Below are 144,179 nucleotides of genomic sequence, written 5' to 3'. Positions count from 1 at the left end.
GAAAGCTGTCAAAACATAAGGACACAAGACAAAACCCAAACCAGAGCGGTCGATCAGACAGAGATCATGACACTAATGTTAACAAGATTTTAATAAAGTATTAGTAATTGATAAAATTAACATTAACCTGATAAGGAACACTGTGCCGTACATGGTACATCCCCTCCCTTGCACGTGAGGCTGCATTACGTCATTGTAACTTTGAAGCATTAAATATTCAAAATATACAGTCATGCGGCACATCGTTGGAAAGCTTAGACTTTCGGGATTCCATTAACTCATTCACCGCCATTGACGAGTTATCTCGTCATTTATGAGTTCATATTTAACTAATAAGCAGGGCCGTGCACAGACCTTTTGAGGGGCATGTGCTGAAACTGAAAAAGGGCACCCACTCCAAATAAATATCACATAATAATCATCTTAAAAGCTTTATATTTATTCACTATTAATGATTGAAGAAATCACTATTAATGAATGAAAAATGACATTTTATGATAGCTTGGCATTATGCAGTGCAAAGGATATCTGGCCTTGTAAGTTGGCTTTAACAATTTACATCCTGGGTGTTTGTCTGTATTAGGCCTATTTGTAGTCATGTGTTTGTGAAGTGCTCTTGTGTACTCACTCTTATTTAATTGTAGAATATATTAATTTTAATTTTTCCTCTGCTTACATACATAAAGTTAAATAAAATATGTTTGAAGAAAAAAAGGGTATTCTGTTTGGTTTTATAAGCTAATTTTTATTATTTGGTTAACATGTTTATGTATGTGATTGAGAAGAGGGGGAAATAGGAGATTAAAGATCAAAATAGGAGATTATACTACACTATAGCCATACCATTAGCATATTCAACATGTATCTGCCTACCTGGCAAAAACTGTGCTGAGGACCAGGAACCTTGGTCTTTTGAAGGTGCAAATAACTGCATTACTAAATACTAAATAGACTTAACTCTATGCAGTTGATTTCAGAATAAAAAGTTATGAACCAAATAATCATACAACTCCCTTGACTAATTCAAGGCATAAGGTACATACATATACAATAAGTTATATAGCATACTGTAATGAGTGACAGGGCAATAATGTACATACTTGTATGATCCTTTACACGTTTCTCGTCTCTATCCAGTTTTCCTAACTGGGCTTCTGATGTCTTTCTAATCTGTAATGTTTTTGGTGTTTATGTAGGCTAAACATTTACCCGCGTGGGCGCGTCTTCTCGCGTGAGATGTGTTGACTTTAGTTAAACGATTGAGACGCGTCATGCAAAAAAAGCGGTAAAAACCCGACCTTGTATTCCGTATTGTTGTCACGGGTGCCCTTCCCATGCGTGAACACTTTTTAAAAACTGCTTGCGCTTTGTCAAAAACTCCATTTGGTCCGAGTTTGGAGCCCTTGGTGCCCCCAGATTGCCCACTCGCCCAATCCCGTCTATGGATAATTCGGCTCTGCTCAAATTTATAAAACATGCGCCGTTATAAACATACTAGTGTTTCTTTCGTAATGAAACAGCATTGTACTCAAACAACAATAAACGTATTTACCGTTGCAAGACGTTCAGCTGCTCTGACTGACTGCTGTGTGGAACTTCAGCTCGCTGCACTCAGGGGGCGGAGTTAAGAGGTTTGACAGACAGTTTGAGCGGATCCAAAAAGATTTCGTTTTTTAATAATTTTATTTGATAAATATATTTGTAAAACACACAGACACACGTAAATGGTTGACAATAGCATTAATTTATATATTTAAAAAATACTAAAAAACACCTCCAAAAAAAGGGCACTTCGGAGTGTAAGGACAAAAAGGGCATGTGTTCTGCACAGGTTGAGCCCTATCTGTGCACGTGCCTGCTAATAAGTATGCCTTTCTGGACGAATTTCAAAGTGAAAGTGTAAAACGGCTTTTATCCACCAGATGGCGCCAAAACGAATTTATCAAAAACGGAAGTTAAAAAAATATAACGTTTTATTTGAACTCTCTTTATGTTTGATAGTCATTCTGAGTCTCATCTCTAACATAAATTTCTTTACAAAAACACAATTTTTCAAGCGTTTTGCTCAAAATGTTGTATTTTTGAAAAGAAATATCCATATTTCAGTGGTTAAATTAAGTAGAAAAAGTAAATATATAATGAAACGTTTTTTCCCCATTTTGTTTGTTTGTTTGTTTGTTTATTCTGCCCTACAAAGCGAAAGCGCAGTAACTACGCATTTGGTCAAAATTGAGTTAAGGGTTAAAATGGGCTTTGTGAGATCTGTTGTGTCTTGTGACAAAGTCTCCTGGTTAAATTTTGTCCCATTTCAGAGAAATGTGTGTGCCAAAATTGCAGTAACATGTTTGACTGGCTGGTGTAAAAAACTTTAAAGCCATTTTTCTCAGTTTCAGTGTTTGCGTAGATACTGCACTTAGCCTTTGGAGGGCAGTATTGCTTGTTTGAAAGCAGAGGGTGTGTTCTTTAATTTGATATAATTTGTATGTTTATATATTTATAGAAAATAATTTTTCCTGCAAGGAATTTTGTGAAAATTTTGTTAAAATCACAAAAATGCAGGTGGGCAACTTTTCTCAAAAAGGCTGGCGGTGAATGAGTTAAGCGCACACACAAAGCATAATATGATTTTTAGCAGTCATAAAACTGTAATCTATTTGTTAGTTACCTAAACTGGGCAGCACGATTTAGGTTATTTACTTACCTTCAAAATCTTCCCTTTATCCGCTTCGGTGAAATTGTCCAAAACAAATTGTTCATAAATCCCCAAAAGTCCAAGGAAATGGAATATTCAAGCCTTTAAATCCAAAACGATTTGTTCATCTCACAATCTTGACGTTTCTGACCGAATTACGATATAAATACTGTATACAATTAGTTCACTATTCGTTCGAATCTCACTTTTCATTCACGATTTATAATGAATATATTCGGATGTCACATTTATTGTGCAACGTCTGAGGAACAAATGAAGAGTTTGGTTCCAAAACGCAATAAATCCATTTTGACAAATTTCGGTAAAAACGTGTTTTCTATACCAAGAAAGTGACAAGATGAAAACCACTATTTTCTGTTACAAACTTTCACATAGCATCTTTAGGTTATAAAAACATAAAAAATTCAAATCCATAACTTGATTTTCAAAGATTTATTATAAAAACTAATTCTTTTTTCCACAAAATGCAATAAATCCATGACAGTTTTTTATTTCAAAATGCTATAAATCTATTAAATCAATGTATAAATGTGCATTCATCTTTACCATTTTATATTTATTTAGTTGACTAGTGGTATACAATGATTAAAAAATAAACATTAATGGCATTAACCAAAACACTTACTTTGTAAGAACACAATGTTTTAGCATGAGAAGCTTGATGCTGTCTGGAGAACAAGCAACCGAGTGCCTCTCGCGGAAATTATTAGCTGTTGATGGCTTACGTTTCTTTCCCGTCACAGAAAACCATCACAGGTTTTGCAATGCTATTAAAGTATTATTTTGTTTTGTTTGTTGATCACGAAGTACAAAGTAGATGAGGAAAACTAGGACTCCGTGTACTCAGCGCGCCGCTATGTTTGTTTACATTGCGTGAATGGTCCGCTGTAATATCAGAAATGGATTTATTGCGTTCTGTAAAAAAGCAGGAGTGGCGTTTGTCGCATTTTGGGAAAAAAGGGAGAAAAGATGACAGAATATCACGGCGGGTATTGGATTTTGCGTAAAATTTATTATTTACTTTTAACTACTGACCTGATATAATACTGATTTTGGCAGTAACTCATTTTTTTCAAAAATGGCGTTTATCGCGTTTTGGAACCAAACTCTTCAAATACACCCCCTAATGGAATTTCAGCCGTTCCATAAGAGGCTACCAAAGATTAATAAATGCTGTATAAGTGCAGTTCATTATTAGTTCATGTTAACTTTGTTAGCTTAAATCAACAGAAGTAAAACAATGCAGATAATTACATTCGCCTAAATAGTGAAATAATGATTGATTGATTATAAAGACATTAACACTCTGGGGTCGACTGCGGCACGGGCCCCGCAAACTCTTTATTTTTTAATCACTCCGCAAATAGACTTAGATTACTCTGCTGATTTTGGACATACCGATATGATTTATACATAATTTTAAACTTTAAAGTCTCTAGTTTTTTTCTGTCCACTCCCAATAAAAACAGAATGTTGTGCTTTTCGCAAAATTAAGAAAATAAACATGATGCGCATTTTGTTCTCTCTCCCTCAGTGAAGTCCTTTCAGAAACGTGTTAGAAAAATTAACTGTAACTTAACGAATACTTGACATAGAAACAAAAGATAAATGTCTACATAATGCTCCTTTTAAATGATGTAAGTGAGATCGAAAACAGATATTGTCATTCGGTGTAAACTGTATGAGAAGGAGAAGAGGTACCGTCTTTCTCCTGTTACCTGTTTAACTGTAATGAGATGAGATCGCCACACCCCCGCGCCATTGAAGTGAATGAGCAAAGACATCAATATGCATAACTTGTGCCTCCTGCAGTCAATGGATACGCAATCCACAATCCAGTCTCTCCATTCCTTGTTGTTTCATCCGAGTGCACCAAACATGACATATAAATCCTTATATACTTGCATATGTGTGTCAGTATCTCCAGACGCGAGTGTTTTCTTTGTCTTCCCTCAAAACAGTTTGCGCGAAGGGAAACGTACATACACAAACACACGAGTCAGGGAATTCGACGCGGTTTTTGGAATTCTTATAAAATACGCAATTGCAAACAGTACAATCCTTATTTAGTTGCGTCTAAATGTATATTTCCGCACATCAAGTTAATTAAACACAGGATCACTCCCATGTGCATGCATTCATTTGTACTGCTTTCATGATCAACACGTGAGGAAGTAATGGCGGCGGCTGTAAACAAACATTGATAAGTTTATCACGCGTGTCCCTTGTTGTGTTTCTACTATAATGATTACAAAAAGACAAATAAGAGTCCAGACAACGATAGGCAGTTATTCTTTTGAGCTGTTCACTGCACTACTTCAATGTGTGTGTGTGTGTGTATATGTGTTAACGCAAATTCATTTTAACGCCACTTATTTTATTAACGGCGATTAACGCAACGCGCAATTTCTGTTTGACCCTTGGTCCAGCCCATAGTTGAATGAACAGAGACGCAGACAAGTGTGACCCTGTCTATGAGTCGAAGGTTTTCATAGAAAAAATGAGTGCGTGACCCGGATATATAGACATCTACACAAAATTACAGTTTTAAAAATATCTGTTTTGATAAGAATTCACGCAGGTAGGATCTATAATCTGTTATGTCTTAAGTAAATGTTTGGTTAACTGTTGGGTAAAAATATCTGATATGTAACATTATATTAGATCACTTAGATTTTAAGCAGTCTGTCTCAATGTCAATCAAACATAAAAGAAAAAAGTTTAACATATTTTGACGATGTTTTTGCTTTGCTTTTATTAGTTTTACCAGTGATTTTAAGGTATGGATGTGGTAATTTTTTGTATGGATGTGGAATTTTTTGTGGTATATAAATTGCTGATTCTTTCAACTTCAAACAGGTTTAGTTCTGACATTTTTTGTTATATTCCAACAAATCATGCATTGTTTTATGTTTTAATAGAGAATGTCAAAATATGACTACTATTTTTTGAAAATGTGCTCATTCTGACTCAACTTGCCAGCACAGGTCACAAATGATGCAGCTGCAAACAAAAATTGAGAAAGAAAATTCTTATTCATCATTTTGAAGAAAAAAAACTCTAGACTACTAGATCATGTTTTGAAAAGTCTTGGGAAAACATGTTTAGAATGAGTTTTATATGTCAGTGACTTAAAATTTAGCTTTTTCAAAAACCACGCATAAACATTTTTCTCTCAAAAATACAAACATGTACATACATGTTGATCATATAATATTGTAGCCCAGTTTGTGCTGAACACAGTGTTATGAGACTTTTGCCATTAATATGTTTTTAAGCAACTGAAAAAAAGCACAAATGTCAGTGCATGTCAAAACTTCCCCAGGGCCCTAATAACCCCTTAGACCCCAGAGGGTTAATAATACAAACATAAAACTAAAAGAAAATATATTACACATCTCTTAAACTGTGGATTGTATATGAATATTTTGCAGCTAATTTGGCTGCTATATCAACTTCCTCTAACAAAAATTAACAATTCCAAGTTTTTAAATTTGGCAAAAAATAATTCCCTTGTAGATTTGTATTTTGGGCAAACAAGAAGAAAGTGTAATTCATCTTCTATTTCATTTAGATTACAATGTTTGCATAATCGCTGTTCTCTTGGTATCCATTATTGTTTGTGTTTGTGTCCTGTTTATATTGCTAAATCATGGTCCCCAAGTTGATTTTTTGAAAGGATGTCTTTCTTTTAGTTGTTTTATTGATAAGTAATTTGCCAATTTGGTGGTTCTGTTAAGGGCTGAATAACATTAAAGTTGGGTTTGAAGGGCTGGTTATTTTTTGGTAGTTTTGTTATTTTTTAGTATATCGTAATTCTGCTTAAGATTATTGTCAATTTCTGACCAATATATCTTGTTTCGCGAATTAGTTTTAACACATGAATATTTAGAGGATGAGAAACTGTGGGGGTTTCATTGGCAAGTAGGGCTTTACATTGAATAGACTGAGTATAAGATTGATGGAGATGATGCCAGAATTTAACAGATCTTTTCTGGATTTCAATATTTAGTGGATATATACCCAGTTCAGCCCTGCAGGCATTATTTGAAGTGCTGCTATTCACTCTTAAAATATTTTGAAATTTTTTATATTTTTTTTTATTAATCCTTTATCCCAGTTTTGAAATTTTAAAATGGGTGCCCAAATTTCACTGCCATAGAATAAAATAGGTTTGGTATAGTTTTATCCATATTTTAATTGATAAATGTAATCGGCCAAAACGTGACTTTATAGCATAATATGTTCTCTGAGCCTTCTCACTCAAAGCTTTTGCAGCCAGATGAAACCTCCTGATGCTGAGATCTCAATGCCCAGATAAGTGTAATTAGTGCTGTGTTTTTAAGTCTTTCCTGTGTATGTAAACTGGTATTTGTTTTTCTGGAAGACTTCTGAAACACTTTGACTCTGGTTTTCTCTAGATTTACTGTCAGTGTCCATTCCTTTAAAATACTGCTACAGCAGTGGTAGACTTTGTTGAAGCTCATCAGCTGTGGTAGATAACAGAACCAGATCATCTGCGTATAATAAACAGTTTATTTCCGAGTCATATAGAGCTAGACCGCGGATACTGGAGCAATCCAGAGCTTTAGCCAACTAATTGATGTAAAATTAAATAAGGTTGGGGTCAGACTACATCCCTGTCTTACTCCACAACCCTGATGGAAGAATTCAGTTCTAAAATTCCCAAGTTTGACCACACATTTACTCTTTTTGTACATGGTTTGTATAACAATGAAACATGTAAAAAAAAATATTTCCCTTAATATTTTGGTTAATTAGAGTATGGAGAGAGTAAATATGATATGGTAAAAAGTAATTTTGTGACTTTATGTAATGTATGGAATGTCACTACGTAGTTATTTAGTATATTGCAAAACAATTTTGCTAAGTCGCTGCCCATACTGCAGTAATTATTAGGGTCAAATTTATCTCCTTTTTTATATATGGGTGTGATCAGTCCTTCAAACCAGATATCAGGAAAGTCACCAGACCATAAAATCAAATTAAATAACTTTGCAATAGCTTGAATTATATAAGAACTGCTGAGTTTCAGCATTTCTTTGCAGATGTTGTCTTGTCCACAATTTTTTTTGTTTTTGTGTTCTGTTATTTCTAGTATTGTAATACAAGTATCCAATGGATTTTGATAATTTGTGATTGTTTTCTTTAAAGGCGCTCTAAGCGAATCTGTGTGACTTCACTTTTTGTTGATGTTTGAACTGTTTTCAAACAAACGGAGCCTAGCTAACTCCTCCCCCTCCATTCCGTGATTTCATGAACGCGCCCAGCCCCCACCCTTAAATCATTCTTGTCGTTTATTGGCTGGAACACTTTGTTATGGTTTCTGTTTGTAGGTTTGGCCACTTTGTTTTTATTGCAGTTTGTGGAGCCCAGGCTGTCTACAGAGATCGCTTTTTTACGGTTTGATTAGCGGACAGGCAGCAAGCAGATATTGAGATGTTTGCTGTATGTAACAAAAAAAATATGGTCTAAAACGCGTGAATTCGCTTAGAGCACCTTTAAATCATCTAGTTTTCCCATTATTGTATTTTGGGCCTGGTAAAGGTCTGTTGGATCAGTTTTTCTTATAAAGAGTTTTAAAGTAAGATCTCCAAATTGTGTTGCTCTGGATGTGTCTGATCTGGGGGTTTCAGATTTTTTAAAGAGATTCCAGAAGTTGGGACTAGGATTCAATTGCAAACACAGATTTTATTGAGGATAGAAACCACTATTCCAAGCCAGGGAGAGATGACCACAGTACAAAGCCTGGGAGAGATAAGCACTGCATGAAGACAGGGAGAGATAACCACTGCGTGAAGACGGGGAGAGATAACCTCAGCGCAAAGTCGGGGAAAGATAACCACAGCGCGAAGTCGGGGAGAGATAACCACTGCGCGATGTCAGGGAGAGATAACCATTGCGCGATGTCAGGGAGAGATAACCACTGCGCGATGTCAGGGAGAGATAACCACTGCGCGATGTCAGGGAGAGATAACCATTGTGCAATGTCAGGGAGAGATAACCACTGTGCGATGTCAAAGAGAGATATGCTCCAGGGAAAACGAAAAGAATAGAGAGAGAATGCGCCAATGAAGGCCGCCAAACTCCGCTGGACCATTGCAAAGGGGATCCACCAAGCGCAGCTGGACAGCAACAGTTCTGATCGCAGTGGTACAGTAGTCCGTAGAGGAGAGAAGCAGAGGTGGCAAATAATCCTGGAAACAGGGAGAACAGTGGTAATACACTTGGCAGAGAAAGAGTAAGCAGAAGGCACAGGCAAAAAACAAAACAGGATTGCAAAAACTAGACTAGATAAGAATATACAGGAAAAACTGGAGAAATAACTAGACAGGACTAGATATTTAACAAGGCACATACAATGACGAACTCGCAGGGAACAAAATACAAGGGGAGATTAAATAGCAAACCGAATGGGGTGGAAATTATGATCAGGTGTGGGACGCAGGTGCAGAAGATTAGTGAAGATGAGAGCGGCCGAGTGACCAGCGGGCACGTGCTGAGCTGTCAAAACACACAAACACAGAGAAACACAGAAGAGAAAGGCCGATCAGACCAGAATCATAACAGTACCCCCCCCCAGGAGCATGGATATTGGGATGTCAGCGGGCTAATCAGATAACGGGCTAATCAGAGATCCTGATTAGCCTGTTGGTCTGTGAATGATAACCTGAAGACAAGCTAACAGTGGCGACGAACTGTCTACAGAACTTTACTGATTCTGACTTTCGATTGGTGAGGACTGACAAATAGCATCGATTTGTGAAAAATATGAAATTGACAAAATTTTGTCATAGGAGGTTTCCGCCCGACAGTGACGTAATGTTTTTATTAAGGAATGTTTGATAAAACTAATTATATTTCCTAATAAAACTGAGGCCTAAGCTCTTAAATTAATTTTAGTCTAGGACTAGTCTAATCCCTTTCTGGGAAACCACCCCTAAAAGTTCTTCTTTAGTACTAAAGATAATCTTAAGAACATCTAAGTGTACTTCACAGTGCTATTTTGAGACACCATAAATATTAAGTAAAATGTGCTAAAAATATATTTTTAAAAATGTATTTAGGAACCAATTTGAACCTGTCTTTGTTAATACAATTGTTACCTAAATATATTTTTGAATACTGAGATAATATGTTTTAAGGGATTTAAGTTCAAATTTCTGGGGCCTCATTTATAAAGCGTGCGCAAAGAACAAGAGCGACAACGTCATGACCGCAACGTTCTTAAAACTGATGCCATTATTAATACGAGCGCATCATTAAAGTCCAGGCGCTTTAAAATGTCCTGAGTGCCAGGGAGCAAAAACAAGACACTCTGGTTTTGACCCTCTGCGCGCTAACAACCTCTCTGGTGCAAGGAAATGTCAGAGCTAGGGCTGCTCAATTATGGGAAACATAATAATCCTGATTATTTAACATGATTACTCAATGACTGTAAAAACATGCACCTGCGCGCACGTTAGTGATGGAAATTTTCGTTAATTTAAGTGACTTGTTCATTTTCAGTTAGTTCACGAAAATGATTCGTTCACTGACTCGTTTAGTGACCATTTCATTATATTACATAATACGCCAATAGGTGGCGAAGATGTGTGTTCTTATGTGTTAACTTATAAGACAATGAAAGACTTTTTACAAAAACTCATTCGTTTTTAATAAAGCTCAAATTGTGAAATACTAAGCATAATTTATCAAGCTACAGAATATATTAAGACATGCGTACATCTAATTTGGATTTGTTGTAAATAAAGACTCGCGTGCTGTGAGTGATTGGCATGCCTTTGGTTCAGTCAGTCATCAGATCCTCGTTCACGAATCATATAATTTTGGTCATGTCGTTCACGACTTCGTTCAGACGCAGATGACTGACATAAAGTTCAGTAAAAGAGTGGATTCGTTCGGCAGCTCAAACCAATTCTTACTAACAGCCCAAACTCAGAGACGATTGGCTCACGCTAACATTTAATACCACAGAAATACCACATTTTACTACAGTAATTACTTTGATAATCATTTGTATTAAGGTAATAGTCTGCCTAAACATGGTAACTAAATACTATACCTTACTCAAATAAAACCACACGATTCTTTCACAAGATTGTTTACATTGCACTCGCTTTCTGTACGATCCCTCTCATTCTTTAGGTTGTAACTTGTACCAGTCATTCAGTTTGTTTAAGAACGCAATCTCTCTCTCGTTCAGACTCAAAACAGCGGCTCGGTCAGTGAAGGGCGTATTCATTCAGTACGTTGAGCCAATCATATGCTCGGCCACAGCTCATACTCGATTGCCATTGGCTCGTACTTTTGTCACTCTTTGAAGGCAGAAAGAAGGCCGTGCTTCATTTGTCCATGCTCCTCAAGAGGGGAGGGAAATTTCAGTGAACGAGAAATATGAGTCAATGGATGGCGTGAATGATTCGTTCACCTAAAAGATTCATTCAAAAAGAACAATTCCATGCAAACAATTCCATGCATTTGTTTAGTGCTGTTGCAGAAGGCTACACGTGTCAAGCAGTGGTGCTCTCAGAGGTGCCTTTTTAAACACATCGGTCCAGCGGAACGCGATCATATTTTAAACACAATCATATTTTAAACATGAAGGATGCATTGCTACAAATCCTTCACATGCATATCATAAACAGGATTACTACCAAGTGATCTGACTTTGGACAGAGCACAGCTCTCTGCACATACACGAGTAAGAGAGGTGCCAATATGCAGCGGGTTTCATTTTAAACAAAAAGGACAGTTTGCCTCAGCTCTCATGAAACGCATATAACTGAACACATACATAAGGATTACTTCTTTAGTTTATGTTTAGACTTCGGACAGATGTGAGAGAGCGTGCATGTGTGACAGAGAGAAACACAGCTGCTCACGACACGCTGGATTTATTTCAGGCGCTAGAAGGGATCCTCTCTCTACAAGCTCTCTGTGTAAAGTGAAGCCCACAAACCCTCAGGCAAGGAAAAGCTTTTAATGTGCATGTTAATGTACAACTATGATGATGATAATAAATATAGCTGCAAGCAACAATACCGGGGTCAAGGGGTCAAGCCGAAAAGGGTACAGAAGGGTGTAAAGTTGAGTTTGGATAAGAATACTAAAGAACCTAGGTAAACCTCATGATTTCAGATGAAAAAACGTAAAAGTAATCAACTAAAATAATCTATGTTCTTGTTTACTGCAATCATCCTTCTGTTATTGACAAGCATGGAACATTAGAGCACTGAAGGACATGTGAGTGATGTTTGCAGTGGCATAACATGGGTCACAACATGTTACAACAAGTTAAATCAGTCAAAAGAGACCATCCCCATGTCTTTACGATGTTCTGATGCAGAGAAAAAGCTCTTACAAAAACGGTTGATAAGGTATTCTCATTGATTGCTAGAGAGTAAATTCACATCCACCAGTGATTATATTCCAAGCCATGAAATGAAGAATCCATGATGTCTTATGGTTTTAGATGTGTTGTTGCAGTAGTTTTAGGCAAAAATAGCTATTTTCTATCTCCAAACCACTAGGTGGTTCTATGACAGAATCGTGCATGCAACCTCAGGTCATGACTGCGTTACATCTAGCTAGTTTCATGACTATACACTTTAGTTTAGTTAAGAAACAGTTGTATGACCATAGGGCTTGCTTTATATGAAAGGTTTTGTCCAATTATAAGGCCAACTAGTGGTGAAGGCATACCAATTTTTTGTGTGGCCTCAGAATGTGCTCCTACATCAGCGTATCAAATCTGGTGAAAAAGTTATAACCATTTATGTTTAAAAAACACAATATTTAAAGTTAATTTTTCGTTTTTTTGCAATTTTCGGCCATTTCTGATGAAAATTTTAATATAACGCCAATAGAGTTTTTTGTTCAGAAGGTAATGCATTGTTCTTCCTATGGTGTTTTCGAGTCGATCGGAATAACGCTCGCGGAGATATTCGCACGTGTTTTTTAAATGCTATTCTGCTGCACAGGGCTAACCGTAAGGCGAATTCTGGCATGTTTGGTGTCGTGGACTCTGCGACTACTTAGAATACCAAGGAAATGAGTCCCGCGAAAATACATTGACCACAGCCAAAGTTATAGGTGTATAAAACATTGGGCTGGCGAATAGGTGGCGCTGTGACGAAACTGTGCATGCACCCTCAGTTCTTGAATGGCATCACAAGTACCAAGTGTCGTGTCAATAGGCCTAAGTTTGAAGAAGATACAGCCTAATTTTTTTTGCGTTCTACGTAACATTTTTAATGCGGTATACAACAACGTATTGGTGTATCAAAACTCTTTTGATAACTTTTTGCCATGAGTATCTCTAGATGATACATACCATTCTTCATGGCAATCGGACAAAAGCTCTAGGACGAGTTCGAAAAAGTAGGTTTTGCGAATAATTCAAAATAGCTAAAAAAAATCTAATCGAATCGTCTTCAGCCAAGGGATCAGAGGACGCAAGAATTTTGTTTTTAGGACTTATGGATCAGAAGTTATAAGCGAAAACATAAGTGCAATTCTGGACTGTCGGTGGCGCCAGCGGGTTAGAGTTAGAGACTCCAAATTTGCTGTGGGGACACATTAGACTGTCCTTTATCAGTGTGCCAAATTTCATAACTTTCCTACGTACGGTTCTATGGGCTGCCATAGACCGCAATGGCGGAAGAAGAAGCAGAATAATTATTATTATTATAATAATAATAAGAAAACTAACAAACACAATAGGGGTCTTCGCCCCTTCGGGGCTTGACTGCTAATAACCATTCGCCAACTGTCGTCATGACTATCGCCATAAAAGCCTGCCATTGGCGATATGTCTGAAGATCGTCGATGCACGATAATATCGTTTATCGGCACAACCCTATCCAAAATGTTGTCAGTGAAAGTGAGGCGGCACCAGCAAGTACATCTTTAGGATCATCAATCGCCAGCACATCTACAGGATCATCCAGCCTCAGCCCAAGTGTGACATGGTCCAATTTAAATAACAGAAAACGGTCTGAGACACCAGACTTCTTGGAGAGGTACCTCTTATCCAAAGAATCCAGGAAAAACGAAAAAGAGGACCGCAAAAGAGAGAAGGAGGAACATAAAAGAGAGAAAGAGGAGCGCAGAGATCAATGAAAAAAGCAACTAAAGGATGACAATTACTTGTTTGCTCTTGGCTTAATACCAACACTAAGGAGATTGTCTCCAGCCCAACAGTCTTCGATCAAACTCAAGATACATCAGCTGTTGCATAATGCTGAGTTAAAGCCAGTCCCCCTCTTTATTTCCTAACCAGTCGCCTGTGTCCTACCATCAGTTCACCCCTCAGACCCCAACAAACTATGGCCAGTCTGCCAGTTCTTGGTCACACCTGTAAATGGTTATTTTATAGCATTTCATTTCTGGATTTATTGTTCAAGCATCCTAGAAATATAGTTGAACATGTAAATTTCATATATTTATTTGCACTAGGAGTGTAACGGTTCTCGGTAAAGAATCGAATCGTCCCGTTGTCCTCCCACGGTTCAGCACGCACGTGCACCGCGTTATTCGACCACGCATCTTTAATATATTTTAATGGGGAAAAAAAACAATGCAAGAAACCCGCCAATGTATGGTTCTGAATACGCTCTGCATGTGTTTAAGTAGGAGTACCAGTGTCCAATCAACTCGTAGTATGCAAATCGTTTGCTAATCTCACAGTTCATCCTCACGTGTTTTGTGTGTGTGTTCGGGACCGTTCTGAATGGCAAGTGGAGGTGAAAAGCTGCTGTTAGAGCCACCACCAGCTTCATTCAAGTCTGCTGTCTGGCAACATTTTGGGGTTCCAATAAACTACAGCAGCGATGGTAAAAAAAAAACGTCGACAAAACTGTTACAGTGTGCAAAATTTGCACGGCGCGAGTGCCGTACGGTCAAGGCAATACTACGAATATGACGACTCACTTGCGCCGTCATCATAAGGGTGTTATTGATAATAGCAGCACGGGATCGCAGGTGAGAGTGAAACAACATACACTGCCGTCTATGTTTAAACAAACACTCAACTCTAGTTCGGATAGACACCAAACAATAACTAATGCTCTGGGAGTTTTTAATCGCCAAAGACATGCAGCCCTACTCTGTTGTTGATGATGTGGGATTTAAGCATATGATTAAGACACTCGAGCCGCGTTACGAAATCCCTTCGCGTAACCACTTCAGCAGCAAGGTTATTCCTGACATGTATGATGCAACACGGAAAGGAATTGAGAAGGAACTTGCATATGTACCATACGTTGCTCTAACAGTTGATGGTTGGACCTCCAGGTCAACTGAAAGCTATCTAACAGTGACAATACATTACATTGTTGATTGGAAAATGGAAAGCGCTGTCCTGCAAACATGCCCCCTGTTTGAGAGCCACAGAAGTAGCAATTTGGCTGGTTTTCTTGCAAAAAAACTTAAAGATTGTGTATTCGAATATAAAAACCCAGTGTTCTAAGCTATTTTATGTTCATTTTGAAGTGCACTGTATGTTGGTGTAATAATGCAAGCACTTTTAAGATTTTGGCAGAGGTTAAAAACTGCTGTTTTTGTTTTTGTAAAAAAGCCTGTTGTAACCAAGGTGTTTGTAACACAATAAATAATTAATTTTTAATTTGCCAGTAGTCTTTTCCCCCCAGCATACACGCACCGAAACGTACCGAACTGTGACCCTTAAACCGTGATACGCACCGAACCGTGAGTAATTTGAACCGTTACACCCCTAATTTGCACTACCATTAACTTTAACTTCTGTCTTTGTGATTATTTGAACTACAGTTTCTGACAATCTATTTTTTGTACCTGCCATTTCATCTATTTTGTTTTCTTTACACTTCCTATACCAGTCGCCCCATTGTCATACCATCAGGTCACCCCTCAGACTAGGGACGGCTGACGCGAAACTGACGTTTCGATGCTGTGTCGAAATCCCGAAGCCTAGATGTTTCGAAACACTGCTCCAAAGTATAATTCAAAACACCCATGTCACGTGACTTAAGTGATTCGAAACACCAAAGTCACGTGACTATGGCTATGACGTTTCGGCACACTTCTGAAGGGTTTCGAAAGGTGACGTACCTGCCGAATCTGTGTTTGATTGACAGGGTCAATCAAATGATGCGCCATTTGAGGAGTACTCATCCTGCCTTTTTGGGAAATGCTGAGGATAGTAAAATTTCCTCTGTACTACCTAGGCCTCCTACTTAGATTTGTTGTTCATATTTAAATATAACAATTCACAAGCATAGCTACTTTACTTTGTTAATTATTTTTAATATGCCTACATATGATTACTCAATTGACACCCAGTGAATACATCATTTCGGTTTTCCTAATAGTTTTAGTTTTAATATTTAGTTTGATCTGTCTCTGCACCTAAGCATACACTTTTCCATATGTAACTTGTTTCTATGAGAAGGTTTAAAGAAAATGTACCTTTAGACTAGTCTTATTAGTTGGGCACTATTTAAAGCACATTTTTCAATGTGTCTGTCTGAAAGAATGTCTTATATTCTCTTTTAGGCAGACAAATGGAATTGGATGAGGCTCTTGTCAGCATGGTGGTGAAGGATTTGCAGCCATTCACCATCATAGAGGATATGGGTTTCAGGGCTTTTGTGAATAAGCTTGATCCAAGCTACATCCTACCATCCCGCAAAGCTATGTGGTCGTCTATCAATATGGATGGATACCTTGGTGTGAATTGCCACTACATAACACCAGAGGCGAAGATAGGAACAGTTGTACTAGGTGTAATGAGGTTTTACCAAACCCACATAGCCCAGCATCTCATGGAGGCTAAAACCTTGGATGTTATTCCCCACTAAGCCATCAACAAAGTACAGTGCATGGTGACAGACAATGCATCTAACATGATCTTAAGTGCCCAGCTACTCAGTCTTCGCCATGTCCCATGCTTTGCACATAATTTAAATTTGATTGCAAAAAAGACTCTAGATCAAACCCCACTCATCAATGACATACAACAGAAAGCAAGAAAGATAGTGGGGTTGTTTAGATCCAGTTGCAAAGCAAAAGACAAGCTTATGGAAATGCAGACCTTGATGGGTAGACCAAGTCTGAAACTGCTACAGGAGGTTGACACAAGATGGAATAGCACTTTCGACATGCTGCAACGTCTGTATGAGCAAAGAGAGCCAGTGGGAGCTGCACTTTCTGGTTTAAACAGTGATACTGCTCCACTTTCAAGTGTGGAGTATGAAATCATCCAAGAATCATTGACAATACTGCAACCTTTTAAACTAGCAACAACAAAGTTGTCGAAGGAACAGAGAGTGTCTGCTTCAAAGCTTATACTTTTTTACAGGATGTTGCAGCACAAAATGTCAGAAAAAAGGAAGTGCAAATCAAGAATCCACTATATAATTAGGTAAGCCACGACAAGTATGCTACTCGTGTTATAGTCCAAAATTGTCATATTGCTCTAAATAATATAATTCTGTATAGCTCCTGTTTTCAACAGGCTCACACCTGCAAGAAGGTTTGCACTTCAGATGTGGAGGTTACGAGTCATTTAGAGCCTTGGCTTTGGCAACACTGCTAGACCCGAGGTTCAAACATGTGGCTTTTGGAAATCCTGTAAAAGCCCAGGAAGCTGGAAACCCTCCATTTCCTGGTGAGCGGTTTCAGTCTTAATCTAATTTCAGGAAAGATATATCATATCAGTTTAGCCTGTGTAACTTATTGATTTTGCATGTTTATTTAGAGCCACAACTGTCAGCAGCAGGCCCTTCATCATCTTCATCAACAATACCAGCAGAATCGCAGGACAATTTATGTAAACATTACGATAATCGAATATGTGAAACCCAGACAATACACAGTGCTACAGCTGATGTAAAAAATACCTGACAGGTGCATTTTACCCAGAGCACATGATCCTTTATGTTACTAGAAAGACAGAGCAGTTCTTTTTCCAAATTTATATGTACTTGCAAAAAAATATCTGTGCATGCCAGCAACAAGTGTTCCTTCTGAGAGAATTTTTCTAAGGCTGGGGAAATTATATGTAAAAAAAAAAAAAAAGAAGTAGGCTGAGTCCTTCAACAGCAGAGCAATTAATATTTTTTAATAAAAATTTTGAAAATTAACAAATGTCTTACTTTGTTGCTTCATTTGTTTTATTAATGTCTCATTATTTGTTTATGCATTTGTCTCTCATTTTCCATTACTATAATAATATATTCACAATAAGGTACCTGAAGGTTACAAAATCAAACTCTCATAGTTGTTGTTCAGATGTGAAAACAGATGTTAAAACAACAACAAAAAGATGTATTTTAAATTATTTATAATGCTTCATTCTGGGTTCGAAACTTTTACACCCCGTATGTTAATGGAGTCAAAGTCTCAATCAATTTTTATTATTTGTGATTTTTAAATGCTTTTTCTCTTAAATTGTTTTCTAATTTCCGTAAAGCACTTTGAATTACCTATGTGTATGAAATGTGATACAAATAAACTTGCCTTGCCTACATGTAAGTGCAATGATTCTCACACAGATCAGCATTGTTGTTACAAGTTCAGTGCTTGGTGTGTGATCAGCAGTTGGCGTATAATAATAATTCGTCTTCCATGCTGAGGCATTATAGGGCTAAGCATGAGCAGTCTGGAGGGTTAATGGAAAACTCCAGCTCTCAAGGTAGCTCATTTATGGAATAGTTTTCTACTGTTACAGTATGAATAAACTTTACTTAAAGTTTAACATGTATTTGCATATTTTCTGTCCAGTGAACCGCAAGCAACAGCTTGATGAAGTTCTAGTGGACATGATTGTGGAGGATTCACAGCCTTTTTCTATTGTGGATGACATTGGCTTTAAAGCATTTGTGGCTACGCCTGACCCCACTTATGCACTACCATCCAGGCAGGCTCTGATCATCGTGGACCACAAATATGAGGAGCAGAAGGCCATGGCTGAGCTACAGAACACAGAGGGTGTAAAGCCTAACTGCAGATACGTGGACCTTTATTAATATGGATGCGTATCTGGCCGTTACATGCCATTTTGTAGATGACAGAGATAAGCTTGCCACAGTACTTCTGGGGGTACGGTCATTTCCAAAAGCTCACACTGCGGAGAACCTTGCAGAGGCCAAGAGGTTGAAGAATTGGGTATACAGAGCAAAATAAAATCGCTGGTGACTGATGCTGCTTTAAATATGATAACCACTGCCAACAACTTAAAGATTAGGCATGTTATATGAATTGCACATGCCTTGATTTGGTGGTCAAGAAGTCCCTTGAAGCAACTCCTGGTCTGGAAGATGTTAGAACAAGAGCACAAAGTATGGTGACTTACTTTAAGACCAGTACCACAGCAAAAGAGCGGCTCAGAGAGAAACAGGAACAAATGGCACATCCAGTGAAGAAGCTACTTCTGGAGGTTGATACACGCTGGAACAGTACCCCTTTAATGCTTCAGCGTATATATGAAAAGAGAGAACCAGTGGGTGCGGCACTGGCTACACTGAGAACTGATGTTGCTTCTTTGACATCAGAAGAATATTATGCAATATTTGAGTGCATGCAAGTGCTGGCCCCATTTCAGGTGGCCACTGTTGAACTTTCTGAGGAAAAGAGAGTATCTGGCTCTAAGGTCATTCCCATGATGAAAATGTTACGATACACAATAAATGAAAGCCTCAAAACCATTTCCAACAACACTGCAATCCAGTTGGGACAAAATCTGTCAAGAAGATTAGCATATTTAGCTCTTGAATCAACAAGTATTTTGACACTAGCTACATTACTAGATCCAATAATTAAAACATTTGGGTTTCTTAATCATGTACAGGCCCAGACGGCAATTGGACAACTAACATCTGAATGCACAGCGTTAATCAGAGACACTGCTCATCAAACCTCTAGCAACTCAGCACAGCCAGATACAGAATCTTGAAACTACAGGTCAAGGTAAAGTAAAAATCCAAAAAAAATGTAACTAAAAAATGCATTACTTGTAACATGTTGATTTTGTTTTTCATGTCTCTTGCAGATGAGTTGAACCTTTGGGAACTGCTGGACAATGATGCAAGTAATGCAAGGAGGAACAAAAGTGCGACGTCAGATGCAAAAATAAAGGTCCAGCGCTACATGACCGATCCCCCTACTGGTCCACCCACAAAGCAATATATCCTTATTTATACCAGCTTTCTAAACTGTTTTTGTGTACGCCTGCATCATCTGTGCCATGCGAGAGAACATTCTCTAAAGCTGGTGAAGTAGTAAAAAAAAAAAAAAAAAAAATCGCCTGTCACCAAAGACTGTGGAGAAAATAATATTTCTGAATAAAAACCCTAACATTTAATGAATACCCTCCTCCTCATTGTCTTAGCCCTCTCCATGTACCCAAAGCACACCCTCTGCCACATTTTATTTATGATTATTATTAATTAGAGAACATATAAACATTGTTACATATAAACAGGCATCAAAGACAGAAACCCTAAAAAAAAAAACTCTGCTATATTATACAAGTACATCCAGTTACCCAAGCACATCATTTTTAACATACAAAAACATCTATCCCACCAGTTAACAAGGCATTACTGCTGCTTCCCACAGCTTAACAAGAAAGCGTTTTCACACATTGTAGCGTTATATAATATTCTGTCATTGTCTACAGAAATAATTACACACACACACATACACACACATCATGCTTATTGTTTAATTATCAAGGAGGTGAATACATAAAATTATAAGTTTCAAAGCACTAACACTGTGTCAGCTCTGACCGCCTCAGTAAACACATAATAAATTGGTCGTTGACATATTAGTCTATTAGTTGCATTACATTTACTTCACCAGGAGATGGTGCTGCAGTTTCTATCTGAATGAAGCTTCGAGTAATTAACCATTTTTCGACACAATTGTATCAGAAAGCAATAATGCTTCGAAACGCTTCATTTGGCCATCACTACCCACAAGGGGGCAAAACAACTATATCATATAAACAAAACACCAAACAGACTAGACTAACTAGTAGGGGTGTAACGATTAACCGTGCAAATGCGCGTTTTCTCAATGAATGAATTATGGTGAAATCCAGGCACATCCAAACGCCAGGGGACGCTCCCGTGCAGAAACGCCCTTTATGCCACAGAAGTAGCATTACGAATGCTATTCCAGGAAATGTCTACAGGAATATTTATATCACTGTTCTTCAAATTGTTTCAGGTATTTTCATGATAATAAACAATATTTTAATTGATTTGTTTAACGAGTGTTGCTTTTTTAAATGCACGTTATAAACGACTTCGACTTGTTATGATTTTAGATTGATAAGGATTTCCTACTGACCAAATGCAATAGTACACGCACAAGCTGCGCATGAAACAAAGAATCGCAGCCTTGCGATTCAGAATCGATTTCAGACAGGCGTTTTTAACTCATTCACCGCCAGCCTTTTTGAGAAAAGTTGCCCACCTGCATTTTTGTGATTTTAACAAAATTTTCACAAAATTCCTTGCAGGAAAAATTATTTTCTATAAATATATAAACATACAAATTATATCAAATTAAAGAACACACCCTCTGCTTTCAAACAAGCAATAAACAAACAAACAAACAAAATGGGGAAAAAACGTTTCATTATATATTTACTTTTCTACTTAATTTAACCACTGAAATATGGATATTTCTCTACAAAAACACAATTTTTTTTAAGCTTTTTGCTCAAAATGTTGTATTTTTGAAAAGAAATTTATGTTAGAGATCAGACTCAGAATGACTATCAAACATAAAGAGAGTTAAAATAAAACGTTATATTTTTTTAACTTCCGTTTTTGATTAAATCTGGTGGATAAAAGCGGTATTACACTTTCACTTTGAAATTCGTCCAAAAAGGCATATTTATTAGTTAAATATGAACTCATAAATGACAAGATAACTCGTCAATGGTGGTGAATGAGTTAATGGGACACACGTTTGAATCGTTACATCCCTACTAACTAGACTTCACAATAAACCTTTTTACAAGGAACACGTTTCTTCCAAAGACATGGTACTTTAACAAACAAACCAGCACAGGACAGCAAACACAAGGGCATTAAATAAGGGAGCATATCAAGAGGGCAACAGGTGACATAAATCAAACAATAATAGGAAGATTAATGAGGAGACTAGGGGGCGGGGTCATAGACGAGACAGGGAAAACACATGGCCTAATAAACAAAGCCACGTGCCTTCACATAAAACATGGTAAAGCCAGAACCCTGTTACAGGGAGCTAGAAACTATAACAATAAAGGATCCTGACAGAATCCTGACAGTATATTTCGTACATGTTTATTTGCACTACCGTTAACTTCTGTCTTTGTGACTTATATGCACTACAGTTTCTGACTACAATCTGATTTCATGTCCATAACATTTTATCTATATTGTTATTGTTTTCTTTACATTTACCGTACCAGTCGCCTGTGTCCTACCATACGGTCACCCCTCAAATCCCTCCAAATTATGGGTGCTCTGACAGTACTTGGTCACACCAATAGATGTCTATTGTATACCATTTAATTTCTATAAGCCAGGTTATTTGTATAGCACATTTCATATCCATAGGTAATTCAATGTGCTTAACGTAGAAATGAGAAAACAAAAGTATGTAGAAATAAGAGACAAAAAAATCAAGGATACATGAGAATTTAATATATCAATTAAAGGTGCTCTAAGCAAATTCACACATAAACATTTTTTGTTACATACGGCAAACGTCTTCTCACTGTCTGCTTTCTGCCTGTCTGCTGATCAAACTGTAAAAACTGCAATCTCTGAAGACAGCCCAGGCTCCACAAACTGCAATAAAAACACAGTGGCCAAACCTAGCACCACGAAACAAAACAAAGTGTTCCAGCCAATAAAAGACAAGGATTTGGGGGTGGGGGTTGGGCGTATTCATGAAAGCACGAAACGGAGGGGGAGGAGTTAGCTACGCTCTGTTTGTTTGAAAACAGTTCAAACATCAACAAAAAGTAATGTCTCACAGATTCGCTTAGAGCGCCTTTATTAGAAAATAAATGTGATTTTAATAAAAACAGTTTAAAGGTGTTGAAAAGAATAAAAGAGGAATAAAAGTATAATACAGTTAAAAATAAGAATAAAAAAGAGAAATAAAAAAGAATTAAAGCAACACTATGTAGTTTCCATTTAAAAATGACTTACAGCTCCCCCATGTGGTTGAAAAGCGCAACAGTGCCTGGTATCAGACACTCTTCTGCAGGCAGGGGGATGGGGCGGGGCTGTGTTTCCTACCCTCCACTGCCACTTTCAGAGTGTGCTTGTAGCAGCTAGGAGGCTGCTCAGGTTGGAGCAACAGTACAATTTGTCCAGTTAAAAGTTGTTCTTTTACTGAAATAATTTTAGAGACATTATTTAAAGGTAAAAAAACTACATAGTGTTGTTTTAAAATATATAAAATATAGTGCAATCAGTTCAGACGCAGCATAGTACTCATTCAGTAGATGCATAGCTAAACAGATGTGTTTTGAGTCTGGATTTGAATGTAACTACTGTTGGAGCACATCTGATCTCTTCTGAAAGCTGGTTCCAGCTGCGACTGGCATAATAGCTAAAAGCTGACTCTCCTTGCTTTGATTAAACCCTTGGCATTTCAAGCTGATGTGATCCTAATGATCTGAGTGATCTGTTTGGTTTATATTCAATGAGCATATCTGCAATGTATTGAGGTCCTAGTCCATTGAGTGATTTATATACCATTAATAATACTTTAAAATCAATCCTAAATTAAACTGGGAGCCAGTGTAGAGACCTGAGGAATGGTGTGATATGTTCATATTTTCTGTTTCTGCTGAGAATCCTGGCAGCAGCGCTCTGAATGAGCTGGATCCGTCTAAAGGTCTTTATGGGAAGGCCAGTGAGGAGGCCATTACAATAATCCACCCTGCTGGTAATGAAAGCATGCACAAGGGTCTCTACAAAGCATCTCATTCTTGCAAATTTTTTTTTTAGATGATATTAGGCTGATTTAGTTATTGCTTTGACATGACTACTGAAACTAAGGTCCGACTCCAGAATCACACCATGTCCTAGGAGTCAATGAGGACAATGAGACAAACAGACCCAGTTCCTGTTGCTGTGAAGGTCATCGGACCACTGATTTACTGGCTGTCCTTCAACGTGATGACCAGCCGATGCCTGACCAACGACCACCGGCTAAACCAGTTTAATCCGCTTACCCGCCTCCTATCCCTACCGTATCTATATATAAATATATATTAATTCCTCCCAATGGTTTTTGTCCTTCTAGGAGTTTTTCCCATTGGGTTTTTTCATCCCAGGGAGAGTCAGCCAACTTTGGCTTAACATAGCACTTTACTGTATACGTTATATTATTAATATGCTCGCTTTACAGTTTAACCTTAGCCACTATATCTACTTCTTATATTACCTATTGATTTTCTGTGTTCTCCTCTACATCTTCTTATGTAAAGCTGCTTTGCAACAATTAACACTTGTGAAAAGCGCTATAAAATTAAATTGAAATTGAATTGAATTCCTGACTTGATGTTTAGTTGTTTGACCCCTAGCGTCAAGGTATGCATTCACCTTGAGAACTTTATCTTTGTTTCCAAACGCAATGACTTCAGTTTTCTCTTTGTTCAACTGAAGAAAGTTTTGGCACATCCAACTGTTAACTTCATCAATGCATTTGCACAGGGAGTCAATGGGGCTGTAGTCGTTAGGGGATAGAGCTAAGTAGATCTGAGTGTTGTCTGCATAACTGTGATAGGCAATTTTGTTCTCTCTCATTATTTGGCTTAGTGGGAGCATATACAGGTTGAACAGGAGTGGCGCAAGAATTAAGCCTTGCAGGACTCCGCATGTCATGGATGTACACTCAGATTTATGGCCACCTATACTCACATAATAACCTCTCCCTTCTAAGTATGACCTGAACCATTTTAGGACCATCCCAGAAAGCCTGACCCAGTTTTCCAGCCTGTCAAGAAGTATGCTGTGATCTACAGTGTCAAAAGCAGCACTGGTGTGTAACTGTGGTGTGGTCGGAAACCAGAACTTAAGAATTTGTTAAGCTGATTGAAAACAACTTTTTCAATGATCTTGCCTATGAAAGGAAGATTTGAGATTGGCCTGTAGTTGCTCAAAACAGTGTTATCCAGGTTGCTCTTCTTCAGGAGGGGATTAACATGCTGTACTGTTTCTTCCAAAATTTTATCATCAACTGCTTCGAAATCAGACATAGTAACTACTTTCTGATGTTGTGGTCTGATTTGTCTGACCCCGGCGCACCTCAAGGATGTGCTGATCACCTTTCTGATATTATAAATTTTCTCAGAGAAGTAAGCAAACTCACTGCATTTGCTGTCTGAGAGCATTTAATTTGAAATGTGACTTGGAGAATTTGTTAGTCTATATAGTAGCAAAAAGAGTGTGTGTGTTGTTTATGTTCCTGTTTATAATATTTGAGAAGAAAGTCTGTCTAGCTTTGAGTAACTCTTAACTTTCGAATTAAAGGAATCAAGGAGAAAATCAACAGAGTATGCAGATATGCTTGGTGTTAACCCCATGGGGTCCAAAAACGTGGCACCACGTTTTTATGTGTTTTCTCCTCATCATGGCAGAATCAACTTAAAATACTCCATTATTGATAATCATACACTTACATGTTTGACATCATTTGAAACTGTAAATGGTCTTCTTTAATATGTGTACAATCACAATAACAACTGATATTTGTGTTTTTGTCAAAGAGAAAATAAACAGGGTGTACATCCAGACATTTCAGTCTCTGCCAGCTGTCTCTCAAAACACATTACAAAAATAAATTGAAACTCCGTGAATACTCATCACACAAACATGATAAACATATCCAAAGAAAGCCTGAAATGTCTACTTTTAAACAAGCTAATTATAATCGAAAACAAATATTTCCTGTTTATATAATCTGCATTTAAGTAAAGAGAGTACCATTTTTCCTGGCTGAGTTCATTACCTATAATGCGGTCACGCCCACAGGCTGTTGACATGGTAATGAACAGAGGAGCAGTTCAAACCATAACGAACAAAACGTAAAGTTTTATCAAATTTAAAGACTTTACCACATTTTTTGGATCATAACTTTATTCACACATGTGAGGAATATCTTCATTTATGTCTGGACATTGAGGAAGAGAAACGTTTATCTTTAACATTACCTAAGAAGAAGAACAATGGAAGACACACTGGAGGAGGATATATTTCTGAAGTGAGTAACTTATTTATCCCCATTTATATTTGCTATCATGTAATATGCTTATGGCTTGTGCATTTCAGCCTACGTAAGCGACCTCAGCAGACTGCACGCTTCGGATTGAAAAGCTTTTGCATTGTTTACAAACGAGGACGCGTGATCTCACGTAATGGCGGATATGTGTTACATGCTGCACAGTGTTAGAGACAGTAATTTACTTTCGTATGCTTCAGGGCAACTTAAAAGATCCTGCAATTCAGCTTACATTATTAACATGCAATGCAATTCCATACAATGCGCATTACACGCGACAGAGTTTTTTATGAGCGCCGCATTGTTTATGTGGTGACGCGAGCTCGCGCACGTGGTCGCCATATGCAATGTGTTTTTAAAGTTCATACGCGCTTACAGAACCGTGTTAAAACAGAAACTATACGATCAGGCGATGGGCATCTGAAACAGCTTTTTATAAAACTAATCACTCAAGATGTTTATGGGCCATTCTACCGAATTGGTGCAAATTGACACTTCAAAACTTCTTGAAAAAAGTGTGTTTTTTCCCGCAAGCTTTGTAGTCATAAACATAGTAGAACATCTAAGGAACACTAATCTACTGATTGGACACTTTAGTTTCCTAGCATGTTTTTATACCGTTTCGAAATGTTTTCTCTCTCCTAAAATTTGTCACTACCGAAACACAACAACATTTGATATAAAAATTAGGTTTTAAATAGCCTATTCTAATTTTCTTTACATTAACCTTCTAAATATATTTTTACATTTTTTTAAAGACAGTGTCATGTATATATTAGGGGTTTTCACACTGCGCTTAACCCTGGGTTATCTTCATTCTAAACCCCGCTTTTAACCCTGGGTTAAGGAGCGTTTCACACCTGTAATTTGAAAGCGGTGTTAGCACCGCTTTTTACCCAGGGTTATGAAACCCTGCTCTGGAGCAGGGTTAGCACCGCATTTGTGGTGTTAACCCCGCATTGTGGTGCCAAACGCATGCAGTGTGAAACGAAGCAGGGTTAGAATGTTATGACCCTAATTAAACACAGCTGAAGTAGCTAATCAAGGCTTGATAATTACAGACAGGTGTGTTGAAACTGGGTTGGAGACTCCTGACCCAGGGTTTAGGAATGCACAGTGTGAAACGTCAAATTATGAATACCCAGGGTTATCTCTTAACCCCTGGTTAAGTTTGAACAGTGTGAAACATGAAAAAAATAACCCAGGATTCCGTTAACCCTGGGTTTAGAATAACCCAGGGTTAACAATTTCAGGTGTGAAAAGCCCTATTGATTAGAAATATTATTTTAACAAAAATATAAGAGTGGTTCATCAAATTAAATGCATTTTGAAAGCAATATTTCTCTGTAATTGCCATACATGCACTGATACAGTTTTCAAATTCAAGGATTCATTAGTTAAAATTTTTATCTAACTAAATAAAATTATGTCATCTTTTCTGATAACAAAACCTATTTTATTTTTCCAGAACATTATTTGTTTCGGTCGTGACATCAAATGTTCGGTAGTGACGACCATATTGGATTGTCCATATTTTGTGTAAAAAATAGTAATTAGTTAGTCAAAAATGGTTGGCATTATGCAGTCAAAACATACAGCACAAAGAATATCTAACGCAACACCACATAAAAGCACTTTGCACTGAAATTACGCTGAAGAGATGGCAGATAGTTCAGACCTTGAAGGGATGCAAGATGCTGTGTTGATTTTCACATCTCTTGAGAAAAAGATGACAATGTATGTCCATATAAAACTTCAGGCCCACAGTATAAACTACAGAATTTGGTGTATATACACCCATGTCCATTTGTAATGTTGGTGTACACATGTGTGTCTGTTTTTCCATTACACATTCTAACTTCTCTAAACCTCCTTAACTGATTCTCTTGTTGCTGAGTTTGACTTTTTTGAGTTTGAAATCAACTTAATTTTTTATTTGATTTGAGGTAGGTTGAATAAATTTTCATATAAAAGAACTAGTGATAGACCGATATATCGGCCGATTTTTGCGAGTTTTATGTGTATTTGCATTGGCCGACATTTACATTATTAGTGTGAGCCTGCCCTGTCTACACTTAACAATAACATGTCAATTTACAATGATACTGATAAGTGCTATCTGTTATGTCATTTATATAAAGCAATCAGTCAAAGTCCCGCTAAATTATCGCAGAAAGTTTTCCTAGAGACCAGAGGTAGAATCATATAGCCTTCATTTATATCAATAATGAGTCAAGCTTCTACTGTATGAATTAATTAAATTAATCTGGCCTAGTTCATTTTATCTTAGTTTGTAGTCCTAGTCAAATCACGTACAACATTACAGAAATATGACTAACAAATTATTTGTACTGAAAAAGAATATGTGTGCACATGAAAGTTTCTATTTATGTATTAAAATAAAGAAATAAGTGTCATTTTGTCACTACCGAAACAATCGCGTCACAACCGAAATGTCAACAAATGTTTCGGTTGTGACTGTTTTGGTAGTGACGATTTAAGCTAACTTTGATCCTACTGCTAAGATACTAATCAGTACGTAGTTAGCTAGCACAGTTCTCAACATTGAAACATGAGTAAAACCTAAATGACCAGTAGAAAAAATAAAAAAACTTAATTAATCATTGAAAACGTGTGATCGGTAGTGACATTCATAAATGTCACACACTGATTTCCAAACTTTTTATCACATTTACTTCAAAACCATGCGACTGATCTAATCACCATGTCACCACAAGGGAGAGAGGCACAGACAAAGTTTCTGGTTCAAAATGGAGGGGAGTGGCTTAAAGCATTATTGTATTATTGACCAAACTATGCAATGTTTCGGTAGTGACGTGAAAATGCGGGACAGTGTTTTTTTTACATGATTTTACATGATTTTTACTGAAAATATCCAATAAATATATTTTTGGTTTTAATTAACAAAAGTATTCAAAATGATACTTCTTAAAACAATGATAAAAAAATTACAAAAATTATTTCATATTTTTTTTCCTATGTTGAAATTCAGACCTTGGGGTTTGGGACAACCACCTCTCAATTGAAAGCACCATATAAATGATGATATTGTATATATAAAGCCTGCCGCTACCTCAAATATTACTTTGGGTTTTGATTGGTATTTGCTTATATTTTTTTATTATCAAACATTTTCCTACATTAATGCTTTTTAAATTAGTTTTTTGGTTCCGGGACAGCAATTTGCACGAATTCGGTAGAATGGCCCATATACATCATCGTTACGTTTGTTAGAAAACACCAAAAGTTAAAAACTTAGTCTTTCTAGATACCTAGTCTAAGATACTGTAGATAGTAACTTAGCTAGCATGTAAGTTGGGACATGATTAAACAACTCAGGTGTTTACAAAAAAGAAACTACTTGAAAACCCACTCGTAAAAACAATTTAATTATCTTAAAAGAAAACAAAACTCAATGCCTGTAAGAAACTAAGTAGCTATTTCAGAAAGTCAATAGCGGCAACTTTGTAAACAACGCTAATTTAGCTTGATTAGTTAGGCAAGACCAAAGATAACTAAAGATTTTAAAAAGATAAACTTAAACCATGTAAAAAGGAACATGTACTTACTTAAAAGATTGTAGTCGATGACTATTGTTTGAAATCTCCAATGTTATCAAGATTCACTCTCCGAAAACAATGTGACGACTCTCTGCCAGGATCTGCTTCATATCCGAACTCACGCACGGTAACTTCCGGTTTACACTTTGGCTGTTTCTCAATTCCAAGAACCCAAAGAACGAACTGGCGTCCTCGTGGAGATCGAACTTGCCAGGCGACCTCGGAAGAATGAACTCATAAGGTCGCGAGAACACAGAACGCACTTATGAGAATTGAGATGTGTGTGATCTTCCTGTTGGTCTCCCGACCTCCGCCATTGTTTTGCCGCAATAACTTATGGGGCGTGAAGCGATTTCAGCACGCAAGTCTGCACACGATGCATCCTCGGTATCAAGAACACATCCGGGTATTTTCATGCATCCTCTGTACTTGTGTTCTTGAGAATTGGAATGAACTTCGACTGTTAATGATGACGTAGAGCAAGGACACGAGAACGCAAGATCGCTGAAGAACGCATATTGAGAAACAGCCTTTGTCTTCCGGATTTTCTAGGTGCCGTCCCTGTCTTTGGGAGAGATACTTCTCTGTTTGTGCTTTAACACTTTAAACATTTATTTGTACAGGTCGCATGTAATTGCAAATGATTAATCCCTTAAACATGTAAAAGCTAAAATATATAAAAAATTGTTTATGTCAATACGACTAATAAATTATAAACTTGAATGTTGATCGTTTGTAGTGTAATTTTAGCTCGAGCGATGACAGCTTGAGCTTGTCACGCGGTGTGATGGAAATCTTTTATTTGTCTTTATATCTTCTATATAATCGTGTTATGCTTGTTTTTAAATGTATTTTAAATTTAAATTGTAATTATATGTAATTATAATGCAAGTTTACTACCAAGTATTGGTATGTATGTGGGCTTTTTTCAGCTTACGCCTAGCTTTGAGCTCGTGGCACAGCTGTGTTAACAGTTAACGTTAGTGGAAATCTTTTATTTGTTTTATATCTTTTATAAAAACGTGTTGTGCTTTTTTCTTAAATGCGTTATAATTTTTTTAAATACAAGTTTACTCCAAGTATTGCAATGTATGTGTGCTTTGTTCAGCTCCCTCCTATTAAAATTACATTAACATTTTAAAGTAGACGAGTAAATAACTGAATAAATAACTGTTGTATATTTATTGTTACTTCTTTAAGATCCTTTTCTTGGTGTGTCTTGATGTTTTCTATTGGCTAACTTTGTTCATAGTTCACAGCCACCAGAATCAGACTCAAGTCAAGTGCTCAAAAGGGAAATAGCATGTTGGTCTCTTCAATGCAGTGATAAATAAAATAGTTATAACTAATTAAATAGTCAGATCTCACTTTGACTTGATGTACAGTTTGCTCGAGGTCAGAACAGCTCAATACAAATCCAACAGTGTCACTGGCTATATGTCTGCTTTCTGTTTTATAGCAATAAAAGCCTAGAGATAAAGCAAAGACAACTATAAGATAATCATTTAGGAGCCAGTAAAACATCTACAGTTACAGCAGTAAACATACTTGTGATGCGGTAAGAAAAACTAGTGCTGTGTTATGCAACGGACATAAATTTCTGCACTACACTTGACCCTCTGAACTGCAAACATGATGGGATTTTTATGTATTGGCATGGTGAAGCTAATACCTGCCATGGTCTGATTGGTATTTCATGAGGAATCATGGGTTCCTTGGTATTTGAATTATGTTGCACCAGGCAAGTACTGCATCTTTCGATCATGTGTTCTATCTGCTTACACATTCCTAGCCAGAATAACATTTCGTGCTCTTAGCTTAGACTTTTCAGCGTGTGCGCCAGTGGCGAACCGTGAGTACTTCAGCTGGGCCTTCAAAATATGCAATGAAGTGCAAATGCCTCTCCATGCGCAATTACGCATGGCGCAATAAATGAAAGTCACAAATTTAATGGATAGGTTCTACTTACTACACCGCCTTAATTCTTAAAAACAGGAAAATGGAGACAAGTGAGCATGGGGGAAAAACACCAAAATAAATTGAGAGTAGTTTGTTTTTCGTAAATTTTAAAATTCAGAATATAATACTAGGCTATTCGTATTTCGTTAAGTTATACAGTGAACGTGTAAAAATTCTGAGCACGCAAAGTTAAATTACAGAATAGGCATTGTTTGCTTTTAAATGCAGTTTTAAAGTTTAAAATTACTTTAATCTAACTGATAAACACAAATACAGACTCTGCTGCTCTGTAAATTTGCATTTAACAAGCTTAAATTATGTTCTTTAATTTTTGTTTTTTGTAAATATATATTTAGCTGTAGGATAGCTTGTTAATCTTTTTTCATAAGGGGAAATATAGCACCTGCGTTCTCAGTGCACCTCCTTGTGGCTTATATTTTATAACTGTTATAATATAACCAGGGCTCGCAAAATCCCTAGCCCGAGCCCCGGTGAATGTTTTTGCATTCTCTGAGATTTAGTTAGGTAATTATATTGTATGTAATTCGGCGTCGCCTGCAGTCATTACTATCCTCAAGTGAAACTGTCAGGAAGTGAAAGTATAATTAAACTCATTATTTTTCTCGTGTTCACGTCTGATATGCGCAGCTGCACGCGCATCTCTCGGCTGTGCTCTTCACGAGTACCCGCTTAAGTAATTTCGTTTTTACCTGAGCCCTATCAAACTAGCCACAACGTCAATCACGTTTTCTGCCATTTACCTCAACCACTCTCACCGCAGAGATTCGGGCCATTAGACGGTCTATGATTAGGACTTCTTCTTCTTTGGTGTTTTACGGCAGCTCGCATCCAGTTTGTTGCATGATTAGGACTTCATGAAGGCTTACAATGTTTTGTTTTTTACCCGCCCACTTGAAATCAAAGCGTGATTGGTCGATTTGCCCGTCACTCTCCACACCAAAACACATAGCTTGGCCTTCCTTGGGATTCTTGAAGTCCTAACCAATGAATGAGCCAGTTTACCGGGCCTTAATAGAGACAGACGATTCTGATTGGATATGAACCTGACAGTAAGCTTAACGTTAGAACATAGATGAGAGAAAATATATTACATGTATTAAATTAAATTAAATATAAATTTAAACATGTAAAAACATATTTTTATTGAATACTTTATTATTTATTAGTATTATTATAAAAAATATTTTTATTAATTTTTTTAGGCCTTCTCTGAAGGCGTAGAAGGCCCTGAAGGTTCCCCACTGGTGTGCGCATATCTTTTCTGTGTGAGGTCAGATATGACTATTTTCTCATCTTCACTGGTCAATGAAAGTTTGTCTAAGAAGTCAATAATGTATGTGGGAAATTGTCTCCTCTTTGCAGGCCATCCATCCAAGATCATCTGCCTCGGCAAGGATCTGTTGCAGCTTTGTGTCACTGACTGGTAAGTTTTTATAATTAAGTGAATCTATATGTCCATATCTTTGCTGAGATTGTCATGTTTTGTTGCTATGGTCTTTCTGGAGAGGGTGTCTGCCACAGGAATCTCCTTTCCTGTTCCGTGTTTGATGTCATATTTTTTAGAGTTGTAGAATCATTCTTTAAAGCCGTGGACGAGCGGCATCTAGTCGGGCCCCATGAAATCCATTTAATTTTTATCCCAAATTCAGTTTTATTATTCTCAAAAATGTTCTGGATTCTGGTTTTAATAGATAAATTTCAGTAATCAAAAAGCATATGTTATCAACTGAAAACATCAAACCAATACAATTTAACATCAATTTATTGAAAGTTTTATTTAATATTACATATTGGATTATGTATTTTAGCTGTCACAGTAACCGCAATGAACTACAACCATGCTACTGATAAGCAACCAAATGTTTAGTTTTTTTTTTAATCATAAGACTCATCTTGTACTTTTCAGTCATCTGTATTAAATGTAAATATATTAGTTATGAAGTTTTCAGTAAATAATCTATAAGCAATAAATACAAATAAAACACTGCACAGTCCTCACCCCACACCTCGTGGATTTGCGCACGACGCTCTCATCAGCGCCATCACAAGCCACTACTGGCAACTCCCACTTGAGAGACCTCTTGAGCTGTTTTAAATAATTGGGAGAGTAAGGGGCTATTCACACCAAAAGCGCTTTAAACGCTTGCAAACGTAAGGCGCGACGCACTGCCTTTTTTTAAATAAGAGCAGTGCGACGTGGCTTTTCATATTGCTAAGCAACCACCGAGTCAGCTGTCTTGTCAATCAAATATTGAGGAGTGAGCGCTCTTTTGCTGTTAACTGTCATATTAGCAGAAACTTTAAAAAGAGGGCGCTTGCTCTGACCTTGTTTGAGAGTGAGAGGTGCACAAACACGCAGCAGAGAGTGAGCGAGTGGAGTCCGGTTCTTCAAAGCAACTGTAAACTTCCCTCACCACAACGTAAGGCCCGCCTCTCCCCTCATTCGATTGGACAATGGAAAGACGTGAATGACGTCCGGCGCTTCTCCGCTCTCAGCGCTCCTTCAAAAACGCGTGCGCGGCAGGCGGCAAAAAACCGCAAGGCGCTCGGCGCGCATAAACAGCGTGCAAACGTGCCCTGCCCATAGAATATCATTCAAAAAAGGCGCCTGCAACTGCCACCAAACGCGCTTTAAACACAAGGCGCAACGCACTGCCTTTTTTAAAAAAATTACGTTGGCTGCTTTTAGGCTCTCAGCGCTCCTTCAAAAGCGTGTGCTGAGGCTGGTGGCAAAAAACGCAAGGCGTTCTGCGCGCATAAACATTGTGCAAATACTCATAGAACCCATAGAACATTGTTTAAAAAAGGTTCGTGCAACTGCCATAAATGCGTTTGGTGTGATTAGCCTCTAAGAGTGATTCTTAGCTTTAAGAAATTTGACAACTTGCTTTTATCCTTAAGTTTGAAAGTAGGAGTATATTTCATGAATTCTTAGTACTTAGGACAAAAATGGCACTTTCAGAAACTCGATAAATATGGGAACAGTTGTCTAACTTGAAACTAACTTCAGTTTCTTTTCCTAATTCCTGTTCCGTGTCACATGGCTTATGCAAGACTGAATCCATGAAGGTGAGTCATTGTCATCATCATAAGAAACATCTTTGCTCACTGCATGCACATTTCTTTTATAAGCAGAATGACACACTTTGGTGAAGAGATTGTGTTTTTGGGGCTGTTTAAACTTGGTATTAAGATGTGGGGTTTTTTGTCAATCGGATCATAAGTGGATGAGAGGGACACATTCTGTTTACACCTGGTATTTAAATCCGTCAGTTTTGTCCACTTTCAACCTCTACTCTCCTGATTACTTTTAGGGGATGGTCTGTGGAGACTGTGGGCTGTCATTTAAACATGAGCAGGAGAAAATGACGGGTTTAAATGGACGCAACTAATATTATGTCAGAGTCCGCTGCTTGTAATGGCGCTTTTCCATTGCATAGTACCCCACGGTTTGGTTTAGTTTGGGTCGGGTCAGCTTGCTTTTGGGAGTTTTTCCATTTGGTGCAGTACGTAGTACCCGATACTTTTTTTCGTACCACCTCGGTTGGGGTTCCAAGCGACCCGAGCTGATACCAAACGTGACGCGAAAACACTAGATCACTGATTGGTCTGAGAGAATCTTTGCTGCAGCGTCATCGGTATAATGTAGATTAGCTTTACCTGTGCTAGGCTAGCTTGCGCTGTCTCGAGCAAAAATGTTGTCATCTGTGCTCTGCTATAAGTTAAAACTCACAAACAAACATCCACAGGTTGAGAATCAGGGACACCATAACAGTTTTTTCCAAACTTGCAGTTTGTGGCGGGGAGAAACTGGGAGCTTTTCTGTTTAAGCTTTTACAGTTTCTGTTCAAACACCGCGGCGTCAGTCGACGGCTCTCCGCTGAGCCTCATTGAAGTTGCATTTAAGCATATAATGCTGACGTGCTCGTTGCGAATGAGAGACAGAGGTAACCTTAGTGATAAACGCAATGTGCAAACATCTTTTTGTGGTGGCCAATTTTAATTTTGTGGCGGACTGAGAAATAAATAAATGTATGGAAATGTACAAGGATGCTCTCACTTGTATGTCACAGCAGTATGCAGCGCAAATATAACGACACGCCTATAATCCCTCCCACTGCGAAGTGATACTTAACTCGATGGAAGAGCTAACCACGCCAAAGTGAGGTGAGCTGACCCAAACTAAACTAAACCGTGGGGTACTATGCAATGGAAAAGCGCCATAAGTAAACATGCTGCACAGTGTTTTGAACATTTATATGTAAAAGCTTTCTTTGATATTTCTTTGATAGTCTCTGTTAAAACACATTCTACCACATGCGCGCTTACACTACATAAGCAATCCGATTAAAAGTGTTTTCAAATACCTCTGAATGTGGTCAAGTGGACAAGCTCAAGATGTTTTGAACATCATTTACACCTGTCTTTAGCATCGTCCACTTGTGATCTGATCGACAACAGCACATCTTAATACCAAGTGTAAACGGCCCCTTTTTTACTTGCGCTCCCAAGCTTTATAATGGTAGAAAACATCAATTAGGGAACAACTTCTGACTTTAAACCTCAATAAAGTGCATTCATCCTTCACAGAGGTAATCCATATTCAAATGTTTACCGCAAACTAGTTATTATAGTTTATAAAGTTTAAAACATTATCTTTTCTTACTATATAGCATCGATTACCCACAGAAGAACTTTATTAACCCCTTGGAGCTGTGTGGATTACTTCTTTAAAGGCTGCACTTCTTTGGGAAAATGTACCCTGATCCATGTTTTTCCCATATTAAGCTCGGAAAAGCTCAGACATTTACTAAAATAACTCCAAATGTGTTCATCTGAACATGTGTATGTCGAGTTACTGAGTGTGAGTACATCATGGGGTAATTTTAAAATCTGTCTGAAATATCGCTTTAAATATTTAAATGGAGTATAGCAATACATAATTGGGACTAAATAACAAAGGTAAAATAAAATATAAATTCCTTTTAATATTAGTGTACCTAATTGGATTGATCATGCTTTACTTTTTGTTAAGACAACCCCTGTTTTTAATGTTAAAGGGACACAAGGCAAGTCTGAGTATTATTTCTCTACTAGCTCCCCCTAGTGTCTGGGAGTAAATGCTTTCTATATCTGAGACTTTACGAGACTGAAGGACACCGGGTCGGATACAGCGAACTTGCAAGTGGGGTATTCTTCCTACAGACGGTAGGGGCGGGCGAGAGAGTCTTCATTCGTCATGTAATGAGTCATTTAACCATATACCGACTTACGAAGATGATTTATTAACATAAAAATGCTGCCTTGTGTCCCTTTAACATTGAAATTTTTTTTATGTTCTCACTTAGATGCTGTAACCATAAAGCAACCAGGACAACACACCTGGAGTGACGAGAGCAGGATGAAGAAAGAATCGGACAAGAAAATATCAACTGGTGCCCATGAGGAGACATTGTTCTTGGACCTGCTTTTTCTGTTTAGTAATAAGTGGTTTTATGTGGTTACATAAAAGTAATTTAATATTCAATCCACAAGCTAAATTTCTTAAAGGGTATATCACCCAAAAAGGAAAATTCTGTCATTTACACAAACAGTTTGGTTACAAACATTTCTCACAATATCTGCCTTCCTGTTTATCAGAACAAAGAAATTTATGCGGGTTTGTAACAACATGAGAGTGTGTAAATGATGACACAATTTTCATTTTTGGGTGAAGTACCCCTTTACCATTTTTATACCCAGGGGTAGGGGTGTGCAGCGGAGTCAGTATTTGTATCTGTAACAGTCTCAAAATTATTTGTATTTGTATTCGGATGGAACCGGAAGTGGGCGGGTCTTAAACCGGAAGTTTGTCATATTACATTAAAATGGCATTTTAAATGCATTTTTGCTTTTTATTATAATTATAACTTAAATAACTGTAAATATTTTTTAAAAATAATAATACTAAATTTTAATCAAAAAGACAAATAACTTGATTCTCGTTAGTAATACTCATGGAAAGCAAACAACTCATTTTTAAAGCCTCATACAGCTTGTGCTATGCATCATTGTATTGTAGCATTAAAATAACAAACTTGAAAGCACGTTGACAAAACTGTAGGCTACATCACCTTTAAATGTTTATTGTGCCTGTCAGCACAGTTCCATGAGACTCATTCTTTCTAAATGAGTGCGATGTTTTCAGAAAAAAATAAGTAGCCTACATTAATCCCTCATCTAGCGATTCAAATATAGTAATTAAACATCTAAAATGATTGTTATTTGTAAGTTTTCTAAAAGAGTGAAATATAACCTAATAGGCTACTACTCATATATCCATGTCTGACATCTTGGTTTCAGTTTAAAAGCATGCAGGGATTTGAAAATAAAATGCAGGACTTGCTTGATGTTTAAAGAGCTATTAAGGGAGATAAAGTTTGGGAACTGATTTATGTTAAAAAAAATATTAAGATCGACAAACTCGCGCTGACTGACAGATCAGAAATGCAACGCAGAGACACGCAAGTGGCGCAGTATATGCACAGAATAGTTCAAAAACATCTGTTTTGAAAAGAATTTACGAAAGCATAATAAGCATTAACAAATTTGCTGAGCTCATTTTTATCTATGTCCATATAGCGTTTGCGCAAATATAACGAATTGTTTAAAAAAAAACTCTTATTAATCTTCATCTAAATAAATAAATAATCAGATATTTGTTTAAATTTTTAAATAACAGGATGCTCTATTAAAAATCAGTTTTGACATGATTTAAAACAATAATGTAATTAGAAATATTTAATTCAAATGTTTCAGTTGTTATTTGCTTACTTAATTTTTATGTTAATTGCAATTCATGTCATAGTATTCTTCAGTTTAAATTCTGCTTTTAAAATGTTAAATTTTCATATTTTTATCTATTTACTTATTTATTTTATATTCACCTAGATTGACAATAAAGCTTGCTTCGACTAGAAGTAATTAAAATATCATCTACCGGTGCCACAGAGATACAGAGTTATTAACGAATATTTTATTATCAGAGTGCAGCATTTTATCAAGGTTTTCTGGTCTAATTAAATAAAACGGAAATTTTATTTACAGTTGGGTTAAAAGAAGTTTGATATTAGCAGCGTTTTTAAGATTTTAAACTAATTCCAAAACAGCTCGCGTTTCTAAATAAGGGTTGCGCCGAAAATGTCATTTTATAGATTGCACTCATTCACTTCACACACATATTATTCGTGCTTTAATGTATGTTAAACATTTTTAGTTTGTCTTTTTTTGTTACTGCTACTTTCAACAAACTAATTATTCAGCCAAACTTATTTTGTACTTTGAGAAATGAACAGCTTTTATGGGTTTTAAGACACAGATATGTGCTCACAGTTTGCCCATAGAATGGCCAGTGGTCCCACAATTTTCCCGCAGTATGCCCACATTTTTCCCACGTATTTGTATTTAAATAAATTTTTCCACACAGTATTTTGTATTTGTGATATCTGAATTTGTGATAGTAATTTTAATTTTAAAACAATTCCATGTATGTATGGCTATCTCAGATCATATGGATGTGAAAGGCAGTTTCTGGTATAAATAGCAGAACACAAAGGGTTTCTGTGTCATTAGAAATGCAGTCAAAAAGTGGGACAACAAGGATAACTGATCATGAAGGTAAGAACCTTAACCATGCCAGGTGAGGGATATATTATGGCTGAAAAAACAATAACCAATTAATTAAAATATTCATGTCATATGTGTGTTTGACATATAAATTCGTATTACCTTTTTGTTAGCTGTCCTATTTTGACATAATTATTAGCCTAATAATAATAGTATAATTAATATTATATAATACATTCTTGTAACGAGGTTAAACCCTTGGAAAGACATAGGAAATAATATAGAAATTTAGCCCATTTATAGACGTCTTTTCAACGACCATGAAAAGACGTCTTTTAGCCTTTCACTTTTCAACCAAATTTAGCCTTTTTCTAGACGTCAATTTATAGACGTCTTTTCAACGACATGAAAAACACGTCTTTTCACTTTTCAACCAGAATTTCACGTCATTACGACGTCTGGAGAAGTCATCGTTTCGACATCTTTTCAATCAGATTTTGCTGGGTGGGGAACGAGTGCTGCAACATAAAATCCGGAGAGTTAACAACGCACATGTGTGTAAACAACATTTAAATCATCAGTCCAGTTTATTACTTTATCTGGAGGTAAGGCTCCAAATGCAATAAAATAAGCCCGTGTTTATGTCCTGATGGTTTTTAGCTGCCTTCAGCATGTTTGCTTGTGCTTCACAGTGTTAAACTTTCCTTCTCTGTGTTAATTTATATATCTACGTTCAAGATGTATATGATCTTAAACTTCTGTTTGATTTGGGTGTCTAATATTAGGCAATATGATAATCTTGTAACAATAATTAAGTAAAAGCCTATTTTCATTTTTAGACAATGCTTGTATTATATGCAAATAAGCTTTTCATATCAAAGACTATGCAAATTAGAGTTAATTCATGGTCATCTTCAATGTGTATTAAATAAAAACATTTACACCATTAAATTACACATAGTAATGTTATCAATAGTTTTCAGATAATAGCTATTGAAAGAGTGGATTTGTTCTTCTTCAATGCATGTGTTAGCCATGGTTTGAAGATTGTAAACAGTTTATTTAATTTTAATTAACAGTTGAGTAGCTTTTGGCCCTGAGTTAGATGTTGATTAACACTAAACTAGTCTAAAAATCAGTCCAGTTTCCCCAGCTGTAAATGCAAATTGGCTATTAAAGTCTTTATTTCTCTTATAATAAACTGACATGTTCATACACATTCAGTTTATGTGTTTATGAGTAAACTTTCAGAATGCTCTCAGTTACATGAATATCTATACTGCATGGATCTGTGAGTGTGGTGGTGCATATGGGGTGTCGCTCTGGGACGAGTGAGCATAAGGGTCAAAGGGAAAACAAAAATCTAGACTACACCACTGCAGCTAAGTCACTACATTGACATGGCAGAAGGATAGTATGCCCTTTTGTCCTGGGCACTGAACAGTAAGACTCTTCCTTCACTCTTTCAAGTAGCCATCCGTGTCTTGGCAGTGCCTGCTTCTAGTGCTCTAGTGGAGCGAGTTTTCAGCCATGGTGGCATCATTCTGCGTCTCTATCGCGCACAAATGACTGACAGACTTTTGGACAATTTGATCTTTTGCGAATGTAAAGCAGTATAGGGGTCTCCCTCCACCTGTCCACAGCACGCATTTTATTTCTGTGGTAAGAGGACTTGAATTACTCGAAAGTAAAATGGTAGGACTTTGGACTCGACTTGAGACTTGTTGGCTTTGACTTGTGACTCGACTCGGGACTTGCCTCATCTTTGATTCGACTTGACTCGGGATTTGAAAGCAAAGACTTGAGACTTACCTGTGACTTGCATAACAATGACTTTGTCCCACCTCTGCCTACTACATTATTTTTCTTGAATAAATATATTTTTTATATACTTTGTTTCCTGTATTGTTTAATTCAACAACTACATTGATTCAACAATTTAAAACTTACTTCAAGGTCAACTTCACAACTAGAGCAGCAATACCACAAATGGTTGCAGATGCACTTGATCCAGGGCTGGAGATCTCTGTTGTCCTTGTATCTTATAATAATAATAATAATAATTATTATTATTATATCTTTAAATATAAATCTCAAAGCGCTGAACAACAACAATATACAGATAATACACACGTATATAAAACAATGTAACAACAAGTAAAACCATAAATAAAAGGAATAAAATACAAATGTTCAATTAAAAGCTAACCTAAAAAAAAATGAGTTTTAAGGCGAGATTTAAAAATGCTAAGAGTATTAGCTTGCCTTATCTCAATAGGTAAGGAGTTCCATAATTTTGTTTACGATTAGAGAGGTAGGACTTAAACCAATTTAGGGCAGTATCACAGACCCCAAAAACAGTTTCTAGACGATTAATTAACACCAAATGATCAACAGTGTCAAAAGCGGCACTGAGATCAAGAAGGATCAAGATTGAAAGATACCCAGAATCTAAGGCAATTAACAAATAATTTGTAACCTTTTCTAGCTTCGCTGTTTCGGTACTATAGAATTTGCGGAAGCCATATTGCAAAGACTCAAAAAGATTGTTCACAGTTAAATGGGAAATTAACTGAGAAGCAACCACTCGCTCCAAAATTTTGGCAAGAAGATTTGATATGGGACGAAAATTGGAAAGGTTTTCTTAAACAATATGTGTCTTCTTTGGTACTGGGGTAACTGCAGCAATTTTAAATGCTGAAGGAACAACTACAGTACACAAAGAGTCATTTATGATACTCAAAACAACTGGACACAGGGAATCAAAACATGACTGAAACAGACTAGTATAGAGGGTTTTCACCGACGTCACGATCTGGGCGGTAACCCGGATGCGCGGCCATTGTGGAGGCACTCGGTGTAAAGAACTGAACAGAGTTCAGTGGAGTATTGTGCGCTTTGGATACTTTTAGTGAATGTAAACATGTCTAAACAACAGAAAACGCGTCCAAGATGCAAAGGTATATAGGGAAGGACTTGGAGCACAAGAAAAGGCATGATATTTCGAGAAATTACAATTTATAGGCGGTGCAGATGCTTACGAGTTAGCTCCCTCTTCTTGGATCCGTGACGACCCGGCGATTCTTCAGTTGCATATCCCGATATAGTCAACTACCTGGTTTTCATGCCGAGCCCATATGTGATAAATATATAAGATTTATTTATTTATATAAATATGTCAGCTTTTTTATAAAGCAAATTTAAAATAGCCAGTGTCCTACCAAAGTGCTTTACAGTAAAATAAGCACACAGTAAAACAACAAAAGTTGTAATTTCTTGCATTCCTTTCCCTGGTTTTTAATAACTTTTGGAAGTCGATAATATTCCAAATGTTTTCCTCAAACTGTCCTAATGGTACAATCTCAAACACGGCAATAATTAGCCATTTTCCTTGACGACGTTCGGGATATACATCAGTTTCTGTGCTCTGTTGTAATGCAGAGTGCCTCCAATATGGCGACTACCGCTCTGATGATACATCGTGAAAACCCTCTATGGGATCTAGTAAAGAGGTGGTTGGCTTCATTTGAAAACCTCCTTATGAAGAGAGACTGAATCAAGTACGCAGAAATGAGAAAAAGCAGTACCAGAGTAAGAAAAATGAACCAAAACAGACAAAGTTGAGTTGATGCTAGGGTTGCCACCTGTCCCGGTTTTACCGGGATTGTCCTTCTTTTTAATAACATGTCCCGGGAAATTTATCAACTCTCCCGGGACACTGAATGTCCCGGTTTTCGAAAAGCTATGTAAATATGAAATTTAGCACGCGCACGGCAGAGAGGGAGACCTTGCGTCTGTGTGTGTGTGTTTGCCTCATTTAGCGCATGTAAGACAGAGAGCATCCTGATTGGTCTGTTTCAGGACACCAACCAATCAATTGTCAGTGTGGGCGGGCTTTTATCTCTTCTCCCGAACCAAACTAATCAGTGTATCTAGAAACAGGAGCGCCATGACAGAGGGAGAGTGCCCCAAAAGCGAAAATATAAGACACATTTTACACCAGACTACACGAAAGTGTATCCCTGTCTTAAAAGAGTTAAAATCTTGCATGGTGTAGAGTTTGTAACAGTGACTTCAGGTTTTCACATGGCGGGTTAAATGATTGTAAAATACATGTTGAGGTGAGTTCAACAAGTTTAATTTCATGTGCATATTTGCTAGTTGCTATTTAGACGTGTTTAAAGTTGCAATGGAATATAAATAAAAACAGTTTACATAAATAGTATAAGCAGCTTTAATAAATTGTAAACCTGATTTACATATTTTAACATAATGAACAAATAATTGGGTAACACTTCACAATAAGGTTCATTAGTTAACATATGAACTAATAATAAACTGCACTTATAGCATAAAGCAATTTTTTATCTTTGTTAATGTTAATAATACATTTATTTAAATCTTGTTAACATTAGTTAATGCACTGTGAACTAACATGAATAAACCATGAACAGCTGTATTTTTATTTACTAACGTTATCAAAGATTAACAAATACAGTAACAAATGTACTGCTCATGGTTAGTTCATGTTAGTTAATACATTAACTAATGTTAACAAATAAGAATAGAAAAAAAGAGAATTGTAAAGTGTTGCCAATAATTGCATAGGCCTATAGAAATATTATGCTATGCGGGGGGCTCGTGGGAATTTTCTTGACTCAAAGTTGTCCTGAGGGCAGAAATGTTTGTGATTGGTTTAATCTGACAACCAATCGTGAGAGAGGAGTGAACTGCAGAGGCGGGGCCGCCATTTCCAAGCTCAACCGTCAAAGTCCCGCGGCCGGGGATGCAAGAGGACGAGCGTTTCAAAGTAAGTTTGTAAAAACGAAAATGTAATATTCTCGAAAATGGAGCTTTTTATTAAAAAAAATAAATGAATATTTAGGGCGTTGTGGTCTAATTTATAAATTTGGCTTTTCTTCATGACTGTTTAGTCTCATCTGGTCCCAGGGCAGAGACTTTTTCCCACAATTTTGTCCTAGAGCATGGTGAATCAACCCTGACATATTGTTAGTAATTATCTTAAGACAAATAGTCTGACTAACGAAACTGAAGAAAGACCATTGCATAAAATAAGCTCACATCTATCTCGGAGGACCATCTCAAATTGAAATGGACAACGGAAATGATAATTGAAATATACGGAGACGAATCTCCGATGTTTTGGGGATTCCCCGGGGGGAGCGAGAGCGGAGTACCGGGCACACGTTACCCACAGCAGGGAAAGATACACGCGGTCGCGCCGTTGCGGTCCCCGCCGTCGCATCGATACTCTCGTGAGTAATAATGTTTTGATGGTGATTATTATTATTATTTGCTTCATTTTAAACACTGCAAGTTAGCGGTCGCACGTTACCCACAGCAGGGAAAGATACACGCGGTCGTGCCGTCGCGTCTCCGCTGTCGCATCGATACTCTCGTGAGTAACGTTAATAATGTTTTGATGGTGATTATTATTATTATTATTTGCTTCATTTTAAACACTGCAAGCTACTGCCGTTTTAGATTGAGTAACACTTATAATCTTCTAGTTGAATATGAGATGAAACTTGACAGTTTATTTGTTTCCATGGCAACATAGATTGTAAAGGAAAGTCAGCCAAGGGGTAGCCTACCAGTCTTACTTTTTTGTCTTACTGTAAATTAGACCAGTCTATAATTTTATGCAACTGACTTAAAAAGTAAATACCAGTGGCCGGTTGCATAAACATAGCCATAATGTTTAGAAAGTGTCTTAAGTTCTAGTATGACCTACTATCAGCTAGTCACCGGTTAATTACCGGTCTTAATTTTCGGTATCAATGTAGGCTTATCTACGTTTTTATGTAACTGATTTAAAAAAGCTATGAACCGTCTTGAAGAAAATAAATTGATGTCTAACTTGTAAGACTTGTCTTAGAGGTTTATGCAACGGCCCCAGTCTTAAAGAAAAAAAATAGACGACTAACTTGCAAGACTAGTCTTAAATAGATTTATGCAACCGGCCTGGTCTCAGGGCAGGACTCGTATTTTTCTCTTCTCAGGACAACGTAGTTGCACAAAATGGAGTCAGCTGTCTTCTCTGGTCTCAGGGCAGAAGTTGTCTAGGGGCAGGTGAATCCCATACCCTCCTGGTCTCAGTGAAGATAGATATTTCTATTTGGCTTTTCTTTATGACACTTTATCTGGTCCCAGGGCAGAGACCATTATTTTCCAGGTGAATCCCTCCTGGTCTCAGGCCAGAAGTCATATTTTGTATGTATTATTTAGTATATTAGTTGTAGGGCTGTCACGATATGATATTGTGATTATCGTATCCAAAATATAAGTTTGTATTTACATTGTAAATGTGTGTGTACTGTGTATAATTATATATATTTTTATATATATATATACACACACACACACACACACACACACACACACACACACACACACACACACACACACACACACACACATACTTGTTTATGCTACATGGTGGGGACTCTTGACTAGGAGGTTACACGTGGGGACAGCAATTTCTAAATACAATAAAGCCATAATTTTAAATCAGATGTGTCAGGGGGAATTTTTTATTAACAAAAAACATATTTATTATCAAAAATTCTTACGTTTAGCAAGCTTAATTTCTGTCAGGTTTTTCTATTCTGGTGGGGACATCGCTATTGTGCCTTACCTCAAACCACCACCAGTTGTCACTATTAGAAATTTAACTTTTATACAATTATAAACCTGTATATGATCAACAATAAAGATTAAGTTTAGACAATCATTAAAGAGTTGTTTTAAAGGAAGAATTATGTCTATTTAAATTGTAATAAATTTTTTATTTTATCTTACATTTCACTATTTACCATCAACTTTTGCATTTTAAGACCATTCCTAGGGATGTAAACAGTGAAAAAAGCCTTACCTCACTCCTGTTTAACATCTAATTTTCTTCAATTTTGACAATCTGAAAAGGTCCAAACTTTGATAACTAAGACAGACATGTTGTATGACAAACAGGAAATGTCAATGGGGAAATTACACCATGGGTATCACGGCCTTTGCTAAATAAAAATGATCTGTCCATACTGGAGACCACTCCTAAAATAAAACACTGCATCCCTGGCATTCAACAGGGTTGCACGATCTATTGCAATACATCTCTATAAATAAGCTTGTAACAGTACACAAAAATAGATCTCTTGATTAGTCAGTATTCTTTATTTAACTGATTTAACATCCCAACAACAAACATGGGAAAAATACATCTTGATAAAGGCCTAGGGCTTGGTGACATATCACATGTGATTATCATGCATATCTCATCAGTAAAGCTTTCAGATGAAGCAGCATTTACTACACAGAGACGTAGTTTACTAACAAGCTATGCAATATCACATTCATTATCACGGACGTATCACCTACAATAATTAATGTGATATTGCATAGCTTGTCAGGAAACTACGTCTCTGTGTAGTAAATGCTGCTTCATCTGAAAGAAGATCTTTGGAAAGCAGGTGATAGCGATTTACTACTAATAATGGAAACTGCTTTACTGATGAGATGTGCATAAATAATCATATGTGATATATCACCCAGCCCTATAAAGGCCCTTTACCTTTTATTTTAAGTTTTCAACAAACTAATGCGATCCTATCCACAAACATGGGAAAAACATCTTGATAAAGACTCTAGCGTTTTACATTTTACGCTTCATGGAATAAATGTGATTTTTAACATAAAATTATCACCCAGCCCTATAAAGGCCCTTTAACTTTTAGTTTAAGTTTTCAACAAACCAATGCGATCCTATCCACAAACATGGGAAAAACATCTTGATAAAGGCTCTATCGTTTTACATTTTACGCTTCATGGAATCAATGCGATTTTTAACATAACATTTCACCCCTTCCCAACTTCTCCCTTGAAGTGCTGCTGGGGACCTTTCAATGCACTCCATGCACTGGGCTTTTCCAGGAACTTTTCCAGACCTGATGTAGTCCATCAGTGTTTCTTCCACAGCCTGGATCTCTTCTGTGGACCACTTTCTCCGTGCGTTTTTTGAAGATTCTAAATGAAATGAATAAGTAATTAGTTATTGTGATAAAAGTGACTCATAACATAACAAATAAATACATGATCTCCAGTTTCTGCTACAATCTAGTTAGCACCTTGTAACAATGTTTAAAACTGCTGGTAATTTAGTGACTATCTAAGATATGTACTGGACCCGAAGACAAAAATGGACCATATTTTAAAGATTTTATTACTCTTAATCATCAATTTCTGCATAAGGAAATGGTGAAGTGAACTTGTGTATATCGGAGAACCTTTCCCTTTCTTTTATCTACATGTTTAAGCAGTGGCTATACATTTTACATATAAGTCTGAAATAGATTTTTGTTAATTAAAAGTTGCACATATGCTTGAATTAAATAGGCCCAGTTTGAGCAACAGATCTAATTGTAATGAGAACAGTCATTTTGCAAAGAAAGCGCTAGTTTTGTAAAACATTACAGTACCTAATACAGTTTGAAGTCATAAAACACAGACATTATGCTTTAAAATTGTGCTTCTTTACATTTCTTTGACCACCGGACTTTTGTGTGTGTGAAACCTTTTCTAAACTAGAACCCACTGCAGTTTGTCGCATGTCGCCATCACGGCTTGTTAAAGCTGTACGCGTCAGAATCGCCACGCAGCTGCGGTTTATCTCGGCACTTGCCACACAGAGCCATGCCTGCATAAATGACAGGAATTTGGGAAACATAAGCACCGCGTCCGGACCACCTACATTCTGCCTTTGAAACAGTCCGCGTTTTGCCGCTTTCTGCATGTCTGCTTCGGAATATAAACTACCAGTGACTGCCGCATCCCACCTGAAAGTTTTTATATAAAATCCTGTATAAATCATCATGCGGACCGGATTGGACACCTCTGTGGGCTGTGTTCAGGCAGACACACCTGGTCTAGACAATACGCCGTACATCTTCTACGATGAGGATTGTTGTGTCAACACCACTCTGCCATACCGACAAAGACACGAAAGGTTCAGTAGACTATTTGCTTTCAATAAATGATTCATGTCTATGTGTCATAAACAAAAACTGCTCTTTGTAAATAACTGGGATGTTTTCTGGGAGTGACCTAGGCTTTTCCATCCCGATGGACTGCACCCCAGCAGAATTGGACAGGATCTGCCATCGGACATCATCTCGAAGATACTGCGCACTATTTGACTAGTAAGTACAACCCTTAAAAATACAGACCTAATCGATAAAAGCACATGTGTATTTCCCCAGATAGTGAGGTCAAACAATAAGTTGCCTGTAAAATCTTAAAAAAAAATCAGATTATCATCAATCCACAAAAAAATATCAAACAAAGTTAACAAAAAAAAAAAATCAAATTAGGGCTCCAAAACATTAGCTCGCTCACACCTAGGGGTTTAATAGTAAATTAAATGATCACAGGTAATGGTTTTAATGTACTATGACTAACTGAGACCTGGCTTAAACAGAATGACTACATTGGTTTAAATACGTCTACTCCACCTACAGTAGTTTTTAAGTTACTCTATCATATATAAGACAAAAATGCCTAATAGGGATCTCCAAGTCACATGACCCCTAGCCACTTGTCAGCCATTTTGATGGAATACATCCGTCTGCTACTCAGTGGCAATCAATGGATCTATTATTAGGGGTGAGTAATATATATTATTAGTATATTATTATACTGTAATTATTTTATAATTAGCCTAAATATTGCAATACTTTGCGCTACAGTATTAATATAATTGCGTTCCAAAATTTTTTTAACCGAATAGAATAATTTTCCCCCCACCACTATCTATTATTAGCGCAGCGGCCTCAGCCAACTCTTCACGTCATGTCATCGCACTTATCAGCATCACAAAAAGATATATACAAGAGGAAGATAAAGGAATTAGGAATCATAGATCCATATGAAGAACCACAAGTTCTTTATACAGGCATTAAATGTGTAGAAAAACTTCCTGACATTGAGTTCGGTGACATTTAGAGCTACCTTATTCACTTCCCATCACGCTACATCAGAGCTTCATTAAAAGCATACAAAAGCTTAGCAGGCTATCGGTATCACGAGTCTGGATGGGTCAGCAATAGGGTTGCTGCGGTGACAGAATTCCCACCGGTTAATCAGCGCATGACAAACGAATGATACCAGTTTCACCGGGTGGGAGGGGCTTATAAATGCGCATGCAGACGTGCGCATTTTACTTTCACTTTTGAATTAGATGCAACTGTTTAAATGCAGTGGTTGCGTACGCTGCATTAAATCGCACATGAATCCGTGTGCAACGCGAGTGCAACAGCTGGTTTAATTAAATGCTTGAGCCAGTGTGTGCAGGTAATTCTGACAGTACCCGCCGCCAGTCCCAAGCAGAGCAACCGGCTACTCCTCCATAAAGCGCTGCATGAATGATGGGTTTATTATTATTCTTAATGAAAAACACAACAACAAAACGATCTTGCTTATATTAAACATCATATTTGAATATTAACACAAAAACAAGTAAACACGCGGCTTCTGCCATCGTCTGGTCAGTCAGCTCGCCTCGCACACTGACAGGAATAAATGAAATCTGACACCTGCTGCTCTGTGATGTGACACGCGTTCAGCTCCGTTAAATTCAGACAGAAGACACATTCAGTGTTTGCTCGCTCTAACGAAACTAAATGATTTAATTACAAGAAAATATCAAAACGACGGTGAAAAACGGTGTTGCGATGAGCAAGTGATCTAACCGGTGAGAGGCAGTTTAGCATTTTCTATTCCGTCAAGATGGCTGCTCCAAATGGCATGGCGTGACGTCACACAGGCAACCCTAGTCTATACTGCTTTTTTGAAAATTTGCAGCTTTTCTCTGATTCATTGATAGTTGCAGACTTTAACATGCATGTAGATAACACAAATGATGTTTTAGGACTTATGTTGACAGACTTATTGAACTCCTTTGGGGTCAAGCAAAATAGTAACAGACATAATTGCATCTTGTAATTTTGCATTTAGTCATAAATAACTTATTAACTAGACTCTTCCTAAAACAAGCTATGAACAGCAGCTATGCTTATTTTTTGTATTTGCTTTTCTGTTTCTACGTTGGGATGCTTAACCTGAGGTAACTAGCGATTACGCCAGCTCCAGTGAGAATCCTGCATCCGTCAGATGACATAACACATATGGAAAGATGACATCTGCCCTTGCAAGGACTTCAGTCGATGCCAACTTTGGACTACAAATTGATCCATAATTTTTTTTCTAAAATGTTGTGTTCTATGTGTATTCCACATTCTGTCCTTTTGTAAAGCTGCTTCGCAGCAGTGTAAACTGTGAAAAGCGCTATACAAATAAATTTAAATTGAATTCTCTCCATGCAGTTTCTTTTTAGAGCACTCCGTTCATTTTATATCTTCTATGCTGCTGTTAACAACTCTCCACCAACACAAATCACTGAAAAACACACTATCTATTTGGCCATTTCAAACTGAAATTACTTGATTTTGACTGAACTTTCACAGAAAAATGGAAAGTGTGACCCATTTCATAAGATAATTAAAAACCAGCTTACTCTTTGCTGCGTGTGGTTTCTCCAAGTCCTTGCCAATCGGATGCAGTTTTTTATCGCTCTTGCCTGTTATAAACATATGAGCACAAGTGAGAAGACTTTCAAAATATGCAAATTGTGCCACACATGTATTAAACAAAGATTATTACACGGCACTCTACAATGCTTGATTCTGATTGGCCAGTTGCGAAATTCCAAGTTATGTTATTCCAAGATAACAATAATAGCCTGAAACTAATAACACACGGCTGCAAATCATTTTGACAGGTAGAGTTTAATATTACACAAAAATTTAATATAAATATTTAAATATAATTAAATAACATGTATGACATTATATACTAGTCAATATTTGAAGCCAATCAAAACCTTTCATAAAAGTTGTCTTAAAGCTATGGTCTACGATTTCAAAGATTGTTCATTATTAATAACCTCGTTTAGATGCTGGTTATGGTTCTACAGTAAAATCCTAACAATATGAAGAGAAAAAAGAATAAAAAAAATCCATTCAGTCTATTGGGTGTACGACGGCAGATAAATTGACCAACGTAAACTGTCCGGCCGGACAGCTTACATTGGTTAACTGCTCTCATCCAATCCCCGCTACACTTGAAAATCCACCTCGCGCTCGCATCTCCACCCAATCGCACACCACCCCGCCCCTCTCCTGCCTGCGACATGAAATTTGTGTCAGTGTATGTTAGCTAGCGAAGCAGCAACATCTCACTAATGGAAAAAAAAACTAACCGACAGCAGCAAGCTTCTTGTCCCTACAGTAAAGGTTGGAAGAAAAAGGAAGTCTGTAGAGGAAAGAGCAGAGGTAAAAAAATTTGAAAAACGCCGGACTCTAAGTAGAATCAATATAGGGTCCGCCATTGACCGTTGGAGGAAGCTTCAGGGAGATTTGGGGCAGAAAACCGACGCCGACACGGCGGACTTTTTGTTGAACAGGTACGCATCTATTTATACTTTTATTGTGTGAGGTGTTACATAAATATCTTTTTGTGAGTCTGACAACATGCTGCCGGTCGGCATTGAAATGTTAGCCATTTAGCATCGCGTATCACGGGTCAAAGTAATTATATTTACAAAATAATTTCTTGAAGCTCAGGAGGGGAAACGTATGCCAAACGTTGTTGTGAAAGTAAATAACGTCAATTACAATCATAATTGTTAATTCCTTCAAGGCTTTATGTGTTTACTGCTCGGTAAATCTCTGTTCCGATGTTTACTACCGGTGATCACAGCTTGACTGAGTGACGTTGTTCAGGTCGTTTCCCGGTGGGAGAGATCAGGTAGCACAGAGGGGCGGGATGAGTTTTTTAAAACTTACTAACGGTCTCAGGCTTTCTCGACAGATTTTCAACATCGTAGACTACAGCTTTAAAAGTTTGAACAATACCCATTATTGTCGAAAACATCCAAATTCAGTCAACTTTTGAATTGGATAAAAACAGTTAGTGTATTTACAAATGATTAAACCAAGTAGTGTGTTTGTGACATCTGAACATCTTGTCATATCTTAAAACCGAAATTAAGCAGGTTTTCCTCACGGAAGGTCTGTATTTGTAAAAAAATTAGCAATTAAAATATTTAAACAATTTTTAACGCTCCTTACGTTACTTGTGATGTAAATAGTTGCGTAATAAGTGGGATAATGTGTACAGGCAGTAGGTTGTTATCGTGAAACAAGCGCTCACACTGTTGGGGCTTATTTCTGTGATAACAACCTGCTGCCTATACATTACCCTTACTTAACAGGTAAAACAACAAAAACATCTTTACGCTTGCTTCTTTTATCAGGAAATAAAAATATAATATAGGATGTTTAGTGCCTGAAAAACAGCTTACTTGTTGCATGTGGTTCCTCTAAGTCCTCGCCAATCTGATGCAGTTGTTTATCGTTTTTGCCTGTTATAAACATATGAGCACACGTGAGAAGACTTTCAAAATATGCAATATTCAATAATCGCACAGAATATTGACAATTTAGTAACCAGTAATTGTGTCACGTTTTAAACCAAGATTAACATGTGAAACAACTAAAACATCTTTACACTTCCTTCTCGATTTATCTGTAGTCTGAACACACAACAGCTCTCTTTTATTAAAAGATTATTGAATAAAGACTCCTAAATATCCGTAAGCACTCTCAATTTTTCTTCGAGTAATATTTCTAACTTTTCCATCATTCCCTATTAGTAGCTGATGGCTGTGAATTAAATTAAATTCGTAGAAGTGATAATGTTTAATTAATTGTTTTCCAAAAATGACAACAGTAACAGTTTAAAAAGTCATTTATTGTGCTGTTCTCCATAAGAATACATTGCCCATAGTGCTTTGCTGGAATGCTAGGCTGGAAGGAAGAAGTGAATTCCTTCTTATATAAGTAAGCAATAAGGTACGAGAGGCTGTGCTGTATCGTGAATAAGTAAGGGCTGAATGGCGTTGTTAGGCACGACGCGAAGCGGAGTGCCTGCAACCCCTTCAGCCGTTACTTATTCACGATACAGCACTTGCCTCGAGTACCTTATTGCTTTTATAAAACGGTTACCACACAATATTAAAGTAAAAAATATATTAGTGCAACTTTCATGAAGTTAAATCAATAAAAGCATTCCTTCCGCTAGAAAAAATAGTCCCTGACTGCGAACAACAACATGAAAGCTCAAATAAAAACAACAAACAGTTCTCAGACTTTGTCTCATTATATGTTTATGTGTTGCTAAGGGTGTTGCTAAGGGCGCAGTGATATTAAATAGAACTGTTGGGTGAAGCGGTCATAGCAGTGTTTTATTGTGAATAAAGCACACCTATTGACCAATCAGAATCAAGGATTGGAACTAACCGTTTTATAACAAGTTATATATAAGTTCTTTTGTTTTTAATTCAAGTCGTCAGTGGTAATTATTGCCTGCTAAGTGTAGAAGATGCAACACTGACTACATACCTGCTGAACTTGAAGGATATTTTCCAGTCATCTCTTTCTCATTTTCAGAGTCTGATACATCACTGTCCATCAGTACCCGCTCTAAAAAAACAGCAACCACATAAGACAAAATGATTAGCTAGCAACTAATTTTTTGAAGGCTACATTCAACAATTGTCTATAACCAACGGTTGTGTTACTTGCTGATCATAACATGCATCTGCCAAAAAAATCTATGGAGAAAAATTTGTAAATTAATTTACTTTATTTACTCAGCCCTGTTTTACCTTTTGGATCAATCTGGATCTCATCGAGATTTTTTCCTTTGAAGTCTACTATCTGACCTCGTTCCATGGCCATTAGAACTTTGCTGATTTTTGCCAGCTGTAAGGTACCTTCAGGTAGCCTGTAGAACTGCCGATGCACCCTGATGTCATGTCCTAAAAAGTCAGCAAGGTCATCCATTTCATTATCCTTCAAGTTGAGGACCTTGGACATCGTGGCCATGTGCTTTCTCAGTTTAGTAGAGGACAATGCCTCTGGATGTTTAGCCCCACAGCTTCGAGCTATTTGACGGATAGCATCTGAACCTCTGAAGTGGCTGAGGGCTTGTGGTCTCGCAAACAGAAATACATTCTCATCAAGCACATCACACTCGCGGCGATGGTTCACCAGTAACTCCAATGATTTCATCATTTCAGGTGTAAGTAGAATGGGGACCTTTCGTCCACGTTTGCCTCTTATCTCGATTCTCTGGAAGTGCTTACAAAGTCTTTTCTCAAGGTCTGACAGAGCAAGCTCTACATCTGGATGAGTCGATGAGGTATCCCTCAATATAAAAGCATTAAGGGCCATCTTGGATACCTCTCCTTCCCTTCTACGATTGAAAAGTATCACCTGACAGAGTGTCACTTTTGCAAGTTCTGCCCAGTGCTTGTTACTTGGTTCTTTTTCAAGTTTTGCTTGGTATTCCTTACTCTGTCTGTCAAGATACTGGTGCATTTTTTTCACATCGTCAGCAAAGGGAAGAAGTTGTGGACAGTTCCATTTTGCCTCGCTCAAATTTCGGAGTGCCTGAGATGACACACACTCACTCCATTTAGTGTCGCAGATTTTTTTAAAGGCCTGCACGTTGCTAAGGGCATTTTTATCACCTGACATCATTGCCTCACATTCAATAATGTTGGCCATCTTCTTGAGGTTGTGTCCCAACTTCAGCGCTAAAGATGGTGCTTTGAATGTGCTCGTCTCCTCATTCAAGCCAGCCACACTGTGAACTGCTTCAATTACATCAGGGAAATTGGCAGGGATGAAGAAATCTGAAACCTCCTTCAACTTGCCGTTCTTTTTTCCTTGGAGGACTAGGCGCCCTGTCTCACGCATCTTTTGTCTGATATATTCATGTTTTGTGACATCATGGCCATGCTTATTGAAGAGATGTTGCCCTAATTTTAAGATGACCTTCTCTTTGCGGACAACATTTGTTATCTCATCCTCATGCATTTCAAGCACCATTTTCCAAAAACGTGCATTCACACTCTCTGGAACTGGTTCAGTATACATGCAAAGGGACTGAACTCGAGTTTTTCCTGGCTTCATTCCTTTGACTTTCTGGTTTAGATGGCATCTCTGCATGTGCCTCCATAAGGATCTTCTCTTCAGGTACGCCGCACAGTTTACGCAGTGCAAGTAATCACTTGCTCTTACTGGTGCCTTGGATTGCTGAGGGGTATCACCATTCCTTTTCCTTCTTTAATCACCTTAGTATTATGACAACGGTTTCCTTTATTTCTCAATAAAATCAGCTGTAATCTTCGCTCTTTAGATCCTTAAGGAAATGCAACAGCTCTTGCCACCTCTGGCTTATCTTTGTGCTGCGATTCCAAATGACGTGCCATTTTACTGAATGGTTTAGCACAGAAAAAGCAGTAGGACTTTTTGTTGTATAGTCTGCGGTCATCAGTTTTTTTCTTTAGCATCATGACAGTCACATCAGAATTATCAGGCGAAGAGGATTCTCTGCTTGCATGATCATTCGATGAAGAGGATTGTTGGGTGTCATTTTTTTCAGGTGAAGAGGATTCTCTGCCTTCATGTTCATCAGATGAAGAGGATTGTTGGGTGTCATTTTTTTCAGGTGAAGAGCATTCTCTCCCTTCATGTTCATCAGATGAAGAGGATTCTTTGGTGCCACTGGTAGACAAGGAACTAGAACATGTCACACGCCTTTTTTTACAAGATTGAGCTCTTTTTGTTTTTGACTTAACCTTTCTTCTCTTATGCAGTTTGATCTTATGTTCTGCTAAACCCTCTGATTCAGAGTCCGATTCTTCCTCTGTCTCTGGTATATATTCATCCTCACTCAACTCTGAATTTGAAGGAGATTCTTCTGTTGTGCGTGTGTTGAACTGTGAATAAAAACTACTAGTTAAAAGTCTTGATTGGAAATACCCAAAAATGTTTTTTAAAACATATTAAAACTATAAAGTGTCCTAAGGGAACAACTAGAGTTGGGCGAAATATTTGAGGGGATTGTCATGCGCATCTCGCCAGTAAAGCAGTTTTCTTGATTAGTAGTAAACGGCATCATCTTTCAGGTGGAGCGGAATTTACTACACAGAGCGGTAGTTCACTGAAAAGCTATTTTGCAGGCGAATCATCCACAATTATGAATGCGGAATTGCCCCGATTGTCAGTGAATTATGGCTCTGTGTACTACTCACATAAACTGCTTATGTGAGTAAATCACTCACATATGCAACTAAATCTTGCATTTGAGCTGATAGGGTGAGGGGACCAAGCAGTAATACGAATACAGAATGAGGAAATCATGAACCTGCTGGTTTGGGATGAAGAGTGGGTCAGAAACAATACTTGTTTACATAGAAAGTCATCCAAACAGTCATTCTGACATTTTTTGTGTGCATTTGCAAAAGCAGGTGCGAAAGAGAACTAATATTGGTACTTGTGTGCTGTACGAGCTGCATCATCAGAAACATCATCGCATGTTTTTCATGCTGTCTTGCTCTTAATGGCTTAAAACAGTGGTTCTTAAAGTGTGGTACACAGAGAAACTACTGAATTAAATGTAAATTGCACATTCAGTTTTATAATCTTCAAATAAACCAATAAAATTACATATTTATTGCTTATATTGTATACCTTGGTTGGGAATACAGTCCCATTGTTCTGTCAATTACTGAGGGAACCCTTATCTTTTATCATAAGCTTCAGAGCAATAGAATGCACAATGGACTTTGATGTGTCTATAACTTGCACTGCACTGAACAGAAAAAAGCACAGAAAGAATGGTGGGTTGCACCAACAAGGATTAAATTAAGCAGAGTTTAGAGGTAATCTAGGGTTGGTTGATCTCACTTTAATTCTAATTCGAGTTATGTTGCATCACTTAAATTTAAACACAAAAGATTAAAACTTTAACCTGTATTAATTAAACCCTTCATCTGCGATTTATTTTGTCTGCCATGATGAATTTGCCAGTGTAATTATACAGCAATAATGTTGACGTTGTCATTCAAGGGGGTAAGCAGGCAAATGAAATTGTATTTATGTATTATAAATCACTACCTACATACATACGGTAATTAAAAGGGCTGATTCAAAATAAAAACATTTGACTATCAGTTAAAACAATCTATTGTATTGATTAACGGTGCAGTGTGACAGGAAATATTGCGATGCTCAGATATTGTGATATAACGAACAAGATGTGTCTACACATTTCTCACGAAGCGCTGCCGTATCTGTTCATTCATTGCCATTCAGTTCCTCACTGGAGCACGCATGACAAGAGGAGAAGCGCATTATACTGTATGAGCACCGGTAGTTGATGTCTTTGTACAGTATATACCGTAGGAAAGGGAGGGCATGGCTTTTGACGCTTCAAAGCCAAGTGGAGGAGGGATGCTGCAAAAAATCTCCTCACCTCTGTCCCTGAGAATGAGATAAAGCATATTTGGCGTGCTGTCTGAGGAGAGGGCTCCGAGCTTGGAATTTTAGCCCGAACCCAGAGTACTCCCCAAAAATGCCAAATAAATGATGGACAGCAGCCAGAACAAACATCCCCAAAAAGTGTAAGCATAAAGACCTACGGAAAGCGGTGGGAAAACTAGTGGTTTGACTGGGAGGGCTCTCGCGGCATCCGACGGGGGCTTTGGCTGAGATGCTCGCAGCATTGGACGAGAAAGCCCTGCCGGCAGTCAAACGGGGAGCGCTTTCACGAACTAGAACAAGGTATGGTATTAAACGAGTTTAGGCAAACTGACTGGGAGGCCATCGCAGGCAGCTTCAGATGGTAGCTTTGGTTAAGATGCTTGTAACACCGGACGGGACGGCTCCGCGTGCAGTCGGTCGGAGAAATGCTGGTGTGGACAGTGAGAAATTTAAATAGCGAAACGAGGCATTAGAATTAGTCGTTTGACAAAGCATCCGAAGGGAGCTTTAGCTGAGATGCTCACAGCATCGGACGGGTAGGTACCACCTGCAGTCAAATGAGAATGCTCAAGAAAAGGTTTAAAAGAGCCAAAAATTTGGTTTCCGAGGACCCTCACGGCGTCGGAAGGTAGCTTTAGCGGAGATGCTCGCGCCATCGGACGGGTAGGTCCTTGCAGTCGAATGAAAATGAAAAGGTATTTACATTTTCAGTAAAAGTAGAAGGAATTGCGAAAACAAAAACCAACATATTTCAGACTGCGAGTCGAAACTAAATTTGCGTCTGATTTTTTCCCACAGGAAGCTAAACAAACAGCGATGCGAGATTGAAGGTGGTATAATGCGCCAGCGGGCGTCAAAAATGCCGTGAATCAGTATGTGGGCATAGTTTGATGTCAACTTTGCCAGGTCCATTCCTAGCAGGATTTTTTATTTTATGGGCTGATAAAAACGCTTAAAAGATTAATAAATTACCTGGTGCAGCACCCTTTTAAACAGCTCGACTATTAGGGAATCTAGAGTAGCAGACTAGGGATCATAAAAATATATTTAGAGTAAGCAGGGATCCTGGGACAGAATTAAGCCATGATTAATTTCAGACATAATTTGTAAAATCAGCGTCATGGCTCCACCAGCAACTGGCAAAACGAATCGACTGGCAGGCGACGAATATTCAATGTTAGTTTTGAAATTCATAAATGACCCGTGAATTTGACTTCACGTGAAGGAAATGGGTGTAGCGCGCCGCTGCGAGTGCTGAAAACCCTGGTAAGGCTGTATATACCCATCAGGGTTTGATAAAAACAAGGAACAGCATTAAAAGTCGGCAGCAAGAGTTGGATCTAGTTAGTGCACTACTTAGGGTTCGAACACAGTCCTGAAGAACGAAGGACGAGCCAACAATTTAAAGCCAGGCACAATAGAGGCGCGGTGACGGAGTGACTGATCGTCTTAATAGTGGAAAGAACATTTGTTATTATTATACTTGAGTTTGTATTTAGTGTATGTGTCGAGAAACACAATGTGCTTTAAAAGAGTATGTAAAAAGTGAGTTAATCCGCCTAATAGTATATCTCCAACAGCAGACGGAGACGTCGCCTCTTCCAGACACACAATGGCAAATGTATGATCACGAGACTCAAAAATAATTACAGACCTGACTCACGGATTTAGTCTGGTTATTATCCGGGCAGGTGGTGATATAGCGCAAAGACTGCTGCTCTGATGAATGCGTGACCAGTTGCTTAAGTTTGCACCAATTGGGGGAAAAAAAGAGCAAATTATTCCAGTATAGTGGCTGAATCAATACGAAACTCCGTAAAACTAATGATGAGAGTACAATACATTGTAAGAGTAGGCTAACATGGAATGAAAAACCAACACGGTCTACATCACGAAAAGAGTAGCAGAGAAAATATTGATAAAGCGTAGGCTATATGAACTTTAACCGATGTCTGCGTCCGAGAACGAAAAAATGTGGCCCCATTGTTAATAATCAGTGTGTTTCAAAACGATTGCATTCAACAGGAGTTACTGAGAGAATAAGGATTTTATTTTATTTTCAAGGAAAATAAAAAATACAGGAGGGAAGTGGGGCTGGGTGGTCTGCGTAGGCAATCTCACGCTTGATTTGGTGATAGAACAGGTTGAAAAAAGACAATATGAGATATAAGTGTGTCGTCAGGGCTCGAGCCGCTAACGGAGGCAAACTCATGCTAGGAATCACCTGAAGTTAACTGCTTAGGATAGAGAATATTACAGATTAGGGAAAATGAACGACGGATCGCTATGGTGGTGGATATAACAGAAATATTTGGTGGAATGGTAGCAGGATCCGTGGTTATGCGGATGGGGGAACTGATTGAAGCCGGCGCTCTAGGACACGGCATAGACCTGCCAAGGGCCTGCCACCGGTGGTAAGACACAAATGAAAAAACCCGGTGCTCGGCGGAGTAGGGTTGAAGCTGTAGGATGCGAAATTTCCTTGCTTGCTCGGTGAGGACGAGAGAGGTTTAGTAGACTGAAGGAGACTTTAAATCAAATGACTGAGCATTAAACCTGCGCGAAACATAAAGACAACAAACACAAGACTGACCTAGCAAACAAAGCCATACAAAAGATTTAATACAACTAACCTTTGTTGTCATGCGCTGATGTAAAAATAAAGTCTTTTCACGTTCATCTTTTAAAATTTTTGTTTGCGCCTTCAAGTATCGATCTTCACAAACATTCTGATGCGCTCTAAGTTTTTGGAGGCGACTCAGGTGATGGCTTTGAGCCTATATAACAAAAACAAAGAAAATGTTTTTTTAGAAGCCATTAATTTTCTTTTGCTATTTATGCAACTTCTAGAAATGAACCTTTAAATCATGGCTTATTGTTGACAGCAGACAGTCTACCAGGTGAACCACAGGGGATTCCCTATATTCCCCTAAACAACTTAAAGGGCGGGTTGCAGGTTACATTTTTCAACGAATTTGTGCAATTTGCTTGTTGATAATAAACATTTAAACTGTTATTCATTGTATTTAATGTTGTTGGGTATCACAAAACGGAATATAATACGAAAAAGTACAGCAGTTTGCAGTGATTCTCCTTTCCCCCACAACGCACTGTATGACGTCACGCTGGGGAGAGAATTTACCAAAGCCGCCTTGAGAGCATTGAGAGTGACTATAGAGAGACGAGTAAAGTAAAGATCTAAGATTATAGATTATAGATAAATACATAGCCAGACAGACAGACAGGCTAGTATAGAGAGATAGGCAGACAGCATAACGTTAGCATAACTTCGTGTAGAAAGTAAACAAAGAATTAACATCCTCGTGCGTGCTGGCTTGAGGGGGACGATGATCCTGCCTGAAATGGGTGTATGCGATCTTCAGCACAAACGGATTTAGACAGCATGTCTCAAATCCTGGAAGATGAGCGAGGCACGTCACATCTGTTCGCGGGGAAATCTTCTCGACCGGTGACTAAAACGCACTCACTTCACTTCCAGCCAGTAGTGGAGTGGCAATCGCGAGAGTCGGGACTTTCCCGCTGGGCTGGTCTGATAATAGTTATACATTTCGAGTTATATTAGCAACACCGTCTGGCGGCGTGATGTGCGGCCGGTTCCCGCAGCCCGCTGGTCAAACTGTGCAGCCTCTCTGATCAACAAAGTATATAAGAGTGCTCAACCTGTTCGGCAGGTCCAACCATTTACAGGATTTATAAAAATACGGTGATCAATGAGCGGTGCCTCCTCAAATGGCATAGCCTGTCGTGATGTTAAAAGCTGCCGAACGCCTGTTTATTACAGTATGCGGTCGGATCAGAGTGTGCTGCAGCTGCTGACCGCTGCTTCTGTGTATAAAATGATCGTGTGATTAGTTATGATCGCATAAACAATATAACAAAGCATCCTTTTATTTTACAAAACAATATATTTTAGATATTATTTGATAGACTAGTAAGTGTGGATTAAGGATGTTTAAAAATCTCTAGCCTGTTGGTCAGGACATGAATGGATCAAATCAGCAGATTTGCGAAGTTTATCTTCACATATATCATAAATAATCTTTAAGACCATTTTTGAGACATTTTAAAAATGATATACATATCTTGAGTGATTTATGTACCCATTAATCGACAGTGGTGGTTAATCTGCAACACGCCCTTTAAGATTTAAAATAGAAATGTCTTAGTTATGGGTACAGTATCCTGCAACAAATTTGTGTTTGTCTGGTAGATGGTTGGGTACAAAATACTTTTGAAGGCTTGGTGGTGCAGACTGGCTTTTGTAATGGTTTAGGTGAGTTTGAGTGTTGAAAAATCCAGACCTGTGAATCACTAGTGGCTGCCTACCTTTGTCTTCTTTTCAGGACCATCTATCGTAGTTGTCTTTTCAGGACCATCTGTCAGATCATCCACTGCAATATAATTCATAGAAGACAAAAATCTTATAAAGGTTTGAACAATGCCAACTTGAGGCTGCTTAAACTTTAGTAAAATATTTTTTCCTTTTTATTCCCTCCTACTAGTTCATAATAGATAGGATAGATAGATAGATAGATGAGAAATATTATATCAAATGGAAGTCTATATAGTTTATAAACATTACATAGAATGGCAGTCTAATGGGCCTCTGGGAGTTTAAAGGAATAGTCTACCCTTTTACCATATTAAACTATGTTATTACCTCAACCTAGACGAATGAATACATATCTATCTTTTTTTCAATGCGTGCACTGTACAGCGCGTCGTGAATTTGTTAGCATTTAGCCTAGACCTATTCATTCCTATGATACCAAAAAAAGTTTTATTTTGTGGCACCATACTTACTGGTGTAACTCCTCATGTAACAGTCTTTTTTTTTTTAAATATATTTTTGGGGCCATTTTTGCCTTTATTGGATAGTAATTAAGGAGACGACAGGAAAGTATAGGGTGAAGAGAGGGGTATGGGATTGGCAAAGGACCTCGAGCCGGGATTCGAACTCGGGTCGCCAGAAGTGCGTCTGCACCATGTGTCGGAGCACTTTCCACTACACCATCGGCTCCGACCTCATGTAACAGTCTTTAAATAGGGAAAACACAGAAGTGTTTGGTGGCTTCCCTGTTTGGTACCATAGGAATGAATGGGGCTAGGCTAAATGCTAACACATTCACAACGCGCTGTACAGTGCACGCATTGAAAAAAGATAGATATGTATTAATTCGTCTAGGTTGAGGTAATAACCTAGTTTAATATGGCAAAAGGGTAGACTATTCCTTTAAGTTGAGTTCTGACAAAGCAGCAATCTTCTGATCTCTCTCTTTAGAAACCAACACGGATGTGACTTAAACTGCAATTTATCGACGGACCGCTAGAGACTGGCTCCAAAAGGGAGTCAATCCCATAGACTTCCCATGTTAAAATGCCCAAACAAAGACTGTATAAAACAGTCTGAAATGTTGTCATATAATTTTACTCCTGCATTTCCTAAATAACATAGCATTTACTAGTACATACTACATTGAAAGCAGTCCACCTCGGTTTAACATGCATTTGTACTGCGGTTCATCAACACATCTATAACAAATGTTTTGGTAAAGAAGACTAGAACAGACTGAGCTGCTCTAATGCCCTGCATGACTGTGAAGATACAGAGTGTTGTGTCTCAGGTTCATCACAGAGTAAAGCTGTCAAATCAACTGCACTGTATGTCAATTACATCATGAAACTGCATGTGATAAGCAGTTGCCGCCAAAAATTTGCGGTCTAACAGCTCAAAGCAACAATAGTAAAAATGTGGACAACACAATAACAATTTGTAGACATTGTTTGACAAAAGTCCCTCATTCTCACGGTAATACGGTAAGTCTCATATGATAAAAGTGAACATGCTACACTCAGGCGTTTCACAATGCCACAGAACAACCATTATTGGCTGAGTGTACATCGTTTACATCTAAAGAACCTTTCTGTTTTATAAAAGTGAAAAGGTAAGAAATGGTTCTCTGAAAAACCTTTGACAGAATGGCTTTTCTATGGCATCGCTGTAAAGAACCTTTTAAGCATCTTTATTTTTAAAGAGTATGGGTTTTCAACATACAACATTTATGCCAGGTAAAAATAAAGCCTTTAAATGATAATATTCTTTCAAAAATATGTAATTAAAATGTAAACATTAATTTTGTTTAAACACAGTTCATACCTCGAAAACGGTATCACAGAAAATTTTAGTGGTTTTGAAACCTTGACTCTTTAAAACCTCAGTATACCTCGAAACCGGTAACCAGCCCATGCCTACTTAACAGTTTATCAATAAATAACCTGTATGGCGTCTTCAAAACATAACAATCTGAGGAACCGGATTGCACTAATACCCAATTCACAAAACTGTTCGGTAAAAAATTTTCTTACAAGCATATTTACAATGTGTTTGTAGGCCACCGCAAACCAGCAACCTGCACCCAAATTTCAGCTCTGGTCATGTCACGGGGAAACAAAAACAACACTTGTGTTGTTGCACTTAACTACGCACAAACATGAGTCATGACTCTAAACAACAACAACGAGTGATGTCTCGAGTGATAACTTGCATGCAAAAATACTGCAATCTTGCAAATCACGGTGCAGTGATTGGATTCTAGTGATTGACGTCCTTCTCATGAATAATAATCAAAAATTAGTGTTTGCATTTGTTTTGTGCAGCCATGGCAGCCAATAAACACTCAAATCACTGGCATTTACGTCCCATGGTATGACGTGGCTTAAATTTTTTTTTTACTTTTAAACTGATAACCAAAATAACCAGTTTCCACTTTGTAATATCATTTGTGACAGCTAATACTGTTTTAAGTGATGTGCAACATGTATACAACATAAAAATTAGAATTATTTGAAGTAATATGAGACCCTATAATTCATTATCTTACCTGTACATCCAGAGCTGCCATACGTAGATGACTTGTAACTAGTTTCATCTTCCTGCAAGCAAAAGTTCAGTACAGTCAGTCAAATATCATGGTCTAACACAGTGGTTCTCAAGTCCAGTCCTCGAGCCCCGCCTCCCAGAACATTTTAGATGTCTCTATATAAAACACCTGATTCATCCTCGATATCGAGAATACATCCAGGTATTTTCATGCACCCTCTATACTTGCTTTCTTGAGAATCGAACTTTGATGGTTAATATTGACGTAGAGTGAGGACATAAGGACGCAAGATCGCTGAAGAATGCATATTGATAAACAGCCGTTCTGGCAAGAGCCTGATGAGTGGAATCAGGTGTTTCATATAAGGAGACATCTAAAACATTCTGGGAGGGGGGGGGGCACGGACTGGACATGACATTACATTGTATTTTAAACTGCAATTTGGGAATATATAAAAGTAATAGATTTAGGTTCAGTATAGCAAGACAAAGCTACAAATACCAAATGCTTTAGGTGTTTCCATTTATTTTGACCAGATTGTAGTGCAAATAACAGTTTGTTCCATCAGGCAGCATTTAGTTCTCTGAGATACGTCATACAACCTCCTTTAGTGTATTAAGCACTAATAGCATATAGGCCATTTTTTATAGAGCTGATAAAACAGGCATCTCTATGATCCATCAATGCAGAACAATATAGTGTCTTTATTTAATGCTTACAAAGTATAGAAAATGTTGTAGTTATAATAAGAATTCATTTACATATGATTTAGAAACTACTGGCAATTTGTTTTGTACATAAATTTAAATAAGGAATAAAACTGAAAGTTCTTATAATTGATTTGTTATTTACGTTATTTTATACACATGATTAATTTCAAGTTTATTGATTTTAGTTTCAAGTTATTAAACTTGAAACTTGAATTTCATATTTTGTTCTATTGTTAAGTAACCCTTATGAAAATCAAACACGATTTATTATAGAAGTAGTTATTTTGGTTAAGTTTTATTATACTTTTACTGTAAATATCTTGGTTAATATAATATATGTGTATATGTTACGAGTGTAACGGTGTCTGTCATGAACCGTCACGGAATGGATGTCATAGTGTGCGCAGTGTTTACATACGATTGACTGCATGCTGCGCAGATCGATCAATACATGACATCAATATAACGCGAGAATGCGGAACTGTGATGTCATAGGGCGATTGGTTTGCAAATGCAGTCGAACACGTGTAAACACTGCGCGCACCATGACGTCCGTTCCGTGACGGTTCAGGATTAATACAGACACCATTACACTCGTAATATATACACATATATTCATTTATTAAAATAACACCTCCCAAAAAGGCATTTTCTCTCAAGGCACGTGCTCTCTAGCCCCTTTTAATGTCTATATGTACACGTGTTTGGGCCTCATACCCCAACATTAGCTGCAACTACTGACCATTAAAACGTATCTAAACACTTTTTAAGATATTAAATTTAGAAAATATGTCTTTAAATATGAAAATTAAGACAACAACATTTGAAATTAAACAAAGTTCACAGGTGGATTAACGCTAAAAAGACAGTATGTTAACCTTCGCTATTCTAACTGTGGCCTTAAAACAGGATCTTAAAACTCCCTTAAACCCTAATTTAAGTATTATTATTGACATTATTTTCATTTTGGTACATTAATCTACACGTTTTGCAAAGTTGCTTTAAGATTACGCTGATTATGAAAAGCGCTATAGAAATAAAATGACGTGACATTTTACGATATATGTACAAACAATACGTAAGTTGAATAAACAGCACGAATTTATATTGAGAGCCTTGTAAAAGAAGTCAAAAACTTACATTATCCTTAGACATCTTCTCTCCTCTGCAGCGCGCTGTGTCTGGAGTATCTCGCAGTCCGTGTCGCAGGTGTGAATCCAGCGGGGTGGGGGAGGGGATAGTCACGGTGGGGACGTAAAATGTTACGTTCTGTGTAACGTCAGTAATTACTTAGGCTTTGTGCTTAGTAATATATTTATTAGCAATAATATTTTTCCATTTATAAAAACTCACCATAATGTGGATGTAAAAAGATATTTATATTTATATTTATATTAAAAAACATGAATGAATTTAGATCCAATTTAGAACTATTAAACAATTCACAAAAAAGTAAAAAGTAACGATTACAATGCCTTGTAATCAACAAAACCTATATTATTTTACCCTCTGAGAGGAAATAAAATAAGTTTGAAACAAGTGGCTTGCCTTGACTGAGACCAATAGAAGGCCTCTACTTGAGGCCTGCCAGATTCCTTATTTTCAGATGGTTTCTTGCATATAAACTATAGTGACTAAACCATTTCAAAACTGTGGTGTCATAGATTCATGAACCTGCTTGTTTTAAACTATTTCAACACAACACCAAAAGCAGTTTAAGTTGTAGCTTACATTAAAATGACTTTCACGAATGTTATCAAAATGTTTGATTCTTAGAAGTTCAAAGTGGATTCTTAGAACGTCAACAAGAATTTCATTTCAGTTCTTAGACACGGTCTACATTCATTCTGAAACTCTTTAACTGCATCCTCCTAACTATTTCTAAAATAAAAGCAAAATATCTTTCTTTCACATCTACTCCTCTCCTGCTTTTAAAGTTCTAGACAATGATTCAAACCATGTATTGCTGCTTCTGCCTCCTCATAAGCCGATTTGCTTGTATTCCTCATTTCTAATTTAAATCGGACAAAACTAAATGAATAAATGTAAATGCGATCACCTATGTAGCAGTTTAGCTGGTAGAGGAGAATGGCAGAAGACTATATTTGCAAACTACATCAATTAATTGTCAATTAAAGTAAAAAAAAATATATTATAGCCTAACACAATTTAAATAATGGTAAAAGTATAATACAGTGCACAATGGTGCAGTTTTTCCATACTGGGAAACCCTTCTTGCTTAGCCACTAGTTCAGATCCTCCCAATATGATCTGAAACTACATACAATAATGCTAAATATACCAATAAAACAAAGGTAAAAGTTTTGTGTAAATTTAACTTTGTATATTCACTGTATGTACATGCATACATCCATACATTAGACTAGTCATTATGATATATTGTTCATCATTTCCAGGATTTGAGTTACCATAATGATTTGGCCTCTGTTGTCACTCAACATTGTGAATAATAATAAGTCAATAAAGAAGTGTGCTGCTACAGTTAGAGCAGATGCCCATCATGGCCCAGGTAACTGCTCTGAGAGGTAATGGTCTAGAGTGCCACATGCATATTTTTGTAGGTAAAACCCAGAAACGAGTTAGCATTTTAGCACTTCCGGATCCATCGTCCCAAAGTCAATACGTTTTGTGAATGGGGTTTTGTGTTAACATAGGAGATTTGTTCACGTTTCATTCTATAACATAAAACACAACAGTAATACCCCCACAAAGACTATTTAAAGCTTTTAAGTGTCTTTAAAAGGGTGGTTGCTAACAAGTTGCTATGGACTACAGACATCGAATGCCATCACGCATGAAGATTTCAAAAACAATACAACATGGGCATAATTCCAAATAAAAATTCATCCACAGAGTATTTCCTTAATACTGATGACGTTGATGTAGAGAGACTGTGGTGTAGTTCAAGATTAGCTTTTCATTTCTAGTAAACAAATTTAGACTTCAAAATGCATAAAAGTTGTGTTCATGTGTGAAGATTATTTTATTGAACAAAACATGTAAGTGTCATAAACTTTTGTTAATCAGAGAGTTTGTTAATTGCTATAATCCAAAAGTCTATGGGAAAAATGAATGGGCTTTTTGGTTAGGGAATCAGTGTCCTGCTAACTACCGGTTAGTCTACAAGCTACATCACCCATGCGGCACTCTATAAACTGTGTGAACTGGAGAGCATATGCCAACTCACAGGCATTACATTAGCTATTTTGTTGGCAACCAATCATTGCCCCTGTACTTCAATAGCAGCACTAACAACTTGATGCTGGATTAGTAGATTTTGTAACTTTTGATCCAGATCTGTTTACATCAATTTCTGTACTGTTCACCTCATTTAGCTTCATAAATAGAGATGTATTTGGCCCCCTTCTCCCACAATGAGCACTTGTCATTATGATAAAGCAATATCGCACAATCTATGTTATCTTATGGCATCACTACTAGCCCATAAAGTATAGGAAGACTACTGATAAACTGTGAGACATGAGCTGGGGGTATAATGCGTTACTCTGTTAGCTTAAAGGTAGGGTAAGATTTGATCCTGAAACATTTTTAGTTATGCTGGTTAAAAGTCTCCTCACATCCTGATAGCAATCACTGTGTTAAGTTGTTTAAATGTATTTGTAGAAATTTATGTCATCTGTGAAAAAAATTTCAACCAATCATAGATTTTGGTCCGAACGGACGTTTCCTTTTTTGTCCCTCATACGTAAGCGTAATTTGAATGCCCACCGTGCAGCGAGTCCACGCAGACACCATATGTCACGTGCGCTCACCTCCTGTCTGTAAACAGCGAGAACAGCAAACTTTTCTGCTGAATTGACAACCTGTACAGGAGTCACAAAACGAAAGACATCTTTTATAACAACAACAGCAAAAACTGCCTGGATCAGCAAAGAGCAAAAACCCAAATTAACATCGGTAACTTTACTGCTTTACCACGAGATGAAACAGCTGCAGGAGGCAAAGGGTCTGAAAGGGTCGTTGCACTGTTTATTTTTGGTAAGGTACGCAATATGTTTGTATTGAGATGGATTCAGATATTCTACTTTGATGAAACATTGTGTTGCTTATGAAATGTGTGTTCGTTTACGGATTAGCGTAACAATATTGTTACTACGTCTACACAACCGAACGTGTGCTTAATCTAATTCTGATGTAAACCAGTTGTTTATGTTGGTTATTTTGGAAGTGTTATTCACTTTGTACTGCAAAGTTTTCTCACTGGTGAATAAGACATGAGATGTGACCGTCTGATCTGTGCGTGTTCATGTGTTTTGAAAGAGGCGTGACTTTGGATGGCTATTTGACTTGAGGGCGGGATCGCGATTTCATTGCTAGGCAGCGTTAGCATTTTTCAAAATGTGTTACCCTACCTTTAAGGTAAGGTCTACTGTATTATGTGGCTATTTGTTTCCTAGCCTGCAGTAGGCCTAAACCATGCAATCAACAAGACAGACAGACAACACACAGACAAAAAATGACTTCCATAATTAATTTACCTAGAATAATTAAAAAACGTATGACAGCTAGTTCAAAAGAATTTTTAAATCTAGTCTGACATAATGGCAGATAATATCCATGAGTAGATGGCTGCAATGGCTTGGATCTCTCATAATTAACTCTGCCTTCTTCAGTGTCCTGGTCTCATACAAATTATTAAAGAGCACATTATACTATTGCGAAAATTACCTTTTATGTAGTGTGTAATGTGGTAAGTGAATGTAAACAGTCTGCAAAAGCTACAAACCTAAAAGTGAACCATAACTCAAGTTATTGGCTTTCAAAAAAAAAGAGTAGACTTGAACGATCTGTCCATAGTTTGAATCCCTTTTCCGTAAAGTTGCTACGTTACAACCCGCCCTTTACGAAAATTAACCATGGTTTTACTACAGTTAAAAAAAAACATGGTTACTGTAGTAAAACTGTGGTTACTGTGGTTGCTGATAGTAATCAATACACCAAAAAAAAACATGGTTACTACACTTTTACCACAATAAAACCATGGTTAATTTTCGTAAGGGGCAATACGCTCAATGTAGTTTGTACCGCCATGAATCTGGTTAATTTTCACCTCCAAAGGAGGAGGCTGTCAACATAAAATTAATCTGTCACTGCTTCTCTAATCTGAAAATGGGGTTAAATATGAAAGATGGGTTAGTGCCTAGTTTATTTGGACCAGATTGCTCATCTGAATCACAACCTGTAAGTATGATTAATAAGTGTTGCTTTTAGGGTCTGCTAAATATGAGTTTTGTACCTTGTGTTGTGTGCACTCAAGCTAACTGCTAACTCAGCCTCAAGCTAAGAGGCTAACTCACGTTTATAGTTCTGCTTATCTGTTATTGTCTATAAATGTATTGATTAATATAATTACTTGGACTCATGATGAAAGAGAGCAATAATTTGGTTTACAAACTACAATATTTTATCTCTGTGTCTGTTTGGCTAACCCATGTCGTTATTGTTTGGGTGTTTACTACCAGGCTGTGGGCCCGGTTCATTAACGTATGTGTTAAGCAACTTTTTCCTTTTAAGGCTTTATTAATATAACAATGTTTCATTATTATAAAGAATGAGAAAGATGCCAGCACCACACACTGTTGTCCCTTTCCACTGTAAACACAAGAGTAATGTGCAATTGCGACCAATCATCCAAGAAGGGGTTTGGCAAGATGAATCTTCGAACAACTCATTTGAGAGTTGCTAAAAATTAAATGCATAGCATATTATATATGTAACACATACCAATCTTTGCAACTGTAAAGCAGTCCTGGAGACAATAGATTCCTCTAACACACCGGAATGATAATAACAGTAGCTGACAATTTTAGGAAAAGAGATTGAATTATTATCAGGGCCTAATCTTTTTCTCCAAGTTTATTTGTGATCTGTTAAAAAGAAACTATTTGAATTCTGTTTAATGTATGCAGAAAGGCTCAGCCAGAAGGGTATCCCAGAGGGAAAAATTTGTTATTATCTACTGATCATGATTTAATAACATTATAATTAAATAATACAAATCTTTTAGAACAGTAATACTAATGTATATAATAATAATAATAATAATAATAATAATAATAAGTTAACAGATCTATTATATTGTAATACATTGATGCCTTATGATGTAATATAACATAAAGAATATGATTAAAAAGTTGTTGTTTTTTGGCATCCAGAATTTCATCCTGGTGCATCAACAGTAAATTTACTTATTTCTGTTTATTTTATAAAGTAATATACATGTATAAGTCTATGCATAATAATATATAATTTTATTGTATACTTATTCAAATTAAAATGAACTAAAACATTTAAATTCAATTTTAATTTTATTATTCACCAATAGTTGGCACTAGAGAGTAGGGCGAAAGTGACACACTTTTCCAGAACGATGTAACTTGTGGGGACCGCAATATTATGTGTGAACACTAGGGGCGCATAGAAACACAGTCACACAGATTTTTGTCTTGAAATGGTCCTCATGAGGACTTAAAAAAAAACCACAGGGCGGAGTCCAAACACTGTTTGGGAGGAGCTTGTGGTGGTTTGCCCGTGGGGACCTCAATTTAGGTCCCCACGGTGACACGAGTCCCCACGAGTCTGTGTGCATTCAGGTTGAAGTCCCCACCAAGATAGAAAAACAAGAACACACACACACACACACACACACACACACACACACATGCTTGCATATATTTAAGAATTTTTTTTATTAGATATACAAAATGTATATTTAAATAAATTATATATTAATCTATAAACATGCATACAAATATTTATACATGCATACAAATATTTATACATTTATACATGTATATACATGCAAATATTTCTTAAAGGAATAGTCTACTCATTTTCAATATTAAACTATGTTATTACCTTAACTAAGAAGAGTTGGTATCCCTCTATCATCTTACTGCGTGCACGTAAGCGCTGGAGCGCGCTGCGACACTTCGATAGCATTTAGCTAAGCCCCATTCATTCAATGGTATCAAACAGAGATAAAGTTAGAAGTGACCAAACACATCAACGTTTTTCTTATTTAAGACGAGTAGTTATACGAGCAAGTTTGGTGGTACAAAATAAAACGTAGCACTTTCTAAGCGGATTTAAAAGAGGAACTACATTGTATGGCGTAATAGTACTTATGGGAGCGCTCCAGCGCCCACGTGCACGCACACAGACGACAGAGGGATGTATCAACAATTCCTAGTTAAGGTAACAACATAGTTTAATATTGAAAATGAGTAGACTATTCCTTTAAATATATACACCTTTTGTATATTCACCTGCTAATTGCATGTGTGTCAAGCTAATCAAGCTATTATCAGGTAAGCTAGAAAGCTTGTTTAAGTCCATTGCAATAAGCTTTACTGTACTCTTATTAAAACTATTTAGGGCATTGTAGTCTACTTTATAAATTTGACTTTTCTTAATGACTGTTAGTCTCATCTGGTCCCAGGGCAGAGACTGTTTTCCAAAATTTTGTCCCAGGGCAGGTGAATCCCTCCTGGTCTCAGGGCAGACAGATATTTCTAGATTTTGTCTTTTCCTCATGACTCTTTAATCTTATATGGTCCCAGGGCAGCTAAGTCCCTCCTGGTCTCAGGGCAGAAGTCGTATTTTTCTCTTCTCAGGGCAACATAGTTGGACAAAAGGGAGTCTGCTGTCTTCTCTGGTCTCAGGGCAGAAGTTGTCCCAGGGCAGGTGAATTCCTCCTGGTCTCAGGGCAGACAGATATTTCTAGATTTTGTCTTTATGACTCTTTAATCTTATATGGTCCCAGGGCAGCTAAGTCCCTCCTGGTCTCAGGGCAGAAGTCGTATTTTTCTCTTCTCAGGGCAACATAGTTGGACAAAAGGGAGTCTGCTGTCTTCTCTGGTCTCAGGGCAGAAGTTGTCCCAGGGCAGGTGAATTCCTCCTGGTCTCAGGGCAGACAGATATTTCTAGATTTTGTCTTTATGACTCTTTAATCTTATATGGTCCCAGGGCAGCTAAGTCCCTCCTGGTCTCAGGGCAGAAGTCGTATTTTTCTCTTCTCAGGGCAACATAGTTGGACAAAAGGGAGTCTGCTGTCTTCTCTGGTCTCAGGGCAGAAGTTGTCCCAAGGCAGGTGAATTCCTCCTGGTCTCAGGGCAGACAGATATTTCTAAATTTTTACTTTTCTTTATGATTGATTGCTTAGTATTATCTGGTCTTAGGGCAGAGACCATTATTTTTCACATTGTCCCAGGGCAGGTAAATTCCTCCTGGTCTCAGGGCAGACAGATATTTCTAGATTTTGACTTTTCTTTATGACTGTTTAGTATTATCTGGTCTTAGGGCAGAGACCATTATTTTTCACATTGTCCCAGGGCAGGTGAATCCCTCCTGGTCTCAGGGCAGACAGATATTTCTAGATTTTGTCTTTTCCTCATGACTGTTTAATCTGATCTGGTCCCAGGGCAGCTAAGTCCCTCCTGGTCTCAGGGCAGAAGTCGTATTTTTCTCTTCTCAGGGCAACATAGTTGGACAAAAGGGAGTCAGCTGTCTTCTCTGGTCTCAGGGCAGAAGTTGTCCCAGGGCAGGTGAATTCCTCCTGGTCTCAGGGCAGACAGATATTTCTAAATTTTTACTTTTCTTTATGATTGATTGCTTAGTATTATCTGGTCTTAGGGCAGAGACCATTATTTTTCACATTGTCCCAGGGCAGGTAAATTCCTCCTGGTCTCAGGGCAGACAGATATTTCTAGATTTTGACTTTTCTTTATGACTGTTTAGTATTATCTGGTCTTAGGGCAGAGACCATTATTTTTCACATTGTCCCAGGGCAGGTGAATCCCTCCTGGTCTCAGGGCAGACAGATATTTCTAGATTTTGTCTTTTCCTCATGACTGTTTAATCTTATCTGGTCCCAGGGCAGCTAAGTCCCTCCTGGTCTCAGGGGAGAAGTCGTATTTTTCTCTTCTCAGGGCAACATAGTTGGACAAAAGGGAGTCAGCTGTCTTCTCTGGTCTCAGGGCAGAAGTCATATTTTTAATGTATTATTTAGTATATTAGTAGTAGGGCTGTCACGAAATGATATTGCGATTATCACATCCAAAATAAAAGTTTGTATTTACATAATAAATGTGTGTGTACTGTGTATAATTATTTTGTACTCAGAGACAACATCTGTTTTTATCAGCCACTTCACAATGAAGAACCATTCATTTTAGTTGTACAAACACCATTTCAAAAACAACTTTTGCAAGAGAACCCCCATCCAATGGTTTTCATGGATGCTTCATACAAAGGCATAACAGCCTACGGGTATGCATTTTATGCACTGTTATTGATAAACAAAACTGGAAGAGGCGTGCCATTTGCCTATTTTATCCTGAGCAAGGAAACTACTGCAACCGTAAGCCTCTGCTTACAGAAGCTTCAATTGAGTAACCCAGGCTTCTATCCAAGGTCAGTCACATATAGCATTATTAGCATTATTTTTCTTTATGATGTATTTATTCTTTTCTTTGTCATTGGAACTACAGGAAATAGGCATGTTTGAATCTGAAAGTACTGCACTGAGCTACAGCTTTTGCATTTTGGATCTCACTAGTTTCGTAACATTCTATTCTAAATATCTTGATACAATGTTTACACTGTATACAATACACTCTGTCTAATTAATGTTTTTGGGTGTAGTGCAACTTTTTCCTCTTTTTTTTATTTTCCTTGTTTCAATGTTACAGGTCAGTGATGATGGACCGTGACTTGAGAGTGCTTAACGCTATTAAAAGCGTTTTCCCAAAGGCAAAGCTTCTCCTTTGTTGGTTCCATGTGCTTCAGGTAAGTCAATGAATATACAACATCGCTATTTGTGACATTTTATCTACGATGTTATGCAGTTGACATTGACAAACTAACAGGAAAGGTCAACTGAGCAGGTACAAGTACTATCTAAGGATTTTTGGCACAGTGTGCTGTTTTCAACAGCGTTCTTTAAACGTGTGTGTGTGTGTGTGTGTGTGTGTGTGTGTGTGTGTGTAAACAAGTGTTATCTTTAACTGTAGTGTATATTTAAGGGCAATCAACTAGTGGTCTGTAATGTAACTGCAGGTGGTTGTGACAAATACTTATAGTTCACAGTATGCCTATTTAAAATCCCGAATTCTACTTACATTGTACATACCTGAGCTTTCTGGTGAAAATTTGGGATATATACAGTTACATTGCAGTACAATAACATAAACTCCCTTTTGGCCAAGCAATGGAGACTAACTCCTATGTGACAGGGTGAAATAATATAACCTAATGTGCATCTGAAGCAATTTATGCTGTTATAGGCTGTTAACCGGTGGCTTGTGAAGACAGATGGAGGTCACCTGACACCTGAACAAAGAAATGTGGTCATTCATGCAATGGCATCAATGAAAGCATGCCTGACGGTACTATATTTATATTTTTAACATTCATAACCCCAGTGCAACTAAGTGGTCCTGACCAATTTATGCATTCTGTAGTCTACATATTAGTGCGTTTACAATTATTTATGCTTTTTAATGTTTGTATATCTCAGATTAAATGTTTTACCCTAAGGAGGAAGAGTTTCTCAATGTATCTGCCAAGAAATGCAGTGAGATCGACAACTTTTTGGATAGTCCCCATGTAACAACTTATCTGAAGACAAATTGGTTTACTTATGCGGGGTAAACTTTGGAAGAACGTTCTATCACTGTAGCAGTGAGACAAACAACAAGGCTGAAAGGTATTTTACTTACATTTGCCAATAATATTTCAAATAATAAAATATTTCAAATTATTTGCTTAAAACATCAAGGTGTTGCTCCAGCTAACAGAAAAAAGTTCTAAGAACGTTCCCTAAAAGTTCCCAAGGTTCCCAAAAAGTTCTGCCAACGGAAAAAGTGTCCAGTTTTCTTGACGTTCTAAGAACGTTTTTGTGTTGTCTCAACGTTAGAGTAATGTTACATTTTACCATTTTTAAACGTTATGACAATGTCATGTTTTAATGTTCACACAATGTTTAAAACAAAAACTGTTTGTTATATTGACAGGTTTGACTATTATGTAAATTATAGAGAAACATTGCATTTTATTATTTTATAAAACATTATTTCTGAATGTTCAGTAAATATATTGCTGTAGAAAACACAATTCACTTATTAGGCTTAGATGTTGATGTTTTGGTAAATTTTAAGTCACCATTATTGTGATTAGTGTTGGACTCTTGACTTTTTGCTTGCTTGTTTTTTCCCTGGTTATGTTAACTTTGTGCTAATACACCACATTTGTTATGAACATGTAAAGTTAATAGTGTAATTCTGTGGTAGTTGGTACATAATGGTAAAGATCATCACCTAATTAATTTACTGATCAAAAGTGTATTTTCTGTCAATGATGTAAATGAGATCCACCTCTTTCACAGCAGTTTGTTATTAAGGAGTTTTAGAAACTTTGGACAAAAATATCTGCTGTATAATTGGGACACACAAACCTCAAGAATCACAGTATGAATCTCAACCATGATGACAAATAAAATTGTAAAAAAATCATTATTTATCCATGCTGCAGTGCATGTTGGGAAAAAGTTGTTGATACCCATGATAAGTTTTCATTTATTTGTCCCCATGGTTGAGATTCATACTGTGATTCTTGATGTTTGTGCGTCCCAATTATACAGCAGATATTTTTTGTCCAAAGTTTCTAAAACTCCTTAATAACAAACTGCTGCGAAAGAGGTGGATCTCATTTACATCATTGACAGAAAATAAACTTTTGATCAGTAAATTAATTAGGTGATGATCTTTACCATTATGTACCAACTACCACAGAATTACACTATTAACTTTACATGTTCATAACAAATGTGATGTGTTAACACAACCAGGGAAAAACTAGCAAGCAAAAAGTCAAGTGTCCAACTAAAACAAACACTAATCACAATAACGGTGACTTAAAACTAAACAAAACATCAACATCTAAACCTAATAAGTGAATTGTGTTTTCTACAACAATATATTTACTGAACATTCAGAAATAATGTTTTATAAAATAATAGAATGCAATGTTTCTCTATAATTTACATAACAGTCAAACAAGTCAATATAATAAACAGTTGTTATTTTAAACATTGTGTGAACATTAAAACATGACATTGTCATAATGTTTAAAAATGGTAAAATGTAACATTCCTCTAACGTTGAGACAACACAAAAACGTTCTTAGAACGTCAAGAAAACTGGACACTTTTTCCGTTGGCAGAACGTTTTTGGGAACCTTGGGAACTTTCAGGGAACGTTCTTAGAACTTTTTTCTGTTAGCTGGGATCATGTTGCTAAAATTATGCATGCAAATACAGTGCCAGTCTCTAGCTGTTCTCAAAATGGCATGGGCCTACTAAATACCACATACTGAACTGAACACTGACTTACTATGCCCTGAACGTTACATTTTACCACAAGGTCGGCTCACCTCGTGGCCTGACTATTGGGAGGCAAAGTTTACCACAAGCTGAAAAACCCATATTCCCCAAATCAGCAGTTAATGCAGCTTTCAATTATGTCAATTATTTTCTCCCAATTTAATAGGAAGCCAATGGTATGGTGGGTGTCAGATTTGTAATGGGCTTTATACCCAGCTGCACTACTTCCTGAACTTCAGCCTGCTCCTTTGTTTCCTGTCTATCATTATTGGACAAACTGATTAATCCAGGTGTGTCTGTTTAGTGTTGCTGTTACTACATAGGTCTGGCACACCTGGATTAATCAGTTTGTCCAATAATGACAGACAGGAAACAAAGGAGTAGGCTGAAGTTCAGGAAGTAGTGCAGCTTGACATAAAGTCTATTGTTCAAGCTTTTCACGGTTTTCATGCCTTTCTGTCTTAAAGATTCTTCCTTACATTGAAATACCAGTTTCTGCGAGGCCAGGCAAACCGAAGAGTCGACCAACTTCTGCTCTTGCTATGTGGAGATGTAGAAAAGTATTACAGGTTAGTAATGTCTCTAACAGGGAATGTGGATGTTGCCAAATGGCTATTTCAGCCTGTTATAGAATAAAATAAAATGAGACGCATAGCTACTTTTATGAAGTTTGCCACTCTCTCAGTCTTAACAGTGATTTTTTTTTTTATGGAGCTGTTGCATTAAAAAACAATCACCATGGCAATGACTACACAATGAAACTTTCATTTAGCTAAAATCTAAAGGCTACTATTTTACTGTAATTCCAAATTTGTGTATTGTTTTTCATTACTGCAGCTACATGGATGGCCTCAGCGAAGCAGGACGACTGACATTATCCACCTCTGCTGCTCACCAGGCTGCTGCGCTGCTATTTAAAAATGGCATGGGCAAAGATTTGGACATAGAAGCGGGGCAGTGCTCTGTGCCGTCACAATCAACCAACACAGCCTACAAAGTTAACTTGTTACACTTCACGTGTGAATGCACCAATTTCCGGATGGGAAACCTATGCAAACATCTTCTCTTGGTGAAGATGGAGGTAGACAGGAGAGGTATTGACATTGAAAAAATGTGGAATACTAAAGCGTTAGAAATCATCAGCCTCCGTCTCTACCAGCAGACTGAAGATGAAATAACCATCTTCAGTAGTGATGGGACTATGAGTATTGTGAATAGGAAAACTCCGACTTTGTGCACATGCATAGCTAATAGTTTTGGAGAAAGATGTGTTTGCATACATGTCACACATGTCCTCAAGCCTCAAGACATTCTCACAGACCCCGACGATAATGCACACGTTTCTGAAGCCTCCCATAATCCTCCCATACAGTCCATGTTATTAGACCTACTAGAGTGGAGCAAGTCCGAAGCATTTGAACATACCCCTGAACTTTACAATACCATCCAAAGAGCACACAAGCTGGCTTTTGGAAAATTCACTGCTGTGTCCAGAAAAAGAAAAATTACCCCTTTACATGGTTACCGTAAAAAAATTAAAAAAGGTAGACTGCAGAGAGCAGTAGTTGAGAACTTTAAAAACAAAAGAAGAGCAAGAAGCACTTAATTCTGTTTTTCTGGAGGTGCCACTGTTTGCATGTGAAAGTGCCCGTCTTGATTGGTTGATTAATTTTCTTGGTAGTTCATAAGGTAAATAAAATACTGATAATTAAATCAAAGCTTTATGAAGTTTTGGGAAATATATAGACTACTTACATTAATGGCACAAGCAATAGTAGTGTTTTACCAATGTGAAATGTAAATTATACCAGCAGTGGTGAAGTACACAGGTCCTGTAATTTAGTAAAAGTATTGATCCCAAATAAAAATATATGTACTCACAATTACAAATAAAGAAAATAACTTTATAACTTTAATGCTTTGATACATTCTCAGATACATTCTTATGGTCAAACATAACATTTATTTGGCAAATTATATTTTCACCCTTATGTTGTCTTCCCGTCTACCTTGAAAAAAAAAACACTTTGACGCCAGAGTTTGTTTTTGTTTTTTCCAACATTTTAAATTGTAAATTTTTTATTTTACACATTTACAGCACTTATTTTTGACATCCCATATTTTCTGATATGAAACAAAAATTGAAATCGGGTCAAAAACTGATTTTTCAACACATGGGTTAAATCACATCTATATTGTGCAAAGTGGTTTATTCAGTAAACAATCTGAGGCTATTCCTTTGTCAAGGCTACCCATAAATGCTGATACCACTTTAAAATTGAGATGTTTTATTTACTTCTGGAAGCAGTGGAGGTTCTCTGCCTCGACCAGGCACGCATCAATTAAAGAAAACGCACCCTTCAAAATTTCTGGCCCAAGGCCATGCGTAGCAAGATTGTAATCGGACCAGTTGGCCTCCATCGCTGTCTTTATCCTTGTTAGTGTCTGCCTGCAAAAGAGTTGAAAACGTTATTGACATAAAGAACAGTGGTAGAGGTGTTGTAATACAATACTGCATAGATCTAAGCCCTATTTAATTGTGCATACTGGAATTGGTAACAATAGATCAATGAACCTGCAGTGTTGGGCCTTGACGATGGCCTCAAGATGGTCCTCCTCCAGGCAAGCCTGGCCAATTTTTTGAATTGGTAGGTATTTAAAACCCATGTAATTTAAATCCTCTGCAAGGGCCAGACATTCTTCTACAAAAGCATAGTGCAAGAGAATACAAAAAACTATATTTTTTGTCAAACTAAGAATGGAGTATAGACTGTTAAGGACAGAAACAAGATGCAGTCATTCCAAACAAGTTCTGATCAACATGTGAAAGTGCCTTGATGATGCCACTTGATATGTCCGCCTAGTTGATAAGATCTATGAAAATGTCATAATTACAGCCTAATGTTACTTGGAGAAGAGAAAAGTCCTGTTAATTCAAGACCTCTCAGTAAGACAAAGGCAAGGTGGATTCTTCCTGAGCCTACCCATCCTATAATCTTCATCTTCATTTAAGTGGGCTAATATCTTAGAGACATAAGACACGATAACGAGAGCTATACACAAAAGATGTTTACCCAACCTCCTATCTCACTGTTTTCTGCAACCAAAAACATTTAGATCATTTAATAATTTATGTGCATCCGTGTTGGTGGCAAATTCTAAGTGAATACGTCAATGATGCAATAATCACAATAAATAATTGTTTAACTTTATTTTATTAAATTTTATTTTATTATTAAAAGAATTAAAAATTATTTTGCTTATTGTCTTATTCATTCTTATAGTTTGACATCACAGTGAGGTTGCAATTTCACACTGATTGCATGCCATACTGCTGTATAGTGTAAGATGGTGGTATTGGAAAAGCCAAATATTTTCTGAGGTGGTACTCAAGGTAAAAAAAATCACTGCCTAATGTCATGCAGAATAGTTATTTCTGGCAATGTGTTTGTATTGTGCGTAACGGGAACCAATTTCAATGCCTTCAAATCCTCCCAAAATAGTGCAAAATTACCAAAATTGTAATGGTTACAAAGATATCCACCTAGCCAGACTATATAGAAAAGATTCTTATGTCAGCTGTGTGAAGTGACGGGTGGTTCACTGCCCTTCAACTCTCGCACATGTTCTTAACGTCTAAACCTCAGTTACCTTCACACAACTTGCTGACACTTGTTGACAGCCTGATTCGTGGTCCTGGCTCCACCTGTGAGTCGTGCAACTTGGCCATGAGCGCCTCTTTCTGGCTCTTGCCTTTCCTTAAGTAGGCCACCAGAGCATTGGGTGAAAAGCCCTCTGGTGGCCCACACCTTCTAACCAGTTCCTCCCTAGTCACTTTATATCTGCAATATCAGTGGAGATTTTAAGCAGGCATATAGAGTTAAAACCATCTTCTACCTTGTAGAAATGTTAGTAGGTAACAAAAGGAACAGGAGAACACATACATGACACCTTAAAAAGGATTTTAAATAACTTATTCCTAACAGCTTCTTAAAGGTATAGCGGAAGATTTTCGTTTTCCGGGTGGATCACCTATGTTATTGGTCATCCTAGATGTCAATCATTCTGATGATATGTTGACGTATAACCATCGTACGTGCTCGCATCTAGGTTCGCTTTCTGCACATGCGCACTTTCACGTGTATGTGTGTTGTGCTACGGTTTCAACCATTCATTAAAGCTCGCGTTCTCACTGGTTTTTTTTTTTCAAAATGTCTGAGGGTCGCAAGAGAAAAAGTGTCTACGAATTGTATGACAAGAAGAGAAAGGACTATAAAGAAAGAAACAAGACCAGAGTGTTTATGGGAGACTATTTCACATGCTGGCTGCTGGCGTGAGCTAAAAGGACAGGTTGGGCTTCCCACGCAAAGTTTCTACTGGAAAGGTACATTTTGTCATGCTATTTGGAGAAATCCATTTAAAATCACTGCTAGTAAAAGTTGATGTAAGCTATGATTAGCGATGCTAGCCCTGGCATGAGTCACAAACCGCACAGACACGTTAAACATGCCGACAGCAACTTGTAAACAGAGCGCATTGACTTCCATCGTAGGAAAAAAAATACTATGGAAGTCAATAGGATCCATCAACGGTCTGGTTACCGACAATCTTCAAAAATATCTTCTTTTGTGTTCAGCAGAAGAAAGAAATTCATACAGGTTTGAAACAACTTGAGGGGGAGTAAATGATGACACAATTTTCATTTTTGGGTGAACTATCCCTTTAATGGCTTAGGCCCAGTATATCTAGGTGGAAGCTAGGGAGTTTTAAAGATTTATTCCACAGCAAAGGTGCTGCAAGTAGGAATTGTGTGCCATGTTATGAGGAGCCATGTAAGAGGCTGTTATGAACTTTTGTAAAGGCTTAGGAATATTATATGCACCTGTCCTTACAGCATAAGTTTACCTAAATTTATGGGAAAATATGTCTTAAATCATAACTTGGGAAATCAGTAATTGTCTGTAGAGAAACCAATTTCTGCTGAAAAATTTCTTCTGTGTACTTTGATAGCCTGGTAACCAGCCCCACCTACTTCCTTTCATACAGCAAGTGTGACCCCGCGCAATCACAGTTCCGTACTTTGAAAACATACCGAACCAATCACGTTCCCCCCTTGTACACAGAAACATTTTTTGTCTACGTTCGTTGGTACCTCCCAAAAAGGTAATTTCTCACGGCCAGACAGTAATGCATTTAGGAAGAATTAATTCCTTAGGAAGAATTATGAAAATGTATGAAATATTGATGGTAATAACATACAAAGTTACCTTTTGGCCTTGGTCCCGTCAGGTAATCGGAGAACACTCTCCACTTCAAATAATGCTGTAAAAGTGAAAAAATATAGTTTTTATTTTAATGTCAACTCATTTCATGCCCAAAACTATGCTGACCAAAAAAACAGTATCTTCCTACTTTGTTCACACTCTGTAGACTCAGATTCCTGTGCAGGGTCACCATCTACTATAAGACCAATCAGAGGACAGCATTCAGGGAACAAACGGTTTCAAAAGAAAGATTTCTGTACTTTCCTAACAGCAAAGTTAGTACATCAGACACAATTGCTTACACTGAAAAGATTTGTGAGTGAGTGACTCGAATGCTGAGCATAAATACAATATCTTCCTACCTTGTTTACACTCTGTAGACTCAGATTCCTGTGCAGGGTCACCATCTACTATAAGACCAATCAGAGGACAGCATTCAGGGAACAAACAGTTTCTAAAGAAAGATTTCTGTACTTTCCTAACAGCAAAGTTAGTACATCAGACACAATTGCTTACACTGAAAAGATTTGTGAGTGAGTGACTCGAATGCTGAGCATAAATACAATATCTTCCTACCTTGTTTACACTCTGTAGACTCAGATTCCTGTGCAGGGTCACCATCTACTATAAGACCAATCAGAGGACAGCATTCAGGGAACAAACGGTTTCAAAAGAAAGATTTCTGTACTTTCCTAACAGCAAAGTTAGTACATCAGACACAATTGCTTACACTGAAAAGATTTGTGAGTGAGTGACTCGAATGCTGAGCATAAATACAATATCTTCCTACCTTGTTTACACTCTGTAGACTCAGATTCCTGTGCAGGGTCACCATCTACTATAAGACCAATCAGAGGACAGCATTCAGGGAACAAACAGTTTCAAATGAAATATCTATATACAGAGGAAAAGGTGTGTATGTGCGTGTGTTCTCTGTATGTTTTTTACCTGCACATGGGTGCTCTCCAACAGGTTTATCTGTCCAAAAACAAAAAAACAAATGCCTACATGAAAGATCTTTGGTTGGGCTGTGTGTTTGTAGTTCTTACCTAAAAGACTAAAAGTGCTATGTGGATGTTTATACATCAAAGACACAATTGCTTACTGAAAAGATCCTGGTATGTACGTTGTGAGGGACTTGAATGCTTATCACCATCTACCATATTTAAGACTGTGTGTGAGTAGTGTGTGTCTAAGTTAATCAAGAGCAGAACCAGTCTTGGAACAACATTGGTACAAATTTACTTCCATTCCTCCCTCTGTATGTATGTAAACAATTATACTAGGTTTGGTTGTAGCTTGTCTACATACATCAGCACTACTTACCAAACAGACTTGCCTAGAATCTCAATATACCTAATATTAGTCCCAGTCTGTGGCTGTTCTTACCTGTATTTTTAGGCTTGGCAATTTTTCCCTAGAAAAGAAAGAAAAAAATAATTTAGTTAAATATACAATGTGTTGAGAAACAGTATGTATATTTAGATCATTAACCCTTGCCTTTTTTCTCCTTAGAGTCTTCGTATCTAAAAGAAATGAACATGTTTCTTAATGTCATTTTAATGTTATTATAATGTTTCAAAAACCAAATAATAATCTTGAAAATAATTATTCATTTTGCATGCTTATTTCAATGTGCGTAGAACCAAGAACCCTTCTAAGAAAGATCGTTAATAAATAGCATCTGATTTTGAATATAAACTTAAATGTTGTATTTTATGCATGAAATGATGTAGTAACAATGTACCTACCTCAAAGTATGACATCCTAACACAGTCTCACACCCATGGCGTCAATATTTGACGACACTTGACCATCCTTGAAATTTACAAGTTAAAGCTACCACTCCAAATCTTCAATAAGTAAGGGATAATGTAGAGGCAGCCGGTAGTTATTGGGAAATAAGCCCCGACAGTGTGATCAGGACCCGACGCGAAGCGGAGGGTCTTGTATCACACTGAAGGGGCTTATTTCCCAATAACTACCGGCTGCCTCTACATTATCCCACTTATTACACGGCTACTTGCCACATAAGAAAAAAAACTGGACATGAATATGAATTTTAAACATTTTATTGGCATATTTGTTTTAAATTAACATTTTTATCCTTCCGCGAAACTTTGCACAGATGCATAAAATGATCGTAATACCTTATTAAGATCCGCTGCTTCATACTTGTCTGTCTCCATTTTTTCTCTTCTAGCCAGTCTTTGAGAAGTTTTAATCCCCATTCTGTATTTTTGTGTGTGTTGGCTTCGTAGCTGTCATGCTCTATTTTGTCAAGTTCAGTCTCAGTAAGCTGTCTGTGTCTTCGTGGTTGTCGAGTGTTTGTCACAAGATGGCGCCAAACAGACAGTAATCTTTATTGATCTTTATTGGCGCGGAGCGATTTCACTCGTGTAAGTAGTCCGGCTATGCGTTATTAATTTGGAGCGGTTATTATTTGAAAAGAACGACCCTGCAAATGTCTCAACTGACCAATCAGAATCAAGCATTCCAGAGAGCCGTGTAATAAGTTAAACTAAGGTAGCCAGGAGAGCTAAATAAGGAACACACATACTGTACAAATGTCTACTACTTACCAAGGGAGTTAATCAACAAAGTCCCAAGTCTCTCCCGCTCTTGAGCAATGGGGAGGCATTGGAGGTGACCTTCTTGTCCCTGGAGGACCATTTCTGCAAACTAAAAGAGCAACAGAATGAAATAATGTAACTTATAATAAATGTGAACAACAAACTGTGAAAAAAATTGCACTGTATTAAAGGGAAGATTATTGTGCTCATTTAATAATTATAAGATCATGACTCCTGTATCGTATGCTGAACAGTGTCCATGTCCAAAATCCATTAATATTTGATCTGCAACTTTCATTCAAAATTGCTCTAAAGTAGTGATGCACCGATGTATCGGTCGCCGATATTTATCGGCAGATTTTTGATGAATTTGAAACCATCTGCATATCGGCAACAGCACGAGAAAGGCCGATACCAATTGTTTATTAATTAACCGCATAAAGGCAATGAGTTGCATGTCTGTTGTTTAATTAAAATGATTGTTCTGGTGTGTATATTTGTTTTAGCTTAATTTGTGCCTCTCTTATTATGTTGGTCAGTTGAATGTTAATTAGATCCAATCCATTGAGTAAAAATAATTTGATGCAGAAATAAACTAGCTAATAGACCAACTGTATAGTATTGTATACAAGTGTTTAATATCGGCATCGGCCAGAAGTTGCCTGTTTAAATCGGTATCGGCCCAAAAAATCCTATTGGTGCATATATTTTCAAAAGAAAACAGAAACATTATGCAGAAAACTACCAAGCTGTACCATTATTGCAAACATTCCACATGACACAGAGTCGTTTTGCAAGTCATGGTCCCTCTGTATCAGCTTCCAGGGCCCTTGGCAGCCTCTGCTAGCAGCAAATAAGCTGAAAGATTATACAAAATAATTGTGAAGGCAATCTCTGCTAAATTGTAGATTTTCTGTAAAATCTCATTTTATAGAGCAATACAAAAACCGTGTACCTCCAATTTTCTATTATTTGGAAGCAACGCTGTGGTTGCTCCCCCAAGGAATCAATGTAAGTTATAGTTCCCTCTTTCAAGTTGCAATGCTATACAAAAGATGGGAAAACATATGAGAAAGGGTTGAAGGAGAATTTCAACCAATCTTTTAAAATGTGATGGACTAACAGCTCAAACAACACAAATGAGAATAATACAATAGCAACAATAATGACTTGTGTGATGTGAATAATAGTCTCTGCATAACCTAACAGCAACATACAAAGAGGGTCCAGTGGCACTCTCCCACCAAGTAGGGCCCGAAGACGGCACTGGCTTCTTTAAGAATGTTTTTCTGACAGGAAAAGAAGAAAACATTCATGAACAAACATAAATAAACTTGACACCTAATGTGTTCTTCAGCACTGAACAATAACCTTAAACATTTACATAACTCTTACTTTTAAGAAATAAGTACTCCTGGCCCTGGAGCTGCCCTCCAAAATCAGGCCCATAGCCTGACTATTAATAGCCTCTGTCCCAGGCTGGCTCTAAGCGAGGGAAAGAAATGGTTTAAGTCATTATTGTTGTATTATAAATGTTTTATTATTATTATTAAATCATGTTATATCTATATTTGACTTGTATGCATGTATGTGAGTGAGTGAGTGAGTTTTATAAAAAGGTATAAGTTACCCTGCTCATGATGAGAAATAAGGCATTCATTACCTAAGGGAAGTAATACATAATTTTTATATATTATATTATATATATATATATTTAAAGAGGATAATTTTTTTAAAGAAATAGAAAATTACCTCATCTGGAATTTCGAAAGGGCCTAAAAGGGCCTCCAAACTGCCCAAATAGATTTTAAAAGGCCCAATTGTCCCAAGGACATCATCACTATGAAGTCCTTGGGACTTCAGTGTTTCTAAGTCTGCATGGGTGAATAAAATAAAAGTCTCAAAATAGGTCACCTTACTTAGGCTAACAGGCACAAATGGAATGGAATTAACTATTACATGTAGCATAGAAAACTACTTTAAAGTAGTGTTGGCAATTCAGCAAATTATTTTCCCCCCAGATTTTTATAATCTCTGGCAACTAAAAATCACATTTATGGACTAGCGACTTTTTTGATGACTTCTGAATATTTAGGTTTCACACATTTTTTTTGTGATAACCATCAAAATACACAGTCTAACTTCCCTCCAGTACTCTGTTTCAAGTGCTTGTCTGTGAGTTAGTGATGTCACACTAGGCTGAAACAGGCAGATAGAGCATATGGGCAAGGTTTTAGACACATGTACTATGTTGAGGCAAGTCGGGGCCACATATTATACAATTTATAAATAGCCTAGTTGTGTTGAATGCCATGCCAATGATGTTTTATGTTACAGTAGCACTTCTCATTAGTTCAAAATTTTTTGGTAGGCTACAGCCTCATCATGGGCCTATTACATAAATTTTTTTTCAAGTGCCTGGACCTTGTGTTTCCCATGTGTATAATTGTCCTAAAAACACCAACTAAAAAAGTACCGGAATGTGCTCTACCTAGTCGGATGTAAATATGCAAATTATATCACTATGTATTCAGATGACGCAAATGAGCATTATAGATTAGGGGGGAAAATAGTATTGAATAACTTACTGTTCATTTGGCTTGGTTACGTTTCCCTTTACAGGCAAAGATAAAAGACAGAAATTAAAAACATATATTTCTCCTGAAGCATTAAATTGTATACTTACTGTATGACAACCTATGACTATGATACTTACTTTTCTGAGGCAAAACTTAAATGGAGAGAGCAGGGTAGCCTGGGATCAGTGCAGAGCTTTGTCCAACTTCGTTGCCTTGAGAAGAAATCATGAAGAAAGGCCAAATTTATAAATTAGACTATATGCCCTAAATAGTCATAGATTTTTTAATAAGAGTACAGTAAAGCTTATTGCAATGGACTTAAACAAGCTTTCTAGCTTACCTGATTATAGCTTGATTAGCTTGACACACATGCAATTAGCAAGTGAATATACAAAAGGTGTATATATTTAAGAAATATTTGCGAATATGTACTGTTTATAGATTAATATAATTATAAATTTTGTATATCTATCTAAATACATTTTTTTCATAAATATATACATGCATGTATGTGTTGCATGTATGTGTTTTTAAATATACAAAATAATTATACACAGTACACACACATTTATTATGTAAATACAAACTTATATTTTGGATACAATAATCACAATATCATATTGTGACATCCCTACTACTAATATACTAAATAATACATACAAAATATGACTTCTGCCCTGAGACCAGAGAAGACAGCTGACTCCCCTTTGTCCAACTAAGTTGCCCTGAGAAGAGAAAAATACGACTTCTGCCAAGAGACCAGGAGGGATTCACCTGCCCTGGGACCAGATGAGACTAAACAGTCATGAAGAAAAGCCAAAATCTAGAAATATCTGTCTGCCCTGAGACCAGGAGGAATTCACCTGCCCTGGTACAACTTCTGCCCTGAGACCAGAGAAGACAGCTGACTCCCTTTTGTCCAACTATGTTGCCCTGAGAAGAGAAAAATACGACTTCTGCCCTGAGACCAGGAGGGAATTAGCTGCCCTGGGACCAGATAAGATTAAACAGTCATGAGGAAAAGACAAAATCTAGAAATATCTGTCTGCCCTGAGACCAGGAGGGATTCACCTGCCCTGGGACAATGTGGAAAATAATGGTCTCTGCCCTAAGACCAGATAATACTAAACAGTCATAAAGAAAAGTAAAAATTTAGAAATATCTTTCTGCCCTGAGACCAGGAGGAATTCACCTGCCCTGGGACAACTTCTGCCCTGAGACCAGAGAAGACAGCTGACTCCCTTTTGTCCAACTATGTTGCCCTGAGAAGAGAAAAATACGACTTCTGCCCTGAGACCAGGAGGGATTTAGCTGCCCTGGGACCAGATAAGATTAAACAGTCATGAGGAAAAGACAAAATCTAGAAATATCTGTCTGCCCTGAGACCAGGAGGGATTCACCTGCCCTGGGACAAAATTTTGGAAAACAGTCTCTGCCCTGGGACCAGATGAGACTAACAGTCATTAAGAAAAGTCAAATTTATAGTAGACTACAATGCCCTAAATAGTTTTAATAAGAGTACAGTAAAGCTTATTGCAATGGACTTAAACAAGCTTTCTAGCTTACCTGATAATAGCTTGATTATCTTGACACACATGCAATTAGCAAGTGAATATACAAAAGGTGTATATATTTAAGAAATATTTGCATGTATATACATGTATAAATGTATAAATATTTGTATGCATGTTTATAGATTAATATATAATTTATTTAAATATACATTTTGTATATCTAATAACAATTTTTTCTTAAATATATACAAGCATGTGTGTGTGTATATATATATATATATATATATACAGGGTGCGATTTGTGAAAAAAACAGAGGGGGGGATGTTTTCATAGGCGTCGATTTCGGCGACGGTGGGTACCCACCATATTTCGTCATGAGTCATTTTGTACCCACCACTAGTTTTAACTTTTTTGATTGTTTTCAGTGGTTATGAAGAGCAATATGAGAGAGAAATTTGGTAATTATTGTCCGACCTAAACAAAAATCCATTATAATATTATTATTTTTTAAAATATTTTTCTAATTTAAATATTTCTAATATTCAGAAATGCGCTCTCCGCTCACGAGCTCTGATCGGAACAAACCCGAACCTCACTGTCTGCTGAACTTGCGCAGAAACATAAAAATATAACCAGCTTTTCAAAATAGTTTTAAAACTAAAGATTTATACTATTTTAGCACAAATTATGAGCTTATTGACGATTTTTTATAATTCTTGACATAATGCGTCTCTGTCCACAGCACATTTTAAAACATTTTAATTCATAAAATAAATCATGAGAACATGAACTCATCACTGCATTTGCAGGAATTGTAAAATCTTTTTTCTTATTAACTCATGAAGCAGCCTAACGCAATATTTTTACTGTAATAGCTTTTTTTTCCCCACACATATGAACTGTGATCATGCACAACGAAAAAAACACGCAATAATTAAATCTTGAATGGCAAAACTATATGGCACAATGTAGTGTCAACTTAAACATAAATATGAACAATGTATTGATTGCAAAGTTAAACTATTACAGTAGAAACCGTTTTAATGCTGCTTTTAAAGTAATAACATTAACTTTACACCGCGATGCTTTACAGTGATTTACAGTGAAATTATAGAAAAGTCAGATGCATTATGTGTTAGTCACTCATTTGCGCAAACTGGACGCGCCCGCGCCTCGCTAAACGCCTCATCGGCATTTATCATGTGTGTAACTTCTGCCATTCTCAATGGTGTGACTGGGACACTAACTCTGCTTGTCATCATAAACAGATAATCAGATTGTGATCTTTATTCCCGCTTTATTAATATGCGGCTGAATATGCTGCATTTCATCTTTTCGACACACAGCTCCATAACCATCTCGCAAGTGTTGATAGGCTATTACTCGTGAGATGTAACCTGGTCTGTAACCAATCAGATAGCGCCGTGGGCGGGACATTGATCAAGTCTTCAGAGTGGTGAATACAGAGATGCTGCGCGGCAGCTGTATCAGAGCCAGCCAAAGTAGCGCATTTTAAAACAAAATTGACTTTAATCAAACCACGGATCCGTGATAAGTTTTGTGATCCGTCTCGCCACTAGTGTAGTAGCACTGATCACTTTGAGAGGGGGATAAATTTATCCCCACCGGGGATAAAAATAATTAAGCAGAGGCAGGGATACATTGACCAGAAAGGGGGAAATCCCACGCATCCCCCCCGGCAAATCGCACCCTGTATATATATATATATATATATATATATATATATATATATATATATATATATATAATTATACACAGTACACACACATTTATAATGTAAATACAAACTTTTATTTTGGATACGATAATTACAATATCATATCGTGACAGCCCTACAACTAATAACTACATTAAATTACATTAAAAAACTACATACTAAATAATACATACAAAATATTACTTCTGCCCTGTCTATTTTTTTTCTTTAAGACTGGGGCCGGTTGCATAAACCTCTAAGACTAGTCTTACAAGTTAGACATCAATTTATTTTCTTCAAAACGGTTCATAGCTTTTTTAAATCAGTTACATAAAAACGTAGATAAGCCTACATTGATACCGAAAATTAAGACCGGTAATTAACCGGTGACTAGCTGATAGTAGGTCATACTAGAACTTAAGACACTTTCTAAACATTATGGCTATGTTTATGCAACCGGCCACTGGTATTTACTTTTTAAGTCAGTTGCATAAAATTATAGACTGGTCTAATTTACAGTAAGACAAAAACGTAAGACTGGTAGGCTACCCCTTGGCTGACTTTCCTTTACAATCTATGTTGCCATGGACACAAATAAACTGTCAAGTTTCAGCTCATATTCAACTAGAAGATTATAAGTGTTACTCAATCTAAAACGGCAGTAGCTTGCAGTGTTTAAAATGAAGCAAATAATAATAATAATAATCACCATCAAAACATTATTAACGTTACTCACGAGAGTATCGATGCGACAGCGGAGACCGCGACGGCGCGACCGCGTGTATCTTTCCCTGCTGTGGGTAACGTGCGACCGCTAGCTTGCAGTGTTTAAAATGAAGCAAATAATAATAATAATCACCATCAAAACATTATTAACGTTACTCACGAGAGTATCGATGCGACAGCGGAGACCGCGACGGCGCGACCGTGTGTATCTTTCCCTGCTGTGGGTAACGTGCGCCCGCTAACTTGCAGTGTTTAAAATTAAGCAAATAATAATAATCGCCAAATAATAATCGCCATCAAAACATTATTACTCACGAGAGTATCGATGCGACAGCGGAGACCGCGACGGAGCGACCGCGTGTATCTTTCCCTGCTGTGGGTAACGTGCGCCCGGTACTCCGCTCTTGCTCCCCCCGGGGAATCCCCAAAACATCGGAGATTCGTCTCCGTATATTTCAATTATCATTTCCGTTGTCCATTTCAATTTGAGATGGTCCTCCGAGATAGATGTGAGCTTATTTTATGCAATGGTCTTTCTTCAGTTTCGTTAGTCAGACTATTTGTCTTAAGATAATTACTAACAATATGTCAGGGTTGATTCACCATGCTCTAGGACAAAATTGTGGGAAAAAGTCTCTGCCCTGGGACCAGATGAGACTTAACAGTAATGAAGAAAAGCCAAATTTATAAATTAGACTACAACGCCCTAAATATTCATTTATTTTTTTAATAAAAGGCTCCATTTTCGAGAATATTACGTTTTTGTTTTTACAAACTTACTTTGAAACGCTGGTCCTCTTGCCTCTTGCATCCCCGGCCGCGGGACTTTGACGGTTGAGCTTGGAAATGGTGGCCCCGCCTTTGCAGTTCTCTCCTCTCTCACGATTGGTTGTCAGATTAAACCAATCACAAATATTTCTGCCCTCAGGACAACTTTGAGTCAAGAAAATTCCCACGAGCATGGGGGGGGGGCTTGTGAGCAAACTAATTGGCCGGGTCATCGATATGTCCAGGTTTTTTATCAGACATGGGTGGCAACCCTAGTTGATGCAGTAACATGTGAAAAGTTATTACAATTCAGCAATTTGCTTATAGAATGAAACAGTTGTTTTGGATTTCTTTGGTTGTCACCAATCCTCTCGGAAAAATAATCAGATCTTACAGATACAATCCTTTATATATTTGTAAGGAGTCTCTCCAAGCTTCATAATGAGCAGTCAGACCAATCAGACCCCACTTACGCTCCATTTTATGACAAGGTGTCTTCATCGTATGCAAGTCGTCATTATACCAAAGGAGCAGGACGTACATATGATACAGAACGTGACTTTAGAGGTGCAAAAGAGTACAATAATTTCTTTAGCAACCCTGAGAAAACATTATTGATATGGTAATTACACTGGTAAATGATAATTATATGGTAATTAATTTTGATTACTAAACATAATCCTTGAGTAAAGGTCGAATTGTAAAAATTAAAAACTGTGTTCATTTGCAGAATGAAATTTTAACTTACACAATTTATTTCCCTTCACGACATGCCAAATGTCAAACTCGTAGTAAATAAATGGATAATCCTCCAGCATGATCTTTCTCATGGATGGTGATCTGTCAGAGGTCTACTGTGATGCCTTTTCTCCAAAATTTTATGTAGGCCTCTTTTAAACCAAATAGGCCCCAAGGCCGCTGAGCTAGATGCTTCTGTTACCTAAAAAAAATGTAAGATGCAACAAACATACTTTATATTAAGTTGAAACATGTTTAATCTTTCTTTATAGTGTTTCACTTAGGGTGTAATAAGTATAATATTCTGTTAGCTTGTACATACATTTACAAAGTATATAACCATTTGTGGTGTTTACTAAAATATTGCAGAATTGTACACTGTATGTCACAAGTCTGGGTGGACCCAGATACTATGAGGTCAATCCCCTTTCTAATTTCCACCTCGAGGAGGTTCCCAAAGCCACCCCAATGACCAGACACACAAGGTACGAGTGAAATTAAAATGAAACTTTAATAAATTACTTTAAAAAAAAGGGGGAAAGGGAACTTAAAATAAAGGCCTCTTCTGGCCTCCAGGCAAGTTTAAAAGAAAGGGTAGGGGATGGGCCTTTTGAGGTTTCTTCTATCCGTGGCGCCATCCGTTATCCTGGAGGCAGAATTGCAGGTAACTAGTAACAGTGGATACGGTAAATACTCTTCGGGTAACTGGTTCGTAGTCTTCCTCCTTTCGAGGGCTCGGGCTGTAACACAAGATCACACGGCACCTTTAACTGTGACTTTCTCTCTTACTTGCAGGTGGCTAGTAGCAATGGATACGGTAAGTACTCTTCAGGTAACTGGTTCGTAATCTTCCTCCTTTCGAGGGCTCAGGGCTGTAACACAAGATTACACGGCACCTTTAACTGTGACTTTCTCTCTTAAGCCTAGTTTATGGTCGCCGCGTCCACAAGGGCGCGTTGGTGCGCGCGGCAAAAATGACGTCAACGCGGAGTGGGCGGTCGCGCGCGTTGGGTGCGCAAGACCCCATTTCGCGTGGCGAGGTGCACGGCATTTTTTGTAACTTTCCGCGCGGCTCCGCATCCGAAAATGAACGACTTCGAGGCGAGTTTGTCCGAGCTGGTACGTGCCTACCGCCATATTTATGACTCCTCTATGCGGGACCACAAAGATAGCCAGATGGCGCAGAATTCGTTGAAGGAGATTGCCACAACTTTGGGGAAGGAAGAAATTGTTTGCAAAAAAAGTGTGGAAAAATCTGAGAGACCGATTTGTTAAAGCAAAGAAAAAAGTTAGTGGAAGAAGCGGTGACCCTGGTGGATACAACATCAATGTTCCAATTTTAAGTGAACTTGGATGGTTGTCCCAGTATGTAAAACACCGTGAAACGGATTCCAATATGGAAGCAAAGGTAAGCATTTTTTTAATTTTCTTTAAAATAAAGTAATGTTCTACTCGCATTTTTACGTGCCTTAATGACGGTTTTTATGTTATTGCATAAAACTCTGTAGCCTGTGCTCTACATATAACAGTGATCTATAAAACAATGGTATATGTATTTACTGTACAGATAAAGTTACAATGTTTGTTTGTTTGTTTGTTTGTATCGACCGTTTTATCGGATACACGTGCGAACTTCCGGTTTAGGGTTTTTAATGGTCTGACTATTTGCTAAACTGAACTTTTGAACAAGTACCTCGTCGAAAATTACAAATGTTTTGATGTCCTAGGTAATGTACGTGGTGTTTGTTTTGCTTGCCATATAAATAAACTACGTTTATAGTACTTTCTTGGTATTTACTCTTGGCGGAGTTCACCGGAAGTTACAATTTGACCTGGGTGGGGCGCGGCTTTTTTTGTGTTGTTACTTCTGAAACCGTCTATATATTTTAATGTATATACATCTACATTTTCTAAATCTGTTGTAGATGTATATTTTGGTTTTTAACCTTAATTCATTTATTTTTACATCTTGCATGTGTAAAGGAGGAAGAAACAATGAACACACCAACCATCATAGGCCTCCCACATAACCACACACAAAGAAACATCTTCATGGCAGAGTCACCTGGACACTCTTCATCTTCACCACAGTCATCACCTGCTATAGACTTTGGAACACCAGAGACCACCTCAGACAGCTCTTCCCCAGGAACCTCAACACAACTTCACATTTCACCAATCATGGTTTCTTCTAACATTCCTGCATCTCCATCACCATCTTTACCCGACTCACAAAGAACACCAGCACAGCACCCCATCCCGTCCCCGTACTCTTCTGTCCGTAAAAGACAAAGGGCAAATGAAGATGCTCTGCTAATGCGTCTAGAACAGCTGGACAGGGACAGGCAAAGTCGTCAACAAGAGACTGAGGACTACCGATTTGCTGTTGCTATGGCTGACCTGCTAGCAAAACTGGACACAAACAAAAAACTTGACGTAAAATTACAAATTAATCAAATTTTGTTGGACGCTTTAAGGGACAGAGATGCCTGAAATTTACAACACATACCATCCACTTGGTATTATATTGTTTTTTATTAAAATCGAAAGTTTTTGTGTTGCAATGCAATACTTTAACATTGTAAAATTATTTGTTTATTTGGCACTGCAGCTTTTTCATACCTCCTTACCTTGTGATGCATATAAATATCTTTAAAAAAAATTGCTTCCAGTTGTTTTGTATATATTTTCAAGTGCCTATAAAAGAATTGCTAAACACCTTTTGTTGCTTAGCCTTCATCATTATATATAATAAACACAACAATATACTAATGTGACAGTGTTTACATTTTATACTTGTTATAAACATTTACAAGAAAGAATATACTATAATTAAGTACTAGTCCTTATTTATATTAGGACATAGTTTGTTGTAGTATAAACATACATTACAAAAACAAAACTAGGGTACATGTTAAGACAAAATCAATGCCACTGATAAACTGTAATATATGTTAGTGCAAGATGTTTTTTAACCAAAGGTGTGGTAATACGCATTGTAGTCTGGGACTAAAGTGACACACATTCTTCTTGTAGAATACATAATCTTCAATAAACAGGACGACTACAAATGTGACAGACAGTGATTAGCCTGTTCTTTTGTTTCAAAAGATAAAGGAAACATTTACAAAACATAATGTACTTTAATTATGAGGCCTTAGTTATATTAGCAGTTTTACGTACTTTTTCCAAACCTACATTACAAAAACAAAACTAGGTTATATATTAAGACAAAAACAATGCCACTGATATACTGTAATATATGTTTGTGCAAACTGTTTTTTAACCAAGTGTGTCTGTAATACGCATTGTAGTCTGGGATTAAAGTGACACACATTCTTCTTGTAGAATACATAATCTTCAATAAACAGGACGACTACAAATGTGACAGACAGTGATTAGCCTGTTCTTTTGTTTCAAAAGATAAAGGTAACATTTAAAAAACATAATATACTTTAATTCAGTAGTAGGCCTTAGTTATATTATGAGTTTTACGTAGTTTTAACAAACATACATTACAAAAACAATACTGGGGTATATGTTAAGACAAAAACAATGCCACTGATATATATGTAATGTTAGTGCAAGATGTTTTTAACCAAAGATGACTTTTACATTTGTGAGTAAGTAGTGATGGATTTTAATGTGTGACTTTTTTATATTTTTAGAAAACAATAATAAAGACACAGACCAAGTTGTCATGTTGATAAAAATTTATTTATTACAAATGTTGTTAAAAAGAAATGTATACTAAAACAATAAACATTTAAGAAAAAAGCAATTGCACAACACAAAAACCTAAATGTTCAATTACTTGCACTCAATACTGTGCATTATTGCAAACAGCCCTTTTTGATAACAGCGTCCTGCCAAGGTACAAGTCCCTGTTGCGTAAGAAAAATTGACATCAAGTCATTTCTCACAGCTATTGCAGCATGTGATGCTCGTGCACTTGATAGTCTTCCTGCGTCAACCATGCTGCAGTCTCCTGACACAATTGTTCTCCATTCTCCTGGCATGTGTTCTCCTGATGCTGTGGTCCCATCAGCAAATTGTGGAGGAATGTACCTGGATGTAGCAGATGTGGCAGCATCCGTGAGTGTTAACATATTGTGTAGAGCCACACATGCCTTCACAAAGTCGACCACTTTCTCTGGGTAGAACTCCATTGGACGACCCAAAATCCTCCAGCGTGCAGCAAGGATTCCAAAAGTGTTTTCAATCACACGTCTGGCCCGTGAGTGCCTATAGTTGTACACTTTTCGAGCATCATCCAAGTTAACACCTAAAAAAATCAATAAGCAAACATATTAGAGATATAGTTCTTTATTTCTTCAGTCTTACACAGCTTACATCTTATTACTTTGTTTAAAGTGCAAATAAGGCTTTCTTACCAGGATATGGACGCATTAAGTTCACATGAAGAGGAAATGCAGCATCTCCCAGGAACACATGTGGCAGCTTGACGTTGGTGCAGGGCAGATTTTCGTGCTGTGGCAGATCAAGGGTGTTCTGAAGAAGCCTGGATCCAAAAATACTGTCCTTGAAAATCCCACCATCACTTTCACGTCCATATGAGCCAATGTCCACCATGGTGAAACGATACTTTGCATCACAAGCTGCCATGAGAACAATGGAATGACTTCCTTTATAGTTATAATAGTCGCTTCCAGCGTTTGGTGGTGCCTTAATTAGGATGTGTTTCCCATCCACACTCCCCAAGCAGTTGGGAAAGTTCCACACTCTCCAAAAGTCCTGCCTGATATCATGCCACTGATTGTCTTTTGGAGGGGATACAAATATGGGGTGAAAACACTGCCAAAACTCCACACACACACAAAACGTGCCCCACTCGCGCCCAACGACCCACAAACAAACCCAGTGTGGCCCGCAAACGCAAAACACCACCCACAAACCAATGCACCCCGCTCCGCAAACAAGAAACGCACCCATCAAACAAACGCAGCATATCTTATAAGTATTTCCTCTATGACAAAAACATCCTCCAAACACAAACCAAAAATCCCCCAAGCACGAAAAAAAATCCTCCAAGCACAAACCCAAATCCCCCAAGTACAAAAGAATCCCCCAAGTATAAAAAAAAAATCCCACAAGTACAAAACAAAACTCCACAAGCACGAAAACCCGTCACGTGACTTTTGGCACTAATTTTCCGCCTTGCTGATCCACACACACGCCCCCAGATCCACACACATGCTTGTAAAATGGGATGTAATTTGCACTCCACAACAGCAGGTGGCGCTGTTACCGACTTGCTTGCCGCCGCCACGGACATGGAAAGAGAAGAGAAGAAGAAACGCTGGCGTGAGGAGGGTGTTTTGAACACGATGAGCGGCCAACAGGTGAGTTTGCAGTCGTTGGTGAAAAATCAAATGTTAACTTAACTCCAGACATGTCTGTCGTGGGTAGAGTTATATATTTAAGCAATGTCGCTCGAGTAGGAGTGTGATATTGGTTTATATTGTCACGGCTGTGATTAGTCCAGAGGCACGAGGCCGATATTGCTTTATACAAGAGTTCGACGGCACACGTTTGAAAAAAGAAACTAAAAAACAACAACGGAGTTATTTTATAAGCCTCTTTGTTTGGGAACTACTTTCTTCCACCGCGGATTTGAAGGCCAGAATGACAGGTAACACTTTTGGCTGTTTTGAATCTCATAAGTCATAATAATTCAATAGAGCGAATAGCCGTTTCTTAATATTACCATTTCTTGGTCATAAAGTGTAGTTTTAAGATTAGTTCAGGGAGAATATATATGTATAATATTCAAATCTGCAGTTGATTAGTAAAGAGCGCCTTTTTTGGTGTCATGAAACTATTACTTGTTTTCTTATTCATATTTAGTGTCTGTTGTGTTGTCATTTTGGCGCGAGGTAAAATTGAATAAAACTTTATTTATATACTATTGCTTTTCCATTTAATCTTAACGCAGTACGAGCACTCGCTTTATTATTGGACTTTGTTCTTGTCAGTACTACATAAAACAGTTTTTTATAAGTGTCAGAGAGATGTTTTTTGCATGCTTCTTATAAATATATCAGTGGCGATATCTCACAATGTGTTTTAATAGTCACGTGAAAATAAATTATCACGTGTCCCAATGTAAAAGCTGCAGAAAAAATGTAAAAGCTGCAGTGCTTACCTGCAGTTCCACGGTGTTTTTGCGTCCTGAGGAGAGAGATCGCCCCAGAGAAAATTATTGACTTCATTGCTTTATTCCAAGTGTATGTTAAACACTTAAAGAAAAATGCCTCTTTTTACCTCAACTTAGATGAATTAATACATGCCTATCTTTTTCAATGCATGCACTTTTAATCTTTGCACAGCACCTCATGAATCTTTTTTCTGATTTAAGCCCCATTCATTCCTTAGGATCCAAACATTTTATTTTGTGTCCTAATACTTACTTGTGTAACTCCTAATGTAGTGTTTGGTTTTGGATCCAAAGGAATGAATGGGGCTAGGCTAAATGCTAACACATTCAAGAGGCACTGTACTGTACAAAGATTAAAAGTGCATGCATTGAAAAAAGAAAGGCATGTATTAATTTGTCCAAGTTAGTGATGGTAGAAATTTATTCAGTTTTTCGAAGCAGTTCGAAACACCACACATGCTGGCGACCCTTGCTGGTCAAAATAGTGTAAAAGCAGATCTGTACAAACATTTTACACTTTCTTTTAAAAAATAATAGCAAGATTTGTATTAAAATGTTTAAAAAAATTGTTTACCTTAATTAAGACGCAACTAAAAGTGTATTATGTGTTTTTTGTTTTATTTAGGGCAAACAAATCATTAAAACTAATTCCCCTTTTAATTATGCAAATTTTGTCATTAACTCTGTCTATAAACAAAAAGTTGACAAAATGGTACTGTTATTAGTCAGAAGTAGGGATTGACCGATATGGATTTTTTTTGTGCCGATACCGGGTGTTTTTTCAATCAGCCTTAGCCGATGACCGAAACAGGCTGCCGATATTTGGAGCTGATACTGCTTTACTCACTCAATTTACATCATAAAAATGACACGATGATACCAAATGTTACAAGTCTCAATTTAAAAAAGTAACATTTATTGAACTTAAGAAAAAACTGTTTTTAACAAATAGTAAAAGATCCTTTGAAAGTTTAAAACTTACCAGAGCAGGCTTCCAGCACTCTGTCTGTAAATAATACCGGGAAAAATTTATCTGCGAACGCAGAAGCCACATATCGGCCGATGCCGATACATGTAAAATTAGGGCTGGGACGATTCACTAATCTGCCGATTCAATACATTCCCGATACTTGTGTGCCGATTCAATACATATTGCGATTGTGTGGGTATTGGGATTTGTTGTTTCAATCTGATTTTTGTTTGCCAAAGAAAGGCTAGACAATTGAAAATACTTGATCATACCTTTAAACGGACTGTATATGAGTCATATTAGCAAAAACAATGTATTAGGCCTGCATCTTTATGAATTTAATTTTAGGAGCAGACCACATAAATAGTGCATATTTTAAAGTACCTTAAATCATAAAACTATACCAAAGCACTGAACTTAAATATAATATTCAAATGTGCAACATAATGAATAAAAACAATCTCTGAAATAAAACAAAGTGCTATATTAAACTGTTCCAATAAATAACAATAAATAAATAAGCTACTGAAAAATGTTTTTAAAATGTAACAACATATTTAAGACTCTAGATAAGTAATATGTGCTACAAACTTAAAACTAAACTAATGCTTGAGAAAGAAAGTGCAGTGCGTTGTCATGATCCAGTCTATTATCGCCATAGAAACCGGAGGCACGTTTGAGACTGCACATGCGCATTAGCGCTGACTGACTTTGATCATTGGGTTTAACACTGTTAATCAGACCCGGGTTCTCCGTAAGAGGTTTAATGCATTTAATTCGTCTCACGTTCAGAAACATGTAAGGATACAATGTGACACGGAGCTTTTGCAACCAAATTCATCGAGAAACAGAGCACGCAAACGCACAACTCATCGGGAGAGACAAAATGCCATTATAAAAGCGTGTCATTGTCACTTGAAAGTGCAGGAATAATTTCCTGAAGAGGTTTGCTCCCCTGTCTCTGCCATGGTTTCGCTTTCTCACTCCAGCTTGAAACTGATAAGACATTATCTATATTACAGAGAACAACAAATACGTTTCGCCCTTTGTTGGAATAAAAGCGGTAACGTCTCCTCGCCAACTCTTTGGAAAAGTAAAATAATTTAAAATATATTGATTCTGATGTAAACGAATCTATACCAAAATCGTTTTATAAAGAATCACGATAGTTTGGTGAATCGATTTTTTTTCTCCCAACCCTATGTAAAACCCACAAATATCGGCTCGATATATCGTCCGGCCGATATATCGATCTATCACTAGTCAGAAGGATGCATGTTTTATGAACTTTTATAATAAAACTGACCCGAGTTCAGCTAACCATATACACTGGTCATTTGTGATCAACTCCCCCAAGTGGTGAATTGTTGGATTTTCGATATGTTTTGAAACAGTTATGATATAACGAAGCCTCGTTTGCTAAAATCACGTGACTTTGGCCAGTTTGAAACAAGCTCTGAACCACTAAGTCGAAAAAAAATTTGTAAACGTTTCAAAGCCTCATGAAGCGTGCTTCATAATCGACCATCACTAGTTTAAAGGTCCTGTTCTTTCTGCGTTTTTGCAGCTTTATTGTGTTTACAGTGCGCAATATAACACGTGTTCATGTTTCATGTGTAAAAAATGCATTATTTTTCACACAATTTACTTATCTTTATACCACGGTTCTGTTGAATGCTGTATTCTGATTTGCTGAGAAATGTTCTATGGGTATGCATTATTTTCTGATAACCGCACACCTAACTTGTCAAGTGTCTTAAAAATAGGCACCAGAGCAATGTTTGTTGTAACCGTGGCATACGAGGAATAATTGACTCCGGTCCTTTGAATTATTTGAAAATAATGCACACCCGCGGTGTAACGGCATTACCACCACCTTGGATGTGCATTATTTTATTATAATTCAATGGGCTGTCGTAAGTCATTCCTTACGTGTAGCGCTGTTTTCACTGTCCTCAAAATGGGCTGATGTCTTCCTTGTTCTATGAAGTCCCTCCTTCAGAAATACAAAACGAGTTCTGACTGTTTAGCTTGGATCCTGTGTTGTGATTCTATAGCATTAGCTTAGCTGTTGACTAACATATGCCTGTTGGTGGAGCTTAGTCAAAAACTGTTCTACTGACGTCATTAATGCAGGAAGTAGAGGACTGTAGTTCAAACTGGCCGTTCGCTGTAGGCTTAAAGACGAATTCTGTTAAAGAAAATAAATCGCCTGGCAGTTAACTTTGAGCTTTATCATTTTACAGGTATTATTCATGTTATTAAAGCAACATTAAACACTAACTAGGGTTTAACAATGGGATCAGGGAGAACGTGACCTTTAAGTTGAGGTAACAACATAGTAAAATATTGAAAACGGTGTTTTCCTTTTAATCTTATATTATCCAAGAGCGCTGATCTTCAAGGAGATAATCACTTCCGACTGGGATTCACAAAATGATTCACGAGCTAGTGAACTTAATGAGACACACGGAGAGTGTTAAAAACAGTGTTTGTGTGTGTGTGTGTGTGTGTGTGTGTGTGTGTGTGTGTTGGTTTTGGTGGATTACAAGGTCTTTCCACCAGTTTACATACCAACACTATAAGGACATTTGGGATTATAAGGACAAAGGACATGTCCTTGTAATTCAAACATTATAGATTCATCTGTCTGAAGCTAAAAAACAAACTACTGCTTTTTTAAGAATGTCCTTTTAAGTAGGTAAACCAGTTTTATAGTGTTTTTGAGTGTATCCCACTACTGCCACCTATTGGCAGGATTTGCCACTGCCGATTTATACACATTTCCACACAAATGGGCGTGTAATCGCGGGCTTTTGTTTGATTGGTTAATATGCTCACGCGCAGTAGAGAGATTTGGCTGGAGTTTGAGTAGCAGCAGAATGGCGGCCATTTGACGCAGCTCCCAATTAGGTAAGTAAATAATTACAAGTTTAATGTATTGATTCATAGAAATTAGTCATATTTATGTTTATTTCTGCACTTTAGTTCGGTTGGCAGCAGTTAAAAGATACATGCAGTGAAGTACGAGACATTGTGTTCAACTAAAATGCATGTACGTTAATTAAAAGTTAGAATTATTAAGCGGCATATGTATTAACAACTACGACTTCGATTGACTGCGATTAGTCCGCAATTATGAACGCGATATAACCTAGTTTGTTAATGAACTAAGTTACGGCTCTGTTTAAGTTAGTAAGGTCCGCTCCATGAATGCAGTTAATGGCGATTTACTACTTATCCCGAAGCGGCTTTACTGACGAGATGCGCATGATAATTGTGTGCATTTAATCGTGCAGCCCTATCAAAAAATACGATGCATTTTGTAAAAACCAAACGAAAGTAATCGAATGTGAGATACGTGATGATAATGACTGGGTTTTAAAGTATGGTATAGTTTACTCACGATGTGGCTGAATCCAGCTCCATTGGCACGTTTTAAATTGCATTCAGTGCGTCGAGAAATTTCCAGAGTTAGTCGTAGGTAAGTTAAAGTATTCTGAATTTCTTCAAATGTCAATTTGACATCTTTTGATGAAATTGAGTTTAGATGTTGTAATATAAATCCTCCCTAAAACAATCTTTGAACAGCATTGTAAAACCGTGTAGTATTTTAATCTTTTAATGTCAGACTTTTATACACGTCGATTAAACAGTAACTTAACCTGGAATTGGTTATGCTAATTATTAATATAATGACAATTACACTACAATACAGGTGTATAATTTAGCATATTAGATTAACAGATTAATTAAAACCGCGTGTACAGCTTGAATTCCTGAATTAAAACGAAACGAAATGGAATAAAAGAATCGTATCTTTACATATTTTGTGTTCTTTGCTTAGTAAATAAGGATTAAAATGAAACCTTCAAGCTGATATGGCATTATATGCAGTGTTCAGAAGAAGTTTGTGTAAAAATATTTTGTAATGTGAAACATCATAAAATGAATTGTACTTTAATCTCCAGTTAGCATTACTGTACAATACAGTATTATGGAAAATGGGATTATATTTTACTCAGTTTTGCTAATGAATTGCAAAGTAAGGTGGATGGGGATTGTTTAAATGTTTAACATTTATGTATTTGCTCATTTTAACATGAATGCATTTGCTGTGTTTTTGTTCTGTTTATATATGTTATACCTTTTAATTGTGAAGCTAGATGACATAATGGACATAACTACAAGGCGACGCAGGCCATGGAGAACCCAGGTAAAAATGTTCTCCTCCAATACAATGAAACAGTATTTTACAGTTTCTGTACAATCTTAAGATGATACATTATTGTTGTTCTATTCTGTTTTTATATTCATTACAGAGGATCATTACTGTCACATCTCAGATGTCAGAATTGCATTTACACACAAGTTCAGAAGAGGTAGAGAGCGTGAGAGACGTTCGGGCCAGTAGAAAGTATTGTCACTTGCCCGATCGGGCCAGTGCGTCCCCTCAGTCACGAAAATATAGTTTCATCAATGTATATTATTTAACATCTTTGGCAGGGCAAGTAAAAACCTGTATAAAAAATTATTTGCGTTGAGCCCTGTACTAGTAATATTATTATTTCTATTTACTTAAAATATTTACATTTTGTAATGTTTTTATCCAGCACTTTTTATCTCCTGTAAATGTTTTACAGTAGTTTTTATTTTCATTGTTTTTACAGATGATTACAGATGTTCGCACCACTGAGACATTTACACCGTGTGTCCCTGAAGCAAGTTCACATCAGGTATTACATAGTTTTGTAAAATACATTAATATAAATGCCAGCTAGTGTTTATACCTAAATAAATCCTGTTGTGTGATTCATTTAAATACTCTCCTCCTATATATTTTGCATCTGAAACTCCCAACATATGCAGTAAGGTCAACTGCAAAGATAACTGTCCACACATTTTTATTAAATTTTTTTCACTGTGTCTTGTAAATCGTGACATTAGTTTTGCGCTGATGCAAGCTGTTAATATATGTCTGGCCCTTTTTTCTTATTTTGCACCTTTATCTTCAGTAAATGTCTTACTGAGTTTTTATTTTCATTGTCTTTACAGATGATTACAGATGTTGCCACCACTGAGACTTTTACACCGTGTGTCCCTGAAGCAAGTTCACATCAGGTAGTGCATAGATGCATTATTCTTTATACACGATGGAGTTTTAATTTGAATGCATGTTGGTTTATTTTATATCTGCAAAGTAGAAAATTGATGTAGAGACTTGATATCCTCTTGTTAAGACCTGACTAAAGAATACCATTTGCGGGTCCAAGCCTGTACTCGCTTCATGTGAGTGTACATTCTCAACAGCCGTTTATGAGCGCTATTTAATGATATAACACACATTTAAGCTAGAGCCTGAATGATATTGTTTTTTACACATTACCAGTGCACTCTACCTTAAAGCAACACTAAAGAGTTTTTGCTCTTTGCTCCCCCTACAGGTTAGAAGCGTAATTGGCCATTAAAGGCGGAGTCCACGATGTTCGAAAAACGCTTTGGAAAATTAGACGGGCCGTCTACCAAAACACACTTATACCCAATCAAATCAAATCAAATGCCGGGTTGCGTATGTGTGGGGCGGGTCTATTAACAGAAGGTCCAGATTCTATTGGGGTAGGGGCGTGTTTGTTTAGGTGATTTCAAATATCAACATTGGCTTTCAAACATCATGGACTCCGCCTTTAACACTGTCGTAAATACTGGCTCTGATTGGATTGTAGGTCTGCCGTAAAGCAAGTTTTTGTAGTTTTCACTCGAACTACAGGACCGCTACCCGACGGTTGGAAACTTCTTTAGTGCGGTTTTGGCCGATAGAGGGCTGCAAAGCGAACGTGAAAGTGCCGTTCACCCTGTTTTGAGTTGATGAACGACTAAAACTTTTTTGGAAAAGTTATTTCAAGGTAAAAAAAACTCTTTGGTGTTGCTTTAGGATGCAGGCAAAGGTGTGAGAGAAGGGAAAGCTCTCATTTGTCATCTATTAGCTGGTGACATTACATGTAAGTTTGTAACCATAGTAACACTAATGGCGTCTCTGCTATCACTGTGGTTAAATGCCTACGTGGGGACGTGCATCGTCTATAGACTCTTTTACAGCCCACGTGATCCAATAGCCTGTGTGTGCATTTAGGCAACAGAAGTGGTGTTATTCCCCATTGGTTCTAACGTGTTAGCAACTCGGTTTATTAAAGTTTATTAAAACAGTTTCCCAGCATCAAAATGTCTGGTTGTTGCGTTTGGTTACACTAATATAATATACTAATATACGTATATATGGCCACTTTATTTTTGGCCATCTGCTAACGTCTTCTATCCACTCCACTATAGTACACGGATCTGGTAGCTGTGTTGAAAAAGTTGATACGTTAACTTTTTAAAATAACTTTGTCTGTCTGTGTTGCTTCACTGCTGATTCTTGTCATACTTTCGTTGCAAAACTGCACCCACATATGTTGCCACGTCATCAATGTGTACAAACAGTAAAAGGGTCTATGCTGACCATAGCTTTGCCTGGTCGTAGTTTCAGATGGTGCTCAAGCTTAAATATTTTTCACAAAGCTGGACGTAGCTAATTCCGATGTAGGGCTTCTTTCACCCAACTTCTTACGTCCAGCTGGTGCAACGGGCTCCTAATGGAGCATTTGGACCTGGAAGTTGACGTCAGACTTAACAAGTGAATAGTCAAGCACTGTATTAACCTGACAACACACTGCACTTAAGGACAGAATGGTTTGTCAGGACACTGAAGTGGGATGGTAGTCTACACCATTTGTGAATCTGACAACACACTGCATTGTAAGGACAACGATTTGCCAGGATGCTGTAGTGGGATAGTAGTCTACACCACTTTTTGCAAACTGTAGGTGTCAATAACAATTTCATAACACACTGCACTATGAGGACAGAATGGTTTGTCAGGACACTGAAGTGGGATGGTAGTCTACGCCATTTGTAAATTTTGCAAACTGTAGGCGTCAATAACAATTTCATAACACACTGCACTATGAGGACAGAATGGTTTGTCAGGACACTGTAGGGGGATGGTAGTCCACACCATTTGTGAATCTGACAACACACTGCATTGTAAGGACAACGATTTGCCAGGATGCTGTAGTGGGATAGTAGTCTACACCACTTTTTGCAAACTGTAGGTGTCAATAACAATTTCATAACACACTGCACTATGAGGACAGAATGGTTTGTCAGGACACTGAAGTGGGATGGTAGTCTACGCCATTTGTAAATTTTGCAAACTGTAGGGGTCAATAACAATTTCATAACACACTGCACTATGAGGACACGACAGAATGGTTTGTCAGGACACTGAAGTGGGATGGTAGTCTACGCCATTTTTAAATTTTGCAAACTGTAGGTGTCAATAACAATTTCATAACACACTGCACTATAAGGACTGAATGGTTTGTCAGGACACTGTAGTTAAACAGTGGTCTGCATCATTTGTGAATTTTGTTACTGAAAACCCTAGCAGCAACTGTTGCTTTCGAGTATGGCTGTTGAAGTAGCGTCGGCACCATTGATGAGCGAGTTGCAGCCAATGTAATGCCTGTGGTGTTGTTGTTAACAGACTGAACGCTTGATTTCACCCGGGCATTTAGATATGCTAGTTTTTCATCAACAAAATCTGCGAAAAACATTATAAACGCGATGATCATGTGCCAACTAAACTGTTTCAGTAGGTTCTCTACATTATTACAGAGAGTCTGCTTTATTAAGATAACTCCACTTTAGGGCTGCAGCTATCGATTCTTTTTGTAATCGATTAATCTAGCACTGAATCGATCGAGTAATCGGATAAATTTTTTTTTGTGTGTTTTTAAACAACCAAAACAAATAATGCATAACGAAAATTGCTTGGCTGTAAAATGTTCAAGCATTTGGCTTTATTTCTAAAAAAACCAGAGGTATTTGGCTCCAAGAAATAAGCCTATTTATTTAAATTTTTTACCTATTTAGTGTTTATAAGTGCCAGTGCCAACAATTAAACACTTTAATTTATTAATATGCACAACAGGTTTCATGCTGTAATCTAGCCCTGAAACAAAGTAAATATCTGGTTTATGTACATTTCTACACCTGCAGCATTTACCATTGGGCTACTAACATATAATATATCATTTTTGGGGTGAGCCTATTTGCTATGGTAACAACCTGTGTGTGCACACGTGCTGTGCGTGAGGAAGAGTGACACCCCAGTCAGACGTTCAGTTGCTTCATTGCATTTTGGTACGGCAGAAATAAATACATTCCTTTTCAATAGAACGCTGCATTTGGTTTGCATCACTTGCATTGCAGTGCATTTTAGGTTAAGAATCCATTCGAAAAATCACCACATCACGTCCCGCTGTATACAGTGAATGCATGCTGAAATTATTGTTGCGTGGCTACATAAAAGTTTAAGCATATGTGATGCATTGCACGATCGGTCTGACTCGCGTGAGAGAGAATAACTTCCTTATGCTAAACTCCAATAAAACAGAGATTATTATTATTATTATTATTATTGAACAAAATATGTCAGATTACAAGTTGCCCATATATGATTGCACTGTGGTGCCGTTTTTTGGTACACACACCTGTAAAGTGCGTGCGTGTGTGTGTAGGGGTTCTTTTTTAATCTATACTCTCCTGCAATTGAACGTGAATACGTTTACTACTGAAAAACATCAAAGCTAAACATCATATCTAGTCAAACAGATACAGTATGGGATTAAAATCAGCGGAAGCTACGTTACCTTGTTTCATCGACGCTTGGTGAAACAGCAGTGGATGTTTTCAGTTCAGATGCTGAATGTAATGATCCCAAACTTTAGACATTCTCTCTCTGCCGTTTATGGACATATTCGCTCCGCCATCGCGCCAACTAAATTAAAAATGTACCACGCGCTATGATGTGCTTCCTGAACATTGAACAACGGTCCGTGTGAATCAGATCTCGGCGCGTGTAGTGCGCGTCATAGGAATTTAATAAGGCTTTTTAAAGGAATTTTTTGAATCGAGTAACTCGATGAATTGTTTCAGCCCTACTCCACTTTCTTTAAAGGGACATTTCACAAGAATTTAAGATGTAAAATAATGCTGGGTACACACCAAAAGATAATCAGGCTGATTTTGGGCAGATTTTCCCCCCTTCCAACAACCCTAACTATGTCCCGATTATCTTGATGGTTCTACAGTTTATCTTATCAGATTTTCCCTTGGTGTGAGGTGTGTTAAGTGTCCAAACCTGATCGGAAGAACGTCGGAGCCACCCCGATCGCAAATCATAAAACATGTTTAATATTTACGATCAAAATTCTTGATGTGGGGGGGATCCCGAGGACAAACGCACGCACGCTCTTGAGATTATCACGTGAAACTAAACCATATCCCAACTGAAAGTAAGATGATGGAAGACGGAAGCAGTCTTGGCGCAGCACAAAGGGAAGTTGATGTGCACAGCAGAGATGGAAGATCAGCTTGTTGATTTGTGTCAAGAGCACGAATGTTTATACAACACGTCGTGTAAAATTTTCTGTGAAAATCATTCCAAACATTGTCATTGAAATTTCTTCCTGCATATCGTCCAGCATGCTTATTCTAAAGTCTGCGTGAGATTTTGCAAGATTTCTTGTGTTCACATTTAAGACTCTTGTTGAAAATCTGTTTGTGTGTGGTGTGCTGTCTTTGACACGTCATGGCACACAACACACTACGGGAGCAAAACGGTTAAATCTAGGATTTTTTTTATCCTCATATTTGTGGTCTATCACATTTTGAAAATCTTGTAAGATGTAAAAAATCTTTTGGTGTGTACCCAGCATTAATCTTTGGTGTCCCCAGTGTAAGTATATGACGTTTTAGCTCAAATATCATATAGATAATTTATTAACACCACCACTTTTCAATATTTTACAATGTTCTTATCTCAACTTAGATTAATTAATACATCCCCATACTTCATCATTGTACAGCGCGTTGTAAATGTGTTAGCATTTGGCCTAGCCCCATTCATTCCTTATAGGGATGCTCATATCAGTTAATTTTCCCGACCGACAACCGTAGCTTCTAAACCGAACATTAACCGTTAACTTATAAGATTTTAATATGAAATTGTCATTGAGTAAAAATACAGTTGACGGTTGTCTGTGAACTAGTAAAAACAAAACATTTAATTTGAACGTGCAAACAGCAGCGACAGATCAACAACAGAACCAGGATTCGTACATCATCAGATATTCACGCAACATTACCTTATTAAAAAGCAGAGGATTAATATCCATAGGGCAGATTGTCTCCGTTTCATCTACCACAGTGGTCATTTCTAAAGCAGGATGCTTTTCAGAAAGTTTTGGTTTTGCGTCGTCTTTCTCTGTTTGTGCAAAAAAGAGAGATGTTTATGGTCAGGGTCAGAGGCCATCACCGAACGTCTGTCCGGATGTGTGCGAGACGGACCGCGTCATCTTGTGCGGACACGCGCGCGTCTCCGTTCAGCTTCCAAACACGCATACAAATTATTTCTCATACCAGTTATTACTTTATCAGACTGTCAGGGCAGCAATCATTTGTGTCATTTACAGGACATTCACAAATTAAAGATAGAAAAGTGGCGAAATGTCTGTCTGCTTATGACGACACGCACCATGTATTAACAAATATTTTTTTATTTTAACTGATAATGTTAATCGGTCATAAATCCTTACCTTCGGTTAACGGTTAAACGGTCAATGTGAACATCCCTAATTCCTTAGGATCCAAACAGGTATAAATTTAGAAGCCACCAAACACTTCCATGGTTTCCCTATTTAAAGACTGTTACGTTTGTAGTTACACGAGTAAGTATGGTTGCACAAAATAAAATGTGGCCATTTTTTAAGGCAAATTTCATTACTATTTTTCCACTGTGTCTTTAGTAAATCCTGACAGTAGGTTTAAAACAGAAAGGGGTTTTGCGCTGATGCAAGCTGTTAATATATGTCTGGCCCTTTTTTCTTATTTTGCACCTTTATCTTCAGTAAATGTCTTACTGAGTTTTTATTTTCATTGTTGTTTTTACAGATGATTACAGATGTTGCCACAACTGAGACATTTACACCGTGTGTCCCTGAAGCAAGTTTACATCAGGTATTACATAGTTTTGTAAAATACAATAATGTAAATGCCAGCTAGTGTTTGATACCTAAATAAATCCTGTTGTGTGATTCATTTAAATACTCTCCTCCTATATATTTTGCAACTGAAACTCCAACATATGCAGTAAGGTCAACTGAAAAGATAACTGTCCACACATTTTCGTTACCTTTTTTCACTGTGTCTTGTAAATCCTGACATAACAGATTGCATTAGTGCAAAACTAAATATATGTCTGACTCTTTTTTTCTTATTTTGCACCTTTATCTTCAGTAAGTGTCTTACAGTAGTTTTTATTTTCATTGTTTTCTTTACAGATGATTACAGATGTTGCCACAACTGAGACATTTACACCGTGTGTCCCTGAAGCAAGTTCACGACAGGTATAACGTAATTTTGTAAGGGTGTTTTCAGACCTGTAGATCGATTGCTTTGTTTCAAAATTTGGGGTTAAATGGCTACAATGTTTCAATTTCATCTTGGTTCGATTTGCATTCACATGCCAGTATTTCCAAACAGACCAGACTTTGTGAATACAAGTAACGTGCAAGTAAACTCTTTTAATTGGCCAGAGTGCATCTTTTTATTTTCCATGATTCCACTCAAAGTTGTCCTCAGGATGGATAGACAGCAGCTTTACAAGATTATTGCGTGTTTTGTTGGTAACTGCAGTTATATTCAGGGGTGCACATAACTGGTGCGCATGCGCGATTAAAATAAAAATGTGCACTAGACACACTCTAAAAGGAGCATATGCGTACCAACGTTGCTGGAATTTTGTTACATAGTTACGTAATTTACTGCAATATAATGTATTCCTTTGTGCATCTTTGGTAAGATAAATTATTACAAACGTGTTTAAATGAATTTGTTAGCAGCGATACAACAATCACTGGCCTGATTGGCCAATTTAAATATTCAAGCTCAAAAAGATCTTAAGATCAAGCTGCTTAATAAGGTCTGAATACTTTACTTGCGTGTTGTTTGATAAGTTTTGTTTGCACGCACCTCTAAACATGAGCGCGATCCACACCTCAAGGCGCTTCAGACAGCACACTAGTACAAGCAAATAGCAAAGACTGCACACAAATGCCAACTGAGTTTGTTTTCTTGCACTTGAGCAGACATTTTAACACAATTATCTCAAAATCCTGTGATATAGTAGTACACAGACTTTTACGCATTAAATGAATATAAGCAATTTGAGGAAAAAAATGCGTGTGTAACAATATATTTGATGTGTGCACTTAAAGTGACAGTACACTCTAAAAATGCTGGGTTCTTGTTACCTAACCGTTTGTTCTGTCCAGTACTGACCCAGCCTTGGGTTAAAAACAATCCAGCATTAGAGAGTATAAACCTGATGCTTTTTTTAATGTTAATCAAACCACAAACAGAGAAAATCATAGTTTTCTTGTCTTGACTGAATAGTGTGTAATTTGGATTAATCCTTGTTAAAGTTACAAAAGTTAAAGACTATGCAGTATTATTTGATTACTTTGTTCAGTTTCTGTTCTTTACCTTAAAACTACCAGCCTGAAAACATGAACAGCACTGTATTTATTTGTGCTATTGGTATTTTTTTTATTTCTGACTATTTACTTGTTTTTAACAACATTTGAAATTTATGAGTTAGGCTAGTAGTTATTTATAAAGGTTATAGAAATTTATGAGTTAGGCTAGTAGTTATTTATAAAGGTTATATGGGTTAAAAACAATAACAAGGCATATTTTATTTTATATACGTCATCGTCTACCATGTTTAAACCAAAGAGATATGGCATAGAGAGTAGTCGGGAGATTAGTGATGATGGCAGCATGTAGGATGTCGGTGCTATGAATAGTGTGAGTACCAAGCAAGTGAGTACAAAGTTATGTGCACCCCTGGTTATTACTTCATTATTGTGAGCAGGAATCAAAACGTACGCAGAACAACATTCTTGTCATGTACCTATTGCAGAGAAGAGCAATTAAGTCATTTTATAAGGAACAGTTGTGCTTTGGTTTTGAATGGCATTGACGTGCTCACCAGAGTTCATCACCAAAGAGCTATCAGGTATGTTTCTGGTTAAAAAAGCAACAAGAGCCTGTTTGTTGGTCTGTTGGATCAGTTTACTTTTACACTTACAGTATACTGAACCGCTACAGAGTTTGTTTGCAATCGGGCCGAGACCACCTCATTCAGGCGGTCTCAGAGCGGTTGTTTTGGTGCGGATCCAAGCTAGGGATGTTAAACGATGACCGTTTGACCGATGGTTGACCGTATCAACGTTAACCGGTGAAAGCTGTCCGTTGTCAGTTAAAAAAAGTGATCTCTAAATTAGGCTATGATAGGCTATTATACTATTTCTAAGCCAAGCAGCCATTTGTCCTCTGATTCGGCACCTCATTTGCGGGACTCATGTTCCGTGCTGTAGGGGATTTTAAAAAAGTGATGTGAGTTGGAAGGGCAGCGCCGGGGCTCTGTGTGTGTGTGAAGCAGAGCGGCAATTGTGAATTTTCAGGTGCGGCTCGAAATGGCTGTTAGTTCAAATAGCGTAGCATATTTTAAACTAATAGGCCTATCGGTTAACCGTTTTCAACCGGCTAATGAGGCTCGGTGGTCGGTCAAGAAAATGTTTAGTTTTTGCCATCCCTAATCCGAGCTCAATTGCAGTGTTCACACATGCCAAAACGAACCGAAGCGAGGGAGAAAACGCCCCAGGTTCCGGAACAAAGGTTCAGGTCTGAAAACATCCCAAGATACATTAGTGTTTATAATGAGTTTATGAATGTATGTTCATTCTAGTTGATGTAGAGTCGAGCATTGTGTTCATCTGACAACACACTGCATTGTAAGGACAGAACGGTTTACCAGGACACTATTCGAAACACACTAGTAGCAACTGTTGCCGTCAATACAAAATAGCTTAATGTGTTTTTGAAAGTTAAATAGTTGCACAAATATTTCTTGCTATCTGGGAAGCAGTTAGTATAAATCTGCTGCATTGAAAATGCCTAGTAATTTTGATATAATGTTTCTTATTTGTAAATGCTTGTAAGAAATCTGTTGTTGCTAAATTAAATTCTATCCCATTTCTCTTTTTTTGCTTCTAAACAGTGTCACAAACATGACTTGGTTCATGCTACCGTGTCATGCCTGGACAAATGCAAAATATGCTTGGGATCAGGGCTGTCTGCTTTCAAGTGGATTGGTTTCAGTTGTAAAGGTCAGTGAGCTCATTTTTGAAGTGAGTTTTCAATTTACAGGGCTCCAGAATAACTTTTTTACTGTGGATTAAACAAATCACAGTTATATAAATTACACTGACAGTCCAAAAGCGTCTTAAAGAGGTTTTGCTCAAATGTAAAATTATGTAATGTGAACTTGAGATTTTTGTACTGTTGGTAAACTGCTCAGCATACACTGCAAATGCAGCCGGTGTAAAGGCACAATGGCCATGTGCAGCAAACGCTCTCCTCACACTCTGCTTACACTATGCCTACATGTTGCTCACATGTGTGGCGTGAAACCGACGTGACAGTGGCAAAAGTGTTTCCAGATCTTGTGGAACTGTGACGCTGGATGATGTCACGCTCTAACATATTCATGATGTGATCACATTGTATTTGATTTGCAACTTCAGACCTGTTTTGCTTCTACACTCTCAACATTCTGTATTTAAACAGCCCAAAAAGCTGATCTCAATTACATATTCTGATTTCAAATGTCAACATTGGCTTTCATACATCATGCACTCCGCCTTTAAGTTCTACGATACCAAAATTGGAGACCCCTTCCACATTTCTCACATTATCACAGTTTGTTCACTATAGCTAGGATAAAGTTAATAAAATATTATAAAAACTCCATTTAAAGGGGTCATATGACGTTGCTAAAGGAATGCTATTTTGTGTAATGCACTTTACATGGTTTTTGGTTAAACATATTATTTTCCACATACCGTACATTATTGTTGCACTTGTATGCCTTTCTGAAACGTGTCATTTTGTACAAAGCTCAACGTTCTGAAAAGTGTAGTGTGCTCAGATTGGCCTACTATCCAGTGCATTGTGATTGGCCAAATACCTCAAACATGTGACAGAAAAGTAGACTCGTTATGGAAGTAAACTGATGACTACAGTCCTTGCGTTCATTGTAGTCCAAGAAAAGAGATTTCAGTTGAAGACGATATCTCATCTCAACGTAAACTTTGGGGATTTATAACTTTGCAGATCATTAACATGTACTAACACACACTTACACACCAAAAGAAATTTAAAATCACGGCAAGGAAAATAGGGGCTCTTTATCTATTTGATATTTGACTGGGTTTGGTAAATCTTCTGTTAGACTTGCTTGCATTTAACAGCTGACAGCTATTCAACTTAATTCATTTGTAAGAACACAATTAGATAATACCAATTTGGATGAACCAGTTATCAAACAATGCTCATTTTGGTTCAGTCTGTGGTGTAAAAAGGTTGCATTAGCCACTAAGGAAAAACACTTACACAAAACTTGGCCAGGTCAAAGTGTCTGAGAAAAATTTGGGACCAAGAATTATTCAGTTTTATTGGTATTCCACTGTCTGAAGAATTTTGGGTGTAATGTCATAGTTTATTTTATTTTGCTATCCTCAATTGACTAGTGTCCTGCATCCACTATTAAAAGAAATTGCAAAAATTATATCTGGTGTCTGAATAATTTAGTTTAGCTGTACATTTAATTGTTCTGGTACTGTAAATAAGCAAAGCGTGTTTTAGTGTAGATGTATAATGATTTAAATCAACTGCCTGTCTTGCAGTTTGTTCTGGTGTATGGCATAAGGATTGTCTCCAGCAGGCAGTGCCTGAGGTTTGTCAGATATACCCTAGTAATCTGTATATTAACAATTGAAATGGTACTTACATTAAGTATGTTTTATATTTTTAGGATAAACATAATTTCAGCTCAGAGGATAATCAATCAGATGAGGACATGCATGAAGATGACATGCATAAAGATGATGATTATGTACCTGACACTGACTCGGAATCTGATTCGGATAGTCCTGTGGTTGGCTCTAGTGTGTGTGCCTTTACCCAGGATGTGCAACTTCTTCACACTCACCTGGAAAAGACTTCAGAGTCTGCTTTTGACAAATTAAAGAAAACAGCATCTCCCCAAAGTTATGCTGACCTTGCAAAATCCACTCTTGCTCGGATTATAATTTTTAATCGAAGGCGTGCTGGGGAGGTGTCCAAAATGCGCTTGAAAAACTTCATTGAAAGAGACAAAAGCCCCCTCCATGCTGATGTATCCTTGGGATTAACCAAGTTTGAAAAGAAGCTCTGTGAGCACTTTAGCAGGGTGGAAATCAGGGGCAAACGTGGACGAGAAGTTGCAGTCCTCCTAACACCATACATGGTGGAATCCCTGAATCTCTTGGTCAGCAAAAGAATGGAATGTGGTGTGCCTGATACCAATATCTTTCTCTTTGCTAGACCACAATGTTCAACTTACTACAGCGGTCAAGTCTGCTTGAGACTTCATGCAGAAAAGTGTGGAGCAAAAAAAACTGAATATCTGCGCTCAACTCAGCTCAGGAAGCATGTTGCAACCCTTTCCCAAATTTTAAGCCTCAAAGAGAATGAGTTGGACCAGGTGGCTGACTTTCTAGGACACGATATACGTGTCCACCGTGAACACTACAGACTGCCTGAGGCGACAATTCGGCTTGCAAAAATCTCCAAGATGCTAATAGCAATGGACAAAGGTTGTCTTGGAAACATCCAGGGAAAGTCACTTGATGAGATTCAAATTGAAGGTATTTTGTCTATTTAGTGCAAAATGTGCTTGTGCTCTGTGTTCTTCCAATTCCAGTCTCAAAATGTCCATATAAAAAAACTGCACTTAAATAAGCATGTTATGGTTTCAGATCAAATCCAGTTGACTGATACTGAAGATGATGCAGGAGACGAACCAGAGAAGTAGACAGAGAAGTATCAACATCACCACAAGAGGCCTGCCAGAATGAAGGTAATGTATTGGGTTTTCTTTATAGCCCTTAAATAAGGTAGCTGTGTTTGGACTACCTGTCCAAGTTTGATTTCTCTGGAACTAGGCATTAGTGTTGGGCGATATGCCCTATTTTCAGATCGTCAGCCTGTGAGATCGGCGATACACGATCTTATCGGGGGGCGGGGCAGTAGTTTACTCATTTTTTATTTGTTAATTTTTTACTCATTATAACAAGTCACTTGATGGGTGGACAAAAAAACAAGAGCAACACCGTCATGACCGCAACCTTCTTAAACCTGATGCCATTAATGCGAGCGCGTCATTAAAACCCTATCATGATTACTTAATAACTGTAAAAACATGCATCTGCGCACGCACACACACGTACGCGCACATAAACAATTCAATGCATTGGTTTAGTGCTGTTGCAGAAGACTACACGTGTCAAGAGGCAGTGGTGCTCTCATGAGGTGCCTTTTTAAACGCATCGGTCCAGCGGAACGCTATCATATTTTAAACACAATCATATATTAAACACGAGGGACGTGTTTCTACAACTCCTTGAAATGCATATCATAAACAGGATTAATACCTAATGATCTGACTTCAGACAGAGCGCAGCTCTCTGCAAGTACGCGAGAGTGAGAGAGAGGCGCTAATATGCAGCGGGTCATATTTTAAACAAAAAGTAAAGTTTGTATCAGCTCGCATGAAACGCATTAAACTGAACAAATACATAAGGATTACTACTTTAGTTTATGTTTAGACTTCGGACAGACGCGGGAGCGCGTGCACGTGAGACAGAGAGAAGCGCAGCTGCTCATGGCGCGCTGGATTTTAGTGGTAGAAGGAGACCAAGACGCGCGCATTAATGCAGGTACGTGCAAGAAGGAATTCTCTCTTTACAAGCTCTCCACGTAAAGTGAAGCCAAACCCTCATGTGAGGAAAAGCATGCATTGTGGGTGTTAATATAAAACTATGATGATAATAATAATTATAATAACCATTCCCCAACTATCGTCGTGACTATCGCCATGAAAGCCTGCCATTGGCGATATATCTGAAGATCGTCGATACACGATACTATCGTCTATCGGCACAACCCTACTAGGCATGGTTGGAAAGAGTATGAAAGCAATTCTGGCTTGGGTCCACACTCATTCAAGATGTACAGTAACTTGTGTTGTGGCTTGTTTCTGTAGGGTTGAGGCAATTTTCTTGTGACTTTGAAAAGTAGGGTATCTGATTTTAAAAAATGCTTCCTTTAGCCTACTAGCACTGAAATCACAATCCCACCTTACATTCAAATTGCCATCCAATGCCACACCTTCAAAACACATGAACACGGATAGACCAGAAGCCCATTCATGTCTCATTCTCCAGTGAGAAAACTTTGCACTACAAAGTGAATAACATTACCAAAATAAACAACACATTCAACTGTTTTAAATCTGAATTAGATGAAGTACATTTCCGGTTGCAAGAACATAGTAGTTTGCTTTAATTTAAAAAACATAAATGTTGTTACGCTAATTTATAAAGAAACACACATAATGCTGGGACTTTTTTTTTCCTTTCCGCAGTCAGTAATCATCAAATTCCCGCGGTTTATTGGCAAGACGACGAGTTAAATATTGTGCATGATTTATTTATCTTCAATACAAAACGTGTGCAAATTACTTAAGGAACATGTAAAGTGAATATTGTTTCCTTTAACATTTCTTCAATTTCAACATTTAACAACTTAGACAATTGATATTATCAGTTAAAAGAAAATTTTTAAGGCATTGTGCGTGTCCACACGTCCCTACAGACATTTTGCCACTTTTCTATCCTTAACTTGTGAATGGCCTGTAAATTATGCAAATTATTGCTGCCCTTACGGTCTGGTAAAGTAACCATTTGTATGAGAAATCATTTGTACTGCATGCGTGTCCTTGCTTGAGTATAGCTTGGAAGCTGCATGGAGACGCGTGTGTGTGCGCGCAAGATGACGTGGTCCGTCTTTGTCACTTGCGCGTCCGGGCAGACCGCCACTGTCTCGCATGCTCTGGCAGATCGCTTCTGTCCTAGACCCTTACCATAAAAAACTTTTTTTTCCACAAACAGAGAAAGAAGACCCAAAAGCAAAACTTTTTGAAATGTGTCCTGCTTTAGAAATGGCCACTGTAGTAGGCTAGATAAAAAAAGAGACAATCTAACCTCTTTGGATATTAATCCTCTGGACTGATCGCGTGCTCTTTGTTGCATGAAAATTGGTTAATGTAAGAATCCTGATTCTATTGTTGATCTGTTGCGGCTGTTTGCACGTTCGAATGAAATAAAATGTTTGTATTGCTTTTACCGAGTCAGACAACCGCCAACTGTATTTCTACTCAATGACAATTTAATATTTAAATCATATCAGTTAACTGTTAATGTTCAGTGAACAAGCTGAGCGTATAACAATCCCACATATACACAAGTGCAGGCCAATGTTTTACTTTTTTCTTTTTTTCTTTTTTGCAGTCACAACAGTGAGGAGCTTAAACCCGCGGCATGTGACTGCGGTATGGCAGTAATCCGTCTACCGCCCCAGGCCTAAACACAAACTACATAAGCAACACAATGATCCATCAAAGCAGAATATCTGAATCGTCATCAGCTGCTTTCAGATGGAGCGGCATTTACTACACAGAGCCGTAGTTCACTGACAAGCTGGGCCATATCAAATTAATTATCGCAGGTGATACGTCCTCGATAATTAATGTGATATGGCCCAGCTTGTCAGTGAACTACGGCTCTGTGTATTAAATGTTGCTCCATATGAAAGCAGCTGATGGCGATTTACTACTAATTAGGGATGGAACGGTATGAAAATTCCACGATTATAGTGACCAAAGTTATCATGGTTATCAATATTATTACAGTTTTCTTAAAATTAGATGAAAAGGTTCAAAAAGAACTGATACACACACTGAAAACATGTTAACAAGTTTTATTTTTGAAAATCAGCAAACAACAAATACAACTAGCAGCTATAGGCACTTTTGCATAAACAAAAGCATAAACATTAAATCAGGGGTGTCCAGACTTTTTTGTGTGGCGATCTACTTTTAAAATGATAAAGCCGACAAGACTTACCTGCTAAAAACAGTTAATTTTTTAATGGCACTTTAAATGTGTTAGGACTATACTGCATATATCTCTACGTTGAATTCAGGGCTGTCCCCATTACGCCATTTGTTTTTGAGGAGTTTAAAAAAAATCCTTGAGTCCATGTCGAGTACTCTTTAAAATAGCGGAGATGCGGTTTTGATGAAACAAACTAGAAAATGACAACAGTATCAGAAGCATCTCTCGCTCTCGTTCGGTCGCGCGTGCACATGCACCGTGCGTGTGGATCAGCTCCTGCATGAAGGCAAGAATGTGCATCCAAATTTCGGAAGTTAGATGATTCGGCTGCAGCGGGCAGGCATAAGATTTATAAAAACACACTTGAGAAGAAATGCGCAACAACTCAAAAAGACTTGTTTCTAAGACCATAATGCCAATTTTGCTCTTTGTTTTCCAAAGCTTGTTATTACAGTTATTAAAGGTATTGCAGAGGATTTTCTTTTTCTGGGTGGATCATCAAGACTATTGGTTCTCCTACAGGGAGTGCAGAATCATTAGGCAAGTTGTATTTTTGAGGATTAATTTTATTACTGAACAACAACCATGTTCTCAATGAACCCAAAAAACTCATTAATATCAAAGCTGAATATTTTTGGAAGTAGTTTTTAGTTTTAGCTATTTTAGGGGGATATCTGTGTGTGCAGGTGACTATTACTGTGCATAATTATTAGGCAACTTAACAAAAAACAAATATATACCCATTTCAATTGTTTATTTTTGGCATAACCAATATAACATCTCAACATTCACAAATATACATTTCTGACATTCAAAAACCAAACAAAAACAAATTAGTGACCAATATAGCCACCTTTCTTTGCAAGGACACTCAAAAGCCTGCCATCCATGGATTCTGTCAGTGTTTTGATCTGTTCACCATCAACATTGCGTGCAGCAGCAACCACAGCCTCCCAGACACTGTTCAGAGAGGTGTACTGTTTTCCCTCCATGTAAATCTCACATTTGATGATGGACCACAGGTTCTCAATGGGGTTCAGATCAGGTGAACAAGGAGGCCATATCATTGGATTTTTTTCTTTTATACCCTTTCTTGCCAGCCACGCTGTGGAGTACTTGGACGCGTGTGATGGAGCATTGTCCTGCATGAAAATCATGTTTTTCTTGAAGGATGCAGACTTCTTCCTGTACCACTGCTTGAAAAAGGTGTCTTCCAGAAACTGTCAGTAGGACTGAGAGTTGAGCTTGACTCCATCCTCAACCCAAAAAGGCCCCACAAGCTCATCTTTGATGATACCAGCCCAAACCAGTACTCCACCTCCACCTTGCTGGCTTCTGAGTCAGACTGGAGCTCTCTGCCCTTTACCAATCCAGCCCATCCATCTGGCCCATCAAGACTCACTCTCATTTCATCAGTCCATAAAACCTTAGAAAAATCAGTCTTGAGATATTTCTTGGCCCAGTCTTGATGTTTCAGCTTGTGTGTCTTGTTCAGTGGTGGTCGACTTTCTGCCTTTCTTACCTTGGCCATGTCTCTGAGTATTGCACACCTTGTGCTTTTGGGCACTCCAGTGATGTTGCAGCTCTGAAATATGGCCAAACTGGTGGCAAGTGGCATCTTGGCAGCTGCACGCTTGACTTTTCTCAGTTCACGGGCAGTTATTTTGCGCCTTGGTTTTTCCACACGCTTCTTGCGACCCTGTTGACTATTTTGAATGAAACGCTTGATTGTTCGATGATCATGCTTCAGAAGCTTTGCAGTTTTAAGACTGCTGCATCCCTCTGCAAGATATCTCACTATTTTTGACTTTTCTGAGCCTGTCAAGTCCTCCTTTTGACCCATTTTGCCAATGGAAAGGAAGTTGCCTAATAATTATGCACACCTGATATAGGGTGTTGATGTCATTAGACCACACCCCTTCTCATTACAGAGATGCACATCACCTAATATGCTTAATTGGTAGTAGGCTTTCTGGCCTATACAGCTTGGAGTAAGACAACATGCATAAAGAGGATGATGTGGTCAAAATACTCATTTGCCTAATAATTCTGCACTCCCTGTAGTTGTCAATCAGGAGTGTTGTGCATATGCATTTTTTAAAAAAGTTGAGAAGGCGGTTCTTTTCTAAAATTCGAAAAAATCCTCCGCTAGACATTTAACTTGTGTGCGATCTACCGACATTGCCTTTGTGATCGACTGGTCGATCGCGATCACCGTATTGGACACCCCTGCATTAAATGAACATTAACATGGAGCCCTGAGATGTATGAACCTGTTCTAAATGAACAGTACCTTAAATAACATCAAATGCACACATAAGCACCAGCAATACAACAGTGCACCTGTTACTGCCTTCGCCACGCCTTCTCGTGCAAAAAACAATGTTGCATGCACGCGTCTGCGTCAAGCTGATTCTGGCTGGACAGAATTTACCGCAAGTTTTCAAAATCACGGTAATCAAACACGGTTGTAATGATAATTACATTTTAAATGATAATACTAACAGTCAGGACATTTTATCATGGTTAATCGTGAAACTGGTAATCGTCCCATCCGTACTACTAATAAAGGAAACGGCTTTACTGATGAAACACGCATGAGAATCCCCGATATATATCACCCAGCCCTAATTGGTAACTATAATGTTTACTCTGTTGTTCTTTCAGTTTACTCGCCACTTAGTTTGTTTTATCCACTTATTTTGCAATACATTAAATGCATACACTTAAAACATCATTTAGACAGTGTTTCCTACTGGTTTTTGAGGATTTTTGTGGGTCTGATATTACTCCCTAATTAGTATATTTGTGGTGTTATTACTTCATGTTTGCCTTTAGTCTATTGTTGGCACTTGAAATATGTTTTGCTTCTCTCTAATCTGTCACATTATATTGTATTTTAACACAGCTGAATGCTTTTTTCATATTATTTGTTTTGTTGTCAGACATAAAATTACTGTAAAATTGAGACTAAACACAACACAACCCAATAATACTTCGCTTACGGACTTGAATCCCTTCCAGATTTTCACAAGAAATGGCGTCCTCTTCATGGGTGCATAAATGCCAATTAGAAAATGCACAAAATCACTCCAGGACCGAAGTTACCTACCTCTGCACTAAGCTAATGTCAGCAGTCTTCCTATGCAATGCAACAGTGTGACGGTTTCAAGAAACTAAAACGCCACCTGTGGAGAAAAATGTCTTAAGTGGTCGACTAATATAGTCAGGGTTCCCACGGGTCCTTGAAATCCTTGAAAGTTTGTGAATCTGGGGGGGGGGATTCAAGGCCCTGGGAAATTTTTGAAAATATACATACATAGATACAAGTCAATGAAAGTGCTTGAATCTATTTTATGCAATAAGTTTTCTAGAAAAAAATCCATATTATTCCCTGTGTATTGTAGGATAATAACATAAAATTTCTAGCCTTTTAATGTTAGCTTTAAATGCTTATATCTTCTGTATGCGAATGTTGATTCATACCAAAATGCTTTTTTCATACTTGTGTTTGACACATGAAATGTCAAATGTCAAACAACAACCTCGGGTTACGTGTTGTGCCCTGAGAAGGGAACGAGACGCTGCGTCTCTCTTGCCATACTTTCTGCGTCCCTGTAACACCGTCTTTGGCAATATTTCAAATAGCGATATACTTCCTGGCTCCCGCGTAACCCTGTCTTTGTCGTTAAGCCTTACCATTGGTTGAATTTGATATACACATTCAGACACACTTACCCCCTAGAGGCGTCCTCAAAGTGTCCCTCAAAAGAAAAACTGTAACAATGTATCTTAAAAGGTAACACAATGTAATCTTGCTCTCATTGGAAATGTGTCCCCACATTTAATCCTTGAATTTGAGGGTATTGGACCTGCAAAGTCCTTGAAAGGTCCTTGAATTTGAAGTTAACTAAGGTGTGGGAACCCTGTATATTGCAGAGGCCAATAAATCTTTTTGTTTGGCCGATAGATTTGCCGGTTTGGTCACGTTAGCACATTAGCACAGCCCCACAGACAAATTGACACACGACACCAAAGCACCGAGCAACCCAAGAGCAAACCGCTTCAAATGCTTTGAAATCACTCCCGTTACACGCCGACTGGCTCACGCATGCCACACAAAGTCAAACACAGTCAGCGTCTGATAGACATTGAGAGAACTAATCATCATTCCTATTTAACGTGACGTTGTGTTGTGTGTAAAACTCAGAGTCCGGCATGTGGCAAAGTCTCACTCAAACAGTTCTGTGAGGTGTCACGTCTGCAGCCCAGCAGTAACTGCAACTGGTTGACGACAAACTGTAACACATTTACCTCACAAACAGTGACAAATCCCACGACCAGCTCTTCCTCCGATATGTGCATTGCTGTCAGTAACTTATAAGACGCTGTTTCCCACCACACTCAATAACTAGTGTCACTCAATGACCACCGTGAAAGCAGTGTCGTGTGTGTGTGTGCAAATATAACTTGTATATAATGTACACACCAAACACGGGGGCGTCGCGTTACTCGCTCTAGATTACTGGTGGGATTTAACTTCGTGTCATGCAAAATTTCCGCTTGAGTTGAATATTTTCAATTGCAATTGCGCCACCCAATTTGCATCGCTGTGTGCGAGGATGCGGCTTTGCATTGGCTTTGTATGTAATCTACTCACCCAAATCGTTGAACTCGCGTATGGTGTGTATGCCCCATTAGGCTGTGCATTTTGTTGTGTTTTTGTAATGTTTTTACAAAGACAAAACTGAAAAAGAGACAAAAATCTTTTGGGGTCTAGTCATATATTTTTAACTTTAACAAAGTGAAACAACCTATCAAAAGAAGCTCCAGATTTTATTGGGGTAGGGACGTGTTTGGGTGATTTCAAATCTCAACATTGGCTTTCAAACATTGTGCACTCCGCCTTTAAATAATGGTTGTATGTTGTATGTTTCTCATTTCCTTTGGTGTGTAAGTGTGTATTAGTACATGTTAACGATATGCAAAAGGTACAAACCCCAAAGTAAACGAAGACACGAGTTATCGTCTTCAACGTAAATCTCTTTTCTTGGACCACAACAAACACACAGCTTGTAGGCAACAGTTTACTTCCTGGGATTGGTGATGTAGTAAAGATCGACATTATCATAATTTCTCTCATTTTGACTCACAGCCTGTAAGTTAACTTCTGTTAGCATTGCATTGTGACCTAATCTTTCAAACATGGTAAGGAGCGTCACATTTCCAGCTGACGTCAGAGGTATTCAGAGTCAGGCCAATCACAATGTACAGATTAGCTGGCCAATCAAGGTACACAGAGCTTTTCAAATCGATGAGTTTCAGGAAGAGCGTGAAAAAGCTACAAAAGTTTACAGTATGTGGAAAATAATGTGCTTTTTAACCATAAACCATGCAAACACATTGTATAATACCAAATACACAAAATAAAGTTTCTTAGCAATGAAATGGATGCTCTTTAAGATGCGTTTCGTCGAACTGATCACAAGTGGACAATGCTAAAGGCAGTTGTAAACTGTGTTCAAAACGTTATGAGCTCGTCCACTTTCAACCACATTCAGAGCAGGGTTTCCAGCAGCCCATTTCAGTTCAGGCAGCCCGCCTCAGCTTAAAAATCCCACCGCCTTAACTAGGTCGTCAAAAAAAAAAAATCCGCTGCACAAAAGGCCGTGAGGTGCATCTCGGAGAATAGCGCAGACGCGCTTCACACCGCGAGCGGGGCCGCGCGCCACACGGCCGAAATGAGAAAGACGCGGTCTGGATCATCACTGTCTGCAGGATAACTAGCCAGTTGATAAAACATTTTGGAGAATAGCGTGGACGCTTTTTACACTACGAGCGTGCACGTGCGCCACACGGCCGATATGAGTTAAAGACGTGGATGGCCAGTTGATAAAACGCAAGTCCGTGAGAACTGTAAGTGGATTTATGTTTTGGGTTTATTTAAGCCTGTTATTGTATTCGTCTATAGTTCTTGCAAATTTAATGCAAGTTAGCTGGTGATTTTTGTTTGAGCAACCTGCTATCTAGGTTGCACGTGCCTGTTGATTCAATATTGTTGAGCGCTCTTGCTCACTTTATTTATGTGCATTATTTACATGTTATTATTTACATGTTACCGTAGTTATACTCTTTATGTAGTCTGTGAAAAAGACATCTCTAGAATAAATAAATGTAGAATTAAAATAAATGTAGTTGGACAACGGGCCCTACAGTTACAAGTTGATGAGTGTGCATCTGTTACAGCATGAGATGCAGAGCGCGAGTCACGTGACTGGCCCGCATATCAAGACGCGATGACTGACAGTGGTGAGACCACGGACTCTATGGCTGTTTTAACTTCTTGTATTTCCATCTTACAAAACCGCCTTTTCCGACAGTTGTTGATTGATATGTCGGCTCAATGATGACTTGCTTATCCACAATGACATTAGATGTTTTAATAAAGGAAACGCATTGAAACGATTAGTTAATCACCCATCACGCCCAACACCTGCACCACTGAACGCGTATCTACTGACAAACATACACCTGATTTTACTGCTCTAGCGAAATCTAAAAGTATAATTTCTCTTATTAGAAGCTAGACTAATGTTTGCCAGTTATTAAGATGGCTGTTGCAGTTTAAATAGGGGTAGTGAAATTAGTAGCTTTGACAAAAACAGCATAAAACAATGTTATGTAACATATTGTAAACTTTTTTGTTATGTGTACTAAAGTGAGTAAATAAGTTAAATTCTCAATGAGTGTGATATGGCTCTTATTTACCCCTTTAAATGTAAATTAAAGCTTTCTCGGGCATCTTACAGTGCACTTATGTTGTTATGCAGTTTTAAAATACAACATATGAACATGTCTGGATGTAGAAAAAGCCTACTTGGACATCTTACAATGCACTAATTTTGTTGTATGCAGTTTGAAAATACATGTTTGTAGAAAAAGCCTATTGTACAATGCACTGATTTTGTTGTTATGCAGTTTAAATATAGGAAAATGTAGTCATAATCACTGATATATCTTCGGCCCCTTATTTGAGATGCTTTTCATGAACTGGCCCCATGACAAACTAACTGAATAGCCCTGCTCTAGTGAGAGCGTTCAGCGTTGTACAAGACGAGCTTTACCAAAACACGCTTTACCAAAACAGCAAGATGGCAAACAGCAGCTGCACTCCGTTCAAACCTGCACCAAAAGCTAAAATTAAAATATAGGCTACTCGGGTACTTAATTACTTGTGTATCTACTTATTATTGAATCGATATTAAAGCAAACAAATCAATATCGAATTGAATCGAAGCCTCAAGAATCAGAATAGAATCGAATTGTGAAATTCCTAACAATACCCAGCCCTACTGTGCAGCATGTTTACTTACAACACAAGCAGTGGACTCTGACATAATATTAGTTTGTGTCAATATAAACTTGTCATTACTCCCACTCATGTTTAAATGGCAGCAGAGAAACTCGCCCATAGCCTCCACAGACCATCCCCTCAGAGTAATCTGGACAGAAGCGGTGGAAAGTGGGGAAAAAAAAGAGACAGATTTAAATACCAGGTGTAAAGAGAATGTGTGTCTCTCAAATTAATACAAAGTGTAAACCGCTCCTAAGACACTTTATTATGAGCTGCACGTGTGTAAATAACCACAGTGCTTTACATAACTCTGAAACCAGTAACGCATCCCTCTACTTCAGTGTTTTTTAAAACTTTTTAAAGAGCGACCCTAAAATAAAAAAGAATTACGCGACCCATAAATCTCACTCACTCACTCACTTTTTATAGCTCACAAACGTTTATGTGCAGGTAATTATTTTAGTAACCACTTCTCTACTTGATAATCCTTCGTTGTCACTTAACGTTGGACTTCATTAAACTTTCAGATTTGTCTCTTTTGAGGGAAGAACATAAAATGATAAATTTAATAATCAATGTTGGTTTCATAAAGTGTCATGGGCATAAACGATTTGTCAAAAATTTGACAATTCTTGTAACTACTACTGAGCATTTCTGTCAATTTTTTTTACAGTATTAAACATTTTGCAATGCTGCTTTCTTTTTAGTAATTGGAAGTGTTGAACATCGTGGGACTGCTGATAAGAAGAAAAGAATGTGGTCTAAAGCTGAAGTTGCTGCCGTGATGAGACATTTTAAAGTCCACATAGCAAAAGGAAATTTGGCCACAAAATCTGAGTGTCTTTAGTGCAAATCTGCTGAAGAGCCTGTGCTACAAAACTGGTCAGTACAAAACATACAATACTTTGTGAGAAACAGAGGTATAACTGCCAAAAGGAGAAGTCGGTATGAAAGTGCTGTTAGCACCTTATCACCAAGCCTTCAGTGTTCATGAAATGTAGTTCTATACATTTTGAATTGGTGTTAGTTTCTTTCCAGCCTACTTTTTTATCAAGAATGTTGGAGTTTATTATGACGATTTTACAACTGTTGTTGTAAAGATTTTTGAAGATTGTTTAGTCGTTAACTGGTTTTTATAATGTTGCAAGTAAATGTTGCCCCTTGCTGTTATCTGGTTTATATACACTTTTTAAGTGACTGGTTTCAAATGAGATAATAGTTATGAAATTAAGAAAATAGTTTTTAACTGATTGACTACCTTATTGGATATTTTTGATTGTCTTGTCTGCAGTGAAGTGTTCATGTCTGACATACTTGAACTAGTAGGGCTGGGCGATATATCGGATGAGATTGTTATGCACATCTCATCAGTAAAGTCGGTTCCGTGATTAGTAGTAAATCGCAATCACCTGCTTTCAGATGGAGCCCCATTTACTGAACAGAGCCTTGATTCATTGACAAACTCTGCAATGTTGCATTCATTATTGTGGACGCATCCCCTGCGATATTGCTTAGCTTGTCAGTGAACTACGGCTCTGTGTAGTAAATGGGGCTCCATCTGAAAGCAGGTGATTATGATTTACTACTAATCACGGAACCGACTTAACTGATGAGATGCGCATAACAATCTCATCCCTACTATAGTAATTGATTAAAGTATCTGTATTGCTTGCAATATAAAAATGTATTGATGTTCAATATGACTGTTTTAACGCTGCTGTTATACATTTTAAAAATAACAAAGTTAAACACTTGTGACTATATTTAGTCAACTGTTGTTGTCATCTTTGACTGAGCTGTTTGCCTTTTTAATAAAAGCGAGGTATTGTTACTTTATTACCAAAGATTGTGTTTCATTGCAAGTTTTCAATACCTAGTATAGTAAATTTTTAAATAAGATGAGGAGTCCGTTACATGCTTCTAACACTAGTCTTAATCCAATTAATAACTTATACTACTACTACTGTATAGGGTTGGGTATCATTTAAATTGTATCGGTTCAGATAAGTATTACAATTCTGCTTATTTATTCAGATTCTTTTTAATTCCCTTTTGATTTACATTTTTCAGGTGTTAAGACTAATCTTGCCAATTATTTGTCATTTCTAAAGAATACCAAAATGTTGTCTTGGGAAAGTCTGCATATTTATTAGACTTCAAAACGTTGCATTGGTGTGTGTTATCAGAACAGACTTTGGCTGCGAAGAGCATCAAATTGTGTACTCCTCTAAATCAATATGGTAAACATGCAGATTCTTTGTCATTTTGGTGGTAACAGCTACAGTATTACAGTTGTCCACAAAATGTGATATTATTGTGCTACTCCCTCGAAAGTTTACATCCAGGAGCTCTTATTTTTCAAGGGATTATGGCATGGGGATAATCACTTGCAATTGGGACTCACAGACTCGTTCACGAGCTAGAGAACTTGAGACGCACGGAAAGTGCGCTTGAGCGCTCCTGCAAAATGCGAGCCATTAGGAGTGCATAAAGAGCGCACAAAATGCTAACTTTCCACAGAAAACTATTCTCTATATAAAAACATGCCTCTCAATGCCATAAACACGTTCTGTGTGATTTTTCCCTTACTTTGGTACTTCAAGTTGAACTAAACAAAAACGAGAAATCTTCCCGTTACAAAATTATCTGTTTTTATATTCATTTCATAATCAATAGTTCTTGTGCCCACCCATCTGTGTTCTTACGATCCAGTTCTTAACCCAAAGTACTGTGTGAGCAGTAAAAGTTACTCCTGAAAAATCACTACACAACGGAAGCCGAGAGAGGACATGCACTTTTATTATTTTTGCTTGCTTGTTTTCACGTTATCCTGACATGATAATCCAAATGTCATAATGTAATTTCCTGTCCATAATATTTAGTGTATTTTGAAGTGGACTGCTAAAGCATATCAGTTGGGGTCTTCGCTGTTACCACACGTGCAGCTAATGTGTAGCCGATAGACTTAAAGGAATAGTCTACTCATTTTTAATATTAAAATATGTTATTACCTTAACTAAGAATTGTTGATACATCCCTCTATCATCTGTGTGCGTGCACGTAAGCGCTGGAGCGAGCTGCGACGCTTCGATAGCATTTAGCTTAGCCCCATTCATTCAATGCTACCATTTAGAGATAAAGTTAGAAGTGACCAAACACATCAATGTTTTTCCTATTTAAGACGAGTAGTTATACGAGCAAGTTTGGTGATACAAAATAAAACGTAGCGCTTTTCTAAGCGGATTTAAAAGAGGAACTATATTTTATGGTGTAATAGCACTTTTGGGAGTACTTGGACTCGGCGCAGTAACACCCTCCCTCTCCCATTATGAGAGTGAGAAGGGGAGCGGACTTTTCAGGCGAGTCGAAGTACTCCCAAAAATGCTATTACGCTATAAAATATAGTTCCTCTTTTAAATCCGCTTAGAAAAGCGCTACGTTTTATTTTGTACCACCAAACTTGCTCGTATAACTACTCGTCTTAAATAGGAAAAACGTTGATGTGTTTGGTCACTTCTAACTTTATCTCTAAATGGTACCATTGAATGAATGGGGCTAAGCTAAATGCTCTCGAAGTGTCTCAGCGCGCTCCAGCGCTTACGTGCACGCACACAGATGATAGAGGGATGTATCAACAATTCTTAGTTAAGGTAATAACATATTTTAATATTAAAAATGAGTAGACTATTCCTTTAATAATAAATAAAGTTAGACCGTTCATGTTCGTGAATTTAGGGACCATCTTTAAAGAAATACTGTATGTTTCTATCTTGAATAGTATTTAACAGTTTATTTAAATAAATAACAAATTTAAAAAGTGTGCATTATAGCTGACAAGCACATAAACACGTTGGTTTTGTTACTATTTTTTTACTTTACGTCATTCCATTTAAATGCTGTTAAAAGTAGAAACGTGAATATTTTTGAGTAACTTAAAGACGGTCCCTAAATTCACCACTGTAAAATTGTAAATATTGACAAATCTATTTTAGCTTGAGCAAATCTCTAATCCAAGTAAAATCTAATTGGTTCATCCATGCTAATTTAGCAAATTATGCTTTTGCTGTTTACAAACAAAACAACTCGTTCTATCGAGTACAAGTACGCTTAAACACATCTTAAGAATTAGGGCTGGGCAAAAAAATTGATTTTCCGATTAATCGTTTTTTTTTTAAAACGTGGTCTAATAAAAATCGATTCTCAAAGAGCATAATCGATTTTTTTCTTTCATATTTATTTCCACAAACATTGAACGATTGTATGATTAACTTTAATATAATTACTAGTCTTCTTCAACGTTAGTGTTGTGGCTTTTAATTTTTTATTAATTACCCACTTGTAAATTGCTGTTCACTGTTCTTTTTTATTAATATAGTATTTGTATTAAATCTATATTCATTGAGTTGAATCGAGAATCGAGTATAAAAACCTACCCGAGAACCAGAATCGAAAATTTAATCGCGAATCGGAATTGAATCGATTTGATAGCTTGTGAATCGAAATCGAATCGATCTGGAACATCTGAATCGATACCCAGCCCTATTAAGAATACAACTTTTGTTATGTCGAGATCACGGGAAAACAACATATGTTATCTCAAGATAACGAGAAATTTAGTTGTGATAACGAGAAAACAAACAAGCAAAAATAATAATAGTGCATGGTCTCTCTCGGCTTTCGTACTACACAATAAAATTAGTACACAATATTTGGGTTAAATGTAAGTATGAAGTGAAATAAACAATTGGTTGGGAATGAATGAAAGCGAGCAAGTGTAGCACTAAACCTGAAAAGAATTTTCATAAAGCCTATTTTGGTTAAACTAAAAGCTTAAATGGTGGAGATATCAGAGTACTAATAAACCTTTTTGTCCAGTGATGCACTTTCACATCAGAGGAATCCTAGTCCTAGTAAATCAAATGTCTTTGCAGTGCAGCGTGTAATCATATGTTTTGTATATTATAATTAGCTGTGATGTCATTGTGACATCACATAGTCTTTGTAAACCATTTGTCCTCACAATCCTGGTTTCTGTCTTTCAGGACATATGTCCTTGTAATTAGGTAAAAAATCAGGATGCCATGTATCCAGTTTTATAAATGATAAATAAAAAATTGATTTGGAGTTTTAAAGCCATGATTTTTAAAGCATTTCCATTTTAATTTGAAAGCTCTAGCATTAAGGAAAACCATAGTACCCCTAAACCACATATTTTTCTGGTTTGAAGAAACTGTCCTTATAATTCAGGTTAACCTGTATGTGTGTGTGTGTGTGTGTGTGTGTGTGTGCGTGCGCATGCAGCTTTTCCAGTCAGAGATGACGGAATGACTCGCGTGTTTAAAGGGATAGTTCACCCAAAAATTAAAATTCTGTCATCATTTACTCACCCTAATGTTGTTACAAACATGTATACATTTCGTTGTTTTGATGAACACAAAGGAAGCTATTTTGAGAAATGTTTGTAACCAAACCGTTCGTGGACCCCATTCACATCCAGAGTAGGAAAAAAGAATACTATGGAAGTAAATGGGGTCCACAAATGGTTTAGTTAAAAACATTTCTCAAAATATCTTCCTTTGTGTTCATCAAAACAATGACATTTATACAGGTTTGTAACAACATGAGAGTGAGCAAACGATGACAGAACTTCCATCCCTGGGTGAACTATCCCTCCAATACATCTATTTTTTTTCAATGCGTGCACGTTACAGCGCGTCGTGAATGTGTTTGCATTTAGCCTAGCCCCATTCATTCCTATGGTTCCAAACAGGGATGAATTTAGAAGCCACCAAACACTTCCATGTTTTCCCTATTTAAAGACCGTTACATGGTTACACCAGTAAGTACTGTGGCACAAAATAAAACTTTTGTTTAAAACCATAGGAATGAATGGGGCCAGGCCAACTGCCAACACATCCACGACGCGCCGCACAGCGCACGCACCGAAAAAAGATGGGTATGTATTAATTAGTCTAAGTGTGTATTCCTTTAAAATTGTACACCAGACCTGGCTTATATCTCACAACCCTTATAGAGTCTTTTAATACTCAAAACTATTCACAAAAGTCAGAGTGCCATACTGTATATCAAAAGAACCTGGCGAGTGCAGGTTTTCCAGATACAAATATGTTCAGCCAGCCTTCTGTTGATAACCTGAAATGAGATCATTCCAGAAATCTAAAACAATGGCTGATAGCATATCTGAAAAAAAAACACTGTCCAGGTTCTTCATTTTTATATTGCATAAATGCAACTGTATGGCTCTTAAGCTTGTTTAGAACATTTTCTATAAAACTGAGTTGTATCTGTAATGATAAAATCTAGTGTTTGCATCAGCTACATAGCTAATACTTGTCAGGTAAAATCTTGGTTGGTGGTGTTCTTCAATAAAACGATTTTACAACCATCAGCAATGTGTATAAAATAACGCATTCTCTATCATTTTGAGCATTTATACTTTTCTATTTTGTAGCATCCAGTGATGAACTGAAGGCACTCATGAAGTTCTGGGTTGGATGGGAGGCTCCTACAACTACTCTCACGTTAGAGGTGACTGACTGTAGTCTGCCAAAGTCTTCCACGTGCTTCGAGACCCTCCGTCTTCCTGTCCGCTACAAAGACTTCACTGTATTTAAGGAAGAACTGATTGCCTGCCTTCAAACATGTGACACTGGATTTGGATTGGTGTAATGGCAATGCTAAAATGTAGCTTCTTTCATAGGGGCAGTTCTCATTCATGTTTTTGTTCAGTGTTGGATATCAAATTAAGACTACGCCCCTTTACCTCCACAAACAGTGTGCAAATGTATTCAAAGAATTCAATGAATGTCTTCATCTGCCTTTATCTTTGAGTCCTTCTATGTTTTCCCATCACTCTAAAATCTGATGCAGGTCTTTAGTCTTTTTAATCATCTTTCTGACACCTTCAAAACCTTTTATTTCAACATTTCCCCCAATGTGACATTGTTGCATTGTCTCCTGGGTTGTTTGTTGTTGTCAGTTAAACTTAAGTTTCTGTATTTTTGTTGTTGTTGTTCAAACCCTCAAGATGTTTTAAGATTGTATTGTATTCACACTACAATAAAAAGAAAGCAATCTTCATGTCTTTGAGTTGAACATTTAGAGAGCTGAAAGTGTTAGTCCGCTGCTAGCACTGCTTGAGGAAAGCTTTAAACAGTTAAAACGTATTTCTTGCATCACTCGTCTTTAATGTTAAAGGGTTAAGTGTAGCAAACTCTAAATACATAAGTTCATTCACAGTAGCCTTATGCTAATTAAAATGAAAATATGACAGTGCAATTGCAAATCAGCTCGTTCGCCTAGTAGGTTTTACTGTAAGCCTAGTAATTGCTGGACATACTGGACGGTAAGTAGGTAGATGTCTGAGCCATGTGATTGGGAGTGTCCCAGGGGATTTATATCTCTCCTTAGTGCTGCCATTTGTTCATCACTCAGTACATTGCCCATCTCAGGAACAGTGACACCATGGTGTGGCTCCTCAGGCAGGCCACTGTCCTCCCAGTCCAAATGTGGTAGGTACAATCCCTGAAAAAAAAAACATGTAAAGTGTTTATGTAGAGCAGTGGTTCTCAAACATTTTTACATGAAGGTGCTGGACCACATTTGATATCATTTTGAAACAAACGCAAGAAATAAACAATATTTATTCGGAGACTGAATAACATTGACAAAGTCATGTATGTTCAAATTAATTTTAGTGGGATGCATTTTTGGTAAAATTTATATAGAAATTTGTGGAAAAATTGTCAATATTATAGAAAGTCTTAAAATTTATAGAAAAAGTCGGAATTAAAAAGGTGTGTGTGTAAAAATAAAAGCCCCCTTGAATCTCTGTCAAGGACCACTGGGGACCCCACTTTGAGAACCACTGATGTAAAGCATAAAACCCATTGGCAATTTTATTCTTAAAACTGATTGAAAATACTTTAATTCGATTAAAATCTTCACACATACTTCATGCGTACAGTACTTTTCAGCAAGGGTTAAACAATGGAGCAGATTTTGTCCCAATTTTCAGCTTAAAAATAATGCAACACCCATGTGCGCTGAGAGTTTGCTGGTGTGAGCCTTGATGGCCAAGCAATGTTAGACAGGCCTTAGTAATTAAGTTATTGATCATTTAAAGTTAACTGAGCATTAATGGTGGAGCATATCACTTCAGTATTAAAAACAAGCAATGTACATCACTGCATCTCATTTGTAACAGCTATGTGTGTGTGCGCCAGTGGAACGCACTGAAAGGGTATGCACAGTAATAATAAAAGCACCACGAATTCAACAAATCATCTAAATTAGATTAACATAAGACTCAGACCATGCTCATACAAAGAAAGACAACTATGTTGACCTTGCTTCATAGTACATTACTCTCTTCAGATAAGTGCTTTTCAGGACTGACAAACTTAAAACATGGAAGCACAAAATGGCCCAGACATTCCCTTTTACCTCTGCATTTTCTGGTTCTGCCATAGCATGCTGAATGTTCCCCATCTCCCACAGCTGATTGGGTGTTAGGTTACCCTCAGTTCTAAGTGGGTGGTTATCCCATCCACTGGTGAAGACATCAAGACTAGCTTGTAGTCTGGGCAGAAATGCATAATGACAACTGAAGAGGTGTGTGATGTTTGACAGATCAAGCAAACCATCCTCCTCTAGTGAATGCAACACACTGTAGTATATGTTGGTCACAGCACACCACACATCTCTCCAGAGTCGTTCAATTCTAGAAAGAGGGTTTGAGCAAGATTAGATATGGTTTACATACAAAATACATAAGATTTTACAATAGCATAACCAAAAGGTCTCAAAAGAGAAATGTTTATCACAGTTTGTTTAGTCAGTCACTATATGGCACATGTCAAAGACTTAAATCTAAATTTACTTGTGGGGGAAAACAATTATGGTGATTATCAATCTTATATTCTTAAGATATTCTTAATTAGGTACCACCATCGCCCAAGTGAGCCCATTGGGACAGTTTTTCACGGGGACAGAATTTCACACAACACCGGTTTGTTTCCAGCATACATACCGCACTGTGCCTGTTTCTGTTTACACTTTAACCTCCTGTAGTATTTATAGCTGTTCCAAGAACATGTTAACTCTAAATATCTCCACATCTTTTTCACGTGAATTAGCGCGAGCAGCGCCGCTAAAAAAGTTTGCGCTAATGACATTTCACCTCTAATAAACTCTTCACAATAAATGCCTCCTATTACTTTGTTATTTCAGTGACTTAACACGACTCCTCAGATGGTGCTTAAACAAATGTGTGTGGCCTGAGGTCGTCTTCACTTCAAAATTCTGTCTTAAGACCAAGACGTATCAAGTGTAACGTTATATGTGACCATAGTTTATTTTAGTTAAGTTAGAAACCAAAATGAAAAGTTAAGTCAGCCTAATCGGTTTAAATTAGATTAGCGCTCCTGCGGTACCATAAGCTACATACATACACACGCACACATACCATTTTTCACCAACAACGACTGCAAACTCACCTGTTGGCAGCTCATCGTGTTCAAAACACCCTCCTCGCGCTGGCGTTTCTTCTTCTCTTCTCTTTCCATGTCCGTGGCGGCGGCAAGCAAGTCGGTAACAGCGCCACCTGCTGTTGTGGAGTGCGAATTACATCCCATTTTACAAGAATGTGTGTGGATCTGAAGGCGTGTGTGTGGATCAGCAAGGCGGAAAATTAGTGCCAAAAGTCACGTGACAGGTTTTCGTACTTGTAGAATTTTGTGTTGTACTTGTAGGATTTTTTTTTTATACTTGAAGGATTCTTTTGTACTTGAAAGATTTTAGTTTGTACTTGGAGGATTTTTTTTCGTACTTGAAAGATTTTTAGTTTGTATTTGGAGGATATTTTTGTCACAAAAGAAACACTTTTCTTTGTATATGTAAAACACACTGCATTTGTTTGATAGGTACGTTTCTTATTTGCGGAACAAAATGCATTAGTTTGTGAATGATGTTTTGCGTTTGCGAACCACACTGGGTTTGTTTGTGGGTCGTTGGGCGCGAGTGGGGCACGTTTTGTGTGTGTGTGGAGTTTTGGCAGTATTTTCACCCCATATACAAAATCGTCTTTCAAAGCGAGCCAGATAGCTTTGCAAACCTCACTCACAATAAGTGAAACTGTGGTCGATCCCAACTTATAACTGGAGGCAACACATTTCTGATTGCTACCAGATGCAAGAATACGAAGTGTTACAGCCAATCTTTCCTGCAGACTTACTGGGCTCATGTGGGTTCTTCTATGTTCCACATATGGCTTGATACGATGCAACAAATCGTCGAACCGCTGTACAGACATCCTGAAATACCTGAAGTGCATTTCCTCGTCCAGTGCACGCATTGGTCTCACAAGAGTATTGTATTCGCCATCTCTGTGCCTACTTAAATGTAAAGTACGGACACTGCACTTTCTCCTGCGTGATCTTTTATTTAGCAATAATAAACACAACAAATCTTCTTCTTCAGCATCCAACATATCCACGTACGACGCCATGTTCTCTGTGTATTTTCCGGTAAACTACTTCTTCAGTGCTCTCTCACTGCTGCTTCCGGGTGAATTAAGAACAGATCACTCATAGTCGCCCCCTGTCGTTTCAAAGAATAGTGCAACGGCGAGCGCGTCAACTATAAACGCCTCGTCCGTTTGGTGAGACGCGGGCGCGATCCGCGGAGGCTTGCGTTGCGGACCAAAGCGCGAGTATAACCAGCCCTTTACTTGCTGGTGGCTAGTAGCAGTGGATACGGTGAGTACTTTTACAGGTAACTGGTTCGCAGTCTTCCTCTTTTAGAGGGCTCGGGGCTATAACACAAGATCACACGGCACCTTTAACTGTGACCTTATCTCTCTTACAGGTGTGCCAGTAGCAGTGGATACGGCGAGTACTTTTACAGGTAACTGGTTCGCAGTCTTCCTCCTTTAGAGGGCTCAGGGCTGTAACACAAAATCACACTGCACCTTTAACTGTGACTTTCTCTCTCTTACAGGTGGGCTGGTAGCAGTGGATACGGTGAGTACTTTTACAGGTAACTGGTTAGTAGTCTTCCTCCTTTAGAGGGCTCGGGGCTGTAACACAAGATCACACGGCACCTTTAACTGTGTCTTTCTCTCTCTTACAGGTAGGCTGGTGAGTAAGCGGTGGGTACGGTGAGTAGTTCGTCTGTAGTCCTCCTTTCCCAGGGCCTTAGTTGGGGAAGATGGATGCCGTCACTGCCGAGCCGGACGCTGCCCTCTCCTTCCCATACGTGAGATTTGCTGGACTCGGGACAGGGGCGCACCTTTGGAGAGGCTCCGTGACAGGCAGTTAATAACCAACTAAGCTTCAGCAATGCAATAACTTCACTCACAGGAAAACCAACACTCTAAATTGTACTTACGTACGATCTTTGCTGCTTCTACCTTCTTCCACCGTCACCACCGTAATACACGTCGCTCGGGCCGGAGACTCCGTAGCGTCTCACCGGCCTCCACACTGGGTTGTTGGACAGCGTATAATAAACTGACCTTCACCCGCCACACAGCGTCTTCTTTGTTCTAATATGGCCGACTTCGACCGATGATAGCTCTGACAACAAGTACACAGCACTTCACTGCAATACAATCATGTGAACACACTCACTTTGTAAATCCAGACTCACCCACGACACACTTGGTGAACAATAATGTCAGGCCAGGGTCTTTCGTGGAGTCGGTTGAAGAAATCCGCAGGGCGCTACAGTGAAGAAGCCAGAGGTTGCAAAGTAGCTGATACCAGAATCCCAGTGGCGTTGCGTTCCCGGCTCTCCCACTGCTCGGTTCCGTGATGGGGCCGCTACGTCAGTTACTACAACTCACACATACGTCAAAACTGGCATATTTGATGCACACGTATCACTTTATACTTTCAGTACTCACGAGTGATGGTCACACTTTCTCTCTTCGGCTCTGCAGTTCCCCCACTGTTTGGTTTCTCGTCGTGTAACACGTAATCCAACAGCTGTCATCCAATGGTTCCACTTACACTTCTATAGGACAAGTGAGTCAGTATTCTTAAATACAACAGGAGTTTGCTTCATACTCAGCCAAGCCAAATGATCCTCCGTCATGATTCCCATGCTGGTTTATGCTGTTTTTTCAGCTGGTTTAAACACTATGCAGATAATATACACAAAACGATCATCCACATATGTTTTTATTGTAGTAGCAGCTAAGTAATGTTATTGTAAATTTGTGTAAAAGATTCATTATCATCAGTACTGTAGAGTGCAAATCTGATAACATGCCATTTATGGATTAAAACATATTCTGTTCATGTTAGGTATGTTAAAGAAAAAGTAGTGGTAGGCCTGCTGTGCCCCATTAGAGGTTCATGTCAACATGCCTGCTGGAATATAAAGCAAGGATATATTTGGGTATTGCCTTTTCATTAAAAGAGTTCTTCATAGCCTACTTGTATGTTGAAAAACTAGATATGGTGGTGAGTGGGAACTATGTGCTTAGTAATAAGTTGTAGTAATAAGTGAGCATGTGAACTCAATCACTACCAGTGTTGGGAGTAACGCATTACAAAATATAATATATTAGTTTTTGCTGTAACGCAGTAATATAACGCATTACTAATAAAATTTTGGTAATATTTTACTCGTTACAGTCTTAGACCGTGTTATTTTTATTTTTTTATTTTTGACCAATGCCCCAGACCAGCATCCACACATGAAAAGGCTGCGTGGCTGCGTCCCAAACCACCTACTTCCATACTATATAGTGGACGAAAAGCACTACTTCTCTTACTCTTTGCCTACTATATAGTATGGAAGTAGGCTGTTTGGGACGCAGCGTATGCCTGTTTCCACGTGCTGTATGCAACATGTTCATTTTTACTTTAACTTTGTATTTGAAATGCGATTTTGGACGCGGTGCGCGTCAAATATAGACATGTTTCTTAAAGAGCCGAATCTGGGAAGTCCGCGGCTTTATAAGCATTGACTAAAGTGGTCGCAATCAGGTCCGGTAACGCGCACACACATAATTTTGCGAATAAGAGCACTAAGTAAAAGCAACAGAAAGTTTCTATCGGTCTCCTGTGCTGCTTGAACCTCAGAAGTAAAGAGACTTTTACAAATGTTGCCAGTAAAATCCATATCACACCAGCAATGACAAGGTAAGCTAACGTGGTTACAGTCCATATACACAATAGATTGCTAGGCTATTCCTATGCTATCTACAGTTTTATTACAAATAGCAACCTAAACTACAAAGTAACATTAGTGTAGGCTTAAACATGGTTATCTAAATAGAACATTTAAACATCACTGTTTAAAGTTTTAACCAGCCTTTGTATGGGAACCTATATTCATTGTTTGACAAAAAGCAGTGTTTCTCTGTTTGGCTGTGTTTTTTATGTTAGTCTACATGTAATCCTTATATTGGACTGAAATGAGCTGTCTAATCCTCCAATAGCACTTTTTGATAAGTTGTGTCAACCCAGCGCATGCCAGGTTTGTGCTGTGAATCTGAATTAAAAGTGAATTAAAGAATAGAAATGAAAAGAGGTTGCGTGTCTTACCATGTTATTAGGCTATAGGTTGCATTATAGTGGGCTCTAGCTCTATTGTGTTTGGTATGTGTACCATAATTTACCAGACTTTTACCAGATCATTTGTTATGATTCTGACAGTGATTGTTACTGTATTTTGCCATAAGTCTTCACTGTGCCTATTCAAAGCTTGAGGGCAAACACATAACTTCTAGATTTATAAGCAGCAACAAACTACATTTTAACATTTTATAATGCCTAGTCATACTTCTGTTCTTTTGATGAAAGTAACTCAAAAGTAACGCAAAAGTAGTGTAACTCATTACAGTTCAGAGACAGTAATATTGTAATGTAACTAATTACTTTCAAATGACAGTAATTTGTAATATATAATGTATTACACTTTGGAAGTAACTTGCCCAACACTGATCACTACTGATCAGCAAATGTGCCTGACCTCGCGCCACGCCGCTGCGGTAAGTTGCTACTCAAAAAAAAATTCCAAGGTTGGCAGGTCTGAAACAATACACTTTTTGTTTTTCATATTTCTTTTAATTATTGTAAGTAATGTGTTTCAATTACCTGTCTGATCTCCCATCCCCTGATAAATGCACCTCACTCTGTAATGCCATTTGAGCCTGTAAATCGTTCAAAATCCCTGCTTGTTTTTCTTTGTAATTCTTTAATCATAAAAATAGTATGTAAAATATTAGCAATGTATTCATGTTATGTTTACCTATGTTATGTACATATATTTATTCTGTGGTATATGTAGCAAACCAAGCAAACAACTGGCACTGACATATCTTACAATACATCAGTGTGTTTTTGACTCAAAATGCACACAAGTAATGTTTTTAGTAAGTCATGTTTGTTAAAACTAGTTATATTTCCAAATTAAACTAAGGCCTAGTCCTGGTTTAAACTAATCCCTGTCCGGGAAACCACCCCTTAATCTTCCAATGTAATGAAACAAAATTATTTTGAAAATATAACATTGATATTTTGGTAACACTTTACAATAAGATTGCATTAGTAAGTGCATTAACTTACACGAACAAACAATACACAAAACAGTTTTCAGCATTTATTAATTCTTCTTAATGTAAGTTGATATTAGTTGATGTGTCTATACAGTTATCCATGTTAGTTTATTGGCATTAACTAATGTCAACAGTTTAAATTTTGAGAGTAACTAAACCCTAAACCAACTTTTTTTAAATTTATGATCTGTATGAATGGGGCTTTATTAGTGCTGTTTATTGATTTTAGTAACTTGTTTGAAATTTGGATATAAAGTGTTTCAATACTATATGGTGTAAAAACATCTGAGTGCTGCCCTCTTCAGGTTCAACGGTGGCTACTGCAGTTGAATTTTCCTATTGGATGATGGGTGCAAAAAATAGGTCGTTGACGTAAACAGGTTCAAACTTACCACGCCCTTGGCAGTATAAAAACCATCTTGTTTCGTCAAAAAAACTGTAGCGAATCAGGAGTTGAAATTGTGAGTATTGAAACGATCAGGATAGAAAATTTTTGCATCTGTTTAGTATAGCATTTTTATAGTTATTTAGATTATTTATTTTGTGTAACCTATGTAGTTAATTAGCATAGTTGTTAGTATAGTATTGTTAGAAGCATAGTTAGTAGTATAGTATTGCATCAGTTAGGATAGCTTCAAGGTAACATAGATTTATCTGTATTTAGTGGTTAGGATCAGGGCCGTGCACAGGGGGTGGCCCGGTGGCTAGAGCAACTGCCCCTCTGCCCTAATTGGCTGAGGTGCCCCTCTCACCAAACGCCGACCCTGGTCAAAGTGCTTTGTTACCGCTCGTCGAAAGATTTACTGTTTCTGGTATTCCACTTCGTGATTTCCCGCCCGCTCCGCAGCATCTCTGACATTCTGTGTTCACTCTTTGAAGGGCGGAGACGGCAGTTTGTTGTATTAACAGGTAGATTCAATACATTACCTCAGTTTTCGAGCTGCTGAATTTGTAAGCCGAGAGAGGTCGTGTACTACATTTATTTTGCTTGTTTTCTCATGATCTCGACTAGTGTTGGGCGATATGCCTTATTTTGAGATCGTCCTATCGTCAGCCTGTGAGATCGGCGATACACGATAGTATCAGGGGCGTGGCAGTAGTTTACTCGGTTTTTTTATTTGTTAATTTTTTACTCATTATAACACGCGAACATATTTTAAACACAAGGGACGTGTTGCTACAACTCATTGAAATGCATATCATAAACAGGAATAATACCTAATGATCTGACTTTGGACAGAGCACAGCTCTCTGCACGTCCGCGAGAGTGAAGAGGCGCCAATATGCAGCGGGTCATAA

General features: G+C 37.6%; 4 protein-coding genes, 1 long non-coding RNA gene and 1 pseudogene across 24 annotated transcripts; 3 read left to right on the top strand and 3 right to left on the bottom strand.

Annotated features, from left to right (window-relative positions):
- Nucleotides 1-46,347: 46,347 nt before the first annotated feature.
- On the bottom strand, nucleotides 46,348-55,328 carry LOC129425581 (uncharacterized). Of its 2 annotated transcripts, XM_073873834.1 has the most exons (5): nucleotides 53,981-55,328; nucleotides 53,715-53,795; nucleotides 52,616-52,675; nucleotides 50,768-50,830; nucleotides 46,348-47,223 (listed from the first exon to the last, which is right to left on the bottom strand). In XM_073873834.1, exons 1-5 carry the CDS (start codon nucleotides 55,326-55,328, stop codon nucleotides 47,009-47,011), a joined length of 1,767 nt encoding a protein of 588 aa, XP_073729935.1. In that variant the 3' UTR covers nucleotides 46,348-47,008. The 2 variants fall into 2 exon arrangements, with proteins under 2 accessions (XP_073729935.1, XP_073729936.1); XM_073873835.1 differs by lacking the exon at nucleotides 52,616-52,675.
- Nucleotides 55,329-55,517: 189 nt separating this feature from the next.
- LOC129424253 (uncharacterized) lies at nucleotides 55,518-66,921 on the bottom strand. 2 transcript variants are annotated; one of them, XM_055180855.2, is made up of 5 exons: nucleotides 66,400-66,921; nucleotides 64,550-64,601; nucleotides 61,995-62,059; nucleotides 60,281-60,424; nucleotides 55,518-56,101 (listed from the first exon to the last, which is right to left on the bottom strand). In XM_055180855.2, exons 1-5 carry the CDS (start codon nucleotides 66,412-66,414, stop codon nucleotides 55,523-55,525), a joined length of 855 nt encoding a protein of 284 aa, XP_055036830.2. In that variant the 5' UTR covers nucleotides 66,415-66,921; the 3' UTR covers nucleotides 55,518-55,522. The 2 variants fall into 2 exon arrangements, with proteins under 2 accessions (XP_055036830.2, XP_073729937.1); XM_073873836.1 differs by lacking the exon at nucleotides 60,281-60,424.
- A 12,645-nt stretch (nucleotides 66,922-79,566) lies between these two features.
- LOC129431288 (uncharacterized) lies at nucleotides 79,567-88,776 on the bottom strand. 10 transcript variants are annotated; one of them, XM_073873825.1, is made up of 20 exons: nucleotides 88,237-88,776; nucleotides 88,109-88,134; nucleotides 87,273-87,394; nucleotides 87,151-87,183; nucleotides 86,916-87,005; nucleotides 86,738-86,809; nucleotides 86,476-86,564; nucleotides 86,276-86,378; nucleotides 85,530-85,629; nucleotides 84,448-84,473; nucleotides 84,337-84,364; nucleotides 83,896-83,925; nucleotides 83,738-83,785; nucleotides 83,524-83,571; nucleotides 83,310-83,357; nucleotides 83,096-83,143; nucleotides 82,951-83,005; nucleotides 81,335-81,525; nucleotides 80,231-80,385; nucleotides 79,567-80,132 (listed from the first exon to the last, which is right to left on the bottom strand). In XM_073873825.1, exons 2-20 carry the CDS (start codon nucleotides 88,113-88,115, stop codon nucleotides 80,022-80,024), a joined length of 1,404 nt encoding a protein of 467 aa, XP_073729926.1. In that variant the 5' UTR covers nucleotides 88,116-88,134; nucleotides 88,237-88,776; the 3' UTR covers nucleotides 79,567-80,021. The 10 variants fall into 10 exon arrangements, with proteins under 10 accessions (XP_073729926.1, XP_073729925.1, XP_073729924.1 ...); XM_073873824.1 differs by having other exon boundaries at nucleotides 80,259-80,385; nucleotides 83,096-83,140; nucleotides 88,237-88,584; XM_073873823.1 differs by having other exon boundaries at nucleotides 80,259-80,385; nucleotides 88,237-88,566.
- A 4,840-nt stretch (nucleotides 88,777-93,616) lies between these two features.
- On the top strand, nucleotides 93,617-96,854 carry LOC141368964 (uncharacterized; annotated as a pseudogene).
- A 1,860-nt stretch (nucleotides 96,855-98,714) lies between these two features.
- LOC141368965 (uncharacterized) lies at nucleotides 98,715-135,387 on the top strand. The gene is made up of 2 exons (XR_012372377.1): nucleotides 98,715-98,926; nucleotides 134,763-135,387. It is a non-coding gene; the product is annotated as an uncharacterized lncRNA (long non-coding RNA).
- Nucleotides 100,601-130,126, top strand: LOC141368962 (uncharacterized). 9 transcript variants are annotated; one of them, XM_073873818.1, is made up of 12 exons: nucleotides 100,601-103,624; nucleotides 104,874-104,927; nucleotides 105,034-105,093; nucleotides 105,382-105,447; nucleotides 105,767-105,832; nucleotides 111,767-111,832; nucleotides 112,156-112,221; nucleotides 114,939-115,047; nucleotides 116,626-116,675; nucleotides 116,754-117,627; nucleotides 117,739-117,839; nucleotides 128,998-130,126. In XM_073873818.1, exons 2-11 carry the CDS (start codon nucleotides 104,886-104,888, stop codon nucleotides 117,792-117,794), a joined length of 1,455 nt encoding a protein of 484 aa, XP_073729919.1. In that variant the 5' UTR covers nucleotides 100,601-103,624; nucleotides 104,874-104,885; the 3' UTR covers nucleotides 117,795-117,839; nucleotides 128,998-130,126. The 9 variants fall into 9 exon arrangements, with proteins under 9 accessions (XP_073729919.1, XP_073729914.1, XP_073729917.1 ...); XM_073873813.1 differs by having other exon boundaries at nucleotides 100,601-104,927; XM_073873820.1 differs by lacking the exon at nucleotides 105,034-105,093 and having other exon boundaries at nucleotides 100,602-103,624.
- Nucleotides 135,388-144,179: the final 8,792 nt, after the last annotated feature.

The sequence above is a fragment of the Misgurnus anguillicaudatus genome, chromosome 12, assembly GCF_027580225.2.
Source record: "Misgurnus anguillicaudatus chromosome 12, ASM2758022v2, whole genome shotgun sequence".
Taxonomy (NCBI): domain Eukaryota; kingdom Metazoa; phylum Chordata; class Actinopteri; order Cypriniformes; family Cobitidae; genus Misgurnus; species Misgurnus anguillicaudatus.
The sequence above is the reverse complement of the archived record's forward strand: the minus strand, read 5'-3'. Positions and strand labels throughout refer to the sequence as shown.

Excerpts from the sequence above, each read along its gene's own strand:
- LOC129424253 (XM_055180855.2), bottom strand. Across the intron at positions 62,060-64,549 it reads TGGCAGCTCTGGATGTACAG|TGGATGATCTGACAGATGGT; the intron begins GTAAGATAATGA and ends ATTATATTGCAG. Across the intron at positions 60,425-61,994 it reads GTCCTGAAAAGAAGACAAAG|GCTCAAAGCCATCACCTGAG; the intron begins GTAGGCAGCCAC and ends TTTGTTATATAG.
- LOC129425581 (XM_073873834.1), bottom strand. The coding sequence starts at position 55,328 with ATGCAGAGATGCCATCTAAACCAGAAAGTCAAAGGAATGAAGCCAGGA. Across the intron at positions 53,796-53,980 it reads GATCCAGATTGATCCAAAAG|AGCGGGTACTGATGGACAGT; the intron begins GTAAAACAGGGC and ends CTGTTTTTTTAG. Across the intron at positions 50,831-52,615 it reads AGAGGAACCACATGCAACAA|GCAAGAGCGATAAAAAACTG; the intron begins GTAAGCTGTTTT and ends TGTTTATAACAG.
- LOC129431288 (XM_073873823.1), bottom strand. Across the intron at positions 86,379-86,475 it reads CAAATAATAGAAAATTGGAG|CTTATTTGCTGCTAGCAGAG; the intron begins GTACACGGTTTT and ends ATAATCTTTCAG. Across the intron at positions 83,358-83,523 it reads GTCTACAGAGTGTAAACAAG|TAGATGGTGACCCTGCACAG; the intron begins GTAGGAAGATAT and ends TTGGTCTTATAG.
- LOC141368962 (XM_073873813.1), top strand. The coding sequence starts at position 104,781 with ATGTTTAACATTTATGTATTTGCTCATTTTAACATGAATGCATTTGCT. Across the intron at positions 111,833-112,155 it reads CTGAAGCAAGTTTACATCAG|ATGATTACAGATGTTGCCAC; the intron begins GTATTACATAGT and ends TTTTCTTTACAG. Across the intron at positions 112,222-114,938 it reads CTGAAGCAAGTTCACGACAG|TGTCACAAACATGACTTGGT; the intron begins GTATAACGTAAT and ends GCTTCTAAACAG.